This window comes from Cyprinus carpio, chromosome B24 (genome assembly GCF_018340385.1).
Source record: "Cyprinus carpio isolate SPL01 chromosome B24, ASM1834038v1, whole genome shotgun sequence".
NCBI lineage: Eukaryota > Metazoa > Chordata > Actinopteri > Cypriniformes > Cyprinidae > Cyprinus > Cyprinus carpio.
This window is the reverse complement of record NC_056620.1, coordinates 10,346,522-10,468,417: the sequence shown is the minus strand read 5'-3', so window position 1 is coordinate 10,468,417 and position 121,896 is coordinate 10,346,522. Positions and strand designations below refer to the sequence as shown.

Below are 121,896 nucleotides of genomic sequence, written 5' to 3'. Positions count from 1 at the left end.
TCAAAGGGAACAAAACCCATTCTGTCTCAATGTGGTAAAATGAGCCTCTGACATTATTTTGGCTTTCAGTTGCTGAGTAGTGGGAAAAGATTTTTTTTTTTTACTTGCATTCCAAGGATAACAGCCCTATCTGCTCTTCCTGCCAGCCTTCAAGTCCCCTGGCATATCGCTTAGATGCCATCTGAAAACATAATTGACTTCAATATTGAAGAACAGAACCCTGTAAAATAAGATTCCATGAATGCTTGATTCTTCTGAGCACTTGCGGGAGCGCCTCTATTCCTCTGCCAGTCTCTCGTTACATCTTCATTTTGGCCACCTCATAAAATCAGCCTCATAAATATTTTTCATGTGTTATATAAACCAACTCAACTCCCAATTGCAAGTGGCCGAGCGTGCGTGTTTTTTCGAAAAACACAGGGAAACATTTGTGGAGAGGAGCTGTTATTGGAAGCATTTGGCTGTGCTACAAAGAAAAATCACAATTAGGTGAGGGTTTCACCTTCAACTATGCCCAAGAATAACACAAACTGGCCGACTGACAAATCTGCGGTGCCTATGTAGCATGATTACGGCTCATTCACCTCATCTGAATCCAGAAATTCTGGCTGAAGCAGAAAATCAAAGCTATGATCAGACTCATCATAACAAAAGGAAATTTTTCTGTCAATTAATGAGAATTTTAGACATTGTCTACAGATCACATTGTGTGGAAGTAAGTCCCTTAAAATGAACTGAACACACTGATTTTGTATGCACACTTTGAAATCCCACATATTGTTTTAACAGTTGCTTTGCACAGAGATGAGAGGGACATGGAGGTTTATATGGCATTACATCAGTTATGATGTTTTAAACAAAAGTGCCATACATGACGTGTTGTCTGAGAATCTGTCGGAGGGGGAAATGCTGAATTGCAGACCACCAAATGACAGAGGAGGCCACACAAAATCTACATTCCCATCCCATAAAATGGGACTTTTATAAAGTATCCTTCTATGTGTGTGTATATATACAATGTTAATATAATGATCCCTGGACATTCATCAATTGCAGAAAACCGCCATTCCGAAACACTTAATTTTGGGGGCATTTGATCGCAAGACCAAACAGTCAATAAATACAAACTCTGTGGCAGAAAATTGCAGAGCCACCATTTCAATCACTTGCAAAAAGGGAAAAATATGTGTAGCAGTTCACAAATCAGTTTTTATTAATTTAAACACAATCAAATAATAAATGTCAAAAACATCTGTACACATCTTTTTGCAGACACAACAAACTGTTTCACAATGAGGCCCACATATTGTAAATTATTTCCAGTTTGCATTATGATTGCATCATTTATTTAAAAAAAAAAGAAGTGTGTTAAATTTAGAAAACATCTACTGTTACCGTGATCTAGCAGCAAAATGTGATTCCCCGGTATGGGGGGTGGCGGGCGATGCAATAAGAGGGGTGAAATTGTAAATGTGGTAAGAAAAACTAAGCCAGAGAAGACGACCTCACCTGCAGGAGCCGGACATCATCATGTGCCGGGAGGGAAAATTAAAAACTGATCGAGTTAGCTGGGGAAATTCACAGTCGATAGCACATGTATGTTCTCAACTCCATTGTGAGTGTGTGTGTAGGTGTGAGTGAGTAGTGGCTTTCTTTCTTAAAGTCTAAGAGCTAGAGTTTCCAGTCCACAGTTACCTTAGAACTACCAATATGCATCATGAAAATCCAACTACAGCGATTTCCAAGTGGACACAATCAAAATAAAAAGACTACTTCATACAAAATTACACTTGCTGTACAAGACTTTCTGCTTTAGCGCCGGTACAAAAGATAATAAAACCTATTTACGCTGAGGTTCAATGTCCAGCTTGAGCAGGAGATAGTACTGGGGATACAGACATTTACACTCAGTTTGAAGCTTGACATTCAGATGATTATTATTCTTATTATGCTGCTTATGTTCTGCCTTAGAGTTTGAGCTACCATTGGGATTTTATTCACTTTGAAATTCTGACTGAAGGAGTCACATTTCATCGTGGAGAAAGTCTCTACATGGACTCTGCAAGTTCTCACCACCTTTGAGGAGCAGAAGCCTACAAAGGAGGAAACAAAACATCACTGAAGAAAAAATACGAAATTATTGACACTTGACATCCATGCTTTTGGTCATGACAAAACAACTATCACAAAAAAAAAAAAACAATTCTTATCTACATTTATTTATTGAATGAAACCTTGAACACGTCAACACTTTCAGGCTTTGCACAAGCTATTGCGCCAATGCCTTTACGTACGTACTTCCATGAAACGGCTTTCCACAGCATGTACCTTAATCAATATAGGAAGGAATAGTCCAGTGATTACAAATTTACACACACACACACACTCACACACACAAATGTCTGTACACGATTGTCTCTGCAATGTAAATAATGTTTCGTAAAATTTTTTTCTTTAAATTATTTAGAAAATCCATTTTTTCCTCCATAAACTTCTTGGTGTAGTGGAATCAAAGTACTTTGTAATGCAAAAAGGCACAAGTCTCTTTTTCAGGGCCGGTGCCGCTCCACAAAGTCTCTTGAAGATTATAAATAAGAAGTGTAGGACGTCCAGGGCAAAATGAGGAAAACGAAGGGCTTGTGCCCCACTGTCTTTGTACCATCGGTGGAGACATAAAGAGATAAACATTACACCAAGTCGCAGTGGGATCGGAGTCCTGCTGAGTTCCAAAGGCATCGGTAGCTCAGTTTTTGTCACAGGTGTGAACCCTTGCCGAGTCCCCTGCATACACAGGGCTGTAAAACATTTTGATGGCTTCAGAAAAAAAAAGCCAATTCACAGTAACCAGGGCCAGCAGCTGCAGCGCCATAAATTCACTCTCCTCCACTTCGAAAAAGGTTTAGGGTTAAGACGAATTGCGGCCATGTGTCAACACGCTGAGCGTGTCGCTCTCTCTCTACGTTATGTATGTGAATGGTTTTGTTTTTGGTCTGGTGCTGTTGGAACGCAGACGCTCGGGCGACGCAGGGTATGGGTCTGCAGGGCCCCCACACGGCCTGGGACAGAGCGACAGGGCCGTCACAGTGCTACAAGTACTCCAGGTCCAGAGCATGATGCAGGGCCATGAGGTCAGAGTGACTAGAGATCCTCCAGAAAGGCATGTTGTGCTGGAAAGACAGGGAGAGAGAGAGAGAGAGAGAGAGTTTGAGGGTGAAAGAGAAAATAAAGAAACACAAAACCTGCAATGAACACTTCACTTAGAAAAACAATCACGCCTGTGAGTGCCGTCTGAACAGCCTCGATGGCCCGTAACATCACACGAGACTTGAGAAGAGGAAGGACTTACAAACTACAACCACTGAAGCAGCACCATACCAATGAGATCACTCAGTAAATATCATTTAAGAAAATAATAATAAAACATTTTGACAGTTAGCTCAATGACATGAAAATAAAGGACATATATCTACTTTAAAAAACCATAAACAAATGTACTCTTTGTGTTCATGTTGGTTTAAAAGAAAAAAAAAATGTTTAGACCATTTTCAATCTTAATCTTTTTTTAATAATATCAAAAAGGTTTTTGAAAATGTTTTTCAAGGTAAAAAGCATTTATAACAGTAACAAATAACATGAATTATTCATTTATAACACATGATTTCATTTTTGGGGAGTCAGCTCACATGATATTGTATAACCTGAACTTGGTCATGAAAGGATTTTACAAAACTTATGGACTTATGAGGTTCTTCAGGGGTCCTCTTTACGTCTATTCTGTTTTTGTTTTTTTCTGTAGAATGATTTTGCGGATACATGTTATTCAAATATTTATAAGCGGTGAGGGGATTTAAGGAAAAAAAATGATTAATTTAAATAATTGTATAAATGTAATTTTAAGAATATATTTTAATATTGTTGGAAAAATATAATAAAATATTTAAAATATATAAAACAACGAAGGCCCCATTAGAAAACAAAGCAAAATGTTTTACTACTCAGGAAACATAAAGGTGGGAAATAACTATTAAATGCACTTTATATATATAGCACCTCTGTACAAACTTATCCAACACAACATTGCAAATGAGGCATTGTTCCTGGGAGAGGCCACAGGGAAATATGATTCTGCCAGAATGAAAGAAGCTTGTCAGCCCAGAGTCGTCCACACACAAACCATTACTGAGTCTTATCAAAGGTATAGCCTCTCTCAAGCATATGTTCCGCTTAGAGAAGCTTGCACTGACCCTTAAAAGACTCTTTTCTTTTGTTTTGTAAATTGTCTTTGCTTTTAACTTTAAAAGCCAGAGATGGTATCTACTTTTGCCTCGGTCGAGTTATTAACTAGAGGGGAATTGTTTCTGGGATACGATGGAAAAAACGAAAGTATACAAAGGTTTAACTTTGCTTTGGTGGTTTCATACAAAGTCACCCTTGACACTAGAGTTGTATCTGACAAAACTGTGGCATTTTATACCAAGCCTGGTTTCTCAAGTGCCAAGGACTTATTAAAATCCCCTGCGCTACGTCTAAACACTTTGTTTTGGAGGAAATGGGGACTGACATGTAAAGCTTAAACTTCCTACATTCACATTCCTTGCATGATTAACTGACAACATGGAACGAATCACTTGGCACAATATAATAATCACAACAACATGTTTTCGTCTGTTCGGATCCTGCCTGAACAATAAGCAGCTTTGATAATTAATTACACAATGAATAATTTCAGGTTTTGTGGCTTACAGCTTTGGAAAACTTGGCGGATGTTCTGAATGCACAGGCGGCAGGTAACATAAATCTTCTGGTCTGAACAACAAGAGACGGGAAAACAACACTCCTAATGTTCTTCTGAATATCCTCGACTTATCTAACAATGATTTAAGCATTTTAAACGCATGTTATATTTATGAACCGGCCCCTCTAACATGCCTGAGAGGATTGTCTAGCATTACATGCATTGAAATGGCACAGTCACATGCAGGGACGTGTAATTATGTCATCTCGCCTCCTTTTACATTCGAGCTGTCAAGGGAATTGAACTGATTACAATACGAGAATCATTCTCTCACTGGTCCAATAACATTTTCAGGGAATGGACTGAAGAAATTGAAGGTTTAAAGGAAAAGTGCTATAGAGTTCTAGGCATCTTCATACCTTCTTCGAACCTTGCTCCTCCTCCATGCCGTCCCCCACCACCACATAAACAACTTTCCTCCCGAACCTCTGGATTACTCTCTCGAAGCAGCTCTCTTTTCCTGGGGAGAGAAGAAACAGGTTTAGGTTGCTGCAGAAAGCAAGGAAGCCACATCCAAGATCCAGCCCCGGTGAGGGGCTCTTTAAATACGCAATAAGTTACACAAAATTACACAGTATAAACACTTTGCCTTGGCTTGGAGATACGATAAGATCGATGCTCAGATAAAAGTAGTCTGAAAAGCATTAAGTGTGCCTTATTCCTCCCACAACGTGGGACAAATGGAGTTTAACAAGCTAAATCAACCTCACATGCAAATGCCGCAGCAAGGGAGGCGCTGAGCTTTGCGCGAACGAAAGTATGAAAGTACAGGTCGGTGTTTATTTTGCATTCAAAAAAGCGGAGAAGAAAAAAAATGTCAAAGTGGAATGACATAAATTTGCCGAAGTGGTTTCATATGTAGACCTGAAAAGGAGAGGCCCAGTTCAGGCTGAGCTCCAAGAAAATAATCCCAGCCTGATTAGACCTCTTCCTGAACATCAACCCTCTCGTGTGTCCGCCACTTCTGCAGTCTAACCCAATCACACGCCATGTGTCTCGCGCTGTTTACACGTAATATTGCTGCAATTACGGCCGCACTCCAATAGAGTCCATTCATACACACAGGTAGTCAATACTGAGCTCACACTTACCTATTTTTGTGGCGCTATAAATATTTTCAATTGGAAATACTACTCCCAGTCCGTACAGGAGGACCTTGGCGAGGGCAGGTATGAGCTGTGTTGTGGTCACTAAGATGTTCACACAGTTTGATCTGTAATTGAAAGGCAAATTGCGTCAAGTTAAATCGCACAAGGGAGGACAAGGCTAAACAGGAGCGCCATTTGTCATCCAGAACGCTCCATGATAAATGGATGGTCACTTAAAATGCTGTTTTTCAAAACAATACAATGTTCTTTGAGGTATTGGGGCATAAAGCGAACAGTTATTCATGCCTCTCTGTGATTTATGTGTATCAGAGATGGGCTCTATATAATTCGCTCGTGCTAAGGCCTACCTTGAGTGGATTAATGTTAGTGCTTTCAGAGCCAGTGTTAACCAGGAGTCAGTCAGGGCTTCAATTTCTGCTCGCAATTGCAACCAGGCTTCCCTTTTGGCCGGGCCAAGCAGACCTGAAATGAACAGAAACATTGTTTGAGTTGGATCGTCCCGCGAACACTTTTCAAAATTTCGAAATTTACCCAGACCAAGTGGTTTCTGCATAAGGGATTATTTGAGAAACTTATGAGTGCTTTTGTTGACACACCACCCCTCTTCCCCAGCAATTTTAGCAAAGCAGTTTATTGGGGGATTACCTCCGACGTTATTTTTATAGGTGGTGTAAATTTCTTTTACTCGTCTGTAGCGGAAGGCCAGCTTTCTCATCCAGTCCACACCTCCTCGTACGCCAGTGGCCAGACACAGGTTGGCACTAGTGGCAGCAGCGTGGAATCCGTCTGTGCTAAAATTATATGTACTAAACAGAGAGGAGGGAAAAAAGAGAGAATGGCTTTTGAGCTCAACTTCAGTTAGAGTGCACTGTGAAAGGGCTAGTATGGTGCTAGCTTTACCTTAGATCCTGCCCGTTGTCGTCTGACGACACGTCGTCGATATGGACCTGATCGCACTCCTAGAAACAAGCAAAAACAAAGGGCAGCCATGGTGAGCTGGTTGGAATAAAAATATACCAATTTGATTAATGGTTTTCATGTGCAAAATTGGTTGCGATTTGGCAGCTTGAATCCATGAAGTGAATAATGTCAACAACTGTGGAATTCCCAATTGAAGGCTGAGCTCTCTCCCGAAAGCTCAAATCAACCCTCAACCACTTCCAGCCTCTAACCCCCCACCTGCTAAATCTTAATAAAAATAAACACCATCATCAGGGGACCGGGGATCTGACCCATTTGTCCACTACCACTAGGGGGATCTCTTGATATACACATCTGCTGGTACGTAAAGTCGGTATCAGTAGACTCCGGAAAGGTAGAAACGGCTTCTCCGTGTTAGGTCTGCTAGTCCAGAGTCCGCTGCCTGAACAAAGAGATAGCTGTGGGATAATGAGAGCGTCTGTGCCCCCTTCAGGGTCTCCACTTCTTGGAGAGGCTGAATGATTCTACAGCTCAGAGCTGATTCAGCCAGTGTCCACACTAACACAAACCAGACTTTCTGGTAAATGTAACGTACTAGAAAAATTGAACCTGATGCTAACCGCCAATGAAATTATGACCTCTGATTGCTGCCGAGCCACACACCAGCACAGCCTGAGGCCAGCTTTTTGGAGAAAGCAGACTGAAAAATCTGTTATTAGTTTTCCATTTATAGTCATTCTCTCTCCCCTCCCCTTGCAAGAGCTTGAGATGTTAGTGAGCAGGGCATTTGATTCAAATCAAACAAAAATCACATGGAAAGACAGGGTTGGCGGCTTGTGTGTTCCAAAAATCATCTGCAAGAAAATAAAGAAACAGATAAAAAATAATAATAATAAAATAAAATAAAAATAATCTAAAAAATAAACTTAAAAATGCTATTTAAACCAAAAATTAAATATATATGAAATATATTATTAAACATTAAATAAAATATATATTAAATATAAACAAGAAAATCAAAACACTATACATGTATATGTGTGTATATATATATACATAGAGAGAGAGAGAAGTATATATACAATTTAAAAATTAAATATTTATAACTATGAATTAAACCTCACTATATAAATTGATGAATAGTCTATCTATCTATCTACCTATCTACCTATCTATCTATCTATCTATCTATCTATCTATAAAAAATTAAATACAGTCATATTAATTATAATAAAATAAACCTCTCTGTGTAAGCTTAATGTTTAAAAAAATATATGGAGTATAATTTCTAATTATAAATATACAAAATATACACATGTACAAACAATATATATATATATATATATATATATATATATATAGATATATATAATATATATATATATATATATATATATATATATATATATATATATATATATAGATATATATATATATATTTAATTTATAATTATGGATTAAACTCCATCCAATGAAGTAAAAAGAAAAATGGGTTAACATTGCCAGTACTTCTGTTAAATCTCCATTCATATTTCAAGTTTAATCTAACAATTTACTTGGTAGTTGAATTTTAGAAGGGGGTATTTCCTTTTAGCCATTCTTTCGAATTTCCTTTCCAGAACTTTAAGCCTTTTAATTAAGTTTCAACAGGCTGCTAAGACACAAAAATACAAAAAGGACTTCCTTGTTTTAACTCGATCTGAACCTGGCCAAATGCTGACGTTATTGCATTCCTGTCTAATGCTACAGCAGGGTAGGGGTAAGCGCTTTAGACCGTAAACCTTTTTTATTTTACTGGTTCCCCTCTGAACAAATTTTTCATCTCTCTGGATTTGTGGGGAGAGGGAGGGGAGAGCGACGTGAAGAGAAACTCAAACCAGCTGTTCTTTAACAGAATTAAAATCTTGACCCCCAACCCCTGCTCTAATGCAGCCATTCTCTCGCCAAGCCTCTCCCAGCAAGCCTCGAGATCCAAAGAGGAAAAGACTTTGACCCGGTGCCCTGCTCCTCCTCTCCAGGGCTCAGATAAGGGGGAGGGGGGCTGGAGGCAGGGGCGTTTGTGAGGGGGAGCCGGGGTGACCTCACATGGAGAACTCAGAGTGTTGCGGGGCCAAAAGATGGACTGCCAATTGCAGCCGCGGCTCAGGAACACCTCAAGCTATTTGTGTAATCTGTTTCTAGATAGTCAGCGATGGATCTGTAATACTTCTGAAGTACCAATTTGTTTTCCAGAGAGGACCTTTGGAAAGGCCAAAATCATTACAGAAAGGGGAGGCCTCCGTCGCAGCGTTTAATCTTGAGTATTAACGGTTATGATGACAAATGCGTCATTTCAGATAAATAAAATATATTGAAATATTTCCAACTGAAGTATGATTTAGAAAAAAATCTCTAAACTCTGTCAAGCTAAAACACATTCCAGAAGTACCACCCCCGGTTGAGTGCGTGCAGCTGCCTAGGTCTCTTAACACGTTACCATCTCCATTTGACGGAATCACCGCATGTTTACATTGCCTTTTAATTCGCTGGTTATTACGACACACAATTAACAGTCGTGTTGTGGGCTTCCAGACCTCCGGGATGAAAGTGAGGGCAGAGAAAGAATGCACAACCTCTAGCAATTACTGCACACAGCTGGAGCCCACATAAACCACTTGACTGCCTCTCTGGTAGCTGCACCCGGACCCTAATGGAGCCGCCAGGTCCTAATGTCTTACAGTAACTCATGAGACTCATTAGGGCAGCTTCTTAAGCACTCGTAAACACCGTTAAGCCTAATGACCGAGGATGGGCCAGCTTTAAGTGGTTAAATACAGCATGTGGTTGATCTTCAAGGGTGGCTGAAGGTATCTTCAAGAAGGTGTTATGTTGAACGGGTGAGGTAATATAAATATTGTATAAACTATAGCATGACTGAGCTGGTGGTAAAAAATCAATTGAGATAATGGAGTCAATGATAAAAAGATTTCAATGTAGTTTAAAACAGGTTTTTTTAAATATGATTTTGAATATATTATATTTATATTTACACACACACATATATACATACATATATATATATATATATATATATATATATATATATATATATATATATATATATATATATATCCTTAAAAAAAATAACATGCAATAATCTCATTGTTTTAATGATTTTAGTTTTTTCATAGTAATTTCTTTTTCAAATATTAATAAGCAATGACCGTTTTCCCCCAAAGACAAAAACAAAAACAATAAAAAAGATTATGCAACAATCTTATTCCTTTTTTTTTTTTTTTTTTAGGATTTGTACATTGGGATACAACCATGATATTATGCACCAAGAAATAAAAAGCATATTTTTATTTACATTTTTAATTATATATTTATATATTTGCTATGTGCTTCTGAATAAATTAATATATAAGAAAAACTGAGATGGCAATGAGGTTGTCTTTTCTTTTATTGTACTTCTCCTTGTTCACCAAGTAGTGGTTCTTACAAACCTACAATCGCTGCTAACTAACACCAGATGTTCCTACTGTAGGCTGTGTAAAGATCCTCCTCTGCAATCCGTACATAATTACGTCTTACACAAACACGTTGTCTCTGTTTAATTCATCAATTTTTTTGATCCCTTCTCATTCGTTAAACTATCCGAAGGTCCTGCTAAAAGAAATAAATGTGTGGGAAAAACTGCGGGAAACTGCAAGAGAAGCCTAACAAACTACAAAATAAACACCTTGAAATCAGCTCCTCTCTATTTCCATTCACTCGCTCTCATTTTCCTTTCAGTTCCTCCTCTGACTATCCAAGCCTAGAAAAACCTTTTCATTTATGCGAACTATCAGAGCCTCCTTTGTTCGGCTGGCATCTGTCATTAAGCAATCAGGCCGGACTGGCTGATTCTTCCTGTTGGCCAGAGGAAGGGCTTTGCTGCCGACTGCACAGAAGCGACTGCTGCAGAATGTCAAAAAAGAAAATGATTATTTAAAACTACAAACCTCACTTTCCCTCTCGTCCTGAGCTGGAAACATCCGTATTGCATTACTCTCCCTGGCTACCACCGTTTCTCTTTTTCCCCCCTCTAGTTCTCTCTCAGCTCAGGAGCTTTTATCCCTGGCTGTGCCTTTGGGCCAGACCCTAAACTCTGCTAAAGCTTAGTCTGGAGAAGGAACCGGCTCCCCACACAGGTGAGCGTCCCAGGTAACAAAGGCACAGTGTGACTGATTACAGCCATCATCACAACATCCAAGCCTACAAGCTAAATCCATGTGAAAAAGCCCAATCCATGGTTCGCAGGTTCTCAATGCTTCCACTCCATTGGCAGGTCTGTCATCCCCCCGTCTGTGAGAGGGGTTCATGACCCCAGTGTTTGCCCCCCCATCACTTTCCCACCACAGTTGGCCCACGTGAAGGGTGAGAGAGGTAGAGGGGAAAGAGGGAGGGTGCAGCTTACCTGTGGGTCGGACACAGGATATGGAGAACAAAGAGAGTTCTTCAGACCCACTTCATTCCAATCCACAGTTTGTGCTTGAACAGTCATGGAATTCAAACAGCCTAGTAAAACATTAGGAAGCGCGACCTTCCTAAAACCGAGGCTTTTCGCACTCTGGCATATGAAGATGGAAAAGAGCAGAGGCCGGATTCATGGATATCTTCTTAAGAAAGAAATTTCTTACGTTACGATATGATATGTTACGATACTTACGTTACAGAATATTCTTAACTCTACTTAAAAAAGAATAAGAAAAGCAGTTAAGAAGAATGTCATTATTAAGTATATTTCATGAAACTTAAGTAAAGTGAGTATGATGCAGAGAAGATAACGGAAAATATGGTTCGAATTTGGTCAAACAGGGTCTCAACACACACATCCAAGGGCCAAATGTTCCACTGCATTTCTACCTTATAGGTGTGATGCCAGTTAAAACAAAAGTCCATCCAAATTGGAAGAAAAGCAAACACCTGTTCTTATTAATGGTTGGATGATTATATCAGCAAATCACGTGATACATTTTTCACATATTGTCTAAATTGAGGATCTTTATTTAAAACACAACGTTGCTTCAATCCAAAAAACTGCATATGGATGAGCAAACCATCATTTATCATCACATTGTTTGTAACACTACATTTTCCAGAAACGTACAACCCTTATTGCTTTTAGGCCCCATTACTGTGGGCTGCTGGGTAAGAGAGGGGCCGATGCTGAGAGAAGACTTTAAAAGCTCTCCGTTCTCTTTTTAGTCATTCCAAAACACATCAGGGCTCCTGCCTGGGGACCTCTGAAGCCCTGACAGCCAAAAGACACTACCTGTGTCTAGACGTAAAAACACATTAAATCCTCAGAGTCAATCACGTTCCTAAACACACAACACGCGCAGGGGAAGTTATGATAATGACTTATTTCACTTTCAAAAGAGTCACTCCTCTATTTTGGTTTGGTCCAAGGAGCTTGAGGAATTTTGATGGAACATTTGGTTGTGGTATTGGCCAGAAATACTGTATATTAAATAACAAAGCTATCTACCTAAATAACCGAGAGGAAAACTGCAAACTAAGATAGGTGAATTGCACTGGAAAGATATTAGACTAAAACACTGTGTTGATCAATGCTTTAAAGTCACAAAAAATGCAATTCTAAAAAAAGTCACAACTCAATCCCAGTTGTAAACTGATAAGTGAAGGCCCTTCATCCTGGAGGTGCTAAAAACGTCCCGTTTGCAATGTCACAGGGTTGGCCTCAGGTATAGTATGCCTCTGCAGAGGTACGGCCGGGGATAATTGAAACCGTTCCCACCTCAGCAGAGCCAGGGAGGAGAACTCTGTCCCGCAGACGGCTCTGTGTTGTTTTCTCTCCCGGCGAGCCGTGGCCCTTCCCCGCTGAGAGGGAGCACGGCCGGGCCTCCAGAGACGCACATTCCCACACACCAACCCGCACTCCACCTCTCACTCAACACACAAGAATGCTTTCATCCCCAACACATCCTCAAACTCAGGTATTGCACGCTGCATATCACACTAACTGGGGTAATTGCATACAAGAATTATGGTATAACCAGTTGTGGTATAACCAAAGAGAAGCATGCCAACTAAACCTGTGTGCATTTATCTATACTCACATTAAATGTGTGATTTCTCCTGTAAAAATGCTATTTCTAGTGCCTTGATTTCTCATAAAAAACAATTAAATATTTAAACGAATTAAAGGATTTTTAATGGGTTTATTTTAGTTTTAAATTCAATTGTCAATATTAAGTTTCCAAAGAAAAATTTAAATATTTAAATTAACTAAAAATACTTTATGCATTAACACTACTTTGCAAATGTTTGGACCATTATGATTTCTTTTTTGAAAAACAAAAAACAAAAACATATTATTGTTATTTATCAAGGGCGCATTAATATGATCAAAAGTGGAAGTAAATACATTTATAATGTTACAAAATATTTCTATTTCAAATAAATGCCGATCTTTTGAATATATATATTTTTTTCCATCAAAAAATCCTGGAAAAAAGTATAATGGTTTCTTCGATAATTTTAGCAGGACAACTGTTTTTAACATTGATAATAATTAAAAAAATGAGCATCAATTCAGCATATTAGAATGATTTATGAAGGATCATGTGACACTGAAGACTGGAGTAATGATGCTGAAAATTCAGCTTTGCATCACAGAAAAAAAAACACTTTAAAAAAGAAAAGTTATTTTACATTTTAATAATATTTCACAATATTACTATTTTTACTGTATTTTTGTTCAAGTAAACGCATCCTTGGTGAGCATATTACTCAAAAACATAAATAGTTACTGACCCTAAACTTTGAATGCTAGCATACTTAATGCTAGGCGTACATAAATATGTCAAAATATAGTATATAGTGGATTTATAAATGCAAAAATTAAAAAGGGCACAGCAATTTTTAAGATAATTACATTTTAAACATACAAAAATATTTTTTCAGCAGCACGCTTTTTAATTAACCATTCAATAAAATTATTCATAAAAATGTCACCGGACATTCTGCACACACTATTTTAGTGTCAAACTTGCGGTTCCTGAAAATAACCACTAAAATCTACCTCTCTCATGAAGAAATTTGAATCAATATACTGCAATCAATACAATATCATATTGCTGCCAAGCATGAAATATATTCTGTCACTGTACAATATCAATAATTAAGTGAGCCAAAAAAACAAGACAAAGACCTCTGCATCTTTATGCGTCTGCTAGGTCACAGTAGTGTGTGTGTGTGTGTGTGTGTGTGTTTGTGTGTTTGTGTGTATGTGAAGTACATCCCTTATGACCGATACAACTTTTTATTACACTCCTCTATATGCACAATCGTGTAATTATCAGAATATAACCAAACTCCAATCACACACAGGTGCAAGAAAGCAGGCGGAACGGCAAACCAATAACACAACCCATCAACTACACAGAATAATGTAACACAACACAATGCAACATGACCCCACAAATCACCAACACACCCTGACGTTTTAATCAGACAGGATGTGACCACTAGAAAATGTATCCATGTGGATTTATACCCTAAATAGTCTTGTTTTATTCCCCAAAATGAGCGTTGTAAGAGTTTGGCACAAAGCGAATGCTGAGAGGCTGATGGTGTATTTCTGGACTGCGCCGGCTGTCCTTTGCACATTTGTGTAAGTTACACAGTTGACAATCACCAATCACCATTAGGCATTTGTATGTGCAAAGCCAGAGGGAAATCCCTTTATGGCTTTGACTATATTCGACTGAGCATGTGCATTTCTTCAAGGTCTCAAATACATATCTGCTGTGGTATTATTGACAGCTTGAAGTTCTCCACAGTTTTGGTCTGTCCTTCTAAACACCCCCTTTAGTTCAAAGAAAACATTCTGCTATGGTTTAAAGTAAGTTTTCTGCTTTTTTTTGATGTTGTATTTTTTTTTTGAGAGATGTGTTTTTATTTTTAGTGTGTAAAAGAGATGTGATATTTTTGTTGCTGAGATGTAGTAGAAAGGAAAAACTGTGCATTGCAAAATCCAATCTTTTTACAAGATGCCTCGACAGCTGAATCATACGCGAGTGGTTTAAACACATGAAACGAAATCAAAATACAGGACAGATGTTTTGAAAAGCCACATTTAAGCTTTGTCACAAAACTGTCATATTGTTTTAAATGACAGAAGGGCATATCCATTATACAGAGTGCAGCGGGCACAATTTAGTGTAGCCAAACATACGGAAATATTTAACAGCCAATTGCTGCCAATTAACTTTGATCAAGATGAGTGCGATTGGAATCTCCCCGTCACTCGAATGTCTCGGGCAGCACAAACATTTTCTTTCTCCCTGGTTCTCGTGGCAGGAAAAGCGGAGCAAGGCTGTTGACTAATGAGACTTGGCAGGTTCGCAACAGTTCTCCTCACACTTAAGTATCAAACAAAACATTTCCTCCTCTGCGGGGTCAGCCACGAGCAGGACACAGAGGAAAATCAATGGGTCGGTGGTGTCGGGTTTTGGAGATGAGGGATAGCAGCTCGCCAGCGGTGTCTGGGCTCGGGTGGGTTCAGTGGGCTTGGTTAGACCTGGTCCACAAAGTCTGCTACTTAAATGCATGGTTTAGTCAACAATGAAAATTCTTTTATCGTTTATTCACCCTCGTGTCCTTTTCAAACCTGTTCGACTTTAATTCTTCAGTGGAACACAAAAGAAGATATTCTGAAGAATGTTCAAGCTGCTCTTTTTCATACAGTTAAAATGAATTTGGACTGAAGATTTTAAAAAGGAGGCAAAGAATCATCAAAGTTTTGCATGTGAGTCAAATGATTGCTTTGTGCGGGATTGAATTTTATGTATATTTATTCACTGATAATCTTCCACTGCAACTGTAATCAATGAGTTTAACCCTGTAAAGCCTGATATATATATATATATATATATATATATATATATATATATATATATATATTATATATATATAAAGCTTTTTTCCCCATAGTTGTTAAATTAACACTTAGGCAAAGAGACAAGTTTGTGTGTTTTGTGTCATATTTGATAAATCAGGCTTTTATCGCTTATACTGTATGTTACATAGTAAGAATATGGAGCTCATACACAAAGAAGAAGAAGAAAAATAAATAAATAAATAAATAAATAAATAAAACACCTACATTTTACTCAGAGGCCCAAACTGAGCAAAAATATACAATTTGGTGCAGCTGCTGATATTTATGTGGCCAAAAAGTAAGAAAGTGTGAAATTATGATAGCTTGTAATGTAAATTAATTTTGACTTTTAAAACCAGACTACTTGTATTAAATGAATAAAAATATCAGCTGTTACTCTATATCTCCAATAATATGTCTTTGTAAGATGCTTTTTAGATGCTTAGTTTTATGTTCAAAGTTCTCTAGTTTTAACTGTGGGTAGGCAAATCAAAAAATTATATTTAATACAGTGATTACTGAATTAATGAACAAATAAACGGTTGATTAAACTGTTGATTTTTCAAAAAAAAAAAAAAAAAGATGTATGGATAATCAAGTAAACTTAAGTTGCTTCAGTCCAGCAGCTTGAAATATTTCTCACTGTATAATAGTTATGGTTATATTTACTTTATAAAAATGTGGAAAAAAATTCACAGCAAAGATACATTATCTAAACAATATATAATATCGGAATTATATTAAAAGGCCTTCTACTTGCTAAAAAAAAGTAAAAAATAAAAATAAATAAATAAATAAATAGACTGCCAATCAGACAACAGGTTTTTTAGCAAAGTTTAGATCATGTTGATAATTTTGTCTTAAAAATTTGCATATAAAAAATGACACAGAACCACATCTATTCTTTTAGTGAACGAATCATTCAGAACAGTTTTGTCTGAACAGTATCAACTGATTAATTTAATAGATTACCAGTAAATAACATCTTCAATTTTAGTCTAACACAAAGCTTTTAAGGGGTTGTGGATTTGTTGAATTATTTCACAGTCTGTATTTTCAGACCTGAAGCTATTTTAACAAGCTATATCGCCGATCTGTTCAAATCACTAAATGAAGTGCTAGCTTGAGCAACACCAGATCTGGACAAACTGAACTTCACTGCTATGAACGCGTGGAGCGCTGCCAATCACGAGCAGAAGTGACCCTACCGGTCTCATTTTCACCCCTCACCAGGCAGACAGACACCTAGATACCCTCTCAGTAACTGCCCCCGGGGGCAGATTTTACACTGATCTGACATGAATCAGGCAGAGCGGGCAGAGCAGCCGCTTTCAGACCGTGACTGAGAGTCTGCGGCCGGAGCGGACAGAGACACAGATCACACAGCATGACATGCAGACAGTCAGAGCACGTACAGAAATATTAGAAGCTGACAAATTGGCCTGGGTGGCAGGGAAGGGAGGGAGGGGGCCGGTGGTGGGCGCAGGACGGGGAGACTGACAGCGCATGTAAAATTCATAGTGTCCCATGGGCTCCGAGGTAATACTTCACCACTGAGGGACGTTAGTGAGAAATAGGCACCCTGCTATTAAATGGTTGTTGATGCTATGGCTTAAACTTTAATGGACTGCTCTTGTGCTCGTAATGTAATGTATACACTCTGTTGTGACTTATCCACATCTTGGGGCTGGGTTTTAAATATGGCCGCGAAGAAAGCAAGCTGTAGAAGTAATCACCATATTAGAGGACTTGCAATAAGCTTTACAGGGGGTGAAGAAAGGTACGGTGACCGCGAAAAACGTGAATCCCCCAAAGTCTCAGAAAGTTCTGACTTACCTCCAAGTCGTTGAAGAAGAAATGTGTGTCGGCCAAGTTGAAGATCATCTCTTCCATTCTTAGTCCCAATGACACTGACGTTGGTGGATCCTGAAAAACACATGGCAAGGAAAAACAACAACATATTATCATTTCTACATAAAAATAAAGAATATACTGTTTAGGCAGGCCTAATATCAGAAGTTCAGAATCATTAATAATATAACAGTATATTTAGCTGTGGTTAACAAGTTTTTCCATATTTACTTTGGAAAAGATATTTTGAACATAATACTACGCATCTCATATATATATATATATATATATATATATATATATATATATATATATATATACACACACACACACATACACACACACACACACATTATATACATAATGAAAATGAAATGTATTCATTATATATAGATATAAAAATATATTTATGTTTGGTTTACGCCATATGCACATAGTTTTTTTTTTCATATTTACTTTATACAAGTTTTATTTCATTATTTTATATTTAATAATATTTTATAAAATGTTTCATATTATATGAAATTTAATAATTCATATAATTGTATAATATAATATAATAAAATAATACATTTATTAGAAACATAAAATTTGAATATATAAATGGCTGAAACTTTCATAGATTTTCTATATTATATATTTCACATTTTCCCATAATTACTTTGGATAATATATACATAGATAGATAGATAGATAGATAGATAGATAGATAGATAGATAGATAGATAGATAGATAGATAGATAGATAGATAGATAGATAGATAGATAGATAGATAGATAGATAGATAGATAGATAGATAGATAGATAGATAGAAAAAAGAAGCAGGACTTAATTTTACACTCTGAAGGCAGTAAAACCCAATCTTAGATGCCTTATGAGTTGAAATGAGCTTGAGGTAAAGGTGTCATCATAAATATATCACTGTCCACATACCTCAGAGCCAAGATCATCTTTCTACACATTACTACTGATGCATTTCACCCCCCATTTCCCCCAAACAATCTTCTCACATCAGATAAAGCATTTTCCAACAATTTGTGAAAGGCTGAAGTTGGGAATTTAATAGAAACTTCTAGAAACAGGAAGATGCACATTTTCCTACACAAAACAGCTTTAGCAAGTGATGTTTAAACCTGTGCACTGGCAGTAATCAAAATGGATTACTCACTTAAAATATAATGGACTCTTCTTTAAAATGTATTCAATGTATTCAGTTTCCACCGTAATGCAATACTGGCAGTAATGGCGATCTCGTGCTGTGTTTGAGCTGACACAAAGATGGGAGCGACTGCTCTCTAAATTGTTAATGAATCATTTGCAGAGTGTTTTTCTCTTTAATACCTATCCGCACTCATTACAAAATTACACCTTTTCGTGACTACAGACTTGTCTTTGCACATATATGTGGTTAATTTTCTCATCTCAACTGAACTACACATATTTAGGAGTCAGTGCATTTAAAGTGACAGTGCGCAGTGTTGAAACAAAGAAATACTGTAGTACAAGCTTAAAAACAAGGCAGCAGGGTTTATTAAATGGATATTTAGACTAGTATTCAATTTAAAATCATCTTTTGTAATCTTCATTCCACACAGGCTTATTTTCTAATCAGTGGCTGCTCTCTCGTTGTTCATTAAGAGGATCAAGCAAGTGTGCGAATGAGAGAGGAAAGCAAAGGAGGGGATTTATTCCAGTGTCTGTACAGCCGTGCTGAGTCAGAGAGCTCTGCTGCAGGGATTAGAGCTTAAAGCCACCTGAAGAAACGCCTGAGCTTTTTACTGATTACATGTCACACTCAGCAATGAAAACTGCGGAAACCACACAAGAAGAACAGAACACCAGCAAAGAAACTGATGAGGTTATTAAGTTGATGTTCAAACTGAGTATAATCTACAAATTAGTATATTTATGATGGTACACAGACATTTTTTTTTCTGTTCATACACAGTACAATCTCTTTTGCTCATCAAAGCTGAAAAGACAGTAAAAAAGTAATATTGTGAAATTTTAAATAACTGTTTTCTATTTAAATATGTTTTAAAATGTCATGTATTCTTGTTATGGAAAAGCTGAATTTTTATCAGCCATTACTCAACTCTTCAGTGTCACATGATCCTTCAGAAATCGTTCTAAAATGCTGATTTGGTGTACAAGAAAAAATTCTTATCAGTGTTGAAAACAGCTTAATATTTTTGTGGAAGCCAACTGTTTTATATCTGATGAATGGAAAGTTCAAAAGAACAGCATGTATTTAAAATAATTTATTTTTTTGTAATATTATAAATGCCTTTACTGTGGCTTTTGCTCAATTTTAGACATTGTTGCTGAATGAATATATTAATTTCTAAAAAACAACAACAACACAATCTTACTGACCTTACACTTTTAAATATGAGCCCACATGTTCTGTTGAGATTGACTCTCAGAGACTCCAATTATGTAATTATCATGTGCCATTTAAAATTTTTAAGTGTGAAATGTCAATTTTATATATTATACTAACAACAGGAACTCCAGGTTTGGGTTCGTTGACCTCAAAAAAAAAAAAAAATCAATTCAATTAAAACAACAGAAATTGGCAGCCATACACTTCTAAAAAAAATTTTGCATGTGAAAAAATCCATTGCAATTATTCTTTGTTTATATCTGAGGTCTCCCAAAACTAAAATAATACATTTCAGGGAGGTCGCTGGATGCATGTTAGCAAGTTAAAATTATGTTTATAATCAGTTCTCACGAGTGCAGGAAGTCATCAACCTGATACTTCAATGTTAAGTATGTTTTCTGAGCTATTAAAAGAGTTGTGGAGTCTCTCAGACTGAGAATAAAAACATGAGGGTTAATGAAAAAAGTGATCAATAATTTCACAGTTTATATACACTACTGAGTTGTTACTTTTAATTATAAAAGAAGCTTTTAAATATATAGCCTAATCAAAAATAGGTTCTTTCTTTGTTAAGTGCTTCTCCAACACGTCTGGACAATCCTCCCTTCCCTCTCTTCTATTCTGAGCCTGCCAGTCAGTGGACTTAATATAAACACCTGCGTATGTATCTGACAGTTAATAAAAGCAGGTTTGGTGGCGAGAGGTATGCAAAGTGCACTTCTCTGGCCCGACGAATCCTCTCCAATTAAATCTAAACAATCATTCAGCGGGAGAGTTAAGAATACAAGCAGGCCGGAGTGCCAGAGGGTCTTCTGCTCTTGCTGCCACCTGTCCCCAAACATCAGCGCCACCCGAAGGGCGCCAAGTCCTCCCCCACGAAACCCCCACACCCTGCAAGCTTTCCCTCCAGGGCTGACGGCCACACAGCTGGCCCGAACCATCAGCTTTATGGGAGAGAGCTGCCCTGATGCCAATTAGGATAACTGATAACCACAGCAGTGAGCGCTCCAGCACGGCTCTATTTATAGAGCTCTTCCTCAACAGATTCGCTGGAAGAAATGCATTTTGCTGGGTTTTCTTACTGTTTATGTCATCTACTCCTCGTATCGGAGAAACGTGAAGCACCTTGGTTTTTAATGTAAGGGTTTGAGATGAGTGTGCTGATATGATTTAAGAGAGCATTATATGCGGTTTGCGATGTTTCAGGGTAGATGGGATAAGCATATTTCTGGTGGAAGGGCAACCTATAATCAGATTTCAACAGCAGAGAGGAGGACAAAGAATGATTTAGCGCTTAAGAAACATTTCTTATTATTTTCAGTGTTGAAAACAGTTGTGCAGCTTAATATTTTTGTGGAAACCATGACATTTTTTTTCCTCAATATTCTTTCATTTTAATATGCTGAAACGGTGATACTTCTTTATTTATTTATTTATTTTTATTTTTATAATTTTTTCTAATATGCTGAATTGGTGCTCAATTATTTTCAGTGTTGAAAACAGTTGTGCAGCCTAATATTTTTGTGGAAAGCATTATACTTTTTTTCTCTCTTCTCAGAATTCTTTCATTCTAATTTGCTGAAACCGTAATACTTTTAAATTTAGTTTTATTAGGCCCTATTAAACAGTTTTTTCATGTTTCTTCGAAGAAAGTTCAAAAGAACAGCATTTATTTAAAATATTTTGTAACATTATAAATATCTTCACTGTCAATTTTTATCAATTTATTGTATATATGCTGAATAAAAGTAGTAAAAAAAAATAAATTAATTAATAAATAAATAAAATCTTACTGACCCCAAACATTCGAACATTAGTGTAGGAGAAACTGAAATAATAAACCATCATTTTGTGTTGAGACTTTCAGTGTCTCCAATTATGTACAGTATGCTTAAAAGTAATTACAGAGAATTTGAAATTAATATCTTTAAATAATTTCTAATCCATCTAATTCTCCCATTAAATACTTTAAGTATGTTCCTCTGACCAATCAAAACCCAGTAGACAGAAATTAAGTGTGAAACGTGACTTTTCCATAGTAACAACTGAACAACTTCAGATTGGGTTCTGTTTGAACCTATAAGGAAACACACACATTTAAGATTGGTTAGAACCTTAAAATCAGACGTGGCTGCACCGACGGCTCAGTTTAAGTGTGTCTGTGTGTGTGTGTGTGTGTGTGTGTGTGTGTGAGAGAGAGAGTGCGTACGGCTGAGGCACTCTCAGAGTTTCGCTTCTTTACCCAGCATGCTCAGCCGAGATAAAATAAATAAACAGTGCAGGGTCGAGGGCCAGGGCTCCCTCACCCTTAAAACAAAACACCACCCCCATCAAACACCCTGACTGAGGAACAAAGAGAACAAACCAGCCGCCGGGCCCCGTTCCACTGACATCCGAGCGCTGCTGTCATCTACACTCACCACAAAGAAAAAACCCTTCAAGAAACTCAGCCAAAAAATGCCAAGGAAGCGGCTTTCTACATTTTTCAGACACAAAGAGGGTTTAAAAACATGCATGTTGAACTCCGATTTAGGGCTTTTTTGTGAATTTATAATTTGGTGAATTGAACCAACGGCTGAGCGAGTTAAATAAAGCCATGACATCATTGACAAGCCTGAGAATTGCAGATCAACGTATTTCCCAAATTGTTTGTTTTGAAAGTTCAAATATAGCTTATGACGGTTTATATAAAATAACAAATACAACAACTGCAGAAGTAAACTAGTTCTTATTGCATGTTCATAACCCTTTTGAACCTGCTAAATTTAAATTTTAAAATTAAATTATTTTATAAATAAAAGCAAAAATGTTATCCATTCTAACACAAAAATATAATTTACAAATATATTTGAATACTCATTTTGTATAATAAAATAATTTTATCTACACTACCCAAACGTTTGGGGACAGTAAGAAATTAATACTTTTATTCAGCAAAAAAAGTGACCATAAGACATTAATAATGTTACAACAGATTTCTATTTCAAATAAATCCAGTTCTATCAAACTTTCTATTGATCTAATAACTCTTAAAAAAAAAAAAAAACATGTATAATGGTTTCCACAAAATATTAAGCAGCACAACTGTTTTCAACAAAATACTTAAGGTTTTTTGAGTTGCAAATCAACATATTACAATCAATTTCAGTAATGATGCTGAAAATTCTAATCTAATTATTTAAAAATGCATTAAAATAAAATATATCTTAAATTGTATCAATATTGTGTATGATCAAATAAATATATATATAACTCAACTTTGCTATAATACATGAACTCCACTCAAAGGTCAGTTAATGCAACCATTTAATTAAGCTTAACAATGAACCATTTCTGAAGGACAAAAAACCTTTAAGAAGTGTCAATGGACACTCTCGGTGCAACTGGTTTGTAATCCATGCCTGTTCGAGCCACATAACTCGGACAGCTGCAGGCCGAGCTGAATGCCTGCGAGGCCTCGACGATCTTATTAAAAAAAGAAACAATTACACTGAACTCTGAGTTCCTCGAAGCTGGACGGTGTACCCAAACAGACCCTCTTTCTGTGTATTTTTCTAAACTTTGCCGCAATATTTGCCTGTGTTTCCATTTAAAATACATCACTTACCCTTCCGAATCTGTTGGCGTAAGATCCCGTGAGCAAGGAATGGAAAACGATGATTGTTTCATCCAAGTCCCAAATGAACACCCGCTGAGAAAAGAAAGAGCAAAATCAATGGCTCACTCAGCATGCAAGATGATCTGATTGTCAATAAGAAGGGTGCATAGATTCATGCGGCCTGGGATCAGTAGATATTCAGCACTGATGGTCACCATAGCACCCCGCAACCACCACTGGACAATCCATCTCCTGCCCCCGATGCATTAACACAATCAATACCAACAAACTAATTAACTAGATTTGTTAACATGCAATGATGTCAACTTGCTAATGGGGCCAAAACCTTCCAGAGATTCAGGTCATGTTAATAAAAAGACCATGACCTGTACATCTCAAATATGATTGAGATAGAAATAATATACTTCTAAATATACTCATGCTGTCAAACGATTAATCGCGATTAATCACATACAAAAAAATTTTTTTGAATGTAATATTTGTATGTGTACTGTGTATATTTATCATGTATATATAAATACATACACATACAGCATATATTTTGAAAATATTTACATGTATATATTTATATTCATATAATTTATACTACATATAAATATTTCATATATAAAAGTAACACATTTTTTCTTAAATATATACATGCATGTGTGTGTATTTATATATACATAATAAATATACTCAGTACATACACATACTATGTAAACAAAAACTTTTATTTTGGATGCGATTAATTGCGATTAATCACAATAAATCATTTGACAGCACTAAAATACACTTCTTGTTGTAAAAACAATTTTCACATAAGTAACACATTTAATTGTAAAAAATCTAAATAGTATTTTCTTTATTTTCTTTGTAAAAATGTAAATAAATAAATAAATAAAAACTTTTTTTTTTAATTCAAAACATTTTTTAAACCCAGTGAGTCAATATGTTGCCAATTTTCGTAAATCTGGTTTTTGCAAAATGTAGCAATGAAAGAAAACTATTTACAAGATTTTAAAGTCTTTTTTTCAGTCTTCATGTCAAAACATGTGGCATGCACACAAAATAAACTGACAGAGCGCTGATTTAGGCTTTTGCATGCTAAGCGTGCAAAACATGCAAAACAAAGCTTTCACCAAAAAAACTGAGTTTAGAGCATTTACATGTTGTAACATGTAAAACGAAGCATGAAAAAACACCCTTAAACATGTAAATGCATTGTTTTTAAGTTAAAGCACTGAGCAGAATGGACAAATCTAGATAATCAAAAGTATCTTAATAGTAATTAATGAACTGCTGTGATTCCAGCTAGATACATTGACAGAGCGGCAGCATTCCAATACCTCAAGGTCAGAGTCGGGAGGTGGGGATGGGTTGTTGTTCCTCCTTCCCCGGCCACGTGACTTTCCATCTGAAGCCCGACGCAATCGATCTGAATCTGAATCTTTAATGGGGGTTGATGGACTGTGGATTGTACTGTACTCTCCTGTAGGAGAAAAAAGAAAGGCAAAAAGAATATCAAAAGAGGAAAATAAAAAAGGCTTTCACCTTCGCATTGTGGCTGGATCCGTTTACCTCATCTAGTGTTCAGTGCTGTAGCTTCTGCCCACATGCTCTAATATCACGCTGTTTATCTGATCTCCTTATACCCTAGATACCATTTAAGTCTTAGTAATGGCAATGAGGGTGTTATGCACCATACCATCCTTCCCTAATTACATGACAAGGCAAATGTAAGAAAATTTGGGTCACTTGAGGAACAAAAATAGACTAAACAACTGCCAATAACAACCATTTTCCTGAATGTACAATGATAAGAGCACATATTATTTTAACACATTTGAAGTTTAATTAGTTTTCTATGGAACACGAGTTAGAATCCATCATGGCGTCCATCCATCACATACATTAAACACTCAGGTTAGTCTTTGAAAATGCTACTAAAAATCGTATGAATTGCACAGACATTTGAAACATTTATATTTATTAAAAACACTAATTAATAGCAATTTGAACATTGCTTTTCAATTGATTTTTAACAAATTAATAATTTAAAAATTACATTTATATACTTTATAATACTTTTATAAAATATAAATATTTCAAACTATTTATACAGTTTCTGAGATTTTTATAATAATTTTTAAAGGTTAACTTTTTCTAAAGATAACCTAAATGTTAATAATACTGGAAATTATGCATAATCAACTGATATTTCTAAAAATAATTCAGTAATAAGTCCAATAACCAATATGGTACCAATATATTGTATTGAATCACAAAAAATGTACTGGTAATTTTCTTTAACATTACGTTTAGGGACATTTCCTTTAATCCTAAAATATAGCACACGGCAATGCGTAATTCAATATATGGGTTAAAAAAATAAATAAAAATCAATACAGAAAATTGCACATTGGGAAATTTTTGAGTGTACCACCAGGGTTTAGTATTGCAAAATTAGCCAATCACGTTTTGTCTTTACAGCAACTTGTTGTAGGAACTCCATACCTTTATTTAATTTAATTTATTTATTTTTTTTACTAACCAAGCTTTCTTACCTGCCGGTTGCTCTGAGAGGGCCTGGCTGGTGATCCCTGATGGAGGTTCCTGTAAGGTGTAGGTGGCAGTGGTGGAGGGTGTGGTGGGGCTGGTGTTGTTACTGGTCATGTATGGAGAAGTGTAAGGGCTACTGTTGTAATACTGTGCATACTGACTCTGGCCAAAAGCTGGGTAGGAGGGGTAGTCCTGCAGAAAGACATCAAGGCGGTAATGTGAGATAGCTGCACACAACGCTGCTACTTTACAGCGCAGATTCCAAAACGTAAATGCGAACATATGTCTCCTGTGTGCTACATCTGGACAGCGATCTGTCTTCACTCTTTTTTCCTCCACTTGTGGCATAATTCATTCGCGAAAAGAGCAAGAGGTAATCCTTGCGTACAGTGGTCGAGACATTTAGAGTGATTCATATCATGCGAGCGTACACATGTTCTATAAAGGCTTACAGGGGAAAGGAAAAAATACTGGGCACATGTGCCAAATGGAGGAAATGTGATTTCAACAGACTAGATAGTGAGGGATAGAAATTCGATTACAGCTACCTGTTGTGTACTATTGAATCCAGTCGAGTTTGTGAGGGAATTGCTTCCAGCGTACAGCCCTGAAGTTGTTGTAAAACTGCCTCCTATGAGAGAAAGAGACATAACCGTGAGCTATCGCAATGCAAAACACACAGGGATCAAATCAAATGAGGCTTTGTTTGCAACTGATGTAATTCTGAGGAAGATAAGTGTAATATAACCTTCAAAATAAATGACATTTTTAAATTGAAGATGGGGGTCGAGTCAAGCAAGAACTAAAACACCTCAAAGGCATTTAAGACAAAGCCTTGCAGGTACTATAAGGGCATGAGGGATGTTTGTTTGTGTGTGTGTGTGTGTGTGTGTGTGAGAGGGAGAGAGAGAGAGAGAGAGAGAGAGAGAGAGTGTGTGTGTGTGTTGGTGGGTGGGATATTAACAGTGACTCTATCTTTTCTTTCTCCATATCAGTGATTGGATCTTGGCCGATGGTCGGAAAGAAAGAGGAAAGGGGGTTGGGTCTATTATTTCATCCATCGCTACCTTTACAATGACAGACACATGGCCACTGTTGGGAATGAGGGGGAGGGAGAGGGAGGGAGTTTTACCTGACATCCTGCCTCAATGAATATGTATATCTGTCTTCTTTTCAAGCTGCTCAAAGAAGCACCTTCTGGGTAATTAAATCTCTCTATGGAGAGATAGCATCTAATGACTTAATAACATACATGACATGAGTTATGGGGCGAGACAGCCTGGAGGTAAGCTGCATTTTGAGGTCCTTCTTGGAGTCACGGTGCTCAAAACAAATTGGAATTCTCAAGCGGACTGAAAAACTGGTGTAGAAGAATATTCTGGGTGCAGTTCAAGTTGACAGAAATTTATTTTGATTTTCTTAAAAAAAAAAGAGCAAAAGTCTGGGTTACAGTCAGACACATAGAATGAAGGTAAATTGGATCAATTTATTCAAAGTTTTAAAATTTTTGTTATGTGCTTTCATCATTTATTATATTTTTATTTGTATTTGTACTATAATATTTATTACATTTTATTTCACTTTATATTTATTTTTTTATTTATATTAATTGATATATTATTTACATTTAAGTTTTAGTTTTTAGTCATTTTTAGTATTTCATATTAAGCTATATTTATTTCAGCTTTTTTTTAAAGAAAACATTTTTAGTGTCTTTTAACTAATAATTTTGCATAGCTGAAAATAATATACAAGTTTCGATAGAAAATGAAATACAAGTACTTTTATAAACTTTAAAAGTTTACATTTACATTGTAAACTTTACATTTCTACTTTTAAATCCTCAAAAAATTGACCCCATTCATTTCCATTGTAAGTGCCTCAGAGTAACCTAGATTTTTGGTTTTTTAAAGAAAACGAGGGGCTAGTCAAAACCTAGTAACCCTGGAATCATCAATTATACAACACTCTCAACACAAAATGGGCACAACATTAACTCAATGTGTTTACATAAAAGGGTAACTGGACATTTGTTCAGCAAAAAAACAGAAGCAAAGTCTTTCATCTTCTGGTGTTCAGGAAAATGAGGCCCCTCAGACTGTAACAGACATACAACAGCTTTATTTGTGGACTACTGTCTGGCTCAACAAGCAAGTTTGTTTCTTTTTATTGTTTTTTATCTCTTGTTTTTAAAGAACAGCAAGAGGTACTCTAAAAGCTGTTGACTTCCTCCCCAGACTTGAGCCGTCACATAAAGTGAGACACATGAATCTCCCAATGCACAACAAATTAGCTAAATCCACAGTTCAAAAAGTCATAAAAGCCAGAACTTGTAGGAAAGCAGTTGACTCCAGAGAGAGTCCGGAGCCACATAAAAGCCAAGCAAGACCCCCTCCGGTCCCAAAAGAATGACTCCATGCTGGGGAGAGGCCTGGTTTTTCCCAGGGGCAAAAACACTCCCCCATTCCTCCCCCTCTCCGCTCTGTCTTGCTCCAGTTAGTTCACTCAAGACGAGACACTGGCTCTCCTTATGGCCTCTCCAATTGGGAGTCCATTTGCTGTGCTTGATCAGTCCTCTTGCCATGGGCTATGTCTATCATCAGTGCACAATATTTGTAGCAGAAGTTTTGTAGGCCTCTCTAGGGAGCAGGCGATCAAGTCCAGATGGGCTTCTTTAAAAAGCAGTCTGCTGCTCCTCTCACACGGTGTGCTGAATGGAGGGAGGCCCAATTGTTGCTGTAATTATCATCTACTTTGAGTGAAAATCAGTGAGAGAAGCAGCTCTATGGCTCCACTCGTGCTTTAGAGCCATTACGGTTATGGAAAAGGAAGCAAAGCTCAAACAGGTGTGAAACTGGAAAATTAATTCCTAGTTTATACTTGGATGTACTGAGTGAAATCAAGAAGTCATCAAGAAATCTTACAATTCACTGGCATAGAGCGATTAAAATTTTCACTAAGAAAGATAGATAAAAACATATTTTGGCAGACTAGCAAATAACTGATTAGACATTACAAAAAATGGCTTTAGAAACATATTATTTATATTTTGAAATTTCAATATAACTGAACAAAAGCATTATCACTAACGCTCTGAATTTTGATCTGAAATAATATCAGTTAACATTCCCATATTTCTCTCACTGTTTTGTTCAATTTATGATAACCCAACAATCTGTGATGACATTTCAAGCCAAGAAGGTCCTTCTGTGTTACATTTCTGGATCATGATCAGAGAAAACCAGCGCCGTTCCATTAGACATGAAAGAGCAGGGTAAAAACATTAATTTAATTGTATTCCCTCTGACAGCTGGGTGCAGGCTCGCTCTACTAGGGTTATGGGACAGCAGTTGGTATCATATAGATGGGGGGTCTACATTTGGCTACCGTGTTGAGTCTCTTCCTCTGAGTCCAGACCTGCCTAATCGATGAGGCACAGAGAGGAAACCAATAGAGACAGACTGGCCTGGTTAATGGTCATCTGTCATCTGCTCTTGCAGTTAGTGGCTAATGTGTTTATGGCTGCGTGGGCTTTGAAAGGAAGACTGGAGGCACCTCAGTTTCTGACTTACAAAAAACTCAATGCAGTGTCGTTGTGAAATGACAGTTAAAGAGATATTTCATGCTACAAAAGGAAATTCTATCATTATTTACTTGCCATCATGTAATTCCAAACCTGTATGCGTTTATTTTTGGTTAAAAATAAAGTGTTTGACAGAGATGGTCACTATGAACTGCCCCCCTTTTTTGGGAAATAACTGTGTAAAGATGATCTCCTTTTGTTTTCCAACAAGTTTGGAGTGACATGAGGGTTTTAATTTTTTTTTTTTTTTTTTGAACTTTACCTTTAAGGACCATTCTTGCCAAATTTTGGCACAAAATATTAAAATTAAACAATGCATTTCTCTAAATTATCCTACTGTGATAAGCATTCATTGGCTTTTACTTGATGTCTATGTTGATTTTGTATTATCTGGAGGCTAAACAAGGTCCTCTAGGTGTAAAAACATTGACTAAAATTACAAAAATTTGGTATCAAACACCATTGGATGCATTCTTTGGGTTCTATACTTTCATGACATTTAGTTTCATTGGACTTGAACGGTGTGAACAGGCCTTTAAACTTCTGCGGTTGGGACAGGGTAACACTTACAACCCTGGTGTTGAGGCAGCATCACCAGAAGCAGAACGTTTCTACTTATGAGGCATGGAAAAGAAGCTTCAACAGACCACATATGTCACATTATTACTCTGGAGAGCGTTCAGAAACATGGAGATGTTTCTACTGTCACACATTATTTGGAGATTAGAGAGCTCAAACAGGCGCTAACTGTTGGAGGCTCGAAGGAAAACACTAGAGGGAGAAAGATGGGAGAAAAAGAAGGGCAGAAAAAGACTGTTGGTTTTGGAGTAGGGACAATGTCTCAAAAAAGAAAACAACAAAAAACACTGGGTGGCAGAGAGTTTGCCTGCTGCACGTTTAATTCCCAGTACGCAAGTGTGACTTCCATGAACTGACCTCGAAGATGAGAGTAACGGGTGTTCCTTCTAAAGAAAACATGCTTAAGAAAGTATAGTACATGGCCGAACGCAACGTTGAAAAAGACTGGTCTTAAAGAGGAAAAAGGGATTTTTGCCATCTGTGTTGGTTCTCTTCAGGCCTAATGCAAAAAAGACTGTGTCTAACTACAACCCAATACAACCATCTGCTCGGGGATGTTTATGAATTGGCCCGTGTCTGCCATTAATTGTGTCCTCTTTTGAAAGGGGCCAGAGAGAAATCATGGCTCTATTTTGTCACTCCACCGGGAAGAGCAGAAGAGGAAAAGAGTAGAGGGTGTTCCTGACCTTGCATCTGGTAACTGTAGGGTGCTTGTCCCGTCTGAGGCGTGGAGAAGCTGGAACTGTAGCTGAGGAAGCCGCTCTGGCCTGGAGACTGAGCTTGGGTCAGTCCGCCCTCTGTCTTGATGCCTGCCCACAATGGACCTAAATCAGTTAGTGACACCAGAGCAGCATGATGCACAACCCTCAGTGTTACTCCTTCCACGTCAATCAAGAATAAAAGATAACGGTGGCTTGTTTCGCACTGGGCCATGGTTCAAGCAACCTTTGCATTGAAGTGTTTGTGCCAAACTCAACATGGACTTCCAAGAATTGGCTGGTTGGAGTTAAAACAAACCTGTTTTTTGATTAGATTGAATCAGGCCCAATGCAGGTTTGCGTTTTGCTTCCACTCAAACAAACACGTGAACTCTCAGGAGCGTATTTCGAGATTGTTCTTCCTAAACAACATTATCTGTGCGCATATTTTCACAAAGGTTTCATAACGTTCAAACCCCTGGAAAAGCATTTCTTGCTTGAATTGGGCTCTCACAGTGTGTAGACGAGGAATTGGAATCTTTATATCTCTCTTATCTGTCGAACTAGCAAAAAATTAGTAACTGGCTAAAGGAGACACTGAGTCTGCAAATGCAAAACAAAAGGTCAGCACAGTCCCAAGGTGGGAAAAGGAGCGACTAAGGGCTGAGGTAAGCATTAGCCTAATCTTAGTGATCAGCACGTTGTTAGCTAAGTTTTAGAATTGATCTTAAAGCTACATGCTAAGTATGAGACAAAAGGTGCGTTCCGATTGACAGGGTCCCTATGTAGTGTTCACTGCTCCCTGCTCCCTATACACGGGATATACGTTGAAGTGGACTTCGCTGACAATATTCGCTCATTTGGAATGCCCTAGAACATCAGCAAAGAAAGGCAATGATAAGATCACGCAGATTATGATATAACATAAATATTGTAATTTATTTTACTTTCAAATTTAAATACATATAAAATAAATATAAAATTTTGTATCTAATAAATAAAGTCAAAATTTATATGTTTATTATACTTGTGTCATTTGCAATGTGAAGTCCACTTCGCAGTCCATTTACAGTCGAATGGAACGCACCTAAAATGCTACAAATGCTAAATGCTAAAATTAAATGGCATCTCATTTGATGACTTGTAATTCAATTAAATGCATTAAAAGGACCAAAAACCATCAAATATAAGCCACAATTGTCAAAAAAATAAGGAAATATCTCAAAAGTGAGAGACACCTCACAAAACCCGCTCATGAATATTACTTAGGTAACGTTCACCCGGTAGAAATATTTTATTTATAAAATGCAGGTGAGCAAGACGAATCTTAATATATATATATATATATATATATATTTGCCAAAAATGTTTTTAATATTATTCCTAAAAAGAAAATAATAATTATAATTCAAATGTTTATTAAGATGTCCACATTTCCATCACTGTCAGTAAATAAGTAAATACATTTTAAAAATTACCAATTTTTTTAAACAATTTTAAATGTTAATAAATAAATAAAAAAATTAACGAAGACTCCTTTTTTAAATAATAAAAATAAATTTAGTTTAACAGCATGGCAGACAATATAGTAAATGTTTCATAAGTGTGGGAGTTCATCTGCTTGAGTGAAAAGCAAAGCACAATCTGAAATGCAAAGCTTTAAAGCATAGAAAAGAACGAACTGAGTCATTACCATAGGCTGGAATCCCATAGGGCTGGCCTGGCTGAGGGTACGTGCCATAGGCAGCAGCCTGCTGCATTCCTGTGGTGTATTGCGTCTGTCCGTACGCGGCCATATTTTGGGCGGAAGGAGTCGGAAGAATGTGTGGATAGGGTCTGCTATTTGAGAGCAAAGTAAGAGAAAAGGGAGACATGTATTTTTACCCAAAAGCCCATATCGAAAAATTTGCTCAAAGACAAATTCTCTGTGATTCTGCTACTTAATCATAAATATTTGGCCAAGCTGTGAAACAGAGAAAAATCTAGCCATTAAGCAGCTGATATACATTGCAAAAGAAAAATAAATCACGAGGAACATTTTTGCAAGATAATAATTACAACAGATTTTGGATTACGCAAGCTGCAGACATCAATGAAAACAAAGCAGCCGGAGAGTCCAGAATCTGGCAGAAGGATCTAATTAAAGGCCCAAATGAAGTAGGATGCTGCTTATTTTTGAAAGAAAAATAAAAGAAGCCTTACTTGGAAGGGTAAATCTGGGGAGAGAACTGGTGAGTTTGTCTTGGGCTGAAGCCACTGGTTCCAATGGCTGTGGAGAGTTAAAAAGAAAAGAGGCAAGCACATATTCAAACATTAAAAAATAAGGTAAATATTATTCTTTGCCAACAGAACTTCTGGAATCCAAGGAAACAGTAATTACATTGCATTACACTATTTATTTCTCTAACCTTATTTTAGGTTGAAAAATTAAGAGCAATAATGAAGGAAAATAATCAGGTAATATGGGAGCGTTTTCTGCTGACTGTATACATAAAAACCTACACAGGATGGAAAGGCCTAGTGTCCACAAACACGCACACACACGGAGCTGGGAATGATGTATGGCCGCACACACTGGAGGGTTTAAAGTAGACCGTACAATGAGAAATCAACGGCCCTGATTACAGGTAAGTAGTACACATAAGGAGCCTTCATTAGACACATACCGGCCCTGTGGTTCCCAGCCCTTAATGACGGTGTGGAGGGCCATTCAGTTAGATCACACAAACCATACAGAGCAACATGAGATCTTTTGATGTGCCAGTGAATGCATGGCTTAAGTCTTGAAAATTGCACTCAAATTGTAATGCCATTATAAAAGGTACTTCTCAATGCCAAAATAAATAAATAAATAAAAATAATAAAAACAACAATTTAATATATTATTTCATTATTCATCATATTATATTTTATTGTTGTTGTTTTAATATTTTAAATTAATGAAAATGATTATAATATTATTTGTATTTTTAAAATATTTTTTAAAAACTTTTTTGCTTTATTATTTGCAATGAAAATTGTTATAAAGTTATTGCATATATTTTATACAATAATAAAATAATACATTTATTTTTATTACTATTATTATATCATGTTATATTATTATCTGGAAATTTAGTTTTATTATTGTTTTTGTTGCTGTTTTATCTTAATAATTTTTTTTAATGTATAAAAAGTATAAATATATTATAATTATTTCACTTTTTAAAAAGTTTTTGTTATATTGTTCGCAATTAAATTGATTATACAATTGTATTATACAAATGTATATTTTTTCTATTTTATATATTTATTATTATTAATATTATTATTTTTTATTACTACTATTAATTAATAATGTGTAATATTATAAGTTGGAATTTTTGTTAAAAAATGCTTAATTTAATTTTATATTAAAACACAAACAATACTGTTCAATACGAATAGAATAGAATAGAATAGAATAGAACAGAACAGAACAGAATATTTTTAACCTATGTATTACATCTTCGTTTTTAAAAATAATAACTATTACTAATACTATTACTAGGCTTACTAACTTACTATAGCTGTTTTTAGACTGCTAAATATAAGCTTAGTCCTTTGTGAATTCCCATTTATAGGGTTTGGATGTCTTTTCTTTAGGGTGGAGGTATTATGAATATTGCGATTCTCTTGCCTTGCGTGTATAATTGGCTGTGACATCTAAAGTAAGGGTTAGTTAAGGAGCTCTTGCTCTATGTAACTGTATTCTTTGCGCCCTAAAACCGGGGCCTTTTCCCCACACTTCAGCACCTGGTCTGGACAAACACTGAACCTCTACACTACTGCATCCCCTGAGTATAAAACGGACTCAAATGACTTCAGTTCATTCATATTGTCAGAGATAGAAGTCCAAGCCATGATTTATATGAGTCTAACATAAAGGTATCAGGTACTTAGTCAAATAGGTAGGGAAATAAGACAAATTAGCAGGAATGTAATACTCTGAATACTCTATGAAGAGTTCTCGCATTTGCTTAGTAAGTAATGTGAGGAGTCTATAACATGGAGTAGACCTACCTAAATTTGTATGCTTAAGTTTGAAAATAGACCATTGAGAGTATAACGTTTTTGACATAAAGCAAGCGAGCTGGTTTTGTGGCTCCAAACTGTCTTAGTAATGGAGCACAAATAGGCATTTAATATCACTTTACATCTCCCGTCTTATAAAACTTTATAAAGTTTTGAGGTTTTGAACAGCATTTCATAATTTATGAGTCATGCATCTAAGACCCATAGGATGTGCGGGCCACCGATGGGGTGTCACTCGATTAGGGCCGAGAAGGGGGCTGGGAGGATCAGCTTGGGAACTGAGACAGAGCCTCACACTACTAGAGCTCCAGCCACAGAGCCACTTCCTGGGCCTCTGCTTATCAGTAACCCATCTATGGGATCATCTCCCACCAGTCAGCTCTACAGCTTTGAGCGTGTGCGTGTCGTACCTGATCCTGAGAAGCTGTCTAGAGAGCCGTCTGCTACAGAGGTGGCGATTTCACTGCTGCTCATTGGCTCTGTTTTAACTGCAAGCAGAAGGAAAGCAGAGCATTTGTGACGCTGCACTGGTAAAGCCGGTTGTCAGTCACAATACAGGCAAATGCCTTTCTGGTTGTAAAATAAACATACTTAATCTTAAAGTAATGCGTGAATTAAAGCATTGCCAAAAAGCAAACTTTTGTAATGTTAAAGTGCTCATCCAGATGATTTTATTGCCTGACAATGTGGAAAGGATCATTAGGTGGTTGGGTATTGTAAGGGTGGCGTAATGAAGTGGGCTTCTATTGAGATAATAGAGCTTTCAGGTTTGAACAGCTCTATCCTGGCTAGCTCACAAGAGAGGCCTACAATTAAAGCTAATCTCTTCTACAAATAAAACAAGGACACTTCCCTTCCAATACACGCAGCTCTTGTGTTGATTTAAGGAGAACAGCCATACTAAACACTATTATTTAAATGCATTAACCAATCTACTTCTGACAGAATCACATGTAAACATCAAAGAGTAGAAACTAGATAATTAAATATATAGTATAATAAATAAATAAATATATTTATTTATTTTTAATATATATATATATATATATAGAGTTTGGAGTCAGTTCATTTTTTCTTTTTTGAAAGAAATTAATTACAAAAGATTCTGCTCTAAACGTATCACAAAAAAAATGTTATGCAGCACAACTGTTTTGAAACATTGATATTAATAAGAAAATATTCTTGAGCATCGAATCGGCATATCGGTATGATTTCTGAATGATGGACGAATTTGGAAGAAATGGCTGCTTAAAGTCCGGCTTTGGCATCACAGGAATCAATTAAGAAATATTTAAATAATATTAAAAAAAATATATATATATAAAAAAAAAAAAACATTCAGTTTGAATTGTAACAATATTACAGAACATTACTGTTTTTACTGTATTTTTTGATTAAATAAATGCATCCTTGGTGAGCATAGGAGAATTCTTTCAAAAACATTAAAAAGTTTTACCAACTCCAAACTCTGAATGCTATATAACATACTCTTATTTATTTATTTATTTATTTTCTTTTTTAACATTGAAAACATTGAACTTCTATTTAATGCCAAACGATGTATTCTAAATATTATTAGTCACTTGTTTTCTTACCGGAAGGGTTTTATGTAGCATCAAGGGAAAACAGGCAAAAAAGGTGGAATTTAATGGCAGGAGTAAACTGTGGAATGCATGGACGTGCAGCATAATTGATATGTCAAGGCAATGCATGGTGTATAAAATGCGTTTGACCCAACCGCTCCGAAATACAATGAGGGCAACCGGGAGACGATTTCACAGCATTTAGACAGGCCCGGATCTTTGAAATGAATCCATGTCTGTCTCAGGAGGGGGTGGGGTGGAGGTTTACATTTATGAAAGCAAAATTCACAATGTGGGTACGGAGTCATGCCCACTGAAATCCCTCATGGCTGAGGTAGCCATCAGCTTGTCATGTCGAACATGTTGCAGCTATGCTCTCCCTCAAAGGAACACATGTCGATGGGGAGCGGTTTGAATACATCCCAACGCTCCCCCCACCCCTCCTTCTCGAAGGGATACGGGAAAATAGTGGCACGGCACATGCAGAAACTAGTGCAGTCAAGTCTTATCACATACCACACATAACCATAAAACCGTCCTGCAGAACATCAAATAAAAAGCTAAACGCACATTACGTGTGCCCGCAGCTTTTTAACCATTCATTGACGGTCTGGAATCATAGCCAAAAAGTCTCAAACCATGCTTTCAACAGATTCACCATAACACAACACAGAATGCCAAACGAGTCCAAATGAAAGGCACAATAGTTGAAGTGATGTGAGCGCATCAAATTGGCTTTTCACATTTGTGAATGCAATCAGATGGAATTGTTAGAATTGCCTCAGGCTGAAATGACTATATAACGCGTGTAATTTCACATATGACGCCAAGTATTGTCCTTTCATTGTTTCGCCAGAACTGCACAAACCTGCAGCGGACTGTGAACTAGAACTTAACAACCAGTCAGCTGTGGTAAGCATAGTGATGTTATCACCTATAGGGAGAAAGAATGGGACAGGACACATGACAATCTGCACTGTCACAGGTTGGGGCTTATCACTACAGAAATGGGAGAAAACCACAGTCAAGATTACATTATGTAAACTACTTCAGAGCTGAATAAAGTTCTTATGGGCTGTAACATGATCCGTAAAAACACTGAAAGGTCTACAGTTTATTTAGTGCATGCATTGAGTCATTTTTAAAATGTAGCGCTAAAGTTGCTCTGATGCCTTTGCAAAAATTTATGTAGAAATATAGAATTAAGATATTCTAGAGGTCAGGGAAACAGATATTTCAAATTCATGTATATTTAAATTTAATTTTATTAAAAATTGAAATATATGAATCCCCCTGACATGACAAGCATATCACAAATCCAACAGAGCAAAAATCTGCAGATTTTTAACACGGATTCAACTTTTCACAACTTAACGGTGCATAACTGTTACACAAAGGGAATGGGCAGGTTAAAAACCATGTGCTGTAGCGCTAATAAATCCACAGTAATTAAGGTATATGGCCCACCGGAGGCTGTGGAGACGTACCTTCAGTGCCATTTGGTGTCATGGAATTGTTATTTATATGTGAGTTGTCGATGTTGGGACCGTTTGGGGACTCACTGCTTCCACTTACTCGGCTGTGTGGACTAGCTAGATCCTGCATTTCCATAGACCTGAGAGGAAGAGACACACAGAATGGTCACATGATACTGAATGACACATGCACACACACTCAAACTAACGCGTAAGATCTGAAATATGAGTGATCGTTCAAAATACACAATTAACAACTACATAACATATAAATAAATATTATATAATACAATGCATGTATATTTAAAAACCCAATACTGACATTTTTCTGAAGCTAAAATAGAATTTTAGATGCATGTAAAACAATACTTATTACCTTTATAAACAACATAAAATTGGAGAATAACAGCAAAAAAGAGGACCATAATAATAATTTGATATTATTATTTTTAAAAAAAGATCTATATGTTTAATTATCATTATTTAAATAATTAATTAAAAAAATGGAGCTTTCTCGAAAACAAACTACATTAAAACAAGAACATTCCAGCAGCTCTCCAGAGAAATCCACTTAAGGTCATTCCCTTAAGGCACATCAAATGACATTTGACACAAATTTAACAATTAATGAGACATCTGATGATTGATTGACTTTCTCATTTTAAGCATTAAAAATTAACCACCACTGGCCTGCTGCAATTTTCATACAATGTTCATTTCCCTCAGCGATCTCTGATCTGAGACAGCAATAGCCAGGGCCGTGTGAGAGAGATCTGTGATTGCAAGGCCTCAAACCTCAACAAGAGCGACTGAAGAGTTCACTAAAGCATGATGTTTGCTCTGGCGAGCGTCTTAATTGTTTCTTTGTTTATGTACCGAGGGCCACGCCACTGAAAACATTATTCTACTGGCTCCATCGCACACTCGCGGGATTTTATTATGCATAGCAAATGGAAGGTCAGGCCAGTGTGCGTCTGCGGTTGGATGTATGTTACGGGTGTTTGTGTGTGATGTGAATGCGGCCGCAAAACTAAAACACACATCAGTCTCCAGAAAAGCATTATTGTGCTAATTGCGCCAAAAATGCGATGCCTTGTGTGCTGCGCTGCCAGAATCAATTAGGAATGGTTGTGTCACTGCTATCAACAAACAGTTGGATTTTTATGAATTACAAAGAGGAGGAAATAAGAAACGCATTATCAGTGTAGATTATCATACCTCTTTTTAGCCGCCGTTCTTGATCAGCTATAAAATATCCGTTACAGATGGTCGCAGTTAAAACGGGGGAAAAATAATCCATGCGATAGAGATGTTAAAACTCAACTTGCTTTTTTAAACAACGTCTGTTTCCGACACAAAGCTTATATGTCAAATGTTTTCCTTCTCTAACACCTCTAACTCTCTCTGTCTTGATTCTTTCACACGTCCAGCAGTTTACAAAAACTACCAGATACATTCTCCTGAAGTGTCTCAAGCCGTTGAACTTTACTAAACAAGTGGCTGCTTTTCAATGATGCTGCTGGCTCTTACCTGAAACTGGACGGACCTCAACCATTTATGTCAAATAGTGTTTTCCCTCTCTTTTCTTTCTTTCTTTCTTTCTTTCTTTCTTTCTTTCTTTCTTTCTTTCTTTCTTTCTTTCTTTCTTTCTTTCTTTCTTTCTTTCTTTCTTTCTTTCTTTCTTTCTTTCTTTCTTTCTCCCTATTCCTTTTCCACCTGCCAGGACCCTAAAAACAATATCACTCCTTGTTATTTCAGCTCGATGTCTCTGTGAAGAGCCATCCGTGACACAATAGACAATGTCTGAGAAAACATTTTTGTTATTCTCACACAGAATGGCAAGAGAGGAGTCAGTGGAACAGAGAGGCACATTGTCTGTAGGCTCAACCCCTCCACCGTTGTTTCCTCCTTCCAGGTCTTCCCTCCTCCCAGGCCGAATGACGGAAAGGTGATTCATCATTGGTCTACGACAGCTGCAAACTGGATTAGTCCTCCCCCAATCAACATGCAAAGCGGCTTAGCCAAGGTAAGCAGGAAAGGGAGGGGTGGGTGACCAGGAGGGGGGGGGGGGGGGGGGGGGGGGGGGGGGTTAGATTTGGGCGAGCCAACCAGGGGCGCTTGCTCGAGGTCACTGCCGCTGTTGCCTCTGGAAGTGTAGGGAAGGGGGGTGAAGGCTGAGAGAGATGGGACTTTGTTGAACAGAAGCTAGTCAAGCATGACACCCCTAGCATCTTTCATCTGCAATTGACACTATCTGAAATTTATCTACACTCCTGCTCCAGGCGCACTGACAGTTCCTAATGATGGTCAGGGGGATGACTGGGACTTCGCCTGAGGGGTTGGGGGACAAATAGGTACTACTGAGTGCATCTTCAACAATAAGACATAGTGAAACATATTTGGTGTATCTTGTATAAGAAGTTGGAGCTGAACGTATTGAGTGCACTTGTACAGTTGGAGTGGAACCTATGGGGCCACATATGTTTTCTATGATACTTCAAATGCCGCTATTACTCTTTTTAGCTGACAATTATGTTCTGCCATCCACTTCTGCACTGATACCTGCGGCGCTATTACCCAATATCAGACCGGAGCCAAATTGTTGGATCTAGGTCACGGTTATTCGGCCTTTCCACCAAAAGGTCTGAAAAATCCCTGCATTAATTTTTAATGCTGGGCTGTTTTCATGATGTAGTAACCTGAGCTGTTTGGTATTGGTGTTTTTGGCCCCCCTCTTCCCACAATGTCCGTGCTGTGATGAATAATGGTCAAGTTTTTTTTCCAAATTTCTCCTTCTCTTGACCCCGTCTAGTCATATTAACACAGTTTTGTGCTCTAAAGTCATTCTTTACATCATCCTAAGCTTGGGAACAGTACTTTGGCTTTCTATAAAAAGTTCAGCACAAGCTGTTTCATTGCAAGACAAGGGAGATAAAGAAGGAAGGGATATAAAGAACTTGCTACGGCCTGCATTCAGCGCCCTGAGCTTATGAGGCATTACGCATGCCGGTCTCATGGCAAAGCCCCTCATCCAGCAGGTGATTTTTCACCAGGTGAACGGGGAAGGGAGGGGCCAGGGGGCTTTTTAAAAGCAAAAACAAACCCTTGTGCTGTACTGCTAAATATTTATTGTTTAAACAAAAAAGGATTGCATTCAGCATCTTTGATGTGCGCTTGAATTCAACCTGAACTGAGCTGTCTTTGAAGCTCTCGGGAACAAAGAGCTACGTTGGAAGTGTCATCAAAAAAGCCAAACACGCTTCACTCACGACTGTTTGCATGGCTTTTTGTCTCGCTTTGCTTATTTCAAGCGCTGCGTTTCTATCGGCAAACACCGCCGGGCTTTTAACATTGATCATTGTAGAGCACGCGGGCTGTCTGAGCCGCTCCGACACGGATGAGATTCACCTGAATACTTCAATTCTGATGTAATAACAAGCACGGCTGAAATATTTGGTGGTATTTATTATACTGTGGGATTTTTTTGTCAATTCTATTTAAATTCAAATAATATATTTTTTTTATTATTAAACAAACTATTTAAAAAGTTATAATGAAATATTAGTGTCTATTCGCTTTACCCTGCCTGCTTTCCAGCCTCGGTTTACAAGATTGTAATTTTATAGGGCAAGACATGCATGTCTCTTTTTGAATTTCATAGACTATGCAAAACATGTGTTGTAAGTTACTAGTTTTGAAAAACAACACTTTAATCAAAATAACTTTAAAACAACTAATCCCAACTTAAGCTGGTCAGCTGAATCCACATGGTGGCCCAGGAAAAATAAATCCACTTGCAAAGAATGTCGATGTAGACAACAATTGAACACAGATGTGACTAGAATTAGACACAGTTTACAAAATGCTACACTTCACTGGACTCTGAGAGCATAAAACAAAGAAATGTGCACCGCCAGCAATACATTGATTACCTTAAGCATAAAAAAAAGAACAGAATGAGAAATGCGTGCTTGTAATATCAGATTTTATTTTGTTGCAGGTACAGGCTTTAAAGTTTTTCCACCCGTAACTAAATTATGGATTTAAAATTGTGAATGTACTAAAATACTAATAGTATTTTATTAAAAAATGACATGAAAACTATGCATTAAGATAATCAATATATACTAATAATAAATGAGGCCTATAAAAATAAATTTAAATCAATTATCAAGTAAAAGGACACATATTTATGTGGAAACACACACTTGGACACATATCCATAAAAATCAATTGACTTTTTTAATTGTTCATTTAAACAATTTAAACTTTTAAAATTTTGTGTAATTAAAATCTTCATTCCGAACACGTGCTGCGGTTTTCTGTTACGTCTCTTCCATTTTGTTCAATCTGACATGGAGCTCAAGCGATGGACAGCGCAGCTACATTAAATCTGTTAATTCGCTAAATTATTTCCAGAAGTCCATCCGTTTTGAGTGTCCAGCAGTGAAGTTTTAAGATACACATCTGATCAAATTCTCCCCACCGCAGTGTCACAGAAAAAAGGCGATCACACTGCGAACACGTAAATTGTTACTGAAAAAGCATCACATTTTAATGCATACTTTTTTTCTCAGCTTTTAATTTTACAAAAACACTCCTTTGCAATTAATTTAAATAATAAAAAAGAAAAACAGATTTTATTGTTAAACATTTTCATTAATTTATTCTTTCCCCTAATTTCTTTAATTCTCAACACTAAAACCTGAATCTACACAGACATCCTAAAAGCAAAAAAACAGAACAAAAAAAAGATACTCAGGTTTAGCTCATCCTCTGCTCCTCTGCTTAAGTAAACAAACTCCTTGATTACATGTAAACAAACACAAAGGAATTGTGAATGTAGAAGAGCCGTAATCAATTGAGCTTCTCAGCCCTTATTTCCTTCTCCCTGAGCGACATTTTCCTGAGACCAACAGTGGCATGTTAACAAAATAACACTCTACTGTATTTAGTAAACAACTAATCGCCACAAACCGTTTCCGCTGTCTCTATCTCATAAACAGTGGAGCGCAGCAGTTTCAATTAACCCTGTGTCTTTCACCGCACACCGTTTCCAGCTCGGCCGCACACATACGGAACGCATTGGGCCTTCAGCAAACAACGGCACGTCGTGGGGCTGAACGCATGAGGGCTTATCAGAAAGAGCTTAATGCAGGCGAACTTATGCCTTATTAAAACAAATACAGTGTGTAAACAGTCCAAATCAAGCAGCCCATTATGAGGTAATTAGATAAGCGGGGTTATTGTGCGAAAGGAACACAGAGAGGGCGGCTGGAGGCAACACCGTATTAACACACTCTGGAAAAAACAACGCGAGCCGGGAAACAGCTGCCGTTGGATGATTTTTCAATTATTATAAAGTAAAAGCAGATTTAAAAAACAATTTCCAGTGCTTCTTAACTAATGTACAAAAACTTAAAATTACAAGAATAAAGTAAAGAAGAACATTATACATTTTGAGAAATATTTACAAGTGCTGCATATTTTGACTGGATAACACAAAATGCTAAATTCTCAAAGAAACTTCCACATCCTCTCATAGAAAACAACTCTTTCAAAAATGTACGGGTGTCTTGGTTTTGGTGGCTGCCTGCTGATGTCTTACAAGACACCAGTCTGCCTGTCTGTCTACCCTGAAGCATTCCTGCCTGCAGCAGATGGCATTGGATGTCAACTGCTAAAACTGAATTGGTTTTGTTTATTCTGCCAGCTGAATAGAATCTTCGGTTTTTTTCTTGATGGATGAAAAATAGAAACTTATTATCGAGGACTCAAAATGGGATCATTATTTACAATGCAATCTTTTATTTCATTGCCTTGTACACCTGTTTTAAAGTATCAAAAATGTAGTCCCCACCTGAGGGCTGAGGAGATGTAAAAAGGTGAATTTGAAACGGCTGAAGGTGTGAATCAGGTGCGTGAGTTCTCAGGCGTGAGAGAGAGTCACTGGGGATTTAAATTTGAGTGGCAAACGGTGAAAGTGACATGATGCATCTTAAAGACTTAAAACTGTTTAAGCTGTATTTTATAAGGAATTGTATGTTAAAATAAAAAGTGTGTATTCATTGAATTTTTTTTAATAAAACTGAAATTGCAAATTTGTAGAAATGTGAACTCAAATTACTATACAACATGTTGCTTTTTAAAAAAGATTAAACACTTTACATGTATAAACAGCAATTAGCTTTTATGAACTTGCATATAATTTTTTAAAAATATTCTGACAATATATACTACAGCAACATACATTTGTGTACCTATTGAAAATGGTGTTACTGACATAAGTAGTTTTATATATATATATATTTTACAGTCTTTTATTAAATGTAATAAAGTAAACCGACACTATTGAGGATTTAACAGTACATTAAGTGTAGATTTAAAAAAAAAAAAATGGTTGAGAGATAACTTGATAATATTGCCAGTTTTGAAGGACTGCAATTTTGTCATTCAAACAACTCCTGATTGACGAACATAAAAATATCAGAAGGCGTTTTTAAAAATATTTCTATTTAATCTAGATCTTGATTATGTCATCACAGCTGCAAATACCCATGTAACTCTAAAAATTATGTGAAAAGTTCAACACGAGACGCGTAAAATAATAAAAGTAGAAGAAAAGACTAATCAAAACAGTACTCACTACAATTATGGTAGAATCCTTGCACTTTTTCTTTTATTCCTCCCTTTTTTGCAATCTTCTGTTGAGTGTCTGTCCGTTCCAGAGCAAATAAAGAAGTTTTTTAAAAAAAAAGAAACTTCTCTCAGAGTTGACTTCAAATGCGCAGATTAGCGATAAAAGACAACTTTTTTCTTTTTCATTTTAAGGGTGAAAAGTCATGGAGCCCCGTGCTAGATCTCAAGAGACAGACTCCGAGCAAGAACGAGAGTTGTCCGATTACTGCTGCAGGCAGTGACTAGCTAGTGTCTGAGGAAGAGAAAAAAAGAGTGAAAGAGAGAGAGCCAGTTGAGAGACACAGAGAGGGAGGGAGGGAGCATGCAGTTTGAAAGCGCAGAAAGTTGCTCGCTTCTCTCTTTCACAGGAAGACTTTAGTTTGGAGGAGGCACTGGGGAGTTTTCTTCACACCAGTCCTACATATGTCATTCGCTCACAGCTTTAAGATTGCTCTAGATTGTATCAGTGATCCTAAGACAATGAAACGGCAGATCCTGCATGTATCTCTGCTAGTCTGCTGGATCTTGTGGCTCTGCACACACACAGCCCCAGGGCAGAGCTTTTTTCTCTCTCTCTCCCGTTTATTTTTATTTTCTTCTTCCCACAAACTGGCTCTGTTTTGTGGCTGATTCTCTCTGGTTTGTCCCTGACAAAAGGATCCTAGTAGGTATGCATTAAGTAAATATAGTTTGTAAATGATGGAGGTGATTTTACTGAAGCAAACTGGCTCGTCCGATCAGCGTTATAGTGGAAGCCCTCCATCAACAAGTAGACTGTTCACTGCTGTTTGAAAGGTAATGACTGCCGTCTGTCTGCTCCAGCTTATTACTTCATTTGTTTCCAAAGTTTACCTTCACTGCTCCCTCACAATGGAATACTACCAAATGCAATCTATTACATAATGAGATGCATTCCTATTGTGGATCTGCTGTGAATCTCTCAATATAACACACACACACACACACACACACACACACACACACACATATATATATATATATTAATTAATATATACATTGAAATAAAGATACATACAAATTTATAAAAATATAACATGCAATTTCATTTATTTTTAAATTGAATTAGATAGCTAGTAGATAGATATGCTAATATATATTTGTATGTGTACAAATATATATGTGCAGCATATGTTTTATATATATATATATATATATATATATCTATATATATATATATATATATATATATATATATAAAAAGCTTAATTCTCAGAAAACGTAAAAAAGGATTAGTAGTATTCAAAATAAAAGTTTTTGTTTACATATATGTGTGTGTGTGTATATATATGTGTGTGTGTATGTGTGTGTGTGTGTGTATATACATACAATATGAAATAACATTATATGTTAATATAATGGTCTTAATTGTAATGTAATTTTAAGCTACATTACAGCACGTAACATTATGTTACATTATTAAGACCATTAACATGTGAAAATGTAAATGAACATATATTAACAAACATGTGCATATGTGTATATTATACATCATATACATATAATGTATATAAAATATAAGTATATATAAAAATATAAGTACATTTATTGTATACAAAAATAATAAAAAGAACACACACACATAGAAACAAACAAACAAATGTAAAGTGGATTTCTATTAAAAATATCTAAAATCTAAATATAATAAAGAAATATGTAATTAAAAAAAAAAAATCCCCAAATAAGCTACGAGGTGGCTAAAAAGACAAACACACACTCACAAATGTACTCACACACCTTCAAGATGCTGGTGTGTCACAATGAAATGGACTCAGCAGCCATATATGGGACAGCAGGTCAACCCTCTGCCGTTCACCTCAGTATAAATAGACCCAAGCTTGACTTCTCCTCATCTAGATGTGGTGCTACTAAAGCAGTTGCCATGCAAATGCACAGGCGTTTATGCTACAGATGTGCCTACAGGTAAAAGCCGGCGTTTCACATTTCAGCCTGAGAAAATTAAATATATTGCATTTTGAAGAGGCTCTTGATAACTCAATAGACTAATAAATGCAGAGGGGATCTCAAGTAACTATTCGGCGTAGCTGAGGGGTTTATACGCCAATCGAGTTATAACCCCCTCTCTCGCACATAAAATTAACTTTCAATGTAATTTTGCAGATATTTTAAAATTGCACAGCATAATTATCCCAAGTTGTTTGTCTCCCAAGCAAACACTTTCAATTTCCCCTAAGCAAAGCTTTAACGTCAACGGAAAGGTATGTTTCACATTACTGTACTGTTACTATAAATAGCACAATATCAGGTGAAAGATCTCTCATAATATTCAGTAAGACTGAGATTAAGATTCTGAGAGATATATTGACTCACTAACATGAAAGGCCATAAATACCTAAACTAAATTCATATCATGGGAAAATAAACAAATTGCTAGTTTCAAAGTATAAAGCTAGTTTCAAAGTTTTGATAATATGATAATATATTGTGTAATACTGTCGTGTGAGAATGTTCAAATATATTTAGTTCTGAAATCTAAGCCTTAACTGCCTTATTTTTCCGCTAGACTTAAACACTTAGCAAAACGGCCCTTTAGAATTAGACAATCAAGCTCGCGGTGTTCCTATTATGTGCCCATGGTGGACTTAACAAAGATGCATTGATAGTCCTAGACTGACATCAGTGCTAAAACATTACTTGCCAAAAACTATATCACGCTAGAAATATGAGAAGTGGGTAAGATTAAAAGTGAAGCCGTTCTTTATTAAGGATTATGTTGATGGGACTCTGCAGTCTTACTGGGAGGCTGCAGAGATGTCTGCTTGAAATCTAGACACATGGGGGGATCTACAGTGTCCTGCATTGCACCGGGGGTTATCAAGAAATTATGTCACAAATGCATAATTATGCTATGATTCATGCACTGCCCACAGCTGAGCCACTAAAAGCAACTGGCTGAAGTTGAGCTACTCATTACTCACTAAAGTAATTCAGCTGAAAGACAATAAATGGATGCCCTGATGGAATGTCATTATTGTTATTGTATAGCACAATTACACTTCTTCAAACTATGAGCAATTTCTGCTTTGAGAAAACTGAGAAAATATACAGTCTTTGTGATGCTAATAATGCTAATGCTAACCAACACAACAACACTGGCTGTTTGCAGTCCGCTACCAGAGTGTTTACACAATGTCACACTTTGAAGGAGATCGAGTTGCTTTTTCTGCCCGTCTCCCAGAACATAAAACTCTAAAGCTTCCCCCAAGATACGAAACCTGAACTTCAGTTTTTGCCTAATGAAAGGCCTAACTTTTTACACATTTTACATAATATTTACCTACTAACGAGAGGGAAAATAATTATTGGCCTCTAAATTCATGTCCCTGACGGGAGGAGGATGGGAGAGTTGGCTCTGAGGAGATTTTACCAAGCCGCCAAGCAGCTGATACTGGATATTTTCTTCATACTTTAAAGGAGTCTTTTTATAGTGAGTACATTTTCTGCTTTAAATAACCGAGCTACAAAAACTGACTATTGACACCTTTGGTATAAATCAACACATTCTAAACAACTAATATTTTACTAATACTTTAAAAGATAATTTACCAGGGAGAAAAGGAAAGAGTTACTTACAAATCACAGTATACATTTAGTATTTATGAGTTTATGAGGCCATTTAGCACAGTGCCTTATTATATCATCTGTACAGTAAAATTGATGTAAACAGTAAAATAAGACAATGTAAATAATATGCAGTGCTGGAAACAGTCTATTGTGTTTATATTGTCTTATGTACATATCCTTATTGTCATTTTGTGGGCTGATTTTTTATTTATATTTTTTTTTTTTTTTTTTTTTTGAAAGGAAGAAATTAATTTAATTCAGCAAGGATGCATTCAACTGACCATAAAATTCTGTTCTTTAAAACTTTTCTTTTAAACAAGAATCCTGAAAAAAAAAAATGTTTCCACAAAATATCAATCAGCACAATTGTTTTCAACATTGATAATAATAAAAAATGTTTCTGGCGCAGCAAATCATCATTTCTGAATGATTTCTTAAGGATCATGTGACACTGAAAACTAGAGCAATGACTGCTAAAAATTAAGCTTTTCATTACAGGAAAAAATAACATTTGAAAATATACTTAAATAGAAAATAGTTACTTTAATTTGTAATAATATTTCACAATATAGCAGTTCTTACTGCACTTTTTGATCAGCCTTGTTAAACATAAAAGACTTTTTTTACCAAACCCACTGAACTTTTGAATAGTAGTGGTTTAGTTATGACGAATAAAGACAAATAAAAAGGATTCTAATTGTTAATCTGAAAAACTCAATCCAGTTCTGTTGCATTCAGAAGTAATGGGCAAAGCTAAATTCAAACACAATGTACGAGACGTTTTATGGATTATTCGACTCCATCAGTGGGTGTTTTTCTCTCCTCCTGCCTGATCCCACAGACTGCATCATCAATCTCCAAAACTACATTTGCTGATCCAACCTGCAGTGCTTAATTTCAGGAGAACCAATCAGACAGTATCTGCTCGACAGAACACCATACCCACTGTTCAAAAACCGGCTTCATTTGACTCCAGGGCAATCTTTGATGATGATGACGAGTTGTCACCACAATAAAGATTTCGACAGCACAGACAGATAATTTTAAAGCCCCCTAAGGTAAATTATAGCAAGCAAAGTGCTTTCAAGTGGTGAATAAAAGCTGCAGTGAAGCTCCATTTCTCTATAAACAAACATCACGTTCATCTGCTAGAACTAATGGAAGTATGTTCATACGCAATGCCTTTGAAACAACTGGATTTCTCCTCATCAGAATAATTCAGCTGGTTAACCTCAAAAGAGAGCTGAATAAATCGAAATTTGCAATCACGGAAAGACAAACTGGAGAACAACCAAAAATATGATACATATGTTTCATATTCAGTTAATTACATTAATTTGATTGCAACTCATCAGTGTGTATTTCCAACTACAATGATGTTTGTACTTTGAAAAATCAGAGACATAAAAAACATCAATGCCAACAGTGTGTTTGTTTAAGAGCGGCACAAAGGACACTTCTACCCATGAGTGCACTGCAGGCCGCACTTTATGAGGATCCAAGCACACCTGGTGAATTTCTATGAGGGCCCTCTGATCCTCAAGAAAGCAGTTTATTACTCTCTAGGGCTTTGAAAAAACAGCAAAATAGGCGAACTGCAGAGACCTATTACTCTGAAAGACATCACAGAGGATCGTGGTGATATACAGGACATACTCTCTACTGGAGTGTTTATTTAAATGCTGTACTCGGGCCATTGGCTGTCGTTAAAAAGAAGAGAAAAATGGCAAGGTTTGAAATAACTTCAGCTGTTTGTGTTTTCAATCAAGAGTGCACTCTGGACAATGCATTTAAAAAAATGTTAGTCCATTCAATGTCCTGGCCGTATTTCCACTGTTTTGGCAGTGCTGATGTTGACAAACTAAACTACCAAATAAGTTGCAGGTGCTGTAAGTCACTAAGTCATATGGAACCACACAGTGCCTCAGTGTAGAAATCAAGCACTGACTACATCAACTAAAAGAGTGGCATCATGTGCCACAAAAAACTGCTGGTCAGGAGTATAAGCAAAAATACTACTTAAAATATACATACTTTTAAAAAAAAATTAGTTTTTTAAGGAAATTATTTAAGAAGTTAATACTTCTATTCAGCAAGAATACATTAAATTGATCTAAATGTTACAGTAAAGACTATTCAGATCAAATTTTGTATAAATGCTGTTAATTTCAACTTTCTATTCAGCAAAGAATGCTAAAAAAAGTAGGTGGATTCCACATAAATATTAAGCAGCACAACTACGAGGAATGTTTCAGAATGTATAATATATGCATACCTAGAATGATTTCTAAAGGATTATGTGACACTAAAGACTGGAGTAATGCCTGCTAAAATTCAGCTTTGCAAGACAGTAATAAATAGTATTTCAAAATATAGTGAAACAGAAAATAGCTACTTAAAATTGCAATAATATTTCACAAATTACTATCTTTACTGTATTTTTGATCCAGTAAATGCAGGTGAACATAAGATAATTTTAAGAACCCTTAAAAAAATCTCAACGAACTTAAACTTTTGAATGGCAGTGTTTGTGTGTTATTTATTTATTTATTCAAACACACACAAAAACTTTTGCATGGTACAGTGTGTATATATAATATACACATAAAACATAACTGGAATCTTAAATTCCTGAATGGGAAAGTCTGCTTGACTCCACTAAATTTAAATCAGCTGCGCTCTAAAATACCAATACGTTTCGTAATAAATTTTCAGGCCCCCTTCAAATGACTCCGAGCAAGCATGCCGGGCGTCCACAGGAACATTTGTCAGCGCTGGCCCAACAGTCTTGGTTTTGGTCAGAAATGTGGCATTCCCAGCCTTCACAGCTGCCTCCCCCAGTTGGGTCCAGGTCAGCAGAGTGCGGCGGCCAGACCGCCGCTCCCTGGCCCCCGAAATGGGCTCTCCCCTGCAGGGAGGACACTTCGGCTCTCAGGCAGCGGGATTAGTTTCAGGCCAGCAGAACTCCCAGTGGGGGAAGAGCACTGAAACTACAGAGGTTAGAGCCACTGCTTCCTTCCAGCCGGCTGACATTTGTGAAGCCAGGAGCCCACATAACACAAAAACACATTAGGCAAATGTCTGGTTGGGGTTGTCTGTTTAAATTGGCCAGATGAAAGCCACTTTGATTGGGGCAATGCCATTCTGCACAATGGCAGTGGGCAGTTCCAGGGAAGGGGCAGGCGCATGGAAGGAATGCAAGAGGGAGAATATGATTGCGTCTCGGCGTAAGGGAGAAATGGATCCGTGTGTGCCTCAGCGGGTAGTGTAAATGTGCTAGATGATACCACAGCTTAGAAAAGTGCAGCCTCATTGATATGTAGGCATCATAGGTTAAAGCAATGGAGGCATCGTGAAAGGCCTTTTGTTCTAAACATACGTTTTCTCTCAGCATAAAACAACTTCTTCATGGTTTATTAAAATACATTTTAGTACACACACAAAAAAAAATAAAAATACAGTGGGCCCAAAACAAATAAATGAATAAGATATATCAAAATATAAAAAGTTGGGAACAAAAGTTTAAAAGGGGCCATTTATTTAAAAATTATTATTTTTCTTAAAAAATATGCATTTTCAAGCACATTTAAGCACAAAATATGCTTATTTCTTATTACACACACACACACACACACACACACACACAAAATTGCTTTCAAATTAATCACGATTAATTGCATCCAAAATGAAAGTTCGTTTATGTTTACATAATATATGTGGGTGTACTGTGCATATTTATATGTATATATAAATATACACACATACATATCTATATTTAAGAAATATACACATATCTATCTATCCTATATATATATATATATATATATATATATATATATATATATATACTCTCTCACACGCACACACACACGCATGAATTATATATGCACACACAAAAATTGCAAGAAAGTTTTAAACAAAACTTTTATGGACCACTCTACATTGCTTAAGCTTTCACATTAAAACAGTTTAGAATTTTTTAAAATGCCTGGGAAACGTCTTCGGCCTACCAACTCTGAGGAAGCAGCTAGAAACAATCTGTACTAAAAATATTTCCACACTTGCTCTTCAGGAAGTATAATTAAATCACTCAGGGCTGCTTACCATATATAATGGCAGGGTTGCTATTGGGCGGCAGATTTCATTTTTAACTCTAGTTTAGACGTTTAACAGCTGAACTTCTCTGGCTCTTTCTTTTCCTTATGTATATGCATTTAAAATAACACTCGGATTATCTGGATATGGAATACCGTTCGTTTTATAGGACAGGAAGATGCTGCAGTGGCCCCTGAAGTGTGTGAAATATTAGCAGCTTGCTTGGCCAGCGGTTGCCTCCCATCATGCTGGCGTCATATAAAGTGACTTGAAGCATGACCAGAAGTTCAAAAATAACCAAAGGTTAATAACAGTTTAGGACTATCCATGAGAGAGAGAGCAAAGACACATGCTAATAGCATCCCCCAATGAGGCCAAACTCCCCGTGACTTCGGGCTCTGGGTCTCGTCTACTTAATTGACAAAACTCGCAAAGACAGTTGCCTTTAGTTACAATAAAAATCTAGCACCCCAACTTTGTGCAGACTTTTTCATGATGCAAGTGCATCAAATACACTTCACATTAAAATGCCGCAGCAACAAAGTCACAGTTTCTGGACTGACGTGCCAACTTTCCATGTTTATTTCCTTTCTGAGCAGTGCCTCAGAAGGTGATTTCCTCTTTGAGGAAATGGAAATTGCCTAGTGGGACTTTAAGCTGAACTCTTCAAAAATATGTCAAACCTTGTCTTCTATATATCTAGGCCTCTCAATGATTGGCATGATAGCCAAAAAATCCCATCTCAACACCAGTGGGGTGTCGTGGACATACTCAAAAGAGTAACAAACTTAAAAGTAAAGCCACTATATGCAAGGGATGTTCATTTCCAGATGTATACATTCTGAACTTTCCTCACAAACACATTTCTGTGCACCAAAACCGCAGGGAAAGGGCTTTTATTGCTCGGTTGCATGTAGTATACTTGCTCAAAGACTTCACTAGGGTGTATCATATCACTGTGTCTGAATGGGATGTGCAGGATTCCTCGTAATGGATACGCCGGAGAGGAAAAGTTGTTTCAAAACAGCATTTGAAGTTCACAGACCCTCTTCGACCTCTGCCTACTGTCACAGCCTATGGAAATGTGACAAGAAAACACTGACAGGAAGCAGTAATCAATGCTCATCGGTGACACAGATTCAGAGTGAAAAGTGTTTTCACAAGCAAAAAACTGCGTAAAAAAACAGGCCATGATGGAGGTTTGACACCGCTATGAGAAATGCTTCCATTAAAACACGGGCTCACAGAATCCCTGCTGCTCTTCATTTGATTCGTATGACTAAAATGTTTATGGGAGACGTTGACTCACACTTTCATTTTTTGGAAAAACACACAGAAAAAGAAAAAAATATGATGCCTGGCCAACTTGAATGCCTTCAGACAGGGTTATAAAATCCTCTGCATCCAATAACATTAGCAGGCCGTCCATATGTTGAGGGTTTGACTTTAATAAATGATGATAAACGAAGAGAAGGATGACTAACTTTGCACTCAGATGGCTAACATGATTCAGTCTCGTTTGAAAAAAAAATAAAAAATGGATTTGTCATAAATTTCAAAACAAGAGTATTGAAGGACTTGATAAAGTGTGTTGTGAATGCTATGCTGCATTAACATCGTCAATTCCTTAACAACAAAACAGCGCAAAACATAATTTTTTAAACAAACATTAAGTAAAGTGATATCCAAAGTCTCGTCCTGAAATGTCTGAGGGGTATAACTCACAGCTCACAGCAAGATTGATCTATAAATAGAGAAGCGTACCATGGTAACACTCCCTGCCAAGTCTCGGTTACACGACTCGCAACTTTTTATAGGCCGCAAAAACTTCCTGTTGCTATGGATACAATGCAGAAGAATAGTCCAGGATTTGGATGTGAAACAGGTAGGACTGGTCAGGTCAATTAGAGGAGCCATTTGCTTGAATGAAAGCTACCAGAGGGACATTCAGGGTAATTGGGGGTTTGTTCATTCACTGGGCTGGAATTGTTCTCCCTCTTGGCCGCACCTGGCTTAGACTCACTAGAAGAATGGAAATGACATCCAGCTTCAGTTTTAATGGCTACTCAGCAGAGACAGCTGTCATTTCTGTCTTTAGATGCATATTAGAACAGTGGATTAGTGAGGCGAGGCCCTTTTGGAGATGGGAAAAAAGGAATGTAAAAGACCATTTTAACTGTAAAAGTAAAAAAAACTGCTAACTGTGGTATAGTAAGTTTTCTTACTATAAACTGTGAAAAACAATAATAGATCTAACAAGACATTTCATTTAATTTTACGGTGAAATACTGTAAAGTCATCTTAGAATGGACAGTCTTTTTAAAATAATTTATAGTTTATTTTGTTTTTTTGGAAGTTATGTGCATTTGGGTTAAGTTGGTAAATAAATGTTTTTTGCATTAATTTAGTGTGATGTCTGCTACTATGATGGTGTTTTGCATTTGTATGATACCGTGCACCTTCTATATATTAGTATTTACCACAATTTCTGAATTTTCAAAGTTCAAGGAGAAGTTACTATCATTAAAATTTAATTATTCTTCAAAAACCATTTTGTTTTTGTTTTTCTGTGGACACAAAAGGAGAATTTTGAATAATGTGCTAGTAGCTCTTTACTATTAAACAATGAATAGGGACTGGAGCTTTTAAGCATTCGAAAGAACACAAAAGCACCAAAAAGAGATTGCATTTAATCAAGGAATCACAGGTAATTAGTACAATTTGTGTATTTTATTAGTATACTAGTGTTCTGAATTTTTCTGTGTGAGAAACAAACTGAAATTTATGTTGTTATTCCTGATAAACCACATGCATTATTAGGAACTGAAAATCAATCATGAACCAATCTGTGAATAATTCCGTGAACCAATCGTCAAACCAATCTGCTAACAAATCACTCATATTGATTTTTTAAAAATGTATTTATAAAATTATTTATCAATTAAAAATTAAACAAAAAATAGCTAATATATGTATATTTTAAATATTTGAAAATCTAAAAGTTTTTAATGATGTGTACAGTTGTAAGGAAAATGTCACATTTTACTTGATGGTTACACCACATGACATTTTTTCTTAATTTAAGTGTTCTGAAGTGTTCTATGTGAAAAAAACAGACCAAAATTTATGTTGTTATTCCCTGATAAACTCCTGGGTTATTAGAATCTGGATCAGACAGATTCGTACTGTAACAAATCATTCAGACTGTTTTGCAGAACCAAATCAACTGAATCAATTCAAAAGAATTCAAACATATGCCACTTCCTACATGAATGTACCAAGGAGAGAATTTTCAGTGAACAATTTTTTTTTGAAGCTTCAAAACTCCAGTCCCCATTCCTTTGCAAGTGCATGGAAAAGAATAACCACTACATTATTAAAGATGTGTTCCGTTGTGTTTCACAATCCGGGATTATGAAGGTGAGTAAAATATATTTTGGGGTGACCTTTAAGTAAATGAAGTCTTTGACAAAGTGAAACCTCACCAATTCTCTGTCTCTTGAGGTTCTTCTGCATTTACCGGCATAAAGAATGACCCATCACATGATGACTATGCTATTTTACAAAATTACAAGCTCGCTGAAATTCTGTCTCACCAAACGGCTGCTCTGGGCCTGAATAATTGATCAGATATTGAAAAGCTCTAATAAAAGGAGGCAGCTTGCTATGCAGTTGACATTCTTGTCTTCGGCCGTTATAGACACATCTCTAATACATGAAGGAAAAGGCTGATTAGGCAGAAGAGTGCAAATGTTGTTCCTTATTTTTATCTCTCCAGGAGAGCAGAATTTGAAATAGAAGATTAGGTTACCGTGGTGCAATCTGTCATGCTAAGGGAACACGCCCCAACCGGTGCCAACGCCAACTAGTTAAGAGCTCCCTGCTGCATGCAGTAACACGATCAGAACAAAACAGCATATTTATGACATACTGTAAACAGCATAATGTGCAAATATAAACAAACTTTTTTATTTTGTCAAATGAAAATATTAAAAAGATGTTAAGTACAAAACATTTTTGTTTTTCATAAAAGAATCAACAGATAGACCTCAACACAAAACGATAAACACTGAATTAAAGATTACTGAGCCATGCCACCTCATAAAAACAAAGCCTGTCAGAGATCAATGTCTCTTAAAATATCAGATGATTTGACTTTATGACATTACAAGATTCAGGTTGGAAAATGTCACGTGGTGTGACTCCCCATAAACTTTTGAAAAGGGTTATTTATTGTTAAAGGTGCAATAGGTGATTGTGATTTTTTTGTTGTTTTGGTTGAAAGTCTCTTCACATCCCGATAGCAATCATTAAGTTAAGTGGTCTAAATGTATTTATATGTATTTATATATTCTGTGGAAGGCGTAGGACTGAGAAATGTTCGTCCAATCAAAACGCTCGGTCCGAGCGTTTTAATTGGCTTTCCTTCCTGCCTGTCAAATATGCATTTGCATAACTCAGCGCAACCTGTTCGCGCAGACAGGATATGTCATCAGCGTGTTCACGTACGCTGTGCAGACAGATGGCAGAGTACATGTAACTGTTGTTGCTGCTCAAGAGTTTGCTAATACTTCTTTAGCAAAGTGTGGACTTACTTCACGAATATTACAACAAACAGCAGAGACGCACAATATATACACGGCAACAGGTACTGTTTACTAACAAGGTGATAGCGCCAACTACAGGCCTGGCATACGTAATACAACGTTTTTTGCCATTTTGCAGATATGTGTAAACGCGAATCATTTTGAAAACGTTGTCATGTATACATGAAACTTTATAAAAACACAAGGGAAAAACTTTTAAATTTTTGACTACATCGTTGTCGTGTAAATATAGCCTTAATCATTAAGACGTGTGATTAAGTTAAGTAATGTTACTTAATGGTTACACCACTTTTTTTTTTCGCCAAAACATACACTTTTTAAAATAAAGGTTTTTTTTTTTTTTTTTTTTTTTTTTTTGAAGCAATGCTACAGAAGAACCATTTTTTTGGCCTGCAACACCATCAGCTGTGGTTTCTTTAATAAATTGTACCTTTTACCAACGCAAAAGGTGATGAATTGAAAAAAATGTTTAGCAGCGCGATCAATTATTCATGTTGTCTTTTACTCAAATCAGCTCTTGATGAATAATTAAAATTAATCTCATTACAGGAGATTTCATTATGAGATAATTTAATTAAATGGAGGCCCAAGGATCTCAGACGTTTGTGGGACATGGGTGCTCGCTGTGCTGCTTTAATGGGCTGAGGGAGCACAGGAGTGGGAGGTTACACACATGAGTACATACATTATTTAATGGCTTCTTCTAAATAAAGACAAATCAATAATATGTTGTCATCTCATCATGTGTAGAAAGCATTTCTAGAGCCACGGCTTATCAGCTGGCCTACATCACAGTCTGTCATATAAATCTTACTAATAGTTTAGTGCTTTAAAACGATATACCTATGCATCAGGGCTAAATGCATGTGAAAAACGGCAGCAACGAAAAGAAAAAGCTCCTTTACCGCTGAGGTCAAATGTGCCTTTACGAATTATGAAGGGTACAACTTGTACATCTGATCCGAAAAAATAAATGATATCACGGTCTTGTGGGAGCCATTAGGAAGCTTTTTTTGTGGGGAGATTTTTTGCATGTCTTGTCTTCAGGAGCACTTAAGAAGCCGAGGAATTCCTCTGAGCCTGTGATACACATCTAGGTAATGTTCTGGCTGAAGCCATTTTGTGCCATCCAGATATCAAGTGTTAAAGGTTTTTCACACACTCACACACACGCTCGTCCACATCACATTATATCATAACACGGGTGGATTTAAGTTGAGTCACAGAACCGCAGGTCACTCATATAGTGGAGGAATGTTTGAATGAATCACACATGACTGTTTGAGAATGTCACGCCATGACACATTGCAATACCTGGATAATGTTACAGGTAATGTTTTAATTGTGTACAGGTTCAAAAGAAAAACTTGAAAAGGAAATTTGGCCCGATTTTCTGTTAAAAAGTAAATAACAGTTTTCAAATACTTCTCAAATTTAATGATTGTGGTCAATTCCTGCATTCTCGGGTCAGATATTTCTGAATACTGACCTTTGTACATGGCAACACTGAATGAATAACTAACCACTCATCCGGTTTCCAACAAAGCTGATCTCTCGGTCTCCCCATGACCTCTGAAAGAAAGACAATAAGATTATTTAAACTCAAATTAATAATTATTTCATTCATTAAATATAACATTTATTCATTTATCTGTAAAATAGACAAGTGCCCAACTAGACATTCAGTTCCCTAAATTGGAGTTCAATGTTCCTGGACACTCCACTGCCTTTTTAACAAAACAAAACAAAACAAAACAAAACAAAACAAAACAAAACAAAACAAAACAAAACAAAACAAAACAAAACAAAACAAAACAAAACAAAACAAAACAACAACCTAATCACAACAAAACAAAAACCACAGCACAAAACAATTAAAGAATTCAATACAATTAAAAAGTAAAATAAATAGTGTTAAAAAAACATAAAAATATAAATAAATTATTATTTTTTAAATATTAAGTTAGAAAGGTTTTTTTTGCATAATGAAAGCCTGACTATACATTACTATACATAAAGGTTTAAACTTTACATATACGCCACCATTTATAAAAAGTTGAATATATACAGTATTACATATTAAACACATAAAGTACATATTTAATTTTTTCATAATAAGGCGTGGTAAATAAAAATCCTTGAATGATACAAGGCAAAGGACAATAAGCGTTTGAATTTCATTTTAGCATAATGTATATTCAGACACAGGCTTCAATTTAAAAGAGGAAACCATAGCCATAAACATTAGCATTTTGTGCAAACAACTGCGTAATTTGTTTAGCCTCATAATAAGCTGGGAGATGGCATACAATGAAAGAAAGCCTTTTGGTTTTTAAAATGAATAAAAATTGATTGCGCCCCAATAAAAAACGAATTGGCAGAGTGTTAACTGAATTGCACTCAAACGTCTGTAGCAGTCCCTGGTCGCTTTATTGTGTGCTAATGCAATAGAGCACACTTAGCAATAAATGCATCTTTCTGATGAGCTCGGAGAGGTTTTCCAAAATGGCCTGATGAAATTGTCCAAATTAGATTAGGCTGAGCTGCTAATGACTCTTAAAACAAAGGAAAATCTCCAAATAAAATTAGCCGAGCCTCTTTGTTCTCTAAATAAATCATATGTAAATTACTGTCATTGGAAAAAGATGCCTGCCTGGAGGGTAAAGGTTTCATTATCTCAATGGGTTTGAAACTCTAATAAGGAGGCTCCTCCAAGACAATTAAAACTTGAAAATAAATCACAGGAAATTTATCTAACTTGCAGAAAGCCTCTCTGAATCCTGATACTATATTTTTTCTCAGAAATTTAAGATTTGATTATCCTTGGGCAGTTGCTCCGTATGACTCCTCGAGACATCTTATATCAGGATGTGACAGCTTCTGTTTGTTTAATAGACTTTCTGACTCATTTCTTTTCATTGAATTAAAATTCAGACAAGCATGTGAAGTGTTTAAGAAAAAGTTCAATTGTTTAGAGCTTATTTGAATAGATTCCAGTCACTCCGTTGACAAACCAAACAGGCTGATATGACAAGTCTGCAGCAATTACTACAGCAAATAAACAGAATGAATGAAGTTTGAGAACAGCTTGAGTGTGACTCAATACAAACACAGGGATTCCAGTTGCTTAGGTACAGGTAACTGCTCTAGTCTTCCTGCCATTCAGGTAATTCTGCGTATTGTTCGCATTTTATCCCTGTTTGGCCTGGTGGACTTGCTAAGCTTTGGTGGAGAAGAAAACGTCACAGAGACCTAAAAACACAACATCATACAGGTGCTCTTGAAATAAGCAAGGATTGTGTGGTTGTTTTCTGCAATGCAGAAATGCTGCTAATTCACTAAAATCTCAAATAAGAAACAATGACATACATAAAGAGAATAAGGCAATAAACCATAAGTGGTTGCAGACATTAACATTTTAATCATGGTAAAATCCCTGTAACTACCAGCCTTGAATAGCTTATTGCGTTATTTTCTGCTACAGCTTCAAAATGTTGCTCTCCAATCAGAATTCAGAGTTATTGGCACCTTACTTTCACTTTCCTGATCTGTCTCTATTCAATGAATACCTCTCAAAAAACAGCTTCATCTAAGTACGGAAGTTTCTTATGCTCATCAAAGCTGCATTTATATGATCAAAATACAGTAAAATCTATAAAACTAAAAAATATTATTACAATTTAAAATAGCTGTTTTCCATTTTAATATATTTTAAAATGTAATTTATTCCTGTGATGCAAAGCTGATTTTTTTTAATTTTTATTAGCCATTACTCCAGGCTTCAGTGTCACTCATTCTAATATGCCTTATCAATATTAAAATTTTTGTGGAAACTGAGTTTTTTATTTTTATTTTTTTCAGGATTCCCTGATGAATAGAAAGATCAAAAGAGCTGTTTTCTTTTTTTAAAATAGAAATCTTTTGTAACATGTATTTACTGTCACTTCTGATCAATTTAATGCATTCTTGCTGAATAAAATAATTATTTCATTCAAAATAAAGAATATCTTACTGAGCCAAAATTTTAAACAGTAATTTAAACAGTAGTGTAAATTTACATAAGAATGTGTTAATTTTATTTACATTTTGCAAATTATAATATACATTATATAATATTATAATATGATCACATCCACTTAATTTAGGTTAACAAAACGTACCAATTACATCTTCCGTAGCTGTCAAGCAGTGTCATATTTCATTTCAGCAAATGGAGCGACATTAATTGCTCCAAGTGTTCTTAAAGGGGCTAGAAAACACATTACCATAATTGAAAGTCCATACTGTGGTAAAAATAACTGTTCTCGTGTTGAGCTAGACCCAGTGGTGCCTTTTGCTGTCTGTTGGTGAGAACTAAATATATTTTCTGCATTCTGAATGGCATTCCAGTCCAAAGTGTATGTGCCAGTAGTTAACATTGTATCATAAATAGTTTTCTCAGCCAAAGCATTTTCAAAAAGGGTCTTAAGCGGAGGAAGTGCAACTTTCAGAGTTATTCATCTTTTTATCCTCTTGCTAAAAGCAAATTTTGGCAAATATTCTAATATCTAAGTATTCATATGAATTGATTTCTGGCAACATGGTGGAGTTGTATTGCAGGGTCTCAACACTGGGCCAATATTATGTCACTTAGACCACCTGTTCCTGGAAAAAGTCATCACCCTTAAGCAGTTCCGGCTGGCTTCCAAAAAGTGAACCTTTCTGAACTGCTGCCTTTGGTACTGATTTGTGAGTAAGCAGGCAGCAACAGCCACTCTAAGTTTGTGAGTGGTTAGAGGGCTTACATAAGGGATGGACGGACTCTGCACATGTCACTCAACATCAGGGTGCAGCAGTAACGGGTCTTTGCCAGATTTAAGCACTAATGAGAACACAGTTAGGATGCAAAACGTATGTGAGCTCCTCCATGTTCCAATAGTTTCATGTTAATGGGGACCGGCTGTGTTGTGAGATTCTGAAGTCTGACAATCTATCCATGAATTTATAACAATGGAAAACTAATGATCATAGCCCAACAACCACAACTTTAAAGTGTAGTTAAAAGAGAAACTTATTATTTACTCACCCATGTCATTTAAATCGGTAAAAGTAGTAGAAATGTATTTTTTATGAAGTTATTTCACTGGTTTGCCGTTGGGGGGGGGGGGGGACTAGCGTCTATGGTTTTTACCTTATTTCAGATCAGTTTTATCAATCTGTAGACATTTTAAATGAGACATGTTTGTAATTAAAAGGATGCGTAGCAGTTAATAGTCTCTTACTGGCCTGTTTAGACAAGCTCTCCTTAAAAAAAGCCTTGCCAATTAATAACAATTGTAAAAAAAAAAAAAAATATTATATATATATATATATATATATATATATATATATATTAAAATACAGATAACTTCATATTTAATGATATATTATTTTTATTTTAAAGCATTTAATGTATTATACTTTCAAGAAAACATTTGTAATTGGTTTGTAAAAACTGCTTTTATGCATGTTTTGGCCTGAGTTTTTGCTGCATTTACACAGTTTAGACCAGCAGTTTCCAGCTAGTTTATACTAGCTCCTCCCACCAATGTCTGTTTGGGATTGACAACAAAAATACGTGTTAAGCAACTGGCAGTAAATTTTGACGCGATCGACCCGAGTTTGAAACCACCTTTTGCTGAACTCATTCTTCTCTCTTTTCCTATCACATATGAGATCAGAAAGACATTATTTGTTTGTTTATTTTATAAAAATGAAGTAAATGTCACTTTTATATTTCCACTTTTCAAATATTGAGTAGGGATCCATTTAATAATTGTAATAAATATGATATGCATTCAGTGTTATTACTGCATATGGTTTTATACTGTACTACAATACAGATTTACAAATAACTGCCTTTTTTTTTTTTTGCTCTAAGTATAAACAGCATCTACTATTTACACTTACTGCTATGAAAATGCTACTATTTTTACACAGTCTAAATAGAACTGTTATTTGCACTTAGTGAAAATAGCATATCACTAAAACAATGCTGCTATTTTTACTTATTGTAAATAGAATCCAGTACTATTTGCACTTAGTGTAAATAACATCTATAGCTAAGAAATTATGCTATTTTCACTTAGTGTAAATCGCATCTATCTCTATTTGCACAAATGGCCACTGCCTTTTTAAAGTGAACTTTTAACAACCCATAATATGAAAGACAGAATTCAGTCAGATTACTCTGCCTCTATCTTATGTTAATCATAAGTCTCAAATTCTAAACTACCTCTAAAATAACCACATTAATATCAGAATAAATTAATATAAAATTAATATAAAATATAAATTTTGATGGTTATGGGAACAAAAGCCAAGCTCAAATATTGTAATTCTTTTGGAAAATTCACAACACTAAAAAAGCTGTATATAATGTCTGCATGCACATGTTTTCACATGAATCAAAATACTCCTTTAAAAAACAACGCTATAGCTGCTCACACTAAAGCTGCTCACACGATTTCATAAAATGAAAGATCAAGCACACAGTAATTCACTCTCTTCCATGTGCTTAATTGTGTTTGTTTTTTGTGTGGATTTTTTTTTGTTTGTATTTTTCCGAAAACTTTCTCTGGTTGAAATGACATTTATTATTTTGTGCAAGCTCCTGTTTTAAAGACTAAATGTGAAGAGAGAAACACAGTTGTTTCCAGCAGAGAGAGTCCTTGGTGAAATCACTTCACACTTTGAGAGAGGTGCTGACAGTAGGGATCAGGGCTGCGTAAGTTATTCCAGAGGTCTCAGCAGGATAGCAAATGATGTGACCTAAACATGCAGCCGATAAGCCTGTGACATACAGGGAAACAATCTCTGCTCTACCTCCAGCAATATATTCATCTGCATGAGCTGACTGCTTCACGAAAGGCCCCGGGGGCCAGCAGAGGGGGTAGTGTGCTTCCTGACACTCTTATTGGCAGGCCCACATGGAATCTGCAGACTTTTCTCATATTTCTTCATTAATTGTAGTGGAAAATCTTTGGGATTCTGCAGATACAGTAGATAAATCTGCAAATATGAAATCTGCATCCACAGATTGTGCGTGCCATAATACCATACTGAGAAGAAGAAGAAAAAAAAAAAAAAAAAAAAAAACCTTGGTGTAGGAAAATTGCTAGCAAATTTCATGAACATTTACATGAAATGGCTAGTAACACACTGACTTAAGGGCGAAGTAGAAAAACTGAAATGGTATTTTCTTGTAAAGCATACTCCAATAATCTTTATTTGCAACTTAGAATTTTTTTTTTTTTTTTAACAGTGTGTGGATTTATTTTAATATTATCTATTATTAGTAGAATTATCTTAACTATTATAGATTTTTATATTTTATTAATCATTAATTAGCTTTTATTTTTATATTTTGTTTTTTGTTCTTTTTTTAGTTTTTTTTTTTTTTTTTTTTTAATTATATTCATTACTATTTTTAAAATTAAATTATTAAATTTAAATTTCAGTAATTCGGTTATGTTTTTTTCTTTTTTAATATTAATATGTTTTAATTTATTTTTATTATTATTTTTCAGTTTTTAGTTTCAGTTTTTATTTCCAATCAGTAGTTTTAAATAACTTATTTCTCTTTTCAGTTACTTGCCAAGGCAACATTATCATTTTTGATATTGCAATTTAATTTAAATATATTTTTTTTTTTTTTTTTAATTTAAATTTTAGTTACTTTTCAGTAATTCTATTTTTTAATACTATGTAGGCGGGCCGATGCTCCTGTCTTGCATGCAACGATTGCAGTCCTACTGGCGAAGGATGCGATAGAGCTGGTCCCTCCAGCCAATATGAGGATAGGGTTTTTCGCACTTCCTTCATTGTACCCATTCATCGGTTATTGTTCAAGATGTTAACGCAGAAACGCATCTTCATGTGTGTCCGTCCCCGAGATTGGTTTGCAGCGATCGACCTGAAGGACGCGTACTTCCTGTGTCGATCCTTCCCGCGTCACAGACCATTTTGCATTTGTGTTCCAAAGTACGGGCATATCAGTATAGATCCTGCTGCTTTTGGGCTGTCCCTGTCTCCCCGTGTCTTCATGAAAGTCCGCAGAGGCGGCTCTTGTTTCCCTCAGAGAGCAGGGTGTTCGCATCTCAATGATTGGCTTATACTAGCACAGTCTCGGGATCAGTTTGTGTGAGCACAGGGACCTGGTGCTCCATCACCTCAGCCTGTTGGGTCTTTTGGGTTCAACTGGAAAAAGAGCAAACTCTCCCCAACACAGAGGATCTCTTTTTCTTGGTATGGAGTTGGATCCGGTCCAAACCACAGCGCTGCCTCACAGAGGAACTTGCGCGGTCGTGCTGACCTGTTTGAATTCATTCAAGGGCAGGATGGCGGCCCACTGAAACTATTTCAGAGGCTCCTGGGGCATTGGCCAGCTGCAGCGGTACTTACTGCTAGGGCTATTGCACTTTATTGTACTCAGACCAATTCAGCACTGGCTTCATGGCTGAGTCCCGAGTAGGGAGTGGCAGCGCAGCACTCACCAGGTCCAAGTTACACCGGCCTGTCGCCAAACCTTCACCCTGTGGTCAGATCTTACTTTTCTCTGGGCAGGAGTGCCCCTGGAACAGGTCTCCAGGCATGCTGTGGTTTACACGGATGCCTCCACCACCGGCTTGGAGATGTTTTGGAGCCGCTCAGGTAGACCTGTTTGCTTCTCCAGAGACCTCTCACTGCCAGTTGTACTCCCTGACCGAGGGAACACTTGGCATTGGCACACAACTGGCCGCGGGGCCTGCGCAAGTATGAAAAAGCCCCTGGATGAGGCAGACCCAGCCCTAGCTTTGCTCTGTCCTGTCCAAGCCCTGGCATGCTACATAGACCGAACACAAAGCTTTAGGACCTCAGACCAGCTCCTTGTGTGTTACATAGGCCGGCAGAAGGGGAAGGCTGTCTCTAAGCAGAGGTTGGCCCACTGGATTGTGGATGCCATCACCCTGGCTTATGAAAGTGAAAGTGACGTGAAGTAAATTATGGTGAGGTGTACTATGATTTCGTTTTCTGCATTTAACCCATCCAAAGTGCACACACACAGCAGTGAACACGCACACACCCTGAACACACACCCGGAGCAGTAGGCAGCCATTTATGCTGCGGCACCCGGGGAGCAGTTGGGGGTTTGGTGCCTTGCTCAAGGGCACCTAAGTTGTGGTATTGAGGGTGTAGAGAGCGCTGTACATTCACTCCCCCCACCTACAATTCCTGCCAGCCCGAGACTCGAACTTGCTGGAGACAGCATGCCTGGAGACCTTTATCAGGCACACGGTGTGCCCTGCCTGTTCAGGTTGCGAGCTCAATGTACTAGGAGTGTTGCATCCTCCTGGGTGCTGGCTCGTGGCGCCTCGCTGACAGATATCTGTAGAGCTGCGGGCTGGGTGACCCCAACATGTTCGCTAGATTCTATAGACTTCATGTGGAGCCGGTATCCTCCTGTTATCTCACCTCAAATGGGTAGTGGCACTGAGAGGCCCCGGTTAGTGTCAGCTTGCTAAAACTACTCTAGAGTGTCAGTACTGTAGACCCTCTCAAGCTCCTCCATCCCCTCGGAGCCAGATGCAGCAGAACGTCCGGCACCATGCCCTCACTCACTGAATCCTTGAGAACCGGTAGACGGCTGGGTTCCATATATGAGACCTAAGTGGATCCCATATGTTTAAAGTCCACGGTATAGCCTCAGAGCCAGTGTTTCCCTGGCAGACTTCTGCCATTTCCAAGAGGTTTACAATCACCTCCAAATTTCCATATGCACCTAAATGGACGTTCATATGCGTATTTGCTCCCAATACCTCCTTCGGGAAGGATAGGGCTTCCGCAACGTCCCTGTTACAAGTGGAACGGGTACGTTTTACCAGTGTTATCCAATCACACTGAGCTGTTTGTGCTACAACAACGATGAGCGGTCTTCTTGTTGCAAGCCCCAGCCTACACCAAAAAAGAGTGCAGGCGGCTCACACAGGGCACTGGGAAGGGGCATCATCCATGGCGCTTTGGTAGGGAATCCCAATACGTTGGTCACCGACGTGACGTCGAGAGTGACTGACTGAAAGGGAACATCTCGGTTACGTATGGTAACCCTCGTTCCCTTTAGGAGAGAACGGAGATGTCACGTCCGGTTGCCACGGCTGCTGTACCACCGCTGAGCTGCTGGATCACTGGCTTGGCTCCTCAGCGAAAACCTGGTATGCATTGCACCTGCTGCCTCTTTATGCTCACACTGTGATCAGCTGCAGCTGGGTGCAATAATTGCATGCCAATGTGCATTGGCTCATTTAGTTTATACTCAAAGTAGATTGGTCTCTCGAAGCGAGATCCCAATTCGTCGGTCACCGACGAGACGTCTCCTTTCCTTCCTTCAGGGACTAGGGTTACCATACGTAACCCAGACGTTCTTCAACTTATTTCAATTACTTGCCAAGACAACAATACAAATTTTTTACGTTTATTTCTTTTATAATGAACAAATATATATTTTTTTTATTCATTTTAGCTTTAGTCAGTAATAACCCTGCAATAACAAGGTCCATTAGAGAGACAACTAAACCAGCTGAAGAGTGTTTACTGGAAAGAGTGTTCAGTTTACAAATAATCAACATGGTAATTATTAAAGACAACCAAAGACGCATTTAAAGCAAAGCAAAGACACTCACCAACAACTGCTGAAAATTTTGACCAATTATTGACATGAAAAGTATTCACGTAAACAGCAGGACTGCATGAGCGTATTTTTGTTTTTTTAAAACCCCCATGTGACATATTTTGCTTTTTTTTTTTTGATGGGGGTACTATATCCACATTGACTTTACACACCTATTTAAAAACAGCAGCCCTTCACACCAAGTTTAACAGGAAGAGGCAGTAAAACAAAATGGGTGAGACCTACAGTATTTCATAATTAATAGTTAGCGGTGAGGGAAAGAGGTCTGCAGTGACGTAAAAATGTCAACAATAAAACGTTGAAAAAATAGTCATCAATCTCTCTTTTTACATAATTCAAGATATTATGAACTGGATAAAATCAGTAGTGGCCAGAAGCGAGGCACGGTAACTTTGATTGCTTTAAACTGTAGACATCTCCCACAAGTGTTGTGCTATAGCGAATGGTTTTGTAAGTTCCTGCGGTGGTCTCCTGCTCAGTAGGAGGCCACACCTGCAAAGCGTACAGTAAATTACTCTGCAGGCCTACTTGCCCTTGTCTGCTACACTGTGCTAACTCTATTGTCAAAAGCTTAATCACCACCACAAGATTTATATCCTAGGGTTAACTCGTGGGAATGACTCAATAAAGCTGCAAGTTATTTGTTCTTTTTATAGTCAAATACTGCTGTACATTTAGAAGGAGCGAAAAACTTTCAGTGATAGACCAACATCAGGTTACCATGCTGCAAACTGCACTATATTTAATCTAATTCATTATTCCTGCTGAGATTTATCAAATAGAAATTAGACACTGGGGGGAGTAAAACAACTTTCTGGCAAAATAGAGAGCAGAGAAAAGATTGACGCTTATGTACCTGTTAAAGGATGTAATTTAGCCTCAGCTCTCATTGACTTCGGTAGGGGGTGGAAGTCTTTACAAACCTGTAGGTAAAACAAAGTTATTTTCATGTCTTCCATCATATAAAAGCCTTAATATAGTTAGATCAAATATTAAACGTACAGTTTAAAAATGGAAATCATTTTAGTTAATCATTTATCGAAATATCACAATTAAGTAAACATGATTTCAGATCGTTTCATTGTTTTGGTTCGAATGGATGTTGACATTTGTCTATGTCCATGATTTGACAAGAAAATATTGACAATTTATTAAGAAATATTCTATGTTTGATTAGTGAATGTATAGTTTGGTTAATAAACGTATATCCATTCCATTAGTCTTCTGTAATATAAGTTATTTTTTTCAGCCTTTTCTCTCTTTGAGATGGTTTGAAACTGGATAGAATGACAATCATAAAAATGTGAAAAAAAAAAAAACGAAAAAAGTGAGAAAAAAAAAATTTTTACAAAAATTTTTTTTTTTTGTTTTTTTTTTTGGATAGATTGATCATAAAGACATTTTAAAAATCAAATCAACACTGGATGGACAGTAATACAAAAAAGGGTAAATATATATATATATATATATATATATATATATATATATATATATATATATATATATATATATCTATATATATATAGTATATATATATATACACATTTATTAAGAAATATTCAAGGTTTGATTTACTGATAATAAACGTATCGTTTTTTTTTGCTGTCACAAAAAAAATTACCTTTCATCCCACTGGTCTTTTCTGATGTTCCTTTAACTAACAAAAGTTAAACTTTTTTCTTTTCTCTTTTTTTAAACTGGACAGAATGACAGTAATAGAAACATCTCAAACATCAACAATGGATGACAGTAATAAATGAAGAGCATTTTAAATAAATAAACAGGCAAACATCAATACTGGATGACAGACATATAGATAGATGGATGGATCGATAGATAGATTGATAGATAGATAGATGATAGATAGATAGATAGATAGATAGATAGATAGATATAAGATAGATAGATAGATAGATAGATAGATAGATAGACAGATAGATAGATAGATAGATAGATAGATAGATAGATAGATCGCAAGATAGATAGATAGATAGATAGAAGATAGATAGATAGATTAGATGATAGATAGATAGATAGATTGGAAAAAAAATCATGAATTATGTTGATGACAATTTATGTGATTGACAATTTGAAAAAAGGTAAAGTTCAAAAGGTTCTGCAGAAAAGGAATGAGCTATAGTTGCAGACGACAGCTTGGCTGTGATGAGTAACTGTGTTAATTTCAGAGAGTTCATTTGCTTGATAAAGACTGAGCATTTGCTTTTCCACTGTAGATTAAAACAAGTGACTTAATATGGTATAATCAGTTTATAAAAACCCCAGGTTTCAGAGCAGAAATAAAGCTGAAACCTCAGCCAGAGCGTTCATAACCTGTAAACATCCATCTTAATCATTCACTGCATTAATGGCCAAAAGTGTTTGCAACACTCAGTTCATAAAGCGAGTAGAACGCTTAGCTAATTCATCGATGCACTCAAGAATCAGGAGCTGTGGAAGAGAGAGACAGAGAACAGCGATCTGGCTGAAGGGATGTGGTCTGTGTTGAGATGTCAGGAGCATAATGGCCAGCTGAGTCATAGGTTATAAAAAGCTGTCATTAGGGATTTCAACCCACTGCAACTCATGACAGTGGAGTAGTGAATTATTTATTAAGGGGGAAACTTAAGTGCCCCTAACTCAAGGCTGCCTGTTTTTCTGTGTTTTTTTTCCTTTAGGCTTGTTTAAACTGCTTTGCCAATAATTGTCATGTACGCAAGTTTTAATAAAATGATTTATTAACATGACATTCATTGTTATTTCGTTGCTGCCAACTAATTTTGTTACATAAAATAATAAATTAATACATTGAGAAAATATGCCTTATATACATTATATGCGTTAATATACGTTGCTGAGCATGATTAACATTGAGTGATGTGCATAAATACATCCAAACATAAAGTTTAATGAACAATTTATTTCAATGAGAAATGTATTCTTTTTACTACATTCAATTACATTTTCTGTTTATGTTCTTGGCAGAAACAACAAAAGATTTTGAATGCGGTGTTTGTGAATATTACCAAGCAGGTAAATTAGAATAAAAGTGAAGTACTAATTTTAAGACCATAATCAGTTAGGATTTTTGCAGCTTTTATGAAGGTAGTTTTCAGACTTTTTTTAGTCCTTTTTAAGACAAAGTAAAGAAAATTTAGCAAATAAACTGAAGGGAACACAATATGTCAATATATTCTCAAAAGGTAAATGTCTACGGAGCACAAAATGAGTTGTATTAACAAGACTTTAAAATGTAAAAAATGCAAATTCCAGCTATTGTATTTGAATTCATTATACAAAAAACTCAACCACTAGAATATAGAAATAACTATAACTTTCAGTGTATCTACAAAAAATGATGTCCTTCCTCAGTATTTTTGTCTTGTTTTCCAGTACAAATGTCTAGACTCTTACATCAAGATACATTTACTTGATCAAAATGAAGGGGTTATAATAAAGACATTAACAAATATATTCTCAGAAATGTGTTCAGAAAAAAAAGTTGAATACAAAATATATGAAAGTTATTCGTTCTTGCTTAGAATATATACTCAATTTAGTAGAAAACAAGACTTCATATTTTAAATTTGCATCTCAAATAAATGCATGTTAAGGTTTGTATTGAAAACAAGACAAAAACACTGAGAAAAAGTATTAATTTGGCATAACTTTACAACAATTTAAGGCCTCAACAATGGTAAATTAAGACCCACAGAAACACAATGCATTGCTGTATGTAAAAAAGTGAACTATTAGTAGTTTATATGAATAAATAAAATTAAAAGGTGATTAAAATTTCCACTGCAAATTAGGATATCGTTCTTGATCATTTTGGCCCAATTTAACCCATGTTATTCAAAGCCATTACTGAATACCCAGTAATTGCTTTTCAATTGTACATGTGCCAGTGAATATTTTCTATATTGTGGCAAATGCAATATTTCCATAGAAATCCTACCACGATCATTATATCTCCACACAAAAAAACACTTTTTGCTGACAAAATATCCCAACTCTTTACTCCAAAACAATTTCACATTGCTCTCATTGCCATTTGATTGCCAACTGCACACATATCAGTAAAGGCATTCGCTCTTTGTTTTGTCCGTAGTGTATGAAAATGGTAAAAATCCCATGGGTCAGTGAAAATGATCTGTTTCATTCCAGTTGCCTGTTTTAAGTCAGTCAAAACATTCCAGACTTCAAACGGGGGCTTTGCCTTCTTAGGCCATTTCTGTGTCCCCTTCTCAATGGCCCAGGAGGGCTTGGTTATTTGGATAAATTAATTTCTGGAGTCTGCCTGCTATTGCAAAAGCACCGCATGTCTGACAGCAAATTAGTCTCACTGAAACAACAGAGACTTTAAGACCGAAAAAAGAAAACACCACTGAAGGAAGGTGGCACGGACAATAACGAGACTTGATAAAACACAAAATTTAAATGCAAATTGTGTCTTTTTTTTACCATACTGAATTTTATAATAGTAGTTTGAAGCAATTATATCCGATCACATGGCTGTTAGGATAAAACCAGCACATGTAATGGATATCGAGTTTCTGACCTCACCTCAAAAACGCAGAAAACATCACTCGAAAAACATCCAATCGCAATAAACATCTCACAGGTATACATGCCAGAAGCAATCAAACACTGATTTTCTAAAAGTAGTTCACAACATAACTGTGGGTATTGTATCATGCCATTAATGTGCTCATATCAGTGATATTTACTCAAAAGTCTGAATTATATCAGTTCTCGACGACAGAAGTTGATGAAAATGTCTTCATAACATGGACTCAGACGCAAAGCCGCAGACTTAGAGCAGAGGTCTTTAAGAGCGGAGGCCTAGACCTCAGCCAACACATGAAGACAATTCAAGATAAATGGAGCATGCTATTTTCACAGTGCATGAAAGGCTGCCCAAGGACACTGCTCTGAAAGAAAGAACACAGCTAGCCAGTAAAAGCGGAAAAAAGAAGAAACTTCAAAGTAGTACCAAAACACATTTTGATTTAGGATAATTCATTTGATGAAATGCTTTGTGGGTCTTGGAATTGGTGCAGTTACCACTCTGAGTGCTTGAAGTGTATCGCGCCACAACATGAAACTACACACCGTTTGAGAATAACACCATATATTAGCCTTAATGATAATGTAACGTAATGGTCCATAATACAGATAAAGGCCTGCAATTGTAAATTACAGCTGGAATTGGGTTAAAGCTAAATTTAAACTGGGCAAACATTAATAAACACAGAATTGAAACTGTGTCGCAATGAAGATCTTATGGAGATTATTCTAGCGTGTGACTGTGTCTTATACAACAGGACATAATAAATGAGTGGTTACTCATTGCACTGAAAAAATGGTGTAGAAACAATTTCATTCAGAAATTGCTAAATTTCACAATTAATTACAAAGGAATGGGCATGTGATTTAAACTTTTTTTTTTTTTTTTTTTTTTTTTTTGGTAGAAAGACATAGTATTTTCTTGTAAAAACACACCAATGATAATCGTTATATACTTTATATATGAACATGACAAGATTAAGCATTGATTAACCATGTTTTTATTCATTTCCATTTGGGGGAAGTTGGTTTGTGCCAAAATCTGTGCAAATTTGTACTTAAATTTAGTCAAGGTAAAATGAGAGAGAGGTAAAATTAATACGAATAATTATATTTCAGGATGTTTGAAATCTATTTAAATGAATGGAACAAAATGGGGTCAAAGAAATATGACTTCTCAAAATAAATATTAATAAATAAAAGTTGCTCCAAATTAAGCTTATTTTCTGAAAGACATACATAAACCAGTCAGAGAAAGTTCTAAGGTTCAGAATATGTCATGTAGTTGAAAAAAAAAAAAAAATCCCCATTCTGTCTGTTAAGATACAGGGAAATAAGACATTTTTTAATACTCATTTTTGTGTGAAAAATATGGAATTACTTTCTTTGAAAGGTAGATTTTTTTTTATTTTAAACTCTCACATTCAGAAAAAAATAAATTAATAAATTGTTAACATTTCCATATTCCCCCAACGATACCAATATAATAGTATTTCCTTCATTTCTTGGTGCAAATCTCAATGGATTGAGTTACTGGCACAACTTACCCCAAAGAATTTGACAGTTTATCCATGAATGTAATATTTAACCTTTGTACGTGATGTTTAGCCCCCCAAAAATGCATGATTTTACACACTGGCAACTCATATGCATACAATTTACCTGCATCATTTTGCATTTAAAATCCTTATATTTCTAATGTGCATTTCTCAATAACAGGCAGCTGTACTCTCTAAAAGTGCTACTCTTTAACCAGTGGTATGAGTGAAGTCTATGAATTTTGTTTTTCCTGACATTTGTATTACCAGACAAACCAAAAAAGAAAATGACCAATTTATTGAACTTGATCGAGTATAAAACCAGGCTTTTCAGTTTGGATATAAATTACTGCACATATTCACTTCTGCTGCAGCTCAACCTTGAAAACTCAGCGTAATGACACCAGCCGGGTAATGAGACCACAGAGCCATGATGACGCTACACGTCTAACCAGAGGGAGGTCTAGTCTGTAAAACCACACACACTACAGTGAGACCAAACCCAGTGACCACTGTTACAGTGGCCTAAAACATGTTCAGTTCAACTGATACCACTCTCAATACAATCTTCACATGCCATGTTAGTCTAAGAGAAGAATATCCTATCATAACTGCTGATTTACCTACTATAGGAAATGTGAATAAAACGCAAACAAATTAAATGCACACTAGCATCTAAATTCATAATATTAAAAATAAAGCGTTAAAATAAAAAATACACATTTTTTCATTAATTGTGTTAACTGAAATATAAAGGCAGACTAAAAGAAGGAAATAAAACTCACCATATTCAAACTCCATTCACAAATTAAAATAAATAAATTAGAATAACACAATTTGTGTTATTGACTGATTTATACTTTTTGTTTGCAGTTTGCACATTTACTTTTTAAATTACAGATCCATGATACACAATATATTGTTAAGCTTATGACTAGATTGCTTGTATTATTATTCATTTTCTAGAAATTAACTGAATCCCGTTTTGATTAAACTTTTTGGTAGCACAACTTATTTTTGTTTTTTACGGTTTTCTTGTTACACATGTCACATTTACTTATTAATAACACTAAAATATGCATAATTAAAAGCAAATAACCATAAATCAAGCCCTAATCTGAAAGTATAGTAAGTATATGTTGTTATTACACAGTAAATTAACTGTATATTTACACAGCATCAAATACATCTTGATATAAAGTGTAACCTTAAAATACCTTACCTTAATCTTAAAATAAGATGTGAACTACTTGCAACCAGTCTTCATCCGTTTAGCGTTTTGCTTATCAGAGCTGCCAAAACATGATGACTTAAAGATTGACAAACATTATACTAATATTACAAGACTATCCGTTTCCCCTCAAGGAATAGTGAATTACTGTAGTAGTTATGACTTACACGATCAAAATCTTTATTAGTCTCTCTTGTGCTTTATAAACCAGTTTCTTAATAAGAAAAAATATTTAAATTACTTAAGTTACAATATGTGGCTACTTAATTATTAATTTACTCATTATTAAGACAGCATATTTATCTTTATGCATCTGTACTAACATTTTATTTGACTTCATTAAAATCTGCTAATCTAATAGTAATTCTGATTGGTATGAGCCATTTTAAAATGATTTTAGTTCACTAGTTTCGGCTTATCTGCAGGTGTGAAGCCTTGGAAAGAAACAGACTGATATTCATCCCTTCCTGTTTTCCACACAAAGGTAACAAAACACAGTTTTATTTAGGCATTAAACACTATCGGTCATACGTAAATTAAATCATTGCAAAAACTTCTATTAAAAACACTACCTTGAAAAAAGAAAGTTAAGATCATTTTACCTTCAGGTCATAAAATAGCAGCACATACTGCAGGGTTACCCCTTAACCCTTAGACTGTACTTGTATTTAATACTGAATGTAATGTGCCCCCTAGAGGAAGTTCCTTCAAAACACTTTGCATCCTATGTACCAACTCTGACTGCCTCTAAACTGACCTAATTTTGTGCACTTTATATATATATATATTTTTGTCATTTATCCAAATGAAATATTTAACCACTGGAAAATAGAATCGGAAGAAACAAACTCATGAGCCCCAAACTTGAATTCCATCCACACGCATCCATCATTGTTTTGTATTCCCGTCAACGCTCAAACTAGGAAAAATTGTTTATTTTCAGAAATGAACATTACGACTTGAATTGACCTCATCGGTTACAGCTGAGCTTTAGAAATTGTGCTGCTTGAATGACCTGCCATTAACCCTGCAGTTCCAGTCAACTCTATTGTGGATGTAAAACTGTTAATCTATCCCACTTGCCTTCTCCAACTAAAAGTTTTCTTCAATTAATCTCTTGTCGAGAATCAGTTAAAATAGCATTCTTCATCTGTAAGAGGATCACAGGCGCGAACGCGGTACCATCAGAGAGAAAAGCGTCTGCGAGCAAGCCCTGCTTTGGCAGGAGCGCATTCTTAATTTCTTCATGCTCCATCTGTTGAAATGATAAAGTGCAGCCATAATGGAACACAACAAGATTAGATTAATTGGGTTTGTCCATTATACTGCAGGCCCTTCCACAGATGATCGCAATTTTCTCGGTTAGGGCCATTATGAGAGATCTGTTTAGCGGCTGATGCAATTAAAATGGGCTTAATGTAAATTTAACAATACAAATAACACTTTCCCTCCATGTACGTTTGAGTGGGCGGCCTACACAAAAGTCCAAAAGCAGAACAGATAAATAGCGCAGCAGCCCGTATTTAACTTCAAACAAACCAGTGCTCGATTTGATTAGTCTGAACTCTGTGATCAATAACTGTGTTATTGATGTGATCAGTGAGCATGTTTTCATGTTCTCAGGGATGTTCGGGGATCCGATTGCAGAGCGTTCTCGAGTGTTAGATGACTGATCTACTGTGTTTAAATCACTCGTGGGCCTCAGAGTTTACACTTCTCCTATATGCTACTAGAGCGTGTTGATATACAGACGTGTGAAAGCCGAAACACAAAAGCAAAGGGGGACGAAATTGTAAAGTGTATGAGAAAAGGATAAGAATTTCCTTTCATGTCTTTTCCGTCGTCCTTGTCGATCTGATAGGGCTGTTATTGGCGGTTTCCTGCAGCTGTATCAGGTCTCTTCTAGGGGAGGAGAGCAGGAGGAAGTAAAACTGACAGAAGGAGGTCCCTGTGTCTCACCCAATGCTCTGTTCGCTACTTAAACGGATGAACGGTGGACTCAATGCTTTTGGTCTCAGCATGTCTATGACTTTTGATTTATATAAAACTGTAAAAATATAATGATGTTATAGCTATTTGTTTTATTGTTTCAGTTGAAACGGCCAGTATTGGCAAAGGCTTATTTTGTAACATGCATTTTTCATTTTATAATTTGGGGATCTAAAACGACATCTGTTTTTTTGGTGACTTTGTTTGCATTTGCAGCACAAAGTCCTGAGTTATTGTGGCTAAACAGAGCAATTACCATAACCAATCAGACAACACAGCAAGTGTTTTGAATTAGAGTCCTATCATATTTCTGAACATATGAAATAACAAGCACCTGGAGAAGATTTTTTTCTTTCCATACATCAGAAAAGGGAGGAGGAAATAAACTTCACTGGTAATTAGCTTGTCATATCAGCACTCCTTGTACTCTGTGTCTGTTATTTCACATCATCAAGCATGACATTTATCATACCTACTGTGAAGACTTGCACACCTTGTGGTTGTACTATCACAAGATGGAATGTGAGATATCGGCAGAGGCACACAAAAAATAATAATGGTATGCAGTGATAGTATCCAAATGTTCTTTCTAACTCAAGAGTATAAGAGTATACAACAAGTATGCAATAAGAAGCTAAATAAAACAGCAGATAAAAAATAAAAAAAATAAAAATACATAGTTAAAAACAAAATTAGAAACTCAGTATTTTTCAATTACATGTAACCATATATCCTAACCAATAACAAATGTCAACACATTGTAGATGTTGCCCAATTGCTGAGCATGTAATTCCTATGAAAGCAATGTGTTCAAAAGGTAACATAGAACCTTTGGACGGTTGAGGTTCACTGAGAAAATGTTAATAAGCTGCTTTGCCTATCCAAATACTCTGTTAGCTTGGGTTTTGAGATGTGGTGTAAGGATAGAAAGCCAAAGTAAATACTTTCACAGGTAAGGGAAAAAACAGAAGAAAACGTGCTTCGATTCAGACCTAATCAAGGACCATACTGAAAAATAATGAGCAGCAAACCCTGCCCAAATATTAATGCTGCAATACACCAGCAAAATTCGTTCTCTCACAGAAGTATTGTGTTCTCTCCCAGAAACTTTGCATTCAGTCTCAAAAGCACTGAACTATAGTTTTTTTTCCTCCCACCTCATATTTTTTTAATCACAAAGGCTCTTGTGGGAACACAAAAGTTTTTTGAGCAAAGTTTCTCCAAGTAACGCAAAAGTTTTGCGAGTAATATATGTTTTTAAATATAATTTATATAATTGCTTACGTAGTTAATTTACACACATACTTTTTTTCCATATTTAAATTAGATTGATCTAGTGTATACCCCACTGTGTGTGTGCGTGTGTGTGTGTGTGTGTGTGTGTGTGTGTGTGTGTGCGTGTGTGTGTGTGTGTGTGTGTGTGTGTGTGTGTGTGTGTGTGTGTGTGTGTGTGTGTGTGTGTGTGTGTGTGTGTATATACATATGCAAAGCCCTATATGTAAATACAAATACAAACCAAGAAGACAACGCAAATTGAGAACTTACCTGAAAAGATGTTCTCCAAATACAGAATGTCTTGGTAAGTCAGCAGTGAACTGTGTTTGACCCTCACCATCACTTTTGTTCCTGTTTACAACAATAAAGTGATGAAAAAGTCAGCCAGGCATTGACTGCCAATGTTCACAGGCCCAACCCTTAGCAAACAGTCTCATATTGTCTTCATGCCAACAGAAATGTGGCATGATGACCCAACAGCTGAATTATTTTGTTCCTTCAAACAATGATAACTTTTTTTTTTTTTTACCTTAAAAAACACTCACCCAAAGGATCTTTACATCTGTTATGAACAATATTAGCAAGTAGAAAATTAATAATCTTCTGAAACAAATCAACTGACATCAACAAATTTTGTAATATTAGATGGAATTAAACAATAAAGGGCCAGTGGTGTGCATGTGTAAATCATGTTTAACTTCTCAATGAGGTTTGCACAACCTAAATGTCTCCACAACGCACCCTCAATCTCTCATTTCACTCTGCCAAGCCATTTGCATTATGTGTGTACAACACAGGAAAAAACAATGTAAATATGATCCACCTAGAATCACAAAACCTACAGGTGAATTGCGGCCAAAGTGTTACCAAACACGTCATGTTCACCTCTCTCAGTTAAAAAAAAAAAAAAAAAGTTTGTATCTTTTGCCTAAAAAAAGAAAAATCACAGCATGCACCATCATGTTTAGTCATTAGACCAGTTCTGGTTCCAGCTAATTTTATGGTGGGCTGTTCTTAGACTACTGACTCATGGGATAGACACAGTACTCAGCTTGATGGAGATGAAATGAATCCAGTCATAAAACCCAATGCCAGCACACGCTGTGGAACAAACTTGATTGTGACGCTTCTGGATGCATGAGGAGGATTTCAAAAAGACCCTTTCATGTGTCACATGCATTTTTCAAAGCGGGATAAGCTAATGTAAAAGTAAAGGTACAAATATGCCTTCAAGCCATAGGTCAGTAGGTGTGGCTAAGAGATTCATACAGTGAGGAATCATGGGAAATAAACTGCACTGAGCCATGAGTGCCTCTTGAAATTTGCATTGGCTTCACCCCTTAATGGCCCAGGCCAAAACCTCCTCAACATTTGGACAGCCAACCTGGTAAAACAGAGAGAGGTTTTTGAGGGGGGTTTAAACAAGAAATGAAGATGTAGTGGAGAGAAACGGTAGTCTCACAGTCACTGCCTTACTCAATCCATATGTGGGTTTAAACACAGGAAATACCCACCGTTCAATGTAATCAACCTGGAGGCCTATCCATCGAGGAAAGCCTTGTGGAACTAACTGAACACCATTAAGACCATTGCTTCCAAATATGCAGTGCACGCAAAAATCAGCTTTTATGCAATTAACAAAATCATCGTCATAAGACGCAAAAACCATCAAGGGCTGTATTTCATTGAGATCTAATCATGATTTCAAGAAAACTGAAAATATTTAATTTGCGTCCTATCTGTCTTTCCATAAACAAGATTCATTCTCCCAAAACAGTAATCAATCCATTAAGACATAAACTGGCAAACCAAAAGTACAAATCGTCCTCATTACAGTGAGTGCGTCGTCTATGGAGTTAAAAAGATTAGAGTACATTTATGATGTAACTGAACATCTCAGAGCTTACCAACGACCTCTATCAGGCGCAAATGAAAAATGCTACGAACGACAACATGATTGTTGGGTTAAAATAGTTCCTGAATAGGGATGGTTCACTGATTCACAAGCTGGTATTTGGGTGTACTTCAGAAATAATTTTGATTACACATGAAAGAAATTCTCTCTCTGATAAAGTATATTATGCAAGAAAGTATTTCAGACTAATTCAAAAAGGTATCTCATCTATTCTTACTATTCACTAAAAGTATTGACTCAAAAGAATCTTCTGTTTTGCAAAATCTGAATACGGTGGTCATACTGTATGCTGATGATTCACTAAAAGAAATCTAGGCCTACTGATAAAAGTCATTTGTTAGGAAATCAGACTATACTGATTGTGCTGTATGTTTTTGTTTTTATCTAAAAGAAACTGGTTCAAAGGAGTCATTTGTTTAAGGATGAGATTATACTGGTCAAGCTGTATTATTTTGATTCACTAAAAAGAATCAGTGTTTAAGAGTTAGTTCAGGAATTGTATTACATGTTTACAAGCATCATTTGTTTGACATTCTGAATAAATTGGTCATACTGTATATTTTCAATTCACTAAAAGAAATCATCTTATAAGAGTCATTTAGTTAAGGAATCAGACTACATTGGCTGTGCTGTATGTTTTTGATTCAGTCATTACGAATGAGAATAAACTGGTCAAATTGTATGTTGTTGAATTACTACAAAAAATCAACATATAAAAATCATTCATCCAGGAACAATATTACACCGGTCACACTTTAGGATTTTGTTTCAATAAAAAAAGAATCAGCTTTTCACTAAAAACTATGTGCATATGTCATTTGTTCAAGAATCAAATTACACAAATTTTGCTGTACTGTTATGCTTCTGATTCACTAAAAAAATAGTGGCTCACAGAAGTAACAGTTATCAGACTACAATGGTCAAAATGAATCACAGTAAAAGATCAATCTTGGTCACTAGCTTGTTTTGTGCTTCCAATACAACTATCAATTACAACTCAATTTCAGTCACAGACAGATGATATGGGTTTTGTAATTAGTACAAACTATTTTAAACATTCAACACAACAGTTGGTGTTTAAATCTACTATACAGTATCACTTTCTTCAATCATAATCTCTTGTAATCCTTGAGCAGCCCACAGTTTTTCATCCTTCGACATCTCTGCCATTTGCGGAGTGAGTTTGTTTACCCCATCGCTGGTTGTGGTGGATGGAGTGTGACTGGATGGACCAGTGCCAGTTGAAGAAGGCGCAGCATAGATTCTGACATCTCTGTGAGGCAGTCACACTACACATATGCCATTGATTTAACCGACGCTTCAATAAAGAGCCAGACGGCACGGTTAACGCGCTCTCTTCTCACACACTTCTACTCCAGAGAGTGAATCCGAGAAGAAGGCTAGGTTCAGAAATCCTTGATTTGTAACCTTCCTGAAAAACCATGACAAGCCCTCCCACACCCCAGCCGTCCCTCATCTCTCCCCTTCCTCCCACTCCCAGACTCCCACACAACTCACAGCTCAGCTCAGCTCTCAATACAGGGCTCTGTTGGTCTTCTGTGACAGCATATGGTTATCCACTCAAGCTGTCTCGAGACAATTGTGCATCATAGTCTGCTTATGAACAGCAGGTTGCGTTCGAGGATGATTTATTGAACCAGTGGCATTTGTTGTGGTTGTTAATGTGGTTGTTTTTTTTTATTTTTTAAAATAATAATAAGGACCAGATATGGAATTTGTGGACCTTTCAAATTTTCTGCATTGATATGGGGAAAAATCTGCAAAATGGAATTAAATATAAAAGGTGTTAAAACTGAAAGGACTACAGTTTAACAAGTATCTGAACAATACGTATGTCACTGATTTAAAAAATAAGATTCAGTCTTTCTTTTCTATTCAAAATTGAGTAAAATCATTCAACTGAATTTGATTCTGATAATAGTAGAGACATTATTTCTGTATCATGTTTTTTGTACTCACAGTGAAACTGTTATAGGCTCAATGAATACATTTTAATGAAAACAAGTCCAAAACTACACAATATTTAGATGGATCATTCTGCAAAATGGGTGCTGTTTTTGTCTCATTATATACTACCAATCAAAAATGTAAAGTGTTTTTTTTTGGGGGGGGGGGGGCACTAGAAAAGGCTCTCATACTAGGTTGTTCGAAAAACAATTATTTTTCACATATTTTAAATTAATACAACACCTCTCTCCCCAGTCTGGCACGAACGGCTCGAATAGTTCCAGTATCAAATGAAGGCCCGCCTTCTGAAATATGAAATGTGCTGTGATTGGTTAGCTGGGCAAGTGAGTGTTGTGATTAGCACCACTAAGCGCCCGGTCAGGAAATGTCATGCCCCTTACCATAGCCGCCTGCTGCTAGGTTCAGTGTAAATACTGAGACAAAATCAAATCAATTTGAGCGTGATTTAAACCGAGATGATTGTAACCACTCTAAATTTGTCTGCCTTGGGAAAGCTAGCGTGTCTCCGACATAGTGATAACACTCGTTGCCTTTCTCGAGTGCAGCTCAACCAGGTCTCGTCCTATTCATCGGTATTTGTGATATTACAAATCAGGAAAATATGTGTTGTAGTCCAAACGAGTCATCCGTTGTAGTTTTTGAAAAGTGATTTACGTTAAATAAAATATATGCTTTTGAAGTGGACTTTGAGCTTTGTAAACTTTGCAGATCTTTTTTATGGTCAAACAGCAACATTACAGACAAACTGAAGTTGAAAAAGTGGAAAAGCATAATAGGACCCCTTTAAATTGGTCAAAAGTAACTCTAAAACCATTTATAATATTACAAAAGTGTAAAAATTTAATTATATATAATCAATATTGATCAGAATCTTGAACAAAAGCATCATGGTTTCAATTAGGGCTGCCCCCTAATAGTCGACTAACCGTTAGTCGACCACAAGAGGCTTGGTAGACCAAAATTTTATTAGTCGCAGAAAAAAAAAATGCATAGGTGAACTCACGAAGTCCGTGACTAACTGATTGTTAACGGCTGGTATATGTGGTAATATATGTATAAATATATATCATGATCGACCTCAAATATAGTTTATCATATGAAAAGTATTAGCAACTTTACATGGCCGCTAAATCTAATGTTAACCCAGAGAAATGTGCGCTGTTTAACACCGTGTCTACACTGGACGCAGGAGGCGCGACAACTGTCACGTCTGGTGTAGACACCGTTTTTGCGTGCAGGGAGTGGAAGCTGCACAGTAGCTAACTGCAGGACAGATGAAAGCACGGTGTGGTCACTTGCTCTTTAAATACTCTGTAATTTTTGGTCATACATTTAAGAGTAATAAATCTTTTGAATCTGTAAAGATTCTACATTTATATGTGTGCACTCACAATACCACGCTTTTGTAAAATAATGAAGGCAAACAGGATGCGCATTCTGCCATCCTGGTCTCAGTGAACTTGAGCGCCAAACTCCATGTATATCTTTGCCTTACAGACATTAAAAATATATCTAGCGAAATGTCTACTTTCAAATAAACCAATTCAAATGGAAAACAAATATTCTCAGATTATGTTATCCATATGAAACATGCATACAGGTGCATCACTACTGTGGAGATGAGTCAATGTGGCTGACTTCATCTCTTAAACCAAAAACAAAGAAAGCACTAGGCCTAGTTTATCAATTAATTATTAAAATGTTAATGCAGCCTCCTTACTGTTTTTCCCTGACACATTCATAATCATCACTTCTGCTGGTGCGCTGTGTATGCAATTAAAGTTCGGTATTATGATTTAAATGGTTTATTAATAAACGTGTGGTTAGTCGACTAATGCTTCAAATGAGCGACTACTAGTAGACCAGAAAAATCTTTAGTCGGGGACAGCCCTAGTTTCAATCAATTGATCAATCAATCAAACAAATAAATAATAATAAAAAAAATCACTACAATTATTTTCAGCATTGTTCATTATAATAAATTTTTGAGAACCAAAATATTAGAATGATTTCTGAAGGATCATGTGACATTGGAAAATGAAACTGAAAATATAGCTTTGCCATTACAGGACTAAACTACATTTTAAAATATATCAAAATAGAAAACCATTATTTTAAGTTATATTATTTTAAGAATAATATTTAATAATTTTACTGTTTTACAGTATCATCAAATAACTGCAGCCTTGGTTAGCATAAGAAACTCTTAGTTTTATATATATTTTAATCTTACCGACCCCAATCTTTGCAATGATATGTAACTTTATGTGCATTTAATAATTATTAATGAATAACTAATACTTTTACTATGAATTATTGCAGACATTCTAAAGACATCAAAACAAAAAGTAACTGTTTTTTATTATTATTTCTTCCTTAATTTACCTTACATATGAAAGAAATGTTTATTTCTCTCGCTATGCGGAGCTTTTCATTGATATATGAGCCTATTTTTTAATATATATATATATATATATATATATATATATATATATATATGTTAGGTATACATTATATTGAATAACATATAAGCATTGAAATGCACTGCAGTGAAATACATACTGTTTCTTTAAGAGTGGCAGCAGTTCAGTAAGCATCTAACTGAGGTGTTCTTATAGAAAATGGTTTGGATCAGATCTTTAGTTTAGACACACAACATGGAGCAAGTCAAATCTTGACACACAGACAGCATTCCTAGTAACTGTTAAATTAATTTAAAAGTGGGGTCCAAATAGAATGGGTACACTGCAAAATAGATATAACAAACTATACTGTATGTGTATATTGCATCATCTTTAGCATGCATATAAATAGCTTAGAACTGTACACAAGTGTGAGAGAGAAATGGGGTGGCAGTGTTGGATGGAGCGATCTGTATAGAGTGATAGCATCCTTAACTGAGCCCCAGGGACTAATAGGGAAGGAAAGAGGAAGGAGAAAGAGAATGAGAGGGAAACTCTTCTGTCTTCTCAAGTGAATGTATTAGATGCTGTTCTTTTAACTCCTGATGAGTGCCCATCACGACTATGTGTCTGCGGTGTTAAAAGATAATGTCTCACTGCTGCTCTCTTTCCCTGTGATTGATTCTCTAGATCAATACATCGCCCTTAAAGCTCCCCTTCAACACATTGATGTATGCAGCAGACCCACATTCAGTCCGGCAGTCGACGAAGGGTGGCTTCAGAGAGGAAACTAAAATCTTTAGCCCAGTGCAGAGGCCGTGTGGAAAAGGTGAGGACAGTTTAATGGGTCCTCTTCAACAAGATCCCCCCTCAGGATCCTACTGCCCCACAAAAGAAATAGGCCTAATAGTCATTTTAGGAGATGGAGAAAGAGAAGGATAAATTAGATGTTAACATTAAACTGTCATGCCACAAAAAAAGAAGATAAAGAGTCAGTTAGCAAGTTGATTAAAACATTTATGAATGATAATTTAAGCTGGACTGCTAGACATTGTGTTCCATATTTACAGTATGTGCACTTACATGTACTTAGAGTGTGCTTAGAGTGTACCTACCTAAGAAAGAACTGGTAATATAAGATTAGGTTTAGTGGGAGGTTCAGGGTGAGTACATAGTTCCCCTTCAGGAACTCGTTGCAAAACGCTTTGGCAACGCCCCTGTGTTTGTCTGTCTTTGAAAGAGTGATTATTATTATGGCAAGCAAAGATAAGAAAGTAGACAAGCAATCTTTCAGGCTATGTGTTCCTCCCGGCCCGGGTTTCATTACGGGTGGGGATACACACAGTTTGTGTGTTGCTTGTCTGGGAGCGGAGCACGCTCGGTCAGCTCTCAAGGGAGCTGACTGTCTGCATTGTGTTCGCCTCACAATGTGGACTCTCCGCTGGAGAGCACTCTACGAGGAGGGCACTCTCTCTAGCATTCCTGGCAGTTTAGGTCCCGCTTCTTTTGAGGCAGAGCGCCGACTCAGATCGTGGGGCTCGCAAATGTATGTGACAGAGGGATAAGGGACGGACAGGGCCTTTTCTCTTTCCTCAACTGCCAGATCCAGCGCTCTTTCTTAGGGAATGGGAGCATGTTCAGAGACGGTTTCTTCTGCCCCTGGAGAGAGCTCGGTGCTCCATTTATTTTCCTCTGAGGGGGAGGATGATAAGGGTTCCCCTTCATTCTCGGCCTGCATCTTTAGTCCCAATGCCTCTCACTATGCCAACGTGGTGGGACTTAAAAAGCGAGGTTATGGGATGTAATGCCCTGGGTTGAAGAAACGCTTGCGAGTTATCTCTCGCCCAGTGCGGCATCGTTCCATGTCGGTGTTGCAGGCATATCAAGCTGACCTGCTGAAAGAGATGGATGAGGGAGAAGATATTATGAACGACGACCTTGCAGAGCTGCGTCAAGCCACAGATCTTTCCCTTCACAGCGTGGCCACCGAAAGGCATCTGTGGTTGACTCTGTCCAACATCAAGGAAAAGGACAGGGTCTTTCTTATGGATTCCCCGCTAGCACCTTCTGGTCTGTTTGGTGATGCTGTAAATACAGTTGTAGACAGATTTCAGGAGGCCAAGAAGCAAATGGCGGCATTCCAGCAATTTCTACCTTGTCGCTCTTATGGGGCTGGTAGGCGGGACAGAGAAGTCCAAAAACGGAGCATCACCACTCGTACTCCCCCAAAAAGAGTACAGGAAACGAGGCGGTTTCTGGGGAAGAGTGGTACACACCTCATCACATGGTGCCCGTCTCTCCTCAGTGCCCTCAGGAGATTGTTTCATTAACCCTGCCACCTCCGGAGCATCACTACTCGTACTCCCCCAAAAAGAGTACAGGAAACGAGGCGGTTTCTGGGGAAGAGTGGTACACACCTCATCACATGGTGCCCGTCTCTCCTCAATGCCCTCAGGAGATTGTTTCATTAACCCTGCCACCTCCGGTGCTTCAGGGCACAGCAGTCTCCAGTGAACTCAGCTCTCAGCCTCTGCCCAGAAATGTAGCGGTTCTGGGAGGCTTGCTACCTCCAAGGAGGTCTATATAAAACAGTTTTAGATCGGCCATTCCCTGCCGGTCTTCTGCTTCAGGGCACTGATTTAGCCATTCTAATGACACCAGAGGTCAGTGTCGAGGGACTAATTCCCTTAGTAAACTATCTGGCAGCGTGGAAGCTTCTGCAAAATGTGTCACAATGGGTCCTGCACACTGTAGTAAGAGGTTACAAAATTCAGTTGGGGTCTTGCCTGCCTCTATTCAATGGGGTGTTTCCCACTCTGGTGGGCCCCGAGCAAGCTCTGGTTATGGAACGAGAAGTGGACACTCTTTTGAGGAAGGAGGCCATTGAGGTGGTCCCAAGTCGCGACAGGGAGTCCGGGTTTTACAGACGGTATTTTATCATTCCAAAGTAGAATGAGGGGTTGCTTCCGATTTCAGATCTGTGTCTGTTGAACCACTCAGTCATTTGTCTCAAGTAAAAAAAATGCTCACGCTCAAACAAGTCGTGTCACAGATCAGGTCCAAGGACTGGTTTGTGACGATAGATCTGAAGAACGCATATTTCCATATATCCATCTTTCCTCAACACGGGAGGTTCCTGAGGTTTGCTTTCGTGGGGGAAAGTGTACCAATATCGGGTTCTTCCATTCAGCCGTGCACTCTCACCCATCTTTCATTTAAGTGTATGAATGCTGCTCTGGCTCCACTGAAACTCCAGGGAATCTGCATACTCAATTACATTGACGATTGGTGGATACTAGCTCAATCAGAGCAGATAGCGGTTTGACATCGAGATCATTCTCGCCCACATGAAATGGTTGGGGTTAAGACTAAACGCAAAGAAGAGTGTGCTTTCTCCAGTACAGAGGACTACTTATCTAGGTGTAGTGTGGGATCCGACCAAGATGCAGGCACGTTTGTCTCCAGCTCAGATTGAGTCGATTCTCATGGCAGTCAAGAGAGGAAGAGAAGGCTAGTCACTCACCATCATACAGTTTCAGAGACTGTTGGGGTCTGATGGCAGCTGCGTCCAATTTGATACCTTTTGGCCTGCAGTACATGAGACCCTTGAAGTGGTGGCTCAGTACCAAAGGGTTTTCCCTGAGGGGCAACCTATTTCGCATGATCAAGGTCACGCAGCTAGGTTTGTGGAAGAAACCTTGGTTCCGGTCACAAGGCCCCTTGTTGGGGCTCCTTGTCGGCATGTAATGCTAACAACGGAGGCTTCCTTCGTGGGCTGGGGGGCGGTCTTGAGTTGCCGCTCCTCCCAAGGTCTGTGGGAGGATCCCCATCTTACGTGGCACATAAATTGCCTGAAAATGCTGGCCGTTTTTCTAGCGTTGAAACATTTTCTGCTAGACCTGAGAGGCCATCATATGCTAGTTCGCACAGACAACACTTCGGTGGTCTCCTATATAAAGGTCTGCGTTCGTGCCCCCTTTACAGGCTGAGGGCAGTTTATATCCCGGGGCACCTCAATCAGGAAGCAGACATCCTGTCGAGGCAGGGGCTGAGGCCCGGGGAATGGAGACTCCACCTAGAAGTGGTGGAGCAGATATGGAGGAAGTTTTACAGAGGACAAGTGAATCTGTTTGCGACTCAAGAGACTTCGCACTGTCCCCTCTGGTTTTCCCTCACTCACCCAGCTCCTCTTGGCCTGGACGCTATGCTACAGACATGGCCAAGGCTGCACCTGCATCCTTTCCCCCCAATCGCTCTGCTCCCAGGAGTTCTGGAGAGAGTTTGCCGAGAAGGGGTTCATCTCCTATTAGTAGCCCCGTACTGGCCTGGCCGTCCATGGTTTGTGGACCTGGTAGCCCTACTCGAAGACTCTCCATGGGAGATTCTCGTCCGGTGGGATCTCCTCTCTCAGAGAGGGGGGGCACCATCTTTCACCCCCACGCAGAGTTGTGGAAGCTGAGGGTGTGGCCCCTGAGGGGGCACAACTTATAGCCTCCGGTCTCTCTACTGAGGTAGTGGAGACTATACTCCAGTCCAGAGCTCCCTCCACGAGGAAATCTGCTAAGTGGCAAATTTTCACTTCATGGTGTAACGAACGTCAGTTAGACCCAGTTAACTGCCCTGATGGTCAAGTGCTGGAATTTCTACAAGATCAGTTTGCCTCCACTTTGAAAGTTTATGTGGCTGCTATTGCTGCTTACCATGCCCCTCTGGGAGAACAGTCTTTGGGGAGGAATTTGCTAGTATCACGTTTCCTCAAGGGTACCCAGAGGCCTCCGGTACGCCCTAGGGTGCCTGCTTAGGATTTGGCTGTGGTTTGGACTGCAAATCGGGTGCATTTGAAAGTGATGTGACATACAGCCAAGTATGGTGACCCATACTCAGAATCCGTGCTCTGCATTTAACCCATCCAAAGTGCACACACACTGTTCGGTGGGGGTTCGGTGCCTTGCTCAAGGGCACCTTAGTCTTGCCGGCCTGAGACTCGAACCCACAACCTTAGGGTTAGGAGTCAAACTCTTTAACCATTAGGCCACGACTTCCCCTTTAAAATCTCATGCACTGCCGCTGATGTTATACACTAAACGGCAGCACAGCTTGAAGTAGAACACACCTACTCACTGTCACTGCCATTTCCCGTATATTTATGACGCCATGGATTAGAGTTCTGTCAATTTCACAATGCTCAACACCATTGGATTAGAGTGCTGTCACTAAAATCAGTGTTCAAACAGAAGCGCGATTTTGCAGGCTGCAGACCATTTCTCTGTTCATTGTAAGTATTAAATTATAATTATAGGCCTTTATTTATTTATTTATTTATTTATTTTAATAATCTCCTTAGAATTTGTGCTTATTTGTGTTTTCGCAATGCACCAGCACCGCTTACAATAGAAATCGTTGTTACGTTACTTCCTGTTGTTTCAAAGATTAAAGGCAAAATCACTCTCCCAAATAGTCTGCAGTAATGTGGTAAATGCTAAAATTTGGTGTTTTAATAATGTAAGCATTCTGACACTTGGAATTTTAAGATGTAGAATGGTAAACACCTGTTTGTACTGAATAAGCAAATGTTTTTGTGTGGCAGTCTTAAATTTTTTATTTTGTTTGCAATGTCCAAGAACAGCTTCATATTTAAATGATTTTGTCTTTAATCAGATGAGAATATGACTATTAAATATACTATTTGTGTAATATTGATATTAAGTTGAGAGGGCCGGTGAGGACTACACAAACAGCCATCCATCTGCAGCAACAGGTGAAAGTCAGAACATGAGCAATTTTTACAAAAAGTTCACTAGACACAAACACACACAGTTTGGACAATAAAAGAAGTTGAGAACAAGTTTTGTCTGTTCAGTTGTTTTTTATTTATAAAGAGAGATGAGTTGTCCAGGCACTTGTGCAGTGCCATTTTTATGTCATCCCACTTTTGTTGGGGCACATTACTTTTCCCATGGGAAAATTATTATTATTATATTAGATGATTATTAAATATGACATCTTTTCCACATATTGTCACCTCATATTATCACCAATTTTCTTTTTTTTTAATTGAGTCACTCAAGGTCACAAATTATGGATTTACTGTAGGTTTTAGGATTCATCTTGTGCCCAATAACAATACCATCCTCATAATATGGTAAATCACTGTGACATGGGGCATCTGCTGCAGCTTTTATTTGTGACAATAACTGAAAAGCTAGAAAATCATCATAACAACATGTACTCATTCACCTAAGCAGTGATATCTACAGTGCAGTAAAAGTCTTTTCTGTGGAGACTATAAGAGGGAGTTCCAGTTTCTATGAGTGATGAGCCCCTTAGCAGCCATTTATTCTTAAGCACACACTACTGAGCGTGAAAGAGGAGTGATCATGAAGACTAAAATGTTTTTAAACTGCAATTTACGCATCAGCAAGGGCGCCTCCCCACTCAGACATTACAATAATGGATGACGTAAAGGTCGCCTTTAAGATTTGACTTTGAGTTTGCTGTTGTGGCGCGGTAGGAGGCTGAAAGTGTAGCTGTTAGCTCCGCGATGATTACAAATAGTGCTTCAACATCCCGTAGACATCAAAGGAGGTTTGAGTAAGGTTACTGACCCTCAGGAAGGGGTTAGTGAAATACGACCAATAGTGAAAAAGGCAGAAATTATATGAGGCTCTCCAAGGACTGACTGACTATTCGTGTTCCTTGTCAAATAATAAAGCCTCAATGCTTAAACTATGGCTGTTATGTGTACTATAAAGTGCACTTGTGCATATTGACATAATGCTAAGAACTGCCTATGTAAAATATCACTGACAGGGCAAGAAATTAAGGCCATCAGTGCAACAAAAAATCAACATAGTGACAAAATGTCCTCAAAATATTGAAGCAAAATTGCATGTGCAATGATTTACTAGTCCAGTTTGGGGTCAATAAGATATCTGTAAAGAAATAAATAATTAATTTGGCAAAGGGCGCTTTAAATTAATCAAAAGTGACAGCAAAAAAAATCTATTTCAAATGCTGTTCTTCATTGATAATAATAAGAAATGTTTCTTGAGCGGCAATTCAGCATATTAGAATGATTTCTGAAGGATCATGTGACAATGAAGACTGGAGTAATGGCTAGTAAAAATCAGCTTTTCAACTAAGGAATAAATTATATTTTAATATATATTCAAAAGGAAACATCAAGCTTAGTTTCTGACACTGGTCACTGGATTTTCAAAAACATACAAAAGCAAAATTTTAAGAATCAAACATTGCATGCTTACTCTGTCAGTATGATTTCTGGTATTCAAATGGCCCACAATGTAAATAATACATATACAAAACCTCTTTAGATTTTAATGTCTGAATCAATTTCCCCTCATTCTGGAGTTTAAACAGCACTAGCAAACACAAGTATGCAAGAACGTACAGACCACTCCAAAAGGCTGGATCAAGGCATATGATTCTAGGATTTAGTCTTTCAAGCTGAAGGTATTTCTGCAGGAAACCTAGGGTTTTCCCACCAGATATAATAACACTGATTTATGACAATGACAGCAAAGCTACTTTTAATTTTATGTCAGTGCTCCCCCACCCCATTTGAAGCATGCACGCCTTCCTCTCCAACCAGCGGCCCATTATACTGTTGTAAGACAGATAATGAATACACAGATAAAGCACAACCCCTCCAAGACAATGGCCTTCCTATTGCAGTGTGGATAATTTTCCTGAGAAAGGCAGGGCGTGTTTCGGCAAATTGCTCCAGATTCATCTATTAGGCATCCCCTTTCATTATCGAGTTTCCGCCGTCCATCTCTGGGGCGGGCTTATCGTGCGGCTGCCTCTCAATAGCCTGAGCCCATTGCTAAGATTTCAGGTGCTGGGGGACTGGGCTTGCTGGAAACAGGTGCTCCCCTCTGTTTGCGGGCTGCAGAGGTCCCGGGATAGAAGCATGGGAAAGGGCAGTCACCACCGTAGTTCTACATCAATGGGCAGCTAACAGTGACCCATTGATTTCATGAATTCAGCTAAATTGGCATACTTAAGTAGAGGCTATACGTAGTGGTAAGAAATGGCAAGAAGAAGTCTTCCATCAGTATGTTTAGGAAGTGTGTGTTGTTGCTTTTAATGACATGCCAGAGCTGGAGTGGAAGCATGCAGCAATGATCCCACCGTCCATATCCCCCGGTGTTTCCAGAGCATCAAGAATTCCAAGTATGATTGCGCAAGTCATTCATGAAAAACGACTGGACTTATACCTTTCAAGCTTTATGAGAATTGAAAGGAGTAGTTCTGCCAAAAATGAAAATTTGCTGGAATTTTACTCACTCTCAGGGCTAAGTCGATGATGTAGATGTAGTGGTGTTTCTACTCTGAACAGATTTGGAGAAATGTAGCACTTGCATCACATGCTCACCAGTAGATCGTCTGTAGTGAATGGGTGCTGTCAAAATAAGAGTCCAAAAAGCTGATAAAACACCACAATAATCCGCAAGACTGCAATCTATCAATTAAAAGCATTTTCACCTATAAACGGTGCTTGATCTGTGCATATTTCTCTCCTGATACAAGTGAGGCAACATTTTGACTAGATAAAGCAGTATTATAATTTGTAATTTTATAATTGAATTGAAGTTATCAAACACTAAATTAATATAGATGAATCATTAAAGCTATAAAAGTTACTGTTGCTTTTCCTCTTTTTTCTATTTCTTTTGTTCTTTGCAAGAGGAAAAAGTTACAGAAACAGCAGTTGTGAGTGTGGTGGCCAACACTAGCCCTGCGCCCTGCATTGATTGCGTTAAATATTTTAACGCGTTAAACTGAAATAATGTATCATCTGCGTAAATGCGCTAATTTTGACAGCACTAGTATAAATATAGATAAAAAATGAGCTGGGGGCGAATATGGAAATTAGTGTTTATTTGTCTTTTTTGCAGATCAATAAATTCACTAAAATTAAAGTTTTTTTTTTTTTTTTAACCCAGATAAAAACCTTTTTTTAGTTTTCTGTCTCATTACAATATACTGAACATGATGCTATTCAAAAGTAATACTAAAATGAACAAATTATGGCCATTTTTATATTTTTAGTACAGTGCATTTAAGAGTAGGGGACAAAGATGGGTGGGTTGTGACCTTACTACAAGGCAAAAACTGAGCTCATTAAAGGTATGGTAGGCGATTTCAGAAAAGCTAGTGATAGAAAGCTAGTTTTGAAAGAAAGATCCCCACCCTCCCTATATAATCACTCTGCAAAGCCATGCCTCCCCAAAACAAATGAACGCGCTCCGTCAGAGCAGAGACTAACATGCCATACAATGAAAGATGTGCTGTTGGTGGAATGCAATGCTGTCAGTTTTAACCTCATGTCTCATTCACCGGTGAAAACTCATTACTATAAAAAGCACATAATATTACAATAATAGCACCTTTTGTGTCTCGCTGGATGTGCGCTGATGACGTATCATGTCGACGTGCAAAACAGGGTGCGCAGAGGTATGCAAATACATATTTGACAGGCAAGCAGGACAGCCTATTCATAATGTTCGGACTGAACATTTTGATTGGATGAATTTTTTTGGGTCCCTATGCCTTCTACAAACAATATAAATGCATATAAATACATTTAGACCACTTAACTTAATGAGTGCTATCGAGACGTGAAGAGACTTTCAACCAACTTTACACAAAAAAATAAAACTAAACTCACTTACTCTGACGTTTATATTAATTGGCTGAACTGAAGTAATTTCCAAAGACATCTAGTAGATCCTGCTTGTAGATGTCACAACTGTAAGGAACATGTTAGCATGACAGACATTGAAAAATAACTGTGCAGTCCATAACTGTTTTTTTTGTTGTTGTTGTTTGTTTGTTTGTTTTGTTTTTTGTTTGTTTGTTTGTTTGTTGAAAATTATCCGAAATCAACATCTGAGCAATTACATAACCAGCCAAAATTATTGTTCAAAAATATTGCCTTACTTTAGCCTGTTTCACAACGGTTATCTTATAATAATGTTTTCTAATGTGAGTGGTACGGGTAGATTTTCGCGGAAAATTCGAGCATGTTGCCGCGTCATTACGTCATTTCTGTTGTCTGCGGCTACTAGGCTATTGCATGTGAGGATCCTGCAGGTGGCCGATCATTTATAGCCTTTTCTCACAGCAGCTAGAATATTTAAAAGTATCATTTTGTGATCCTAAGATCCTAATTTGCTTTTTGGGTTAAAAGAATTTCTTAATATGAAATTTGAGTTGTATGACAATTAGATATTAGACTGTACAGAAATTGAAATCTACTCGCTTATACACACTATATTCACATAGTAATGTAATGCTGATGTAGCACGATTTATTGTAATGCTTTTTTCCTTGGTTGGTCAGAACAAATGTGGCAGACTTGTTACTTGTTCAGATGACAATATACGGTGAAAAATCTTATTTGGGTCATATATTCCTAGACGTAGGCTAGAATCTGTGATTGCGAAGTACAGTAAATATCCACATTGGTGCGGTGACTGACTGCCACACACACAAACTGCTCAAAACATTAGATTCATCCGCACTGGAGCACAACCCACGCAAGGAAGATTTTTAATCAATGGGGCCATGCCGGCAGTTTTTAAACAGAGATGGCGACAAAGAGGCACAAAATTTACTGACTGCAGCTTTAAACTGAAAAATAATTCATTTTCGTGTAGATGTTTAACCACTTAACAATTCTTCTTTGGAAGACTATAAAAAGTGTAAAATGGACTCACATTTTTTCTCTTTCTGCTTTTCTTTGACATCAGAGCTCAGAATAGTTGATAGATTGGCTCAAAAAACCTGCCAACAAAAGCTGAGAAGCCTATAAGAAAATAAAAACATATAACAACATGACTGATGAAACTGAGAACTTACAATGTACCAAAATAATAATAATATTATTCATTAAAAAAAAAAAGCTGCAGCTTCATATGGAAACACATTTCCACCATTGAAGTTTTGCTTTGGTAAATTATAATTATGACATTAATTCATGAAAAAAATTCATGAAAAAGTGATAAAAAAGAGATTAAAAGTCATAATTGACATTAGTCAAAATTAAATATTTAAAAGTCATAATTAGGAAATAAAAAAGTTGAAATTATGACACACTAAACTCATAATGAGATTAAAATGAAATCAGACCTCATGACTTACCAAAGCATTTTTTTAATGAGGCAGAAATGCGCTTTCATAGCCGTAATTATCATATACAAATTATAATTCAAGCTGCAGATCAAAACATTTAAGTAATAGGCTATCTTAAAGTAATGTTAACTACAGACTTACATTTACTGATTAAAAAAAAAAACAGAATAAAAATACAAATAATTGAAAGACTTCCGGGTTGTCCTCTAAATCGAGGTCGGTTGACCTTTTTTTTCCCTTTCAATTCATTTTTAAAAATTACATACATGAGTTATTTCATTGTGGGCATAATGAACAGCTTTTAAGTTGATATGTATAGAGTTTACAGTTCATTCATAAACTGAAGTGAAATCATTATGGTGCAAATTGAGGAAAAAAAACATTTGCAAATGCAAGCCTCTCCGTTCCAATCTGCGCACATGTGATAATATATAGATGGGACTGTCATTAAAACAGTTTCGTGCTCCTTGTGGAATCATTTGCGCTGACCCAGAATGCAGTTATTTTCTTAACACTAGCAGCAGGCCGTTTTGATGTTATCTGCCCGACTGGCGCTCGTGGAGTGCAGCTCCTGCGCCCGATCTGCCGCGGTGAACGGAGGAGCCATATTAATCATCGTGAAGTCTGCGAGAGAGACGTCATAAATCGCGCGGCACGGTCCTTAACGGAGAGAGTCCCTGGACGCCCTCTCCTCATTTATCAACATGCTCCGACTCCGGATGCAGAGTGAATACAGGGGAGGAATATGGGGGTGGTTGGAGCTGGTGATGTTGAGCATATCGTGCAGATCATAATGACTTTATACCCCTATGAGCGATGTTCTTTTCCCTCGTTCTGACCTCACGAACAATAAATAGTCGTCAAAACTCTGTAAAGTTTTCCTCAAGTGGAAAGGAATGAATGTGTGTCTGTGTTCCTGCAGAGCTCGAGGATGATGGGAGTTTCGATTTATTTGTCCGATTCGAATCGGTTCTTTTGAACTTCGAATAGTGATTTCAAAGAACCGATTCAAACGACGCCATTGCGTAGTTGTGTCTGAACGTTCCTCCACGCGCGATATATTTAATGCTCTGCTGAAGAAATGTGTGGAGTGTATTGCTGTGATGTTTTTATCTGATTAATTTACGTCAAACAGAACTTTTTAACCCTAAAAGGGGCAACATAAACCTATCCTGTGGGGATTTGAGAAGCTGTGGGGAGAAGCAGTGAAAGTGTCTTATTTCTTGGTTTCATTTTGAAAGGGTGTGTGTTGTGATTATTAGATGAGGTGACTTAATTCTACATTCCTTGTTTAGTTCATCATTTAAAACTGCATGGCTGCCTGTAGTGGGAAATCTACTCACTCTCCAATAAAAGTAGTTCACATATAATATTAATATTTTATGAATTAAATGCTTTAATTTTCTGTAATCTGTCTCAAAATGTTTGCATCTCAGGGGATGCGTCACCCTTTTAGGGGTATAAATCAAGATATAAAAGCATATATTATATATATATATATATATATATATATATATATATATATATATATATATATATATATATACCATATATCCATATATATATATATTATCTATATATATATATATATATATATTATATAGTATATATATATATAGACTCCGTGATTTTGTGTCTTGTGTTTTAGAAATTCTTTCTGCAATCTTGACATAACACATATTGTTGGACAGGTCTGACAGTCAAGGTTCCATATTTGGTGACTGTTTTGTAATAGAAGTGATATTGTGACAGAAATTGATGAATCTGTGACCCGAAATTGCCATCAGAAAAATTCAAAAGAGTTTGGGTGTAACCCAGTGGTTATATTTGTTATAGTGCCCAAACTAAATCTCAAAAGAACCACAACTTTTGTGATGTCAACTTTAAATTTGGAGCATAACTTGGTTAGACTAATACAGTTTTAGACTACAACATATTTTATAAAATATTTATTTTATATAAAATAAAAAATAGTATACTACATTATCCCCATCTATTACTGTAAACTTAAACTTCTATATTTTTTTTAAATGCTTTCAATAATCTGATATGTGTCTTCTTTAAAAGAGACCTTAGGTCTGTGCATTAGTTTTTGTTTTTTAGTGAATTTATACCTCTATATGTATAGGGGCAACCTATCCTGGGGGATACAAACATGAAAATCAAAGTGAATTTAGACCCCAAAGTGGCGACGTATCCTGGGGGAAAATAAGAGTCAAGTTTTGAAAAAATAAAAATTTAATTAAATTGTATTATTTTATTATGTATCTTTATGGTTTTGCCTATTTTAGGGTTAATAATTAATTTTTACATGTTAAAAACTGTATGAGTAATTGTTGCAGAACTTGGTTCAATTCTAGGCTTAAGTGTATTCTATGGCCTTACTATGGAGTTGCTAACATTTTCTGAGTGAAAAGAGACAGTATGAAAATGATAAAGGTAACCAAAAAAAATGTAATATAATTGTTTTCATATTCATAACAAATTAAACAAATGAATTAAATCTCAATATGGATTGATCTTGACTCTCAGGCTTATAACTTGTACCTGATTTTCTCCTTTGTGTTTACCTGCTACTGTACCTCATTATCTTGTTTTTCCAGGGTAGGAGCTACATTGCCCTGAGCGACCCACGAGAACAGCTCATCGACACTCTGAGTCCTTTCATGTTTGTACCTCCAGCTCCTAAAATGGCCGTGGTTAGGAGTGGCTCATCAGTGTGTGAGTGTGTGAGTGAGTGATGACTCTCTCAAGGACCAAGACAATAGCCCTAGTCAGGTTACACTCTTGGACAAGTCCCCAGCACACACACTTGCGTCTATATGTGGGGATTGTAGACAGAATTGTATGGAAGCTAATGTCTGCCACGAAATAAAAAAGAAAGGAATTTTCAACATTTTTTAAGTCTGACCATTTTGCCACGAATCTGAGTTTATATATAATTGTGTCAGAATTGTAAGATATCGTTATTACAAATGACCTTTTTAATTGTTTTATTCCATGGCAGAAACACAAAACATAATTTTGACTTTTTTCCCTAATAGTGAGTTAATAGCAAAGACTTTTTGTGTTTTTGCCACAGAATAAAAATAGTTTATTGCAAATTCATATATCACACTTCTGACTTGTATTTTTACAATTCTAAGGGGAAAAGTCAGGAAAATTTTTATTTTTTTTTTGGTCTCACAATGTCTATTATATTTTTTCTCAGAATTGTGAGTCTGTAACTTTCAACTGCAATATATAAACTTGCAATTCTGAGAAAAAAAGTCTTACTATGAGTTTATAACTCATAATTGCAAGATATAAACAAGATATAAAGATTGAGAAGAAAAGTCAGAATTGTGAGAAATAAACTCAGAACTGCAAGAAAAGGAAAATAATTGTGTTGTGTATTTCTGCTACAGAATAAAAATATAAAAGATAATGGCAACTTTTTCTCTCACAATGTTAATTTTTATTTTTATATCTCACATTTTGGACTTTAGAATTGATATAAACTTGCAATTCTGGGAAAAACTGTAGGAATTGTGAGATATAATCTCACAAATGCATGGAAAAAGTCAGAATTGTAAGACAAAATGCAGCAATTACCTTTTTTTTAAAAAAAATTATTACATGGCAGAAACACAAAACACAATTAACCCCTTTAAGACCCAAATTTAGAGAGAGAAAAAAATTAAAAACGTATTTCACCATTTATCTGTTGTTGTGGGAGGCCTTTAATGCAGAAATAAATGAATTTTAACATTTCTGATATTTTAGTATGTTTTTAGTGAAATGTAAGATTTCAACGTTGGCCTTTGGGATAGCAGAATTTCAGTGATTTTACTAACTGTCTGAACAAATCTAAAGATGATTTAAGGGCTAATTTGTAGGGTATACTGCTTATGTATCCCCATAACAGCAGCCTATATATCCATACACAAATAATCACACAATAATAGTAATCAGACAAGTCATGTCTTATGAATATTACATTTATTATAAAAATGTGTTCAATCAAAACTATTTACTGTTATTTACAATGTGTAGCTCTGTTCATACACTTGCAATTTTGAGTATATATTCCACAATTCAGAATTACAAGGAAAAAACATTGAATTGTAAGATATAAACTCTGACTTTTTTTTAGAATTGAAAAAAAAGGCTGAATTGGGAGATATAAAGTCACAATTACCCTTTTCAATTTTTTATTTTGTGGGCGAAATAAGTTTTTATATCATCATCATCATCATCATTGTTTACAGAAGTTTATTGTATCGTCCCTCTTGTGTTCTGAAAACTCCTAACCAAAGGGTTTTCAGCTAAACCACATTTTTGAAGGGAATTAAACATATGTTGAAAAACGGAGCCACCACCCTCTAATTCACAGGCCTACGCACAAAAGAATAAACAACACATAAGTAGTTTCCCAGGCTCTTGATGAGGACTGGATGAGGATCTCAAGGTTATAACACTGGTTCCCTGTGCGGGGCAGGACAGAGGGACAGAAAGTCCATCATCGGAACCACACTGGACTTGTCCTCACTCTGGCAACCCAACAAAGCCTTCCAAAGACAGATGACAAGCACACAAAGAAAACACAGGTGGCTATAGACCACCTGGAGAAAAAGAGAGAGATGGAGAGAGAGAAATAGGTGGCTCCCCTTTGAACTTTCAGCTTAGTGGGTAAACCGGGTAACCCACCCACCCCCAACAGTCTTCTGGTCAGAATGCTTTGACCAATATGTCTATGACTGTCTACAGTGCTGTTTTGTGACCTTACTGGCTTTATGATTTTGGAATTTTACTGTTATTTAATTTAATACTTTGTTCACTTGTGTTTTCATTATTCGGCTAAACTGCAAAGAACACAGATTTTGTTTATTAACAAAAATTAAAACTTTCTTTTTTTTTTTTTAATCAAATTTGTAAATTGAATTGCAGTGTGACTGTCCACAGTATAAAAGTGTATAAAAATGAATAATATGGATAGAAATACTATTTGAATATACAGTATTAGCATTATTTAAAATAACTGGCCATGAATTTACATATTGCCCAAAAACTCTATTGTTTCAAATTATTGATTAACTATTCTTAATTAAATGATTACACTTATTTTAATTAATTCCCTAATAGGAAGTAAATCTCATTAAACAGCATTCTTTTAATTGTTCATTAATTTATCTATTTATTTAATATACACTACCATTCAAAAGTTAACAGTAAAAACATTTAGAATGTCACAAAATATTTTTTTACTTCAAACAAAAAAAAAAAAAAAAAAGCGGTTCTTTTGAACTTTTTAGTTTTCAAAGAATCCCGAAAAGAAATGTATCATGGTTTCCATAAAAATATAATGCAGCACAACATGTTTTCAAAATGTTTCTTGAGCACCAGATCATCTTATTAGAATGATTTCTGATGATCATGTGAAACTGAAGACTGGAGTAATGATGCTGAAAATTTTAAATTGTTATTTTAAATTGTTACAGTGTTTCACAATATTACTGTTTTTAATTGTATTTTTGATCAAAAGCAGCCTTGGTGTGCATAAGAGACTTCTTTCTAAAAAAAAAAAATGTTAAAAATATTACCGACCCCAAACTTTTGAACGATAGTGTATTATAAATATAAATCCATAATATGCATACATATCATGTATGCAGCCATAACTATTATTAATTGTTAGATTAAATTGAATATGCATGCATTTATACTTATGTTTATAAATCCATGTCACAATGCACAACCTTTGAAAATGGCTAGTGAACAGTTAACAGTTAGTGAGCAGCATTTAAAAACATACTTTCCCTTTAATCTTTAATCTTAAATCTTAAGGCTGAAAGTTAAATAAGCTGTCAGGATGTTTGTTACATAGTGTTTTAGTTTAAGTTAGTATCCATTGCCTACAGGTTTTGTAGTTCCAGGTTATGTTTCATAATAATGTTTCACTGCTGACCCTTTGTTCACCAGGCCTTTGATCAATATTGTTTGATAATTAATGGAGTTGTTACGCTCACTAATCCAATTACATGCTTTGCTCCCTGAAAGGTCTCAGTCTGATCAAGATTAATTTCTAATGGAGGGCTACTTCTCAATCCACCTTTGAACTGAGAGAGATATGTTCATCCACTGACCTCCATCGATTTCATTCTGCAGAAGCCTTTCTGACAACAGCGCAACCCTCAGGTCTGACCGTCTTTGTGTGGTGGGAAATTTTCAACCCTGTAGATCTTTACTGAAGCATCCAGAGAAGAAAAATGAAACTGCTTTGGCTTTCAGAGCCATCCAATATATGAGCTGAACCTAACTCATACTACACAGACTTTAAAGACCCCTGGACCAGATTTGACCCTCTAATTGCTGTAACAGGCCAAGCGGTTTCCTAAAGGAAGACTTAAAGGAATATTCCTGGTTCAGTCCAAGTTAATATGGTTTGAAAGGGAGTGCTTTTGAATGTTTTTTAAGTAATTAATGATTTTGTTTGTTAATTTGTTTTTCAGAAGTAGGGTTAAATCAAGGTTACAGTGAGCCCATTACAATAGAAGTGAATGGGGCCTTTTTTTTTTTTTTTTTTTTTTTTTTTTGGAGGATTTAAAAGCAGAAATGTAAGGTTATGATTTCATGATTTTCAGTCAAGTTTATGTTTGTTTAAATTTGTGTATTATCTGTTAAGCTGTTTAAATCATCATCATATACAAGGTTAGTAAGTGACTTTCTCACGTTAAAATCATGTTATAAAGGGAAAATCCAATCAAAATTCTCACATATCATTCCAAACCTGTATGACTTACTGTTTTTATGCAGAAAAAAAGAAGCTATTTTAAAGAATGTCAGTAATTAAGCAGTTTCCGTTCCCATGGACTTCCATTGTATTTTTGTCCATATAATGGAAGTCAACGGGAACCAAAAGTGTTTGGTTTACTTTTTGTGGAAATACTGTTTAAACAATGAGTATTTAATGTTAACAATTGGGCCTATTCTTTTCCATTGTACGTGACTCACTTCAACCCAGAGCTTTGCTCTCTTTTTTAAATAAAGTGGAAAACTGCATGTCAATTGAGCTTAACGTGTACTCAAATCTTTTTGCTTTTGTATTATCTACATTAAACAAATGTGTGAATTTCCATTGATTATTGCAACCATATTGAAGCCACTAATAACACTGCAACTATGTTTTATTCAGACACAGGATTCTAAGATTTCTGTACAGGTCAGTTGTTTTGTAACTCTACATGAGCTGTGAAGTTTATCAAAGTGTGGCAGAACCTCTCCATTCCTCACCTATTGAACCTCCAGTCTGAAATAGGTTTCACCTTTGTGACATTACTGGCATAAATCCTCACAACCCGTGAAGGCTGTCTGCAAGTGACTTAAATTGTTTTGTTTGCTTTTAGGTGATCAAGGAAACAGGACTAAAATATTTGCATAATTTCACGGAAGGCATAGAAAATTGCTAAAACATGAGCCAGAATCTGTGTGCAACCCAATACCTGTTCAGCCTGGCTCTTGGGTGCCACCCAGTGCTGAATGTGCCAAGAAGAAGGGCACGTGTATGCCTGTGTGCATCCAATAAGAAGGAAAAGGTCACGGGCCGATCTTATCTCGCCTTTCTTCCACAATCCCGAGTGAAAGCCTGTCAAAGTCGCACCGAAGTCTGCGTATTAAATGCATGGAAAGTGTTGCATTTCTTATTCTGTGACATTTCAGATATATTGCTGCGATTGCATAGGGTTTCACTCCTTACTCGTTAAAGCTGACGTCCAATGTTTTTTTGGACAACTATGTCTGTTTTTAAAGGGTTTCTAGGATTTTCCTGAGAAGAACATGAGTGAAACCGAGCAACAAAGCATCTAAGATTTGCAATCAATCATATTAATTTCATAAACAGTGTTTGTACCACAGTGAAACGGAGAGTTATGCCATGGCTGTTAGCCCATAGTCTTTTCTTTTCCCACACAGACGCAGACAGTCGTGGGCGGAAGGCACAGCTGAGCGGAGTAATTAAGCCCACATCGGACATGTGGAAAAGGCATAGAGACTGTAGAGTCCTCAGTGGAGCGCATATGAACACTTCATATGGATCCATAGGGAGACACAACTCACACAGATACTAGCCTCACTCAGATGATGGTAACGGTTTGTCACCTTGTAAATTGAGGAGAGGAAAGTAAGCTGTCATGAATCATGAGGGAATATAGTGTCTTTTTGTTTGCCATCAGAGGAATAAAGGCCGGTGAATGAAGCAGTGATTTCTACAGTCTGGGGAACCTGTGAATTGTGGGGTATGAAATAGACTGTGAGGGTTGTTTAAAGCTCAATAGATTAACATAAATCTTTAGATTTTTAGTTGAGGATTTGGGGTATTATACTTTTTGTCCACATTCATAAGAATGATTTTAAAGGGGACTATTATGCTCTTTTACAAAGTCTTGATTTTGTTTTGGGGGTGTACTAGAACAGGCTCTCATACTAGGTTGTTCGAAACACATTATTTTTCACATATTTTACATTATTACAACACTTCTCTCCCCAGTCTGGCATGAATAGCAGGAATAGTTCCTGTATCAAATGAAGGCCTGCCTTCTGAAATACGAAATGTGCTGTGATTGGTTAGCCTGGCCAGTGTGTGTTGGGATTAGCTCCACCTGGTCATCATGCCTGGTCGGGAAATGTCATGCCCCTTACCATAGACACCTGCCAGCTTCAGTGTATATATTGCGTCAAAATCAAATCAATTTGAGCACCATTTAAACCGGGATGATTGTAAACACTCTAAATTCATCTGCCTTGGGAAAGCTAACTTACCTCCAAACATTGTGATAACACTTATTGTCTTCTCTAGTGCAGCTCAACCTGGTCTCGTCTCATTCGTCGATATTTGTGATATCACAAATCCCGGAAAATATAAGAGAATACCTGTAACTGAACCAAAGGCATTAATTTAGAGTTAATGTTATATATTATGATTTTGCGTAAACAATGCTGAATGGACAACAATATATGTATTTTTCTTATGCATAAACTACAGTAGCGACACATTTATTGAATAGATTCCCAGATGGGCATCAAAAAAATTAATTAAAAATAAAAATAAAATAAAAAAAATATTTGCATGTTTGGCTACTATCTGCCAAATTATTAATTAATTAATTAATTCATTCATTCATTCATTCATTCATTCATTCATTCATTCATTCATTCATTCATTCAATTTGGTTTAAGTTTTTTTGTTTGTTTGTTTGTTTAGTTTTCATTACTTTACATTCATATCATTGTTAGGTTTTTTCCTTTTTTATTTAGTTTTATATTTGTTTTATCTTTATTATTTTGAACCTGATTAATGTGCTAGTTACTGTAAGTTAATGCACAAACCAATTTTTTTTTTGTGTGTGTTTAATGCAGGAAGTTGTAAAGGTTTAAAATCGTATAATATTCCACATGTATAAAAAGCTAAAGCTAAAATTAATTTGTGAATCTGTTTCAGTGTTTTTTTTTTTTTTTTTTTTTTTACTTGTTATTAGGACAACTTTGATGAACATTTTTGATCCACTTCAAATGTTGACTACTGTATTCCCTGAAAATTACAATTTTTTTCTCTTGAACACACAGATGTAAATGCTGCAAATTGTTTCTCACTATTCTAATATTTTGCAAGTTAGACGGAAACACAGCTACTGAAGGAGCTGTTACATAAATGCGTTCGTGTGGCCTAAAGCAGTCCCTCTGTGTCTTTTCATGCATGGCCTTGCTGCTCGTCTCTGGATTAGCTATCTGTCGGTGCAGGTTCTGAGGCAGCCTTGGACCTTGTTGTTTGTCTCTTTCTGCACCAGTTGCTGGGCAAACAGTCAGTCCTCATCTCTGCTCACTCATCCCCTGACTTGAGCTTTGATCTGAGGACCCCTAAGGCCCCTAAGGTCCCAAACCAGAGTGGAGGTCAGGAGCCTCTGTCCACCCTTCCCTTGCCACAGCAGCTACATGCATTACACAATGCAAACAACACCATAGCTACTGTTAAAGCACGTCTCTTAGCCACACCTGCCATTTTTTTGCAAAGCAGACTCATTGGAAATAAATGCCTGTGGTGACTTCTCAACAAAATTATCTGATGTTAGTTCTTGCTCATTTTTCAACACTTTCAAAGTGAAATGTCCAGAGTGGCACAAAAAGTGCATTATCTGAGAGCTATGATTACTGCGGCAGTTCAGAAATTAACTGAAGAGTTAATGCTCTATCTATCATGTTTGAAAATAATGATCTACTTTTGCTAAACCCTACACTAAACCTAACCAATAGTGTTAAAAAAGCAAATGTGAGATAAAAATGCATTTGCTGAAATAACTGTGCCATTTTTAGCTTGCTTTTAAAAGTCTTTGAACCCCCTTACCGTGATCCTTTATCATGTTTCACAGAATCATATCCGAGAGCTTTGTATCATAAGTGCAGCAGTTTACCAGGTGAGCTACTAAGCATGTTTACTACATCAGAAAAGCCATACATATGCATTGTTGACATGACATGGCATCTTCACTGTCTCACAAGATAAAAATGAATATAATTAATAATGTCGTTTTTTTAAAATGCTGTAAATTGTTAAACATTTCTTTGTCTTACACAAAACTATTGTTTAAAAAGCTGCAGTGTTATTGGACTTTTTATATTTTTGAGCCAAATGTCAAAATTTTCTAAATTTGATACATTTTGCCTCTGGTGTGACACCATATCCTGATTTTAAATCGGCCAAATCCAGAGAAAACTTTAATTAGTTGAAGGACCCCATTCATGATCGTGTTACTGAAGCCCCCTGTGAAGCCCATGACATGTGCAAGTGGGCAATTTATGTCTCAGAACTGTTCAAATATAACTTTTTTGGAACCACTACAAAAAAAAAAGACTTTATTCAACAATTCGTCTCCTCTATGTCTCTCTACATCATCGTAGCGCCATTTTGGAGAACATCCGCTCCACGCAAACTGAGTACGCTATTCTGTGTCAGCCATGACACAAGGATACATTTTCTACATGTATTTACGATTTGATTTGAACAAAAACAGCGCATCCATTGAGCGCAGCTGATACAGAAGTGCGTATGCTGCTTGCGTTCAGCGGATGTTCTCCAAAATGGCGCTACAGTGATGTGGAGGAGACAAATTATTGAATAAAGTCTTTTATTTATTTATTTTTTTTTTGTATTTTTTTTTTTTTTTTTTTGCATACAAAAAGTATTCTCGTCGCTTCATAACATTACGGTTGAACCACTGATGACATATGGACTATTCTGGCAATGTCTTTCATACTTTTCTGGACCTTGACAGTGTAATTTACTTGGCAGTTAATGGGACAGTCACAAGCCTCCCAGTTTTCATCCAAAATATCTTAAACTGTGTTCCGAAGATGAGCAAAGCTTTTACGGATTGGAACGATGTGGGGGTAAGTGATTAATGACAAAATTTACATTTAGGGGTGGACTATCCCTTTAAGGGGATAGTTCCTCTTCAACTTTGCAAGTAAATTTGAAAAGTATCTGGAACGCGTCTAGCGTGAGCGACTCTGAATATCGTGTGAAATCAGTCCAATGGAAGAGCGTGACGTCACGGGTGGAGTGACATAAGCGACCAGGAAGCTATAAAAGGACATGCTGCGCAGCTGGCATCAGCTTCGCGTCTTTCAGCAAGCGCTCTGTGTGTGCATGTCATTTTGTCTTGTGAGTCTTATTTACTGTTGTCTGTCCAGTAGAGCTCCAAGCATGTCCAAGTGCAAGGCGAAATCCAAACATTCTAAAGGCGAATCCGGATCGCGTTTCAGACTGTGTGTCCCTCCCTGCCCGCGCTACATTACGAGCGGGGATACACACAGTCTGTGCGTGGTCTGCCTGGGTTCGAAGCACGCCGAGTCGGCTCTCGAGGGGGGCCGACTGTCCGCATTGTGAGAGGATGTCGGTGCGGCTGCTTCGTTCCCGGAGGGCTCTCTTTGAGGAGGGAGACTTCGCCAGCGTTCCCCGCGGTGCTGGCCCAGCTTCTGCCGAGGCAGAACGGCAGCTGCACTCGTGGGGTTCGCAAGTGGATCTGACAGAGGGAATGGAGACGGGCGAGTCCCTATCTCCTTCCACTTCTGCCAGATCCGGCGCCCAATCTCTTGAGTCGGAAGCACGCTCTGCGGTTCCTTCCACCCTGGGAGAGGGATCGACACACTCCGCCTCTCTTCCTCCGAGGAGGTCGATGTGGAGTCTGTCGACAGGGATTCGCCACCCCATTCGCCTAGGTATGAGGAGCTCTTGGAGGTGGTGACTCGTGCGGTGGCCAAGTTGAGTCTTGACTGGCCCGCCGAGAAAACAACCGAAACGCAGAAAAGCAAGCTCGATGAATGCTTTCTGCGGGCGAGTCAGCCACCTCCTTGCCGGGGTCTTCCTTTTTTTCCCGATCTACATGAAGAGATCGCTAGATCGTGGAAGAGGCCATTCTCAGCCCGCCTGTATATCCCCTCTTCAGATTACTACGGCAATGTAGTGGGGATTACAGAGCGCGGCTACAGAGCGATGCCCCGGGTGGAACAGACGCTCGCGAGCTATCTGTCCCCCGGTACGGCATCGTCTTTGAAGGCCCCGGCATTGCCCTCCAAGCCGCTCAGAACAACATCGGCTTTGGTGGGCAAAGGGTATGCGGCAGCAGGTCAGGCTGGTGCGTGTCTGCACACCATGGCGGTGTTACAGGCGTACCAGGCTGACCTGCTGAAGGAGCTTGATGAGGGAGAGGAGATCAAGTCCGATGACATTACTGAGCTCAGAAGGACCTCTGATCTCTCCCTCCGCGCCACCAAGGAGACCGCCCGAGCGATTTGGGCGGTCCATGGCAGCTATGGTGGCTGCGGAGAGGCATTTGTGGCTGACCCTGTCTGAAATGAAAGAGCGGGACAGGGTCTGCCTTATGGACGCCCCGATCCAGCCTTCTGGCCTGTTCGGCGACGCAGTCAACACTGTCGTCGACAGGTTTCAGGAGGCTCGCAAACAGGCGGCGGCGTTCCATAAATTCCTCCCTCGTCGCTCCCTCGGGGCATCTGGGCGGGAGATGCCCCAGCCGCACCCTAGCTCCTCATACCGAGAGGCTCAAAAGCAGAGCGTCGCCTCTCGTGCTCCCCCGCAAAGGGAACGGGAGCCTCAGCGACGCTCTCGGCCGAGGTCTTCGAGGCCCAAACAAGATTTGAGGGCAGTCATTGATGCTAAGAAGGCCTCGGCCAAGAAGCCCTGACACCAGAGAGCCAGGGCGTCAGAGGGCAGCCTCTGCTGGGGTAGAGCGGTGCACACCGCATTACACGGTGCCCGTCTCGCCTCAGCGCCCTCTGGGGGGCCGGTCTGCCAACCCTGCCAGTGTTCCAGGGCGCAGCGGTCCCCAGCGAGCTTCATTCTCAGTATCTTCCGCCCGTGCGCGTAGCGGGGCTGAGACGCTCGCCACCCCTGCGGGGGCCTCTTACACCAGAGGTCAGTCTCGAGAGACTGATTCCCTTAGTAGATTATTTTGCCAGCGTGGAAACTACTGCCAAATGTATCTCAATGGGTCCTGCACACGGTAGAGAAAGGTTACCGTATTCAGTTCGGCTCTGCACCACCGATGTTCAACGGGGTTACTCCGACGATAGTCGGCCCCGAGCAGGGTCTGGTTATGGAACAAGAAGTGAAAGCCCTATTAGAGAAGGAGGCCATCGAGGTGGTCCCTCCTCAAGACAGGGAATCCGGTTTTTACAGCCGGTATTTCATAGTTCCAAAGAAGGATGGGGGGTTGCGTCCGATCATAGACCTGCGGGTCTTAAATCGATCAGTTATGAGACTGAAGTTCAAGATGCTCACGATCAAGCATGTTGTAGTGCAGATCAGGTCCGAGGACTGGTTTGTCACAATAGATCTCAAAGATGCATACTTCCACATATCCATCCTTCCACAACACAGGAAGTTTCTGAGGTTTGCTTTCGGGGGCGAAGCTTACCAATATCGAGTACTTCCCTTTGGCCTCGCACTCTCACCCCGCACGTTGACGAAATGTGTAGATGCGGCTCTGGTCCCCCTGCGCATGCAGGGCATCCGCATTCTCAACTACATCGACGATTGGTTGATTTTAGCTCAGTCAGAGCAGGCTGCGGCTCGGCATCAAGATGTCGTTTCTCGCACATATGGGGGAGCTGGGTTTGAGACTGAACGCCAAGAAGAGTGTACTTTCTCCAGTTCAGAGAACCACCTATCTAGGCGTAGTATGGGATTCGACCACGATGCAGGCACGATTGTCCCCTGCTCGTATCGAGTCGATCCTCATCTCAGTTGAGAGAGTCAAAGAAGGCCAGTCACTCACTGTCAAACAATTTCGGAGATTTTTGGGTCTGATGGCAGCTGCGTCCAACGTGATACCTATTGGCCTGCTTTACATGAGACCCCTACAGTGGTGGCTCAAGACCAAGGGATTTTTCCCCGAGGGGCAATCCACTTCGAACTATCAAGGTCACGCGGCGCTGCCTCCGTGCCTTAGACATGTGGAAGAAACCTTGGTTCTTGAATCAGGGCCCAGTGCTGGGAGCTCCTGGTCGCCGTGTAACACTAGCGACGGATGCTTCCCTCACTGGTTGGGGTGCGGTCATGAGTGGCCACCCTGCCCGCGGTCTGTGGAGCGGTCGCCATCTGACATGGCATATCAATTGTCTAGAAATGCTAGCAGTTTATCGTGCACTGAAGCACTTCCTCCCAGACCTAAGGGATCACCATGTTTTGGTGCGCACCGACAACACATCGGTGGTCTCTTACATCAACCACCAGGGAGGTCTGCGTTCGCGCCCCTTGTACAAGCTGGCGCACCAGATCCTTGTGTGGTCCCAGGGCAAACTCCTCTCACTCAGAGCAGTATATATTCCTGGGAAACTGAATGTGGGAGCAGACATACTGTCGAGGCAGGGGCCGAGGCCTGGGGAATGGAAGCTTCACCCCGAGGTGGTGGAGCAGATATGGAGAATTTTTGGCAGAGCTCAAGTAGACCTCTTTGCAACTCAGGAGACAGCACAATGTCCCCTTTGGTTCTCTCTAGTTCATCCAGCTCCCCTGGGACTGGACGCTATGGTACAGACCTGGCCGAGGCTTCGTCTGTACGCATTTCCCCCTATTGCTCTGCTCCCGGGAGTTCTGGCGAGAGTACGCCGGTACGGGGTCCGTCTATTGTTAGTAGCCCCGTTCTGGCCGGGGCCGAGTATGGTTCGCAGATCTGGTCTCGCTCCTCGACGGCTCTCCTTGGGAGATACCGATCAGGACAGACCTACTCTCACAGGCGCAGGGCACGATAATTCACCCTCGCCCGGAGCTGTGGAAGCTGTGGGTGTGGCCCCTGAGGGGTCGCAGTTCATAGCATCCGGTCTCTCAACCGAGGTTGTTCAGACCCTCCTCCAATCCAGAGCTCCCTCAACGAGGAAACTGTACGCCCTGAGGTGGAAACTCTTCACCTCATGGTGCAGAGAAACCGCCAGCTAGACCCAGTAAACTGCCCAGTTGGTACAGTTCTGGAGTTCCTACAGGCCAGGTTCTCTGCAGGGTTGACCCACTCCACATTGAAGGTCTACGTGGCGGCCATTGCGGCCTACCACGCACTTCTCGATGGTCAGTCTTTGGGAATACACCCATTAGTTACACGTTTCCTCCGCGGTGCGCTGAGGCTGAGACCTCCAGTACGGTCCCGTATTCCCCCGTGGGACTTGGTTGTGGTGCTAGAGGCCTTGTGCAGACCTCCATTTGAGCCTATTCAAGATATTTCAGACAGACATCTGACACTCAAAACCGCCTTTCTGTTGGCCATTACCTCTCTGAGGAGAGTAGGAGATTTGCAGGCCCTCTCAGTGGCCCCTACATATCTGGACTTTGCACCTGGCATGACCAAAGCGTTCATATACCCTCGAGCGGGTTATGTTCCTAAGGTCCCCTCTGTCACACCAGAACCTGTAGTGCTGCAGGCTTTTCTGTCCTCCTCCCTTTCGGGAGCCCGACCAAGAGAAGCTAAATTGTATGTGTCCAGTTCGAGCACTGGACGCATACATCCACAGAGCTGCCCTGTGGAGAAAAACAGACCAATTGCTTGTATGCTATGGTCCCCCCAAGAGGGGTTCTCCTGCTTCTAAGCAGTCTATTAGTCGTTGGATAGTCGAGGCTATCAACGCCACCTATGAGTCCTCTGGTCGTCCCCCGCTGTTGGGAGCCAAGGCTCACTCCACACGGGGTATGGCGGCCTCCAAGGAATTTTTGGCAGGTGTATCCATGCTGGACATCTGCAACGCTGCGGGGTGGTCCACGCCCTCTATATTTGCAAAATTTTACGGCCTAGACATGCCGGTCACTCCAGGCGCATCCGTCCTCTCGTCCTAAGCTGTGCTCTTCGGATACACACTAGGCAGGGGTTTGGGAGTCTGGCAGCGTTGGTACTCGTTCCCCAAAGCGCTCGACGCAGCTCGAGTTCCTGAAGAGGAACGTCTCTAGGTTACGTATGTAACCCTAGTTCCTCGAGGGAACGAGACGCTGCGTCTCAGAGCCATACCACCCGGCACCCCTGCCGGTGCTTGCTGGTACTCGAAGCTGATGCCAGCTGCGCGGCATGTGCTTTTATAGCTTCCTGGTCGCTTACGTCACCCCGCCCGTGACGTCACGCTCTTCCATTGGACTGTTTCACACGATATTCAGAGTCGCTCACGCTAGACGCGTTCCCCAAAGCGCTTGACGCAGCGTCTCGTTCCCTCGAGGAACTAGGGTTACATACGTAACCTAGAGACGTTCTTTCGGAACTAGGGTTACATTTGTTTCAAACTTTTTGTTGAGCATAAAAAAAGATGTTTTGAAGAATGTTGGTAATTAAACAGTTGACAGTTGTGATTTTATTTATTATGTTGTGGATTAAAAAAGAATAAAAACAACTGTGTGGTTAGATTCTTCAAAACAACAAAATATCCAGATATCCAAAATGTCTTCTTTTTGTGTTGAACAGGAAAAAGAGGAGAAAAAAAAAGAAAAAAAGGTTTGTATATAGGTTTGGAACAAATGAACAGTGAGAAAATGATTACTGTTTTTTTTTTTCACTTCTTTTCACATTTGAGGAATGGAATGATTCCATGAGGTCCTTCATGGAACCATAAATGCTTATAAAGAACCTTTATTGAGGCACATTTATTTCTGATGTTTCCCTTCCCACTTACATCCCAGATGGGAATGTAACTAATTTGTCCCAATCCAGGTGTCTTACTGATGAAAATGGACGACTTTGGTTGACATCAGTGATTCATTGCCAACTCAGAGATGGTGACAAATATCTGAGTGACCAAGTCAGCAGTGAATAATAGGTTAATTTAATCTACACATGGCAAAATTTGTCGACCCTTAGGTAGAACCCTAATTTTGTGGTTAGCAGCTGTCATCAAATGTCGCTGGTCAGGTTACTACCTTTACCACAAAGACAATGGGACGGGAAAGAGACCATCCCATCCTGTAGGATTATGACACTTTAATCAGGCTAATCCAGAAGACTCCTGAATTCCCACACAGGTAGAAATTGTACACCTATGCCCCATGCACAACGACAGACCTGTCCACATGCAGACATATGTCATGGGAACACTCGGTCACCCACAGTGACACACTCAGACATCAGCGCCTGCTCTTTTGAAGTCAGTATAATTAACAGGCTATCTGATACACTATCAGCCCAAGAGGCTCTTGGTCTCAGAGGCACGTAGCAGATCCATCAGTGGTTGCTAACTGGCTGCACTGTCAACAGTCCCAAATGCTCCCATTGTGACCCTTCCATGCCCCATAGACCTCCAGTAGAACGTGGGGTCACACTGGCAACTCTTAGGCCCAATGTATCGCATACAGTTTTACTAGATGTTGTCGTAGTCTGAGATAAGTTATTCATGGCTATGTGTGAATAAAAGATGATGGCCTGCAAACTGGTGCATGTCACACAAATGTCAATGAGACAGACGTACAGCCGATGACTCACAATATGCATAATGGAGGATAATGACCGTCTACACCGAGGTGAGACTGACCTTGATAATAAAGCCCACGTATCCAGTCACAATGCTATTGTTTGACAGAGCACAATGAAGAGTGGAGTACAGTTTGTAGAGTGTTTCAATGTTAATTTCCATGTTTCTAAAGCATGTGCGAGCTTGTTAATATTTTGGCCTTTATATATGACTTGGGTCCCTCCATCAACGTAAATATGAAAGATTTTCTTTTGTATCCACTCAAAACTCTTTAATGCCCCCAAAAAATATATATGTATGTGTATATAAATACTGTGCTTAATGCATAGTTGCTGAAGAAATTAATACTTTTTTCAGCAACTATGCATTAAAGGGTTAGTTCATCCAAAAAAGAAAAATCTGTCATTAATTACTCACCCTCATGTCGTTCTAAACCCGTAAGACCTTCGTTCATCTTTAGAACACAAATTAATATATTTTTGATGAAATCCGAGAGCTTTCTGACCCTTAGTTCATGTGCTGTGGTACTCTCGCGAATGCGTGACAGAGGCTGACACAGAAGAGAAGAATTGTTAAATAAAGTTATTTTTGTTTTCTTTGCAAACAAAAAAAATATTCTTATAGCTTCATACCATTACGGATGAACCACTGATGTCACATAGACTATTTTAACAATGTCCTTACAACCTTTTTGTGCCTTGAAGGTGTCAGTTGCTGTCTATGGAGAGTCAGAAAGCTATCGGATTTCATCAGTAATGTCTTAATTTGTATTCCGAAAATGAAACAAAGGCCTTACATGTTTGGGACGACATCAGTAATTAATGACAGATTTTCATTTTTGGGTAAACTATCCCTTTAAGAAAATTAAAAGTGATAAAAGCTTTTATATTTTGTTCTTTAAAAAAAAAAAAACTGTAACGGTTTTTGCAGAAATGTTAAATAGGACAACTTTTTTTAAGAAATGATGTCGAACAGCAAATCAGCATATTAGAATGATTTCTGAAGGATCTTTGAAAAAAAAAAAAACATCCATAGGACAGTGAAGACTGCGTGGCATTTTAATATAGTATTGTATTGTATAAATTATATTTTTGAGCAGCTTTGGTCATCAAGAGACCTCTTTCGGATTTTTTTTAAAAATGTACCTTTGAGCAGTAGTGTATATATTATTTAACTGTGCATATTTTAAGATATGTAAAAATGCTATCAGTGAAATTAGCCATAGCAATTCAAAGAAAACAGCTGTTTTATTTCAAAGATGTGGTGGAAATCTTTCTTGACTTTTAAGAAAAAATAACGAAAATGACTGCATTCTTTTATGATGTGTGTATATCCACAGTTTGACACTGTTAGTAGACGAATTAAATAAACTGAGAGTGTGAAAGAGAGTTTTAAGAGAGTTTATTTTATAAAAGTCCAGAGGCCCAAAAGTGCCCATAGCTGTAGAAATTCCTAATTATGAAACCGATGATTGTTTATGGTGTGGTAATATCAAGTCAAACATTGAACAGTCTTCGATTTTGCCATGATTTTCCTCAATGTTTCCCGATAGCTCTAAAACGTTGGAATTTTAGTTTTGTCTATTGTACTCATTAAGTTTTAAATATGTATATATTTTTTCATTCTTTGTTTGCATAACGGTGAAACTTTAAAACGATGTCATTTGTTTGACCGTTCAAAGAAACAAAATTGAGTAATTATAATTCATTTGTCAAACACAATCTCCTCGGACTACACATTGTACCTGATATCTGTGAAATCTCTCTGATGCGGTCACTAAAAGTTCACCGCGGAGAAAAACACAACGCTGAATTAGCGTCCTAGCTGTTTAGACATCTCCATCAAAACCTATGACAGACTATTTCTTTCTTTTGAAGTCCTAGCTTATTCCTGACTTGTCAAAATAAGCTTCGCTTAAGAAAAAATTTGTGGGAAATTTGTTTTTGTTCTCTGAATAGATTGGCGGGAATTTGCAGTAAGGGTGTGTTATTGATTTAATTAACAACAGAGGTGGTCAGTGCCATTAAATAAAACCTCATTCCCTCCCTATCTGACCGTTACATCACCTGAAAACAAATCATTTTGGTGACCACCATTACAAATGTCAGTAGAATGTATAAAATAAAAGGGTGTAATTGTAATATATGATCGTAATATCTCATTGTAACCAAATAACTACTAAGGAACTCATGACTAGCAAGTTCTTTGTTTGATGTGGTGGACACAGCCAAAGGCTACAGCCATGAATCTGAGAAAAGACAGGAACGAGAGAGGAAAAAAGAGTTTAATCCACATTCACAGGTGTGTCACACCTTTGTTACCATCTCTGAAGTTCACAACGGACTCCGAGACAAAGGCCAGAGCCCCATGCGCCTATTGTAGCCTGGAGAACAATACAGTGACTGTGACTTACTAATCCCTGTGGAGCGCTGACAGCTCAGGCCTGAAGCCACGCTAGGCCTCATCTTCGCTCAGAGCAGTGTCTGTGAACCACAGCTATGGGAACCGGGAGTATTTATAGAAGCCAGAATCTTGCCAAAAGGAGGGAACCAAAAGCCATTGTGGGAGAAAAATATTATCCCCATTGTCAACCTGTCGCCATCATTGTAGCGTCACTTGATGGATGAGAAAGTATGTGTCTGGAGGGGAAATGGCTCACTGCATGAAAGCTTTTCAGGAGATGTTTGTAATGAAACTGGCCCATAAAGAAGTGAAAGAATTGCAGTTCGTATTTCATAAAGTAGTTTTCTGTCAGATTTTACTCACCTCACCCATCCTGGACGTACTTGTGACCCATAAATGGCTACAAAAACATCTCAGTTTCAGAGTTGGACAGTAGGTCAAAATTTAGAATTGGAATTTGATTTGACTGGCCAAAACACACAGGAAGCAAAACTGGAATTTGATTCGGAATTAAAATTACAATTCGGTAAGCATTGTGGAAATGAAGCGGGTGAATGTGTATATTTACATTGAAAAGATTGTTCACCCAAAAATGAAAATTCCAAGCCTGTATGACTTTTTACCTCTGTGGAACACAAATGAAGGTATTTGTCTATAGAATGAAAGTCAAATGTTGTTTAGGACCCCACTGGCTTTAAAGCTGCAGACCGTAACTGTTTTTGGTTAAAGAATATTCAGAAATCAATATGTGAGCAAGTACATAACCAGCCAGTGTTCAAAACTATCGCCTTACTTTAGCCTTTTCACAACGGTTATCTTATGATAATGTTTTCTAACGTGAGTGGTACAGGTAGGTTTTTGCGGGAAATTCGAGCATGCTGCTGCATCATTCCGTCACATCTGTAAACACGAAGAAGTTGTCCTGGCTACGAGGCTATCGCATGTGAGGATCCTGCAGGTGGTGGATTGTTTATAGTCTTTTCTCACAGCAGCCAGAATAATTACATTTATCGTTTTGATGGCGGATTGTAATCCAGAAATGATTATGTGTTTATGAAACACATGTGAATAAAATTAAATTATATTCCAGTTTTAAATGTGTTTATGATAACAGATAGATAATATTTGTATTTTAAAGACAACCAGTTCAAAGGAAGCATAATTTGCTTTTTGGGTTAAAAGAATTTCTTAAAGGGATACTCCACCCCAAAATGAAAATTTTGTCATTAATCCCTTACCCCAATGTCATTCCAAACCCCTAAAAGCTCTGTTTGTTTTCGGAACACAATTTAAGATATTTTGGATGAAAACCTGGAGGCCTGTGACTGTCCCATAGACTGCCAAGTAAATAGCAGTGTCAATGTCCATAAAAGGTATGAAAGTCGTTGTCAGAATACTCCATCTGCCATCAGACGTGCAATCTGGGCTGTATGAAGTGACGGGAACACTTTTTGTAAGTGAAGAAAACAAAAATAATGACTTTAAAAAGTGAAAGTGAAAGTGACGTGACATTCAGCCAAGTATGGTGACCCATACTCAGAATTCGTGCTCTGCATTTAACCCATCCAAAGTGCACACACACAGAGCAGTGAACACACACACACACTGTGAACACACACACCCGGAGCAGTGGGCAGCCATTTTTTTTTATGCTGCGGCGCCCGGGGAGCAGTTGGGGGTTCGATGCCTTGCTCAAGGGCACCTAAGTCATGGTATTGAAGGTGGAGAGAGAACTGTACATGCACTCCCCCCACCCACAATTCCTGCCGGCCCGAGACTCGAACTCACAACCCTTCGATTGGGAGTCCGACTCTCTAACCATTAGGCCACGACTTCCCAATAATTCCTTTATTTATTCAATAATTCCTTTGTCAACGGTCTCCTCTGTGTCTCTTCCGATCACTGTATGCTGTGTATGCTCTTTTGTGTCATCCATAAGGCGCAGATGACGCAAAATTGCAGGTTTTCGAACAGAGATGGCGATAAAGAGGCAGAACTTACAGACTGCAGCTTTACCTATATGGACAAAAATAGTTCTTCAAAATCTTAAAATGTTTAATATCTTCAAATATTCAGACATGTCTTCACAATATATCATTTTCTGGGTTCTACAGAAGAAATTTGGTTGAAACAGAGTAATGTATGACAGAATTTTTTTAAGGGCAAAATTCTTTCAATTGAAAATGACTTATCTGTCTTCTTGTAAGATCTATAAAACCTTCAAAGTTCAAGAAACATTTTACAAACAGTTTTAGAACTTTTTAAGCCAACATTCAAAGTTTGTCAAACCGTACTTGTCTAATTAAAATCACATTTAAATGCCCCTGTGTTATTTAGTAAATTTCAAACTAAATCCGAATTACAAGTCTGCCTCATGTTTGGTACTTAATTTAAAATTCAAACAAAATTCCATAACTGAACTTTAATTTAAGTAATTCTCGATTCAGTTCTGAATGGTGTACAGTGCAGCATATTTTATGTTCTGTACTGGAATTGTTTTTCTGTTGCATCGGTTATTATATTTTGTGCCATCTCCGTGTTGTGATAACCGACACTTGGAACATTTTCACAGGTGACATTATTCCCAAACACACCTTAGCCCTGGAGAATAGCAAAATGTGTGGCTTTGTGAACAACAATGCCCTTCAGGAGCTCACCTAAACCCTTTTGTTCAGTCCACAATGGCTGCGGTTCCCACCCTTTTCTTGTAAACAGCAAGAGAAGAATAATGCAAACCTTGCAAGAAAATATCAGTATCCTGAATCACACTCCTAATCAGGCCATTGCATAAAAAGACTCAAGGATGCTGCCAACACCACCCCTCGAACTTCACAAATAATCGAGAAAGAAAGAACTGAGTGGGCAAAGAATCAATAGGAAGAGGGAAATATCTGATGAAATGTTTTCTTGTCAATGCTCAACCTCATCACCCCTCCCTTCCCTGGTTTGACCTTCCTCTGTGAGCACATCCAGCCACAAAGAGGCTCCATTCTCTCGGGAGATAGAGCGCCTTGCTCTTGTGCAGAAACTCTATCACCTGCCTAAAAGAAAACTGTGTCATCTCCCCCCTCCAGCCCAGCAGGAAGTCTCCAGCCAAGCAGATCACACACCCTGTAATATTCGCCGTGACCTTCAGCGCGCCACCAAACTTTCTCACAGTCTGCCATGTTTCATGATGCTACATACTGGATGTAGTTGTGGATTACACTGACCACATAGTAGTGACTTGGCACTGTGAAAAGAAAGCCATCTTCAAAGAAAGAGTGTGGCCAGGGTCTGATTTGCCAGTGTAAACATACAGCATTCTATTATACGGCTTTCTACCATACTGGATTCTGATTGGCCGATCATGCCATCAGGTCTGTCAGGTGATCAAATATCATTTTATACTTTTAAACTTTTTAATGTAATTTAATCGAATTATGTTTGTATGCAAATATAATATAATATAATATATATATATATATATATATATATATATATATATATATATATATATATATATATATATATATATATAATGAAACATAATATATACACATTATAAAACTAATATAAAGACATGATAAAATTTGTCAAGTAATTACATTTATTTTTTAAACATTTCAATCTAATGAATTATTGCATACTTCTTTTATACATTTTTATTTCTAAGTGGAAGCCTAAGATAATATGCAGGTAAAATTATAAAATAATTCCAACTCAGATCAATATTTCACCGTATTTATTCAAAGGTAATACACTGTAGGAAAATAAGGTAAAAATGTTAACTAGTAAGTATCAATATACTTCACCGGGTGATTAATTACGGTACATTTAAGACAATTGTTTTGTATTGTGTTATGATTAAAAATGCAAATGAGGCATTACATTTGCACATATTTGCATACATTTCCAGAACAGAAATCTGAACATTTGGTTAAAGTTTCATATTGTTTACATATTAAAGTAAAGTGTTTTTACAAAAGGGATTTTGGATATCCATTTATATCACTCCATATATTAGAAAATAATATAAACAGCCAGAAAACTCTCCATGTTTTTAGGAATAAAATGTTATAAATCAGGCAAATGATATTAACACACAACAAACAAATATACAGACAAACCACTCGGTAAAAACCTTCAGAATATAGTGCTCAGTGCATGAGAAAAATATTTAGAGAAAAAAAGCCCTTTGAAGATATGTATTTCAATTAATCTACAGACACAAATAGATAAAGTTTAATAAAGTGTAAGTGTAAGGGTTTTTTTTTTCTTCTTTTTTTTTTTTTTTTTTTTGGCCTACTTTATGCTGCAATTATGCATGCCACTGGTCAGTTTAGTGATAGCAATATACAAATTATGGTGCTTTTCCCTCAAATTCTTGTGATAAAGCTAGCAAGGCACAATATTTAATGACCTGCATGTTTTGAATGAAACCAAAATAAAGCAGATGCTTAACTTATAATCAAAGTAATAGGCCCCGTTTAACATTTTCTTCCTCCTTGCTGTTGAGTGAATAGATATTAGATAACAAATAAACTTAGAATGTCTTTCATATCCTCAAAGACTGTTCTTGACGTGGGTTTGCAGTAAGAGATTTTGTTTCTGAAATGTGTTTTTGGTACACCAAAAATTGGACTTCCTTATGGGTTAATACCCAAAAACAAAGCTCCATATTAATGAAAATATGTTCCACCTGAGAAATGGAAGCCTATACAGAGTTTTTCAAGACTTTAATTAAATCTACTGGACATTTTTGCTCTCCATACAAACACACACCAATAGACCTACAGAAAAAAAGGGAGTTTGCTAAGTTTAGCGTTTACTAAAGCAAACTTTTATTATTCAGTGTAAATTAGGAAAGCATCAAGGTTAAAATGCAATAAACTTGCTGACAGAGCGAGTGTCGAAAGTTTGCTGTGATTGAGGCTGATTGAGGCGGATTGTGGATCAATAGCGACCTCTGCTGGCTATGTACAAAACTACTACTGTTTAGAATCACATTAACAAATACGATCCCAATCAAAATAGAACACTGTATTTTTTTTCTTCGTATTTGTAATATATTTTATATTTTTTCAATCCTTTGTTTGAGTGTGATATCCAGAACAAATCATAACAAATGAGATATATAGGCTAATAGTATCACATTTGGTCTTCAAAACCTAGAAGTAATGTTAAACGTGGCTGTTTGGCCATCTAATTAAAATGAATGAACAAAGGTATCTATTTATACATATATAAGAATTTTTTTTTTTTTTTTTTTTTTTTAATAAGTTACTGAGGCACCTACTGACCCCCGGGCCTCTGGTTAAGAACTAGCCTACTGTATCATGTGGCCAGAAAGCTCGGTCACCACTAGATGGTACTAGCCTATTAATTAAGATTTTCCTTGTCTATTAGTATTACATTTTAAACTGTTGTCAGATCGAATGATGCATGAAACGCACATGCACACTTTCTACTGTGTATTGAATACTAGGTAGCCTATTCTACTCTACATTCCAGTTGCGTTCTGATACTATAATGTTGTGTTTGAACAGTTAGAAGAGGATGACAAATCACGGTGGTTTAAGAAGTCAGATAATGCTTTCCTCATTGTAAGCTCGGTGAACTCCAGAGCGCTCATCCCGCAGCAGCGGTGGAGAACGTGAGAGCCGTTTCTGAGCTG

At 37.5% G+C, this 121,896-nt stretch overlaps 2 protein-coding genes and 1 pseudogene across 7 annotated transcripts in view; 1 reads left to right on the top strand and 2 right to left on the bottom strand.

The window, feature by feature from the left end:
- Positions 1–1,192: 1,192 nt before the first annotated feature.
- Positions 1,193–78,740, bottom strand: eya1 (EYA transcriptional coactivator and phosphatase 1). Of its 6 annotated transcripts, XM_042751660.1 has the most exons (20): positions 78,660–78,740; positions 68,647–68,713; positions 58,630–58,678; positions 38,136–38,263; positions 37,517–37,582; positions 35,476–35,553; positions 33,215–33,281; positions 32,706–32,851; positions 31,001–31,138; positions 26,701–26,783; positions 26,158–26,344; positions 24,940–25,082; positions 23,600–23,683; positions 17,591–17,680; positions 6,805–6,863; positions 6,550–6,710; positions 6,252–6,366; positions 5,887–6,008; positions 5,155–5,255; positions 1,193–3,167 (listed from the first exon to the last, which is right to left on the bottom strand). In XM_042751660.1, exons 2-20 carry the CDS (start codon positions 68,678–68,680, stop codon positions 3,087–3,089), a joined length of 1,932 nt encoding a protein of 643 aa, XP_042607594.1. In that variant the 5' UTR covers positions 68,681–68,713; positions 78,660–78,740; the 3' UTR covers positions 1,193–3,086. The 6 variants fall into 6 exon arrangements, with proteins under 6 accessions (XP_042607594.1, XP_042607595.1, XP_042607596.1 ...); XM_042751661.1 differs by lacking the exons at positions 58,630–58,678; positions 68,647–68,713; positions 78,660–78,740 and adding an exon at positions 44,770–45,184; XM_042751662.1 differs by lacking the exons at positions 58,630–58,678; positions 68,647–68,713; positions 78,660–78,740 and adding an exon at positions 39,342–40,136.
- Positions 78,741–108,907: 30,167 nt separating this feature from the next.
- On the top strand, positions 108,908–111,205 carry LOC122142198 (annotated as a pseudogene).
- Positions 111,206–121,081: 9,876 nt separating this feature from the next.
- LOC109068728 (transcription factor 21-like) overlaps positions 121,082–121,896 on the bottom strand; it is a 4,649-nt gene continuing 3,834 nt past the window's right edge. The window contains exon 2 of the mRNA XM_019085474.2: positions 121,082–121,896. This exon is cut by the window's right edge and continues 1,744 nt beyond it. The gene's annotated coding sequence lies outside the window, so the exon portion shown is untranslated.

Bases quoted from the DNA above. Each gene is read 5' to 3' on its own strand.
- eya1 (XM_042751660.1), bottom strand. From the start codon at position 68,680: ATGAGAGCTGAGGCTAAATTACATCCTTTAACAG. The intron at 17,681-23,599 runs GTAAGTGATGTA...TGTGTTTTTCAG, and splicing joins ACGCCAACAGATTCGGAAGG to GATCCACCAACGTCAGTGTC. The intron at 3,168-5,154 runs GTATGAAGATGC...CTGTCTTTCCAG, and splicing joins AGGAGCAAGGTTCGAAGAAG to CACAACATGCCTTTCTGGAG.